Genomic DNA, 106,799 nt, shown 5'->3' on the forward strand with positions numbered 1-106,799 from the left:
TTTGTAATACCCCGGCCTAAACCAAGAACAATAGTCGGTCCAGAGTCAATTCGGTCACAAGAGAGGATGGGTTGATCTGTAGGAGGGAAGCTGAGAAATACATGAGATCAATGGTGATCTGAGATTGTAGATGTGTTGTGAATTCAGCGTGAAAATGCTCTGAATGATTGAATTTTGCTCAATTGAGAGTAATTTATGTGAGTTCGTGTAGACAAAAGATTATTCGTATGCACTTTGATGAGAAATTGCTCGTCTTGGCGAATGTTGTTCGAGTGTTCGAAAACTTCTGTCTTTTCAATCAGGATTCAGAGACATTCTATAATTTTCGTAGTTGAAAACACCATGATCCCATGAAGTGTGACAGTTGCTGGAATCAGAGAATGGGAAAATGGGGAAATCATGTTAAAACCAATTACTCATCATGCGGAGACTTGGTTAACTTTCCACCCACTACTTTGCTGACTCTTCCAACTGATTGCACGACTTGCTCACATTCTCATCGTGGGTGAACACACGTGTCGTAGACCGCCAGACCAAAACCCTAGTTAATATCCCCCCATGTGACACAATTGAAATCTCGTGATTTTGGAGTCAGTTGCTGACTTTATGGGACGATGAGTCCATGTAGCGCTGAGTTGAACATGTGTGAGTAAATGTTTCGAAACTCATAAATTTAACGTGTCTGCTGAGACGAGGTATCATCATAACCTAAGACGAGCAAAACTGTGTTGCTAAATTATCGAATATTGATAGTTGAACCAACATTCTCTGGTTTGAGAAAATATTGCTAGTCCGAGCGAATATTGCTAATTGAGTAAATATTGTCGGTTCGAGCGAATATTGCTAGTTTGCTAGTTTGAACAAATATCGTTCTTTTAATGATTTTTGGTAGCTGGACCAAGTAAAATATTAATTTAAGTTACTGACTGCTGGGTCGAGCAAAATAAATACGAATGTTAATCATGGAATCAACATAAAATTATCAGAGTGTTCGAATCTACTCAGAATTACGTTTCTGCAGAGCTCTGGATTCAAAACCCTAATTTTACCGAGATAATGATTTATTGCAAATCACATAACACCGGCTACATGGGATGACGGGTTCACCATATAACGCCCAGATGCTTGAATGAGAAAAAATACCAAAGTCTCTTGAGGACCAGTTGGTGAAAGAATGATTAAATGTTGGTTTAATCATTTACTGAAATAATGCTCGTGTGAGCGACAAATCATAAAACCTGGTTTTATGGAAAATATGAGGGACCGGCCAAGAGGTCATGGGACCGGATTTTGATGGCCGTGGGACCAATAGATGGTCATTTGAGCAAACTTCCAATTGTTTGGAAAGAGTTTGAACCTAATATGAGCAGCTGAGAAAATTAGGTTAAAATCATTAAAGCACGTGGGACCAGCTGTTTGCAAGCCTCAGGGTCACTCTTGGTCTGTCAAGGGGATGTGCCCGTGTCACCGTGATGTCCGTGCTTCAGTCCCGAGAATTTTGATATTTTCTGGTGCACGTTTGAGCAACATTTAGAGAAAATATGAAAAATCCATGGTTTTGCTGAAACTGGGAAAAATACATGAGATGACGAAAATAATAAATAAACAAGGAATCACAAGGTGTGGGACCGGCCTCGGCTAGGGCATGGCCGGCCGGCTGACACGCAGTCCCACATGCTTTTCCCAGATTTATGTGATTTTATGTAATTTTCTCTGATTTAAGGGAAATTTCATGAAACTGGAGAGTTTGGCGAAATTAGGGAACTTCCATGAGATGAGAGACATAAATTAAAATATAAAATAGGGAATGGGAGTGTGGGACCGGCAATGGCCGCGGGTCCCAAGGCACTCTTCCCAATTTTATGTAATTTTGATGATTTTAGATAATTTTCATAAAATCAAAGGGATTTGTTGAAAACCAAGATATTTTGTTGAAATCAGGGAGTTTACATGAAATCAGGAAACAAAACACCAAATAATAATAAAATAATGGGCGTGTGGAACCGGCTAGGGCATGGTCGGCCGGCTAGGGCCCGGTCCCACAAGTTTTCCTAATTTTTTAATATTTTCCATGATTTTAGAGAAAATACATGAAATTAGATAATTTTAGGGAAAATTCATAAAATCAAGGAATTTTCATAATTTGAGAAGGAATAATAAAATAATGGGACGTGAGGTGTGGGACCGGTCATGGCCAAGGCATGACCGGGCGGCCGGCGGTCCCTCGACACCTTTCCCTAGTTTTATTATTTTTGATAAAATCATGTGATTTAGATAAAAATACATGAAATTAGGTAATTTTCATGATTTTAGGGAAAATTCATAAAATCAAGGAATATTCATAATTTGAGAAGAAATAATAAAATAATGAGACGTGAGGTGTGGGACCGGCCACGACCAAGACATGGCCGGCTGGTGCTCGGTCCCGCGACACTTTTCCCTAATTTTATTATTTTTGATAAAATCATGTGATTTTGATAATTTCTTTGAAATAAAGGAAATTTGCTCGAACAAGAGGATTTTCATGAGATCGTGAAAATAGTAAAAATATGATAAAATATAAAATTGGGCGCGTGACTAGTCACGGCATGACTGGCCGGCTGGTGAGCCTAGTCCCCTGGCGCTTTTGCTTAATATTTTTTTATTATTTTTTTCCCTTCCTATTTTGCATAGGTTCCTCGTTCGTTCGTATTTTTGAAATGCTCGTTCGTGCATTCAAAATGCTGGTCTGTGCATTATCTGCTAATTACACTTGCACCATTTTTGTCAGGGCTTATTCGATGCTCAGATGCATGTTTCCTTGAATATTTACTAACCTGTGGAATTCTGCTGGGAAGAACCACAGATTGAAGTAACGAAATATAACGAGGAATCGTAGAATATTGCTGGATATTCAGGCGATTAATTGACGACTCGTAGAATATTGTTGGATATTCAGGCGATGGCTCGTAGAATATTGCTGGATATTTAGACAATTTAAGATAATTAATTGCTGGCTCTATACTAGAAGGGCTTCCTGTCTAGGAGCATTAATTATCTGAGGGTTGAGCAATATGAACTTGCTGGAGTGTCATATTCCTCTTGCATAATCGGGGAAAACTTGGTTACATCCCGAAGACGTTGTCGCTCTATACTAGCAGACATGCTGTCTAGGAGCCGCCCAATCTTACGATTCTATACAGTATGAGATGTGTTGTGGCCTTAGGTGAGAGACTACACATCTACATCTTCTCTGAAAGACTTTCTCCATCAGAGGTGGAATGAGCTTTCATGCATAGAGACATGAGTCTCGATACTCATCCGATTGCCGGATCCGGAGTAATTACTGAAATTGCTCAGTATTCATGAGATGTGTCGTGGCCTCAGCTGAGAGACTACACATGTAATCTGAGAGACATCCTTCTCAGTCAGAGATTTTATGGCATGAGCTTTCATGCTTTGATGAGAGACATGAGCCTCAATACTCATCCGGTTGCCGAATATGGAGTATAGGTTTCTCTAGGTCATTAGACAAACCTCATGGTCGCGTACCTCCTAAAAGCAGGGATGCTGACGAGGCTGATGACGAGGACATGCCTCAGTGCTTTAAGTGTAAGGGTTTTGGCCATTTTGCTAACGAATGCCCAAATCGTAGAAAATACACTGGGAACAAAGGTCTACCTGTAACACTTGATGAAATGTCTGAAACCTATGATTCCGATGAAGATAGGAAATCAAGTGTGGGGCACCTTGGTGAAAACATCGATTTTGATACTTGTAGCAATACATATTTCAACCTCAATGGGTTCGGAGAAGAAGGAAACCCAATCAAGCTGGAAGATTCTCTAATTGGAAACCCTGTCAGTAATGTTTCAGGATCTACTGTATGTCTAGCCGCTTGTACATCTCAGATGCCTGAATACTATCCAAGTTTGACGTGCTCGTTTTGTTCGATGAAGGGACACCAACTATCAAGGTGTTAAAAGTACAAGCACCAAATAAGGCACGCCAGCAAACTTCAACGAATAACAGATCGATTAGCAAGGAAGCTGAAACTTGCTCAGAAGACCGCCGAGGTATGTAGGATCTTATCTTCGTCTAAGAAGTTGGTTTCCAGGGATGGAGTAAGACCATTTGGAAAGAAAGTATGGTCGAATCGTTTTGATAGACAGAAGTCTGAAGATTTCTCCCTTGAAGAAAAAGATGGACAAATCGTTGTTCATCGCAACACAACTTGATTGTGTTGTTGGGAAAATCTTGTCTCATGTGCCTGATCGAAAAGAGACAAGATTGAGTGCTGATTCAGGCTTCAGTAAAGTTTTTTCCTTCTTTTCTTAGATTTGTTACTTTCTGTCTATCAAATAAAGGGTTATTATCGACAATTCTACTCTTTATAGGGTTTCAGAGTTGGGCGTATACGAACCTGTCAATAGGTTTCGAACCCTACATTCTTTTTTCCTTTTTGACATCCTATATAAGATTGCTTGTTGAGTTAGGTGATTCAATCACAGAAATCCAGTTTTTTATAACTGTTCTCAAAGCACCATGATAGATGGAAAGGATGTCAACATGATTGTTAAATCTTCAATCAAGGAAAAAGAAAAATCTCTTGATTCTAAGTCCCTGAAAAGAAAAAGAAGGAATACAAGAAATCCCAGGGCTGTGCCTTCTAACTCTCAGAAGTTTTCCAATGTTCTTGATAAGTTTAAGGAATTAAGAAAGGAGATTCGTGAAATAAAGGCTTTTGTGTCAAAGTCCTTAGAAATTCAGAGAGCCTTGGTACGACATAATCAGCCAAGACAGTTTGTTGATATAAACTCTTATCTTCGTGAACTATATGTTCCAATGGCTGTTGACAACAAGGAGTTCGGGAATGATGCTGAATTTCTCAAAGGCATTGTCGCCTAGGATGTCTTCTTTTTGGATTAGTTGGAAGAATAACTAGTGCTTTGAATATCGATGATTGTGACTACACATAGCTATTTTTGTTTTCATCTTCTTATGTTATTTTTTAGGTTTATTGGTATTAAATTCTAAAAATATTTGGAGGATGATGTTTATTGCAGTATTTTAATGGTTTGTGATATTGCAATATTTTTATGGGATATGTATTGTTTACGTCCGTGAACTTGAAGGTCCCATATTGCAGTCAAAAGTAAAGTCGTTCATGAATCCGTATTCGTATTGATGAAAGAACAAATGGACTTTTGACATATACAAAAGTTATGCCTATGCAATCATGTATTTGATGGAAAATAGGATAAAATCTTTTGTTCAACAAGGATAAAGTCTATTATGTCATTATGATGGAAAATAGAATAGATCCTTGTATGTTATCCACGGTATTTGATCTTCATTGATCCATTTTATTATGTTTTACCGTGAAGGCTCCATTGTGTGTCTTATGTTGAACACCTTACAACTAAGTCGATTTACCTTGGCTTTGTTGGTTTTTCCATAAGATGTTATATGTCGAGCATTAGAAACTAAATTAATCAACTAGTTTGGTTATTTAGTTAGTACTCCATAAGTCTTCTTTCTTATGTTGAGTACATGTACGGTTAAGGTTGTCATATTCTATGATGAACTTAGTCGGGGTTCCATAAGTTCTCTTATGTTGATCCCAAAATAATTAAATTAATTACTTCGGTGATTAGTTTGGTTGTTTATATTCCAATTAGATTAATTATAGGTTCTCTTGTAATTAATCTAGTTGAGTTTTCATATATTCCACAAGTTCTTGTGTTGAGTATATTAAAGGCTACACTATCATGTTCTTTGGTTAATGTAGTCATATATTCCATAAGGTTTTCCTTATGTTGAGTATTTGAATGGTTAAGTTAGTCATCTCAATATGATTGACTTAGTCGTAGCTCCGTGAGTTTACTTATGTTGAGCACTTTCAATTAAATTGATCACTTTTGTGGTTTGATTTAGATGCATATTCCAATTGAATTAATCATGGGTTTACTTGTGGTTAATTTGGTTGAGCTTTGGATATAGAAAATCATTCCTATGGTTTTTGGTGTCCAATAAAAAAATCCTTCTTTTCTTTCGAAATTAAGGTCGCTCTTGTTGTTCTCTAGGGAATGACATCAAATGGGGGAGAGTTCTTTTGAACTTGTGCTTAATGGTAATATCTTGCGGGGAGCGCGGCTGTGGAATTTTATAGGGGTTATCTTGTATCTTAAAACTCCTTGATGAATGCTATTAGCTTAGGCTATTAGATTGCATCTAAATTAAGTTGGTATGTATTTTTCTTTTGGTCATGAAATGTCTCTTGTGGAAATTTCATTATGATCCCATTCTTATACCTTTGCCAATTTTATTGACACAAAGGGGGAGAAATATTGTAGTTCACACTACAAATACATATGGTTTTCGGATCATTGTGTAAGGGGGAGTGGTGTCCATGATCGAGATGGAGTATTGACTAAGGGGGAGTGATACATATCATCGTAGTATTATTGTTAAAGTCGTGATACAATTGGACTTTTATGTTATATAATAATACTATGACATTGTATAATAATGATCGAGAATCTAGATTTATCTCATTGTTATAGCTACGAATCTTCAACAACGATGGTGTTAAACTTACAACCTTTGGGATCATTGGAGCACTTGGAAGGACGAAGATTTCAAGAAACGATGAAGATTAGACTATGGAATAGGAGCCACTAAAGTTTATCTTTTTTGTATTCCATATGTATTAATAGTTTTGTCACTAAAATTGACAAAGGGGAAGATTGTTAGAGCATAGCTTGGTCAACCTCGCATGCGTTGCTATCTCAAGCATGTTTGTGAATGTTAGTGATCAAAACTATAAGTCTTGATTTCTAGCCTACATAGCTAAGTCTCGGACTAGGATAGCGAAGTGTAGTTGAGCTCAAGGACTTCATGGCGATTCATCATACAACAACGAAGATCTATACAAGGAACCGTGGAACTTCATCAACAAAAAGGTATGTGGATACTTGAACTTATCTATCACTCAAAATTTTATCTCTTCTATCTCTAACTTCTTATGAGACAAAATTTGTATGCTATATAGACTAGATCATACACATTTGACATTTCGAGTTGAGCATTCATTGCTTATCTTTTATCTCGAAATCGTGTGTTGGTAAAGCGTTTCCATTTGATCAAGTTTATCTTCACCTAGTGACGAAAGTCATGAAAAGTTTCAATCACTTTGAGAATTGCTCTGACGTGAATCGGTCTGCGAATAACGGCTACATAGCGTCCTCTGAGAATGTCTCAATGATTGAAATGAGAGTTTAGATTACATAACCATGTATTCCTTGAACCGAAGTTTCCGAACTTTGTTGATCAAGAGAAATCGGGAGGATTGTGGAATTGGCTTGCCAAGTCCGCGAACTGTCGGAAGTTCTCGACCGAGAATTTCTACTGGATTTTACAAAACTCGTTTATGTGCTAAGTCCGAGAACTCAGTCCGCGAACTGGCGGAAGTTCTCTTTCCGAGAATTTCTGCTGAGTTTGGAAAACTCAACCGATTAACTTGAGTCTGCGAACTTGTTTGTGAAATTAAGAGGTTATGATCTAAAGATGTGCTTTGAACATGAAACATTAAATTACTAAGGAATGCTTTATGCAAACCGTGGCTATAATGTTCATGAGACGATTCAATAGAATCAAATCATCTTTGTTTCAATTGTGTCTTGTGTAGTTACATAAGATCTCATAACAATTGAACAACTCTTTAACTAGTTCATTTGAGTCAATTGAACTAGTTATGCTGAAGAAGAACAAGGTTAATATGAAATGCTCATATGGTTAACCATTTGGGTTACTATGTTGAACTAACATACACGTACACGTTTGGGCATGGTTTTCACGAACCTAGTAAACGTCTACCCAAGTGTGTGTGACAAGCTAAGTTTTCGATCTAACGGTTGAGAAATATTAGCTTGAATCCAAATCAGGTTTTCATCTAACGGTTAATAAGGATTGCTTTGTAACTAAGGCAAAACCCTGATTTGAAGGCTATATAAAGGAAACATCTAGCATTGTGCAAAACTAATCCCCACACGTCTGTGTGTTACTAGTGCGCCCGCTAGAGTCGATCTCCATCAACCTTTGATTTTCTTCTCTAAAATCAGGTTAACGACTTAAAGACTTCATTGGGATTGTGAAGCCAGACCGATACTACTTTATCGTAGTTGTGTGATCTGATCTTGCATCTTCTATCATACGAGTACAATCGATTGATTGGATTGAGATCGTGAGAGTTCTCCGATAGGCAAGATAAAGAAGTCACAAACATCTTCGTCTCACTATTTGTGATTCCTCAACAATCCGCTTCTGTAGTCAGGAAGGATTGTAGAGAGGTGATTGATTAATCTAGGTTGTTCTTCGGGAATATAAGACCGGATTATCAATTGGTTCCTGTTCACCTTGATTTTATATCAAAAGACGGAACAAAACCTAGGGTTTATCTGTGGGAGACAGATTTATCCTTTGATAGACTTTTCTGTGTGAGACATATCTGTTTATTATCAAGTCTGTGATTTTGGGTTGCAGCAACTCTTGGTTGTGGGTGAGATCAGCTAAGGGAATCAAGTGCGCAGTATCCTGCTGGGATCAGAGGCGTAGGAGTACAACTGTACCTTGGATCGGTGGGAGACTGATTGGGGTTCAAATATAGTCCAGTCCGAAGTTAGTTTGCAGTAGGCTAGTGTTTGTAGCGGCTTAATACAACGTGTATTCAATCTGGACTAGGCCCCGGGGTTTTTCCGCATTTGCGGTTTCCTCGTTAACAAAATTTATGGTTTCTGTGTTATTTCTTTTCCGCGTTATATTTTTTGTAATTGAAATAATACAGGTTGTGCGTTCGTGATCATCAATTGGAAATCCAACATTTGGTTGTTGATTGATATTGATTGATCCTTGGACATTGGTCTTTGGTATCGTCCAAGTATTCCTTGTATTTGATAAAGACTCGCTATTGTTTTTAGCTTGAGTAAAAATCAAATCAATAGAGAGATATTAACTCCTTGAGATACTTTTATCTAGACTGAGTTTGACTGTCTAGTTGATTCTCTAGCAAAGTATTTCGAAGTTAGTCCATACAGATTGCTAAGCGAAATATTGGGGGTGTTGTTAGACCCTCGCTTTTTCAATAAATAAATTAATTAAATTACCAAGAAAGATATATAATCAATTCTCATCAGTCTTTGCAACGTACAATGCAACTTACTTTTGTCTTTCTCTTGTCTTTAAGACCGAAATTCAGTTTTCCAAACCTAACGAATCCTAAGATTACAATTCTAACTTTTCATTACTATTGTTTTCTTTTGCTAAATCTTCACGGATTATTTTAATTGTGCATTCGGATACCAACTTCATCAAAGATATTTTAGTAATAACTAAGTTTTATCTAAAGAAAACTAAAGACTCTAAGGCATTATTTAATCTACTCTTTTGTTTTTATTTTGATTTAGACTATGTTTTTCTTTCTTCATTTTTTATTATTACCTGTATTTATGAATAAAAATTGATTGTTTTAGGATGGATGAAATGATGTTAAATAATGTGAACATCTATCTTGGTGTTTTATTTCATCTTTTTGATCCTGCAAAAGGGAAGAACTATAAAGTATATAATGGGCACCATGGTCCCCAACATGTATATTACTGCTCGGTTGTATACCAATCACCAATTTTATTATAATTCTTATTGTGTTCCTCCTGTACTTGTTGGGAACTATTTTAATAATAGCGTTCTTAATTATAGAGGATACATCATGTATCAAAATCATATCTATTATATTTTGAAACATATTTATATCGATTATGCAACATCAACTGGAAGATTTATCCGTTATTCTATGAGAATAAAGCTAACATATTTTTGGAGAGAATTCACCAATATTTTCTTCATACCATTCAACAACTAAGGGGTAGACAATCATTGCATTTTGTTTCCAATTTATCAGATGTTGTGTTCACATCAATTTCGAACAACTTTGTTGAAGAAAAATTTATTATTAATTCAACGAGAGTTTTATTCTATGATCATCGAGATGAAAAAGATAGGAAGTAATTGATTTAAGTAATCACGTGTTATCTTTTATTTTATGTTTTTCTCTTTCTAACTTTATACTCTTTGTAACTTCTTCTTCTGATGAAATCTTTTTCGTGTTGATAGTGTTAAAGTTACTGGATTAGTTTAACATAATATGTTTGATGAGAAAAAGAAGGATAAGTAACCTTAATCCAATAAGTATCAACAGAAAAGGTTGTTAAACTTTTACAAATCACTGGATTAGCTTTATTAACGTATTATATTTGAGTATTTTCAGTATTATATATATATTTTTAATTTTTTGATTACAATTTGTCTATTTCGTAAAACTTTATTCGAACATGTAAGCTAGATCTCTGTAATTGGGAAGGATTTTATGGTATGACTAAATGGTGGTCTTAACCCAATTCGGAAGTTGCGAGTTTGTATCAGACGAGTTCATCAAATAAAGTGTGAGTATTCCTTGAAAAGTGATTCCTCACTTAAAAGCATGATGATACCTTATTCCTAAATTTTCCCTCCTGAACCTTTACTCAGGATGAAATCATAACCCCCAATATTTAACAACATCCTTTTTTTCTTCTGAATATTATCCTTATTTCTTTTTCTTTTTTTATAATATATTATGATTCTTTTTTCATTTCACATTTTCTTTTCGTTAAGAACCTTCATCACTTGTTTCATAGTGATGTAGAAGTAATATCTCATGAGGGGCAAGACCTTATGAGGTAAAACCAGTGACACTGAGATAAATCAATAATCATGATTTTTAAATAATAAGTATTAATTTTTTATCTCTTTCAGTAGTTGTTTTATTACGCACCCACTTTTGAATAAAAACTGTGTTTTTGGTTTTGTGCTTGTAATATTTGAGTGGAAAAGTATGTAAGAACCTTGAGATTAATGATTATGATGGTACGTTTGCTAATAAATATATCTAAGTATTAGAGATAAATCTAAATTCGGTTTATTATTGAAATGACATAAATGTTTGAAATTGTTAATAATAGACGAAAGATATTTTCAAAATTAAGTTAATGTTAGAATATTATTATTTTTTGGAACAAAAGAAGATTTTATTGAATCAGATTACGTAGCAGATACATACTTTGCATCCTCATGCAGTAAGGAAATAACCACAGGCGGAAGATTTTCAAACCAAATCTGATTGAGTTTGTCTACTCTAGCTAGTTTAGATAAAACACCAACTACTTTATTTCTCTTTTGGAATATAAGAACATTTCCGTGAGATATTGTTTTTAAAGCATAACCTAATATCTTTTACTAAATTTAAAAGTGTCCACTCAATAGAGTAATCATCATTGTAAACAACATCGACTACTATTTTGCAGTCCAGTTCAAACATCACCCTTTCTAGCGTTAGAGTTTTTGCCCATTTTACAGCTTTCCACAACCCCAAACATTCATCTTGTTCTGCACTTCCAACAGTCCTTAGGTGGATGCTCCTTGCTGCTTGTTGGGTACCTGCACAGTTATGTAAGATTAGTCCAATATCGCATGTGTTACCAAAATCCTGGTAAGAATCACAGTTATTGTTAGAATATATAAAAACATATATATGTTAATATATTACGAATTCATTAATAGATATTGCCATGATTACTTTTTAAGATATTTCCTGTAATACTAATTAACATGTCGGAAAATATTAAGCTATCCATTTGCCTACGCTAAAAATAATATTAAAAATTAATTAGGGTTAATTAATTAGATTAATTAACTATACCTTATATACATATATATAATTATGGGGAAGGATACAATGACATGGTTTGGTTGACGTTTCAGCACCATTTTTCTTGTGAATCTCAAACGACAATGAAGTAGAAGCTATTTTTTCTATGACATATTATTCTTTTAAATATCTTACCAAAAATGAGGGCTTTCTGAGACGTATAAGGACACCGTCCACCACTAATAATTTACATCGCTGAAGATTAACAGTTGAAATTTAAATTTATAAATGGTGAGGTTTTGTCTTCAGAATGTGCTCATTTTGTAATGACAATCAGTATTAGGTCTCCCCCCCTTTTTCAATCTCATTTGCTACATCACAAACGATATGTGATCATGTTTTGCAGATTAAGAAATTTATGTTAAATAATAGTTAGAAAATAATTACACTCATTCCAATCTCATGTTTAAGGAGAGCTCTTTGGCATCTTTGTACAAACTAGCCGAAGAAATAGATAATTACTGTGGAGGACCAATGTGACTATTGTGGGTTTAGTAATGAATATGCCACTTGTTGCAATGCGATTATTAGTGTAGCTCTATACGAATAAGACATATTGTAACTCTTCAAATGCAAATGAATCACGACCAAAGCCCAAATTCTAAATGAAAACTTACTCAATACTAAAAGTTAAAATACTGCGGATCCAAATAGTTCTAGTGAGAAGGTGAAGTAAATTGAGCAAGATAATAATACCACGAAGACTTACACCATGTTTGTTTACTCCTGACTCATCTGAGTCGTCTGGATCTGAATCATCTGGATCTGAGTGAAATCACCTGACTCATCTGGATCTGAGTCGATATGTTTGTTTTGAGTCAGATCTGACTCATCTGACTCGGAAATAAGTGAGTCAGTGGTTTGGTACCATGAGTCAGGGGTATTTTGTTACCTGACTCAAATGAGTCCGAGTCAGGGGTTATGTATGAGTCAGAGGTCGAGTCAGATCTGACTCAAAATGGAAAACAAACGGTCTGACTGCTGACTCGGTCCGAGTCAGGGGTTGACTCAGATTCAGACGCCGAGTCAGCTGCAAACAAACAAGTTCTTATTTAGGATTTTGTTGTTCATGTTTGTTCCGTTTTTCTTTTGGTTTGTTTGTTTAGTAGGGGTCTCCTTAACTTCAAAATGTTTCAAAAGAAAAAAAAGTTGGTATGGAAAGTTTTTTTTTTTTTTTTTGTAATTTGAAAGTATTAAAACAAAGTAAGTGAGCCCTACCCGGGGAAGGCTCTTCCCATAGCATCACAGGAAAAAACATGAACAAAAAACTATGAGGGCTACTAACCCAAACATGACTATAATACCATTATTTGCAGCCTTTTTTGAGAGAGTATCCGCTACAAAATTTCCTTTTCTAAAGTGATGCATAAAATTTAGATAAACAAGAGGCCTAGCAGTTTGATATCTATCAGTAGTGGATCACAAACCCAGGTTCCAACACAGATACCTTTGCAAATGGTAATAGCATACTGAGAATCGCTCTCAACAATTAGGTTTTGGATTCCCAAATTAACTGCCAGCTGAAGTCCGTCGCTGACTGCCCATAGTTCAACAACATTATTGGAGTTTTCGTATATGTTCGTGTGGACCAACTATGTACCAAATTTTCTTCGATTTTCTTCGTTTTCTACGCAAACCATCATTAAACTCAGGTGAATTTTCAAGTGAATCTCATGATTGGTGTTAAATTTCTTCATTAGGTTTTTGTTTTCGTTGTTTTCTATCAATTAATTCTACTTAGAGTAATATTTTCTCTGGTATGGAGAATAATTTGAATCTGGAAATGGGTTCATCAGTTGTAGATCTGATTAACTCACCGGTTGAAACTACTTCTATTGATCTTATAAATGATTCTGATGCATGATGTGATGCTTGGAAATTCTCATTAATTGGTCGTCTCGATTTACTTCATCTGAAATTCTCTGATGTTGTGTTAAATTTGAAAAATCAATGGAAACTTGAAGGTCAATGTAAGATGATCCCTTTGGGAAAAAGGTTTTTTTCACTATAAAGCTTGATAATGAAAGAGACAGAAATGGTATCAAAGCAGGGAAATGGGAACTATTCAATCAAGTTTTATGGATTCGTAATTGGATTTCCAAATTTCAGGCCTGAAAATCACAGAACATCATCTGCAATGATCTGGGTTCATCTTCCTGGACTCAGTTTAGAATATTGGGATGAGAAAACTCTTTTCACCATATGTAGAACTCTGGGAGATCTAGTAAAATTTGATGAAACTACTCTCAATTATGATAATGGTTATTATGCTAGAGTGTTGGTGAATATTGATTTAGCAAGGAAAATTCCCAGCAAACTATGGATTAAAACCAAGTTTGGAGGTTTTATGCAACAAGTAATTCTTATTAAGCCACCAAAGTTCTGTAATCACTGTAAAATAGTTGGTCATCTTCAAATTGAATGCAGAGCAAAGAAGGAGGGTGATAGTAATCAGCAAGTTCAGAGTACTCCAAAATTCATTCCTAAAACAAATCCTCCCGAGGAAGCTCAGAAAGGTGCAAGTACAAATTCCACTGAACAAAATGGTGGCAGTCATTCTCCTACCACAAGAGAGAAGTTTGACATTTGTGAGACTCCAGTCACCCAAATTCATCAAACATCCACATCAATTAACAAAACAAAAGGATCAGTAAATATTACTTCAGGGATGTTTGGATCCTTAACCACAGAAGAAGAAAATATTATTGATAAACAATTCATTGATCCTGCAAAAGTTTTAAAGATAGTATCAGAGAATGTTGTAGAAGAGAGTATGGTTAAATATATCAATGGTAAAGATGGTTCAATTTCAGAAGAAAGAATTCCAACTACTTCATGGTCCAGAGTAATTTAAAATCCTAGGTCAACTGCTTCTTCAAGTACTCATGTACAGGATAAGGAAGTAACAACCTCCAAAATTTATCAATCTCAAGTGTCAGTAGCTACACAAAATCCAAGTCAATATAACTTTAGAAAGAATCCAGGGAAAATGAGGCACAAAAGGCCTCCAATCCAAACAATGAAAGTCATCTATTGGAATCTAAGGGGCCTATGGAGAGCTAGGTCTCAAGATAAATTAAAGTCTCTCATTAGTCAGTTTAATCCTTCAATAGTATGGGTGTTGAACCTAAAGTTAGTTGTACTTCTTCATTTTGTAATAAACTAAATCTATCAGGTATGCAGAGCATGGTCAGATGATCACAGTGCAAATTGGTGATATTCTTATTTCTGGAGTTCATGCACATGTGGGAGTTGTTCAGAGAAGGTATCTATGGTCTGAGATGGAACAAATTAAGATGCTTAACTTTCCATGGCTTGTTATAGGTGATTTTAATGTTATTACTTCAGCAGAAGAAAAAGTTGGAGGGAAAAGTCCCAATAAAAGATCAATGTTGGATTTTACTTCTTGTTTAGACATATGTGAACTCATACAGGCTCCTAAAACAGGTTTATCTCACTCTTGGTCAAATTGTCGGCAAGGAAACAAATGGATAATTTGTAACTTAGACAGAGCTATGGTTAATCAAATGTGGATGCAAAAATATGATTCTTGGGGATATAAAGTTGGATTGAGAGTAGCTTCTGATCATGCTCCATTATTAGGAGGTTGTGCACAATGTCCTAAGCCAAAAAATACTCCTATGAAGTTTCAACAGATATAGTTATCTCATCCAATTTTTCAGAAGTTGTCAATAAATGTTGGTCTGAAGATATTCAAGGAGATCTTGCGTTTGTGTTTCAGCAAAAAATGAAAAAGATTGAAAAAGATTCTCAAAGAGTGGAATTGGAGTGTTTTTGGAAATGTAAACAATCCGATTAAATATGATGAGATAAAAGTTAAAGAAGCCATGATTATTTCTGATGAAAGTCCTTTTGATGAGAATCTCTCAACAATTTGGTTGCTGCTCAAAACAATCTTAATTCTAAAGAAGTTCAATTAAGTACACTTCTCAAGCATAAGGCAAGAATCAAATGGATTAAAGAGGGAGCTGCTAATACTGGCTTTCTTCATGCCAATCTTAAAATTAGACAGGCAATAAATACAATTAGTAAATTAGAAGACAATAATGGAAATATTATTACTGATCAAGAAAGCATTGCAAATACATTGGTAAATCACTTTGAAAACAAGTTTAAGTTCCAGGAAGTAGAAGTTTCTGAATCCCTGTTGGAAGTTATTCCTGAAATTATTACAAAAGAAGATCAAGAAATGTTATAGCAAATTCCATAGGAAGAGGAGATTAAATATATTATCTTTTGTATGGATCCCAATAGTGCTTCAGGGCCTGATGGAGTTTCTGGTTGGTTCTACAAGGCTTGTTGGCATATCATTTCTAAAGATATTATTAAAGCTATTCAATTTTGTTGGAGAAGGAAATTCATACCTAAAGGTTTAAACTCAAATTTCCTAGTACTTCTTCCAAATATTGAAGGAGCAAGAAATCCAAATCAATTTAGACCAATTGGTCTTAGCAATGTCAGTTTCAAAAAATTTACTAAAATAATTGTTTCAAGAATGGGTACTCTAATGCATAAGTTAATTTCTCTTCAACAAGCAGCTTATGTGAAAGGCAGAAGTATACAAGAACATATTTTATTAGCTTCAGAAATGGTTAATGAAATGAAGAAGAAAAGAAGAGGTGGAAATGTTGGCATCAAAATTGATGTCTCTCAGGCTTATGACTCAGTGAGTTGGAAATTCCTATTTCAGGTACTTATTAAATTTGGTTTCTCTGAAGAATGGTTTGAATGGTTACACATTTTATTTCAATCATCTAAAGCCTCTGTCGTGGTGAATAGTGGAACTTGTGGTTTCTTCTCAGTAGGGAGGGGATTGAGACAAGGAGATCCCCTTTCTCCAATTTTGTCTGCGCTGATGGAAGAAGCTCTAAGCAGAAGCTCACTCAATGTGTCAATCAGGGTCATATCAAACCAATGGTTATAAGAAAAAACATACATCCCACACATCTGTTTTTTGAAAATGATGTGTTCATCTTTTGCAATGGGGAGAAAAAAAGTCCTATAGCTCTTATGAAGTTACTAGAAGATTATCAGAAAAGTTCAGGTCAAAAAATCAATAAGCGCAAGAGCAAATTATTCATTGATGGCACTACTGATCAAAGGAAAACCTTTATTAAAAACATATTGCAAATGGAGTTAAGTAGTTTTCCAGATAAGTATCTGGGAGTTATTCTTACAACTGGAAGGATGAAAACAAGTATTATTTGGCCAATAGTAGAAATGATGCAGCAAAAGTTACATGGAAAGGAAAATTATTATCCTTTCAAGAGAGAATAGTTCTGGTTAAATCAATACTCTGTAGTATCCCAATGTATAATATGGCTACATACAAGTGGCCTGCTTCAATTATCAAGATTTTTGAGAAGATTATAAGAAATTTTATATGGTCTGGAGATAGTGACACAGGGAAATACACTTCTTTTGCATGGAGAAAAGTTTGTACTCCTTATGGTGAAGGGGGTTTAGGAATTCAAAGACTAAAAACCATAAACAAGGCTTTTCTTATGATGATGATATGGAGGATTCAAAATTCAGAGGATGATTGGGCAAAATTCTTCAAATCTAAGTACCAAAATAAATATGGTCAATAAAACACAAATTGGAAGTTATCTTCTGTGTGGACAGGTTTGAAGTGGGCTTGGAAATCTCTCAAAGATTATATAAGGTGGATCATATGTGATGGGCAAAGAATCTTTGTATGGTTTGATACATGGATTGGAGATAAACCTTTGATTGATCAAGTGGGATTTACATCATATGTTAAAAACAATTCCTTGTTAAAAGTTTTAGACATTTTAAAGGATGGAGAGTGGTTATTACCTGACTTCATTCAACAAATACTTCAATTTACAATAATGCCAACAGTAGCAGGAGGGAAAGATGAGTTAATTTGGATTGGTGATTTACATGGATCCTTCTCAGTTCAAGCAGCAGTGCAAAAACTCAGATTCAAGGAACATACTATTCATTGGACCAAGTATATCTGGAATGGTTTTATCCACCCTAGTGTGGCTAGCAATGTATGGAAAATAATTTAAGGTATATATATATATGATACAATTATGGTGAATAAAGGGTATGAAATGGCATCAAGATGTTGTATTTGTGAGGAAGCTCAAGCCAGTATGGAGCACTTGCTATGGAAATGTAGATTCAGTGATGAAATTTGGAAATTGATTTGCTCTTTCTCCAATTTCCTCACCCTATGTCTTACAATGATATATGGAAGTGTGCTAAAAATAAAATTCCTTTGATCAAGCAGGTATGGATTATTTCAGCATGTATTATACTCAAGGAATTATGGTTCCAGAAAAACAAGAATTTTTTTGAAGAAATCAAGCCTCACATCACAGTTTTAAGTGCAGAATCATGAAATTAGTAAATGAAGGGGGTTTGAGAATAACATGAAACAAATGAAATCAGAATTATGATTTGAGTAATATTGCAGTATTTAACTTGGGTCTTCGGAATTCAAAATTTCAAGAAATCAGAGAATGTCAGTGGCTCCCTCTAGATTTTGGTTTCACAATGTTCTGCTGTGATGGCTCTTCTTTTGGAAATCCTGGTGCTGCAGGATTTGGAGTTGTAGTCAGAGATCATTACTGTCAAGTACTTGGTACTGTCACTGGAGGAATATGTATTGCTTCTAACTACATAGCAGAAGTTTATGCAATTATTTGTGCAATGGAATTGGCAATAAAGTGGTGTAAAGAAAAGATTATAATTGTCTCAGACTCATGAACAGTGATAAATGAATTTGTTCATGTAGATGGAAGCCGACAGTGGGTAAGTTATCACAAATCAGATATAAGCATTGTTATAGGGAGGTTAATTTTTCAGCAGATTCTGTTGCAAAGAAAGGTGCAAACTTGGCTCCAGGTGAAAGAAAACTTTACACAGGAAGACCTTCTTGTTGGAGCATTGCTTGGTCGAACTCGCATGCATTGCTATCTCAAGCATGTTTGTCAAGTTTAGTTGTCAAAACTATATATCTTGATTTCTAGACTACTTATAGCTAAGTCTCGGTTTAGGAAAGTTTAGTGTAGTTGAGCTCCAGACTCCATGGCGATCATCTTACGAAGACGAAGAACTACTCAAGGAACCAGTGGAACTTCATCCGACTAAAAGGTATGTGGATACTTGAACTTATATATCACTCAAAAGTCTATCTACTCTATTTCCTACTCTTGAGACAAAGTCGTATAAGTATGATAGTTTCCATACATACACATTTGCTATTTCGAGCCGAGTTTACTCGCCTATCTTTTTCTCAAAATATGTGTTGGTAAGCTTTCTATTTAACCACTTTTCATCTTTACCCGTGACGAAAGCCATGATGATGTTTCAATATTGGAAATAGCTTTGATGACGATAGTTGTGAATAACGGTTGTTATAACATTATAGAAGAATGTTTCAATGATTGAAATGTAGAGTTGAGATTACTAACCAACTATGGATATAAGCATATATAGTGTGTCCGCACATTAGTGTATAAATCCATGTGCCGGAAACCAAGTATGTGCATATGTGTGCATACGGTATTGGTGAAGGAGACAGGTTGAGTACGCATACCCGTACGCGTACCAGCGGAAGTTTTCGAACCGAAAATTTCTTATGAGTTTGTAAGTTTGCAAACTGTTAAACCAGTCACCTTAGGTACGCATACCCACGGAAGTTTTCGAACCAAATTTTTTTGCTGAGTTTGTAAACACAAATCCGGTAGCTATGGTACACGTACCTGTACGCGTACCCAAGCTGGTTATATCTCTCAAATCGGAAGTCCATGAACTTAAACAATAAATCAATAAGGAATGCAATCTTTGCAAACCGTGACTATATTGTTCATGAATTGATTCAAGTGAATCAAACCGATTTTGTGTCAATTGTGTCTATTCATAAAGACCTAAGCAATTGAACAACTCTTCAACTAGTTCTTATGAGTCATTTGAACTAGTTATGAGAAAGGTGAATATAGTTAATATGAAAGTGCTCATATGGCTAACTATTGGTTAACTATTTCTGAACCAACAAAGTGTACACGTTTAGGTACGGTTACTCAAACCTAAATGAAATACATTTCATTTGTGTGTGACAAACTAAGTTTCGATCTAACGGTTGAAAGATATTAGCTTGGTTAAATCAGGTTTTTTATCTAACAGTGAATATTGAATGCTTTGTTACCAAGGTAACTTGGATTGCAAACCCTGATTTTAAAACTATATAAAGGAGACATCTAGCAACTGAAAAAACTAATCCCCACACCTCCTGTGTGATACTAGTTGGTTTTGCTAGAGTCGATTCTCCTTTAACCTTGGGTTTCTTTTTGAGACCCTGTAGGTTAACGACTGAAAGACTCCATTGGGATTGTGAAGCCAGACGAAACTACTTCTCTTGTAGTTGAGCGTTCTGATCTTGCCAGTTTCTATCGTGCGAGTTCAATTGAATAATTGACTTGAGAGTATATCTCTGATAGGGCAAGATAAAAACAAATCACAAACATCTTCGTCTCATCGTTTGTGATTCCGCAATATCTAGTTTCGCTACCATACGATTTAGATTATTGTTAGGTGATTGATAATTCTAGGCTGTTCTTCGGGAATATAAGTACGGGTTATCAATTAGTTCCTTTTCACCTTGATTTTATCATAAGACGGAACAAAACTCATAGTATCTGTGGGAGACAGATTTATCTATTATCGTAGACTTTTCTGTGTGGTACGCATTTGTTTATTAAAGTCTTCGACTTTGGGTCGTAGCAACTCTTGGTTGTGGGTGAGATCAGCTAACGGAATCAAATACATAGTATCCTACTGGAATCAGAGACGTAAGGAGCGCAACTGTACCTTGAATCAGTGTGATATTGATTCGGGTTCAACTACAGTCCATACCGAAGTTAGTTTGTAGTAGGCTAGTGTTTGTAGTGGCTTAATACAGTGTGGTGTTCAATCTGGACTAGGTCCCGGGGTTTTTTATCTGCATTTGCGGTTTCCTCTTTAACAAAATTTCTGGTGTCTGTGTTATTTCTTTTCCGCATTATATTTTGTTATATAATTGAAATGTCACAGGTTGTGAGTTGAGATCAATCAATTAGAATATCTAACCTTTGGTTGTTGATTTAAATTGATTGACACTTGGATATTGGTCTTTTGTACCATCCAAGTTATCTCTCTAGTATTTGATAAAGACTCGCAGATATCTATTTGCTTGAGTATAGATCAAATCGAGAGATCGATATATTAACTCTTTGATATACTTTTATCTAGATTGAGTCTGACTGTCTAGTTGATTCTCTAGAAAGTATGTTGGAGTTAGTCCATATAGATTGCTAATCAAAATATTGGGTGAGGTTGTTAGACCCCTGCTTTTTCAATTGGTATCAGAGCAGGCAAACACGTTCAAGACCTCAAAAGTCTGTGTTTTTAGCAATTTGACTCTATGGACAGAGGTGCTATCTATATTAACGTACCACCAGTCTTCGATGGCTCCAACTACTTATGGTGGAAAATTGCTATGCGAGCTTTTCTTCAAGCACGTGATTTTCAATCATGGGTATATGTTGTTAATGGCTATGATGCTCCTGCTGTGGCAATAGGTAACACTACTGTTCCAAAGAATATTGGCGAATACGATGCTGCTGAGATACTTGTTGCAAAGAAAAAATCCGACGGTTTGAATGCTATCATACATGCCATTACCCCGAATCTTCAGCACCATGTGTCAAATTGCACTAGGTCTAAAGATGCGTGGCATGTCTTAGAAACCGTGTTCGAAGGAAATACCAGTGAAAAGGAAGCCAGGCTTCAAAACCTAAATTCCGATTGGGAAAACCTTCATATGGCAGATGAAGATTCATTTGATGAGTTTAATCACAAAGTGTCTGGAATTGTTAATGCATCTTTTGCATTGGGTAAGACTATTCCTGAAAAGTACATTGTGATTAAAATTCTCAGATAGCTGCCATCTAGATACGATTCTAAGAAGCATGCCATCGTTGAGGGGAATAACCTTGATACTCTTTCCAAAAATACTCTGGTTGGAAAGTTAAAGATTTTTGATCTTCAAATGCAACAATGAGAGAAACATCATTTGGTAGTAAACTCTGTTACCACATCTGATAAGAAATCTCGCTACCTAAAAGTGATTGAAAAAAATGAGAACAGCTTTAATTCATCTTTTTCACTATTCATACAACAGTTGAAAAAGACACTCAGACAAAGTAAAAGAAAGTCTCAAAAGAAAAATATCTCAATCAAAAAGGGGAATAATAAAGATCAAAAGAATCATGAAAATAAGTCTTGTTTAAAGTGCTACAGAAGTGTTCATACTTCAAAAAAACTCTGATGAGGAGGTTAATGAGTTAACAAACGCTTGGATGGCTACTCTTGACTACTGTCCGGAGGAAGAAATTTGTGTAAGTTCCTTTAACTTCTTTGCTGATAATCACACGTGTCTCCAAACAGCCCAGTCCACTCCGAATTACTCGATCTTGTCCCTTCAAAAGAAGAAAGTCTAATGAAAAGGATTGAATATTTGGAAGATCAACTGGATGTTCTGAGACATGAAATTGCAAGTTTTCGCAATAGTGATTCCCATAAGAAATAACATCCCTCGATTATTTCTTCTCAGCAAATCATACCTGACTCTATATCTAATGAAAAGGATGATATAGAAAATCACAAGATTGTCTCAATTGATTCAAATTCTGATATCTTGTGTTTTTATCAGGATCATCAAGATAATATAAGCACAAAAAATCAAGAGATTATCTCCTCAGTCAAAACATGCTCACAAAAGAGGAAAAATAAATCTTCCATATGTAATATTAAAAGTACGAAAGAGATTTCTAAGGCCACTCATAGCCTTCAAAGACCAACAAACAGAGTTCTCAACACTGCTCTAAGACAAATTAGCAAAACTCTCAATTCTGTTCACACAAGGGGAGAACAGGATCAAGAAATACTTAAGATGGAGACCTCCCAATCCTGTTCTGGATCGGGAGAAGCTTATTTTGTAGTGAGAATATAAGATGGTTCTTGTACCCTCTGTTTTCTACAAGAACCATATCCTACTAAGAGGGTTGTATTTTTGTACTTAGTCTGGTTCTTATCTCTGTTTGGTTTGGTTAAAAGCATTCATAAACGGTTCCTCCTAAAATCGTTTCCTTGCACCTACCCTTGACTTAGGGTTTTAGTAAAAAAACCTTCTTAGAATATCTTCTTCCTTTTAAGAAGAAGTCTCTTCCCTTGAAGGCTGAGCATTTCATTTCTCTCTTCCGCCATGTCTTCTTCCAATCTCTCAAGCAAATAGAGTGATGTGTGGACTGTTTTGTTTCCATCTAAGAAGATTCATTTCGACTCATCAGATAATGAGTTATGCTTAGACAAGCGTGATGCATCTTTTGATGGAAATCCATCTGTATCTCAGTTTGAGAAACTCTCTGTGACCATGAATCTCGTTTTGGAACAAGTAAGTGCTCTGAAAAACGAATTAGTTTTATCATCCAAGAAACTGGAAGAAAAGATTGAAAATCTTGAATCAAGGATTGATCTGATTGAAGGTGAGCTTGATGAATATAAGGAATATGAGAAGAATTATGAAAGTAAGTGAAATTTTATTTTGTCTAGCAAATCTTCTTATGAGAATTTTTGTTCTTGTTTTTGAAGGATAACTAGAGTCTGGAATAGCCATTATTGTGAGTACACATAGCTATGTCCAATGTTTTCATCTTGCAATGTTTTTAGATTTATTTATTTAAATTCGAAAGTGATGTGTAAGATGATGTTTGCAGTATTAATCTTTATGGTTTCATATATTGCAATATTTTATGGGATATGTGTGTCTGCGTCCGTGAACTATTATTGTCCCATACGATGTCAAAAGTTATCTCCTTCATATGTCGGTATGCAAGTATTGATACAAGATCGGTGAACTTTTACAAACAAAAGTTAAGCCTATTATTTCAATTCTTTGATAGAAGATAGGCTAAAATCTTTTGTTTACAAAGATTATGTCTATTATATGTCGTTATGCAAATAGTGATGAAGATAGAATGAATCTTTGTATATTCTGCAGTATTGATCTACCCTGATCCATATTTTATGTATATACTGTGCGACTCCATAAGTATAATTATGTGAGCATTTCCAACTAGACTAATCATAGATTCGTTTGTGGTTAATTTGGTTGTGTATTCCGTTTAAATTAATCATGGTTTCTCTTGTGATTAGTTTGATTGAGAATTTTTGGATACAAAATCATTCTCTTTGTGGTTTTTGGTGTCCAAAGAAATCCTTATTTTCTTGTAAAAGTAAGGTCGCTCTTGTTGTTCTTTCGAGAATGACATCAAATGGGGGAGAGTTATTTTGAACTGGCGCTTAATTTCCATATCTTTAATTTGTGGGGAGTGCGGATGTGGAATATTTTAGGGGTTATCTTGTATCTTTATAAACTCCTTGATGAATGCATTTATCTTCGGCTATATGATTGCTTCTAAACAAGTTGATATGTATTTTTTTTGGTCTTGAAGCATCTCCGTGGAAATTTCATTAGGATCCCGTTTTCGTACCTTTGCCAATTTTATTGAAAAAAAGAGGGAGAATTAATATGTAGTTCACACTACAAATACATATGGTTTACGTGTTTTACGGATCGTTATGTAAGGTAGAGTGGTTTTCATGTTGAGATGAAAGTATTGACTAAGGGGGAGTGATACATATCACCATAGTATTGTTGTCGAAGTTGTGATATAAGAACTTTGATACTGTGTATTAATACTATGACACTGTATAACAATGATTGAGAGCTTTTGTTTTCTCATTGTTATGGCTACGGATCTTCAACAACTATGATGCTGAATTGAACATCTATGGAATCATGGGAGTACTTGGAAAAGACGAAGTTTTCGAGTAATGTTGAAGCACCAAGGAGATCAAGCATGTGGACGAGAAGCTACAAAGTTATATTTATTTTGTAATCCATATGTATTGATAGTTTTGCCAATAAAATTGACAAAGGGGGAGATTGTTAGAGCATTGCTCGGTCGAACTCTCATGCGTTGCTATCTCAAGCATGTTTGTCAAGTTTAGTTGTCAAAAATATATGTCTTGATATCTAGACTACTTATAGCTAAGTCTCGGTTTAGGACAGTTTAGTGTAGTTGAGCTCCAGACTCCATGGCGATCATCTTACAAAGACGAAGAACTACTCAAGGAACCAGTGTAACTTCATCCGACTAAAAGGTGTGTGGAGACTTGAACTTATCTATCACTCAAAAGTATATCTACTCTATCTCCTACTCTTGAGACAAAGTCGTATAAGTATGCTAGTTTTCATACATACACATTTGCTATTTCGAGCCGAATTTACTCGCCTACCTTTTTCTCTAAATATGTGTTGGTAAGCTTTCTATTTAACCACTTTTCATCTTTACCCGTGACGAAAGTCATGATGATGTTTCAATGTTGAAAATATCTTTGATGACGATAGTTGTGAATAGTGACTGTTATAACATTATAAAAGAATGTTTCAATGATTGAAATGTAGAGTTGATATTACATAACCAACTATTGATATAAGCATATATAGTGTGTTCGCACATTAATGTATAAATCCATGTGCCGGAAACCAAGTATGTGCATATGTGTGCATACGGTATTGGTGAAGGAGACAGGTTGAGTACGCGTACCCGTACGCGTACCAGCGGAAGTTTCCGAACCGAAAATTTCAGCTGAGTTTGTAAACTCAAATCCGGTAGCTATGGTACACGTACCCATACGCGTACCCAAGATGGTTATATCTCTCAAATCGGAAGTTCATGAACTGAAACAATAAATCAATAAGGAATGCAATCTTTGCAAACCGTGGCTATATTGTTCATGAATTGCTTCAAGTGAATTAAACTGATTTTGTTTCAATTGTGTCTATTCATAAAGACCTAAGCAATTGAACAACTCTTCAACTAGTTCTTATGGGTCATTTGAACTAGTTATGCGAAAGGTGAATACTGTTAATATGAAAGTGCTCATATGGATAACCATTGGTTAACTATTTGTGAACCAACTAAGTGTACACATTTAGGTACGGTTACTCAAACCTAAATGAAATACATTTCATTTGTGTGTGACAAGCTAAGTTTCGATCTAACGGTTGAAAGATATTAGTTTGGTTAAATCAGGTTTTTCATCTAATGGTGAATATTGAATGCTTTGTTACCAAGGTAACTTGGATTGCAAACCCTTATTTGAAAACTATATAAAGGAGACATCTATCAACTGGAAAAACCAATCCCCATACCTACTGTGTGATACTAGTTGGTTTTGCTAGAGTCGATTCTCCTTTAACCTTAGGTTTCTTCTCGATACCCTGTAGGTTAACGACTAAAATACTTCATCGGGATTGTGAAGCCATACGAAACAACTTCTCTTGTAGTTGAGCGTTCTGATCTTGCCATTTTCTATCGTACGATTTCAATTGAATAATTGACTTGAGATTATATCTCCAATAGGGCAAGATAAAAACAAATCACAAACATCTTCGTCTCATCGTTTGTGATTCCGCAATATCTAGTTTCGCTACCATACAATTTAGATTATTGTGAGGTGATTGATAATTCTAGGTTGTTCTTCAGGAATATAAGTCCGGGTTATCAATTAGTTCATGTTCACCTTGATTTTATCATAAGACAGAACAAAACTCATAGGTTTATCTGTGGGAGACAGATTTATCTATTACCGTAGACTTTTCTATGTGATACAGATTTGTTTATTAAAGTCGTAGCAACTCTTGGTTGTGGGTGACATCAGCTAAGGGAATCAAGTGCGTAGTATCCTGCTAGGATCAGAGACGTAAGGAGCGCAACTATACCTTGAATCAGTGTGAGATTGATTAGGGTTCAACTACAGTCCAGTCCGAAGTAAGTTTGTAGTAGGCTAGTGTCTGTAGCGGCTTAATACAGTGTGGTGTTCAATCTGGACTAGGTCCCGGGGTTTTTTTGCATTTGCGGTTTCCTTGTTAACAAAATTTCTGGTGTCTGTGTTATTTCTATTCCGCATTATAGTTTGTTATATAACTGAAATATCACAGGTTGTGCGTTAAGATCAATCAATTAGAATATCCAACCTTTGGTTGTTGATTTAAATTGATTGACACTTGGATATTGGTCTTTGGTACCATCCAAGTTATCTCTCTAGTATTTGATAAAGACTCGCAGATTTCTATTTGCTTGAGTATAGATCAAATCGAGAGATTGAGATATTAACTCTTTGATATACTTTTATCTAGATTGAGTCTGACTGTCTAGTTGATTCTCTAGAAAGTATATTTGAGTTAGTCCATACAGATTGCTAATCGAAATATTGGGTGAGGTTGTTAGACCCCCGCTTTTTCACTTCTTCTCTGATAAGAGTTGAAATGCCAAATGTGGAGTATTATAGATTATGTTAAATGGTTGTAATGGGCCTTATGAAACAAGCCTTGTTTTGCTTTTCTTCATTTTAGTATTGTCAAAAAGTCTAAACTCTTGATGTAACTCTCTTTGATTATTAATGAAATGAATGTGATTTAGAAAATATATATATATATATATATATGTATCGTGCATCATCCGCGATAAAAGCACCATCGCCGTCACGAAGAACCCCAACAATCGAAAAAGTTTTCCACTCTACATCATATGAGTTAACAAAATTACTCAATAAGAAAGATTTAACAAAAATAATCTTATTTAGTACGAGATTTAAAGACTCTAATAATATATATTTGCAATCATAATTTATTCAATTTTAAGTTTATTGATCCAACGTTTTCCATAACTCTACCGACGTCAAGCGAACAGACACTGATGCGATCTTATATCTGAGAGATACGATCTGAACAGTAACACCAACAAAAATGTTGTATGAAAAATAGTAACAAAAATGCCTCACAAAACAAAAATCACTGCAAAAATCTATAAACATATTAAATGGACCTTTGCTAGTCTTTGGAAGGCCTACCGACAAAGATGTAACAGTCTGTTTTTGTGTGTCCAAAATTTTTGGTCCGTATAGAAATTGTTCAAATAGTTACTGAGTGGACCCAAAAATCGTTCCAGTTCTATTGAAATGTCACATTTACTGTGGAAACTGCTTCTAAAATTCTTGTTATGCATATCCCTCATAAGGGTGTAGATACACTCGTTTGGACTCCATATAAGAAAAGAGTTTTCTCAGTTAAGAATGCCTATAACATCCTTAGTAGTAGTACTAATGTAATTTTTGGAATTCGTCATGTCCCCAATTCTATCTGGAAAGTTTTATGGAAAACTAAGGTCCCACTTAAGGTTAAACTATTTGTTTGGAAATGCTTGAAAGACATCGTTCCCACTAGAAGTAAGATCTATAGATATAAAAATGATATTGATCTTCATTGTCAATTTTTTAATTCCCTCTAGAAACATCTAATCATTTGTTTATGGAATGTCCATTTGCTAAAACTGTATGGATTGGCATTAATGTGAATATGAATAATGTTCTGGCTAGGCATGATAACCTATTGAACTGGATTCTGAGTTGGTTTGATACTATTCCTCAGCAGCATGTAGGTGGGAATGGTAAGGTTATGAAAAATCTTTACCATTTGATGAATAATATCTGGTTTATATGGAAAGATAGGTGTAGCCTTGTTTTTGAGAGTGATAATCCAAATAGGAATCTCTCTATTGAAAGTATCCTCAGACTAAGTGATCATTGTTTATCTCCTACTAATAGTAATGTGTCTTCTAGACCCTTTCTTTGCAGGTATAACAATTGAGTCGTCCAGCCAGAGATTGCTATAAGATTAACACAAATGCTTCTTTTGTCAAATAAACGTTTGAGGGTGGCATTGGTCTAATTAAGAGATTTTGAAGGAGAATGCAAGGGCAAAAGGAATATGTTTTGATGAAGGGTTGATTGAAGACTATGAAGTGGAACATATGGAATGCCCTGCAATAAAGGATGTTGTGTGTTGGGATGTGAGCAAAGGATTATCATCAGTAGTGTTAGACTCTGATAGTGATGTTTTAATAAATTCTATCAATAAACAAACATCATATGTTCATTGGAGGAATTATGAGTTAATTTTTGACATTAAGTTTTTGTTAGAAAGTCATGTTAGTTGGTCTTTTAGTCTTATTAAGAGAATTAAAAATGGTGTAGCTATTTTCCTGGAAAAAAAGCCAAAATTACCATGTTTCTTTTTGAGTATAGTGAGGTTGTTCCTCCTGATACTAAGGCCAAGCACTACATTAGGGGTTACTATTATGGCACGGAAATATAGGGAAAAGTTGTAGTTGGCAACCATTATGGTCACCCATCCTTCCCTACTACTCAAATTTGATCAGATCTGATCCAGGTAGTAGGGAAGGGAAATGGCACGGAAACTGAGTTTCCGTGTAAAATCCTGCTTTACAAAAACTGAGTATCTGTTTGGCAGTTGAAACGAATACTCAGTTACCGTGGCATTTTACACGGAAACTGAGTAGCTGTTTGGTAAATATTATTTGTTTGACCTTTTTCGTTCACACTTCTCTCACACCTAATCCTAACCATCCATCATTCTCAACGGCTCTATCTTCTCCACCATTGGATCCCAGCGGTCATTTTTTCAAAAATCCAACAAAAATCCTCTATAAATATAACTCTAATTCTCTTATCAAATCACTCCAAATTCTCTTATCACACCTTGTTTGTTTCACTGAAATCTCTCAAATTAATTATCTTCTTTTTAAGAGTTTTTTTTTTTGCTCATCTCTTTTGTTTTTAGATAGGATGTCGCAAACTCAAAAAGAAAGAAACATAGAACGAGATTCACTAGATTGGAAGATGTTCACCTTGTTACTATGTTTTTGTGCTCTAGATGAAAGTAGTTTTGAAGATAAGAAATTGTTTTACGAAACCCTTTTTGAAAAACTTGTAGAAGCTTGTGGCGGGAATCCATATAACAGTACTGCAAAAAGTGTTTGTAATAGGTTTAGCGTAATCAAATCGGAATTTGATAGAATTTATGAATGTGTTGTAAGAGTCAATGCAGTTAATCCAGGCTTGGACTTTAATAACCGGGTATGTTATCTAAATATCTTCACTATAGTTATATATTTTGTTTGTAATTTATTTAATGTATGTATATCTTATGGTTTGTTTACATGGATGTAGGATTTAATGGCGAAAACCAAATATTTCAGTATACACAAAAAAAAACTTTTCTCGCGATGTTGAGTTTGAAATGCTTAAAGATGTTGGAAATATAAAAGACGACGAAGATGAAGATATGGATCAGGATTCGTGTCCTCTGTCAAGTCAACATCCTGAAAATATGTCAAATATGTTTTCTACTCAAACCCAATCTTCTCAGAATCCATCTTCAAGCCAATTTTTCGAAACTCTATTTGCATATCAATTTCCAAACGCTTTTAATATCCCGTGCGGTATCCATTTTCCACAAGGTTATACTCCTAGTACAAACCCAACTACAATACCTGGTTCGACATTTGTTGGATTAAACAATGATAACACTAGAATTGATAAACGCAAGTTAAAAAGACCACAACCTCTAAAAGACTCTATGGACCAAGCACACCCACTACACCCCCATCGCAAGATTCCAAATGAGCGATGCAGGCACTAAACTTATTGATTATCTAATAGAATCCTGAATGACAATCGCACCTCGTCGGCAACAACAAAACAAAATTATGGAAATGTTGCTATCAACAACACAACAACAAATTGAACAGAATCGAGAGAGAGAGAGAGAGAGAGAGAGAGAGAGATGAAATGGAAATAATGCAAATGGATCTCGATAAGTGTCTCCAAATGCAAAAATATACTTTAGATTAAATCAACAAGCTATCTTGACTAAGCAGATGGAGAGGCAACAACGGAATCAGTTCCATTTTAATTAAAAGTTTGTTAGTTTTAAGTTATTGAGGTTATATTTTTATTTTAAATATCTTACTTTGATTGTCTTTTATTTAAGTAATGTCGTGTTTCAGTTCCAGTAATGTATTTCTTTTTTTTCTTCTAAGTAACATCAATTTATATTTATTTGTTCGTATAATTTGAACTCCCAACAACTACTTTCAATGAGTATTATAAATTGTGATAAACTTCCTCAACACAAGCGTCCTACACTTATTGAAAACTAGCATCCTTTATATCTCCTATCATTTTTTTGTGAAGATAAATAGTCATTGTAATGACCCATCCCTCCAACAATACTGTCCCCACTTAGCCACTGCGGTTATCCGGCAGTGTGGGATTTTCAACGGACGTCGCTGCGGTCATCCGGTATCAACTTCCCTGGAGGTCACCCATTCCTAGATTGCTCCCGCCCGAGCACGCTTAACTGCAGAGTTTTCTGCCAACTCTGGAGCCAATTGTGCTGAAAAAGCCCTGGTGTTAGGAAAGAACAAATCATTACTTATATTTCATTCGGCCAACCACTGCCGAATATCGGGGTATTACATTCATGGCTGGGTATACCGTAGAAAAAGATCTTGCAATCACCAGAGCTTTGTAAGTGTTGTCACTCTGCCTCTTAAAGATGTTCAAGAACTCTCTCCCCATGATAAATGGACATTTCTATTCGACGATTTTGTACAAGCATTTGGAAATGTTAATAACCGAACCAGACGACAAGTACAACAACGTATTTCTCAAATTTAAATATGAATTTCTCAAGGAAGGATCCATGGTTACGCCCCCCAACACATGACAATTGCGATTACTGTAAGTCATCATAAATAGTTATGTTTTGTTAGAAGCTTCTTCTAATTAAACACTAATATATTACTTTATGTTTGCTTTACGTAGGGGACAATGACCAAATTTGTGTTCCGGATAAATACTCGTACAAAATTTACATGTTATGAACGATATTTAATATTTAAGGCTAACTTTCCAGAGCTGAACCCAGAAATCAAGCCCAGTGATCCTCCTGCAGACGGATCCGACGATTAATATATGCGGGTGTTGTTTTAGGTTTTGTGGGTAAATCTCTATGTAAACCCTCACGAGACTATAACTCGTCCACTAGGGTCACCTAGGGGGTTCAAAGGATTGTCGCACGTGCTAGGTACAACCGTGATTACTATGAAAAGTAACTTATGTTCTTATTCAATAATTGTAATGTAGTTTATATTTTTTTTGATCTTATTATTTGAATTTAATTTGAACACCCCATCCTAAATTATTTATCGAGCAACTACTTTCAAACGACTATTTTCCAACGGCTAGTTTCAAACAACTACTTTTGACGAATATTATAAATTGTGTTATCTTTTTTCAAATAACAAATACACCTATTTTCATACACTTTGCAAAGCTCCTCATCTGCTCTTTCTAACCCTCTTTATACCTCTAAATACAAACACAAGCATGGGATCATTTGATTCAATTGAAGATTTAGCAATCATCAAAGCAGGGTACACCGAAAGTCGAGTTTTAGATATTTCTACTATAACGACAGAACACAATACTTTTTGGGGGAAGATATATAACCGATATAGGCGATATTATGGGAATCCAAAGAGCAGAAGTCTTCAACAAATTCATGACATGTACCAAGTTATCCAAAAAGGCATATGCGATTCCATCCATAGTAGCTTGTCCCCTCAAAAATTTGTAAGGTGAGTTAGGTTTTATTCAATAGTTGTAATCTTGCTATCTATTTTGTGGAATTTAAATTTTAGTTATGTTAAACTTTAAAAACACCTTTTTAAAGATCATATCCAATTTTCATTCACTAAAGATAAAAAAAATTACCTAAAGATAATCATTCTTCAGGATTGTAGATCCGAAAGCTTGATTAACATCTGATGCATGAACACATAAAGATATAAGACTCCATAAAGATAAGATATTACATTCAAATGTAATTATTCTTCAGGATTGTAGATCTGAAGACTTGATTGACATCTGATGCATGAACACATAAAGATAAAAGACTCTGTTAATATAACTATATTTCATTGGGATTGTAATGCTCAAAATTTTCTTTTAAGAGCTCATAGCATTCTTCATGAGTAAAGTCATTGCATGTCTGGTTACGATAGTCTAAACGAGCAGCAGTTTTCTGCAATTAAAAAAAAAGAAACATAAGTTAGTATAGTTCAAATATAGGTAAAAATGAAATATCTTATTAAATCCATACCCGTTCTTCATATGCCATTCCAGGATTGCTTATGTTAACTTCAACTTGAAATGTGAAAAAAGTGACGACCTCACTGTTGATGACGTTGAACCTAGCTTGAATAGTTCCTTTAGTTCTCGCATTTAGATTTCCGGATATCATATCGAAAGCTTCAAATACATTAATTCAGAACTGGTCGCATGTTTGATCTGAGATAAAAGGATTAGTTGTTACATGAATCCATGCTTGCACAAGAGAAACATCTTCTGCTTTTCTGAATCGCTGCATTTTTTTTAATGAATGGAATACAATATTTGGATAATTGCATTTGGAAAATGATTTGCTACATATAGAGAAATGAAAAGAGAAATTAAAATTTAAAAAACTAGATGTTTTACAGTAAAACTAACCGTTTTTTATTAATCCAAAAAGACTAGTCGTTATTTATAAAAAAAAGTCTGTTACGAAATTCAGAAAATTATTTTAGTTCAAAAATTTTGATTATACGGATTCTGCAACTGCGACAACCAATGATCTCTCATAAGTCAGTTGGGAAGTACTCGAGTATAATTAAACATGAAGGAAATAAAGATGTGTGTTGTACGCAATATCCCAATTATTATGAACGTCGGCCAGCACGGTATAGGCAATCTACATATACACAAGAGTTGGTGTTGGTCGACCGCCATCTCTTCCCATATGCACCAACAATTAAGCATACAAAAGCATGCGGCCCAGAATATGAGGCGGTAATGAGACCTATTGGAAGGGAGTACTTGGATCAGTTTTCTAAACCAAATTATAATGTCAATCACGGTACATCTGTGAGTATCACATGTCTTGCAAAAATTTTATTTTATATTTGTGATTTATTTAGGTGTTGTCAAAATTAAAAATAAATCTTGTTTTGGTGTTTACAGGATATGTGGTGCCAAGCACTTAAGGATGAGCGATGGTAAAATATGGCTCGAGAACAATTCTTTTTCGATTATACAAAGAAATTGGAAGCCAAGCTCCATCACGGTACTGATTTCCCTCATAGATTCGTCAAAGAGTATCGAGATCAATGTACATGTGAGTCATATACCCCAGGCTACTCTCGTTATTCGGGACCATCTTCAGATTCTTTTGTACCAAACAGTCAAGAAGATTTTGGCTACCATCATTATAATGCGTCTGAACAGAAAAGCCAAGTAGAACATCGTATGACGATCATAGTTATGATCAATCGAATCCACCACTCATTATACTCAAAATCTTGTACTTCCACATAATGCAAGGGATTATGGTATGTCTCGGTGTACAAGTAGCTGGTTTTGACTTGTACCTATGAATCAGGAGGATTGAGCGGTATTACTGTGATTCCAAGAACTTGTTTGAGACACCGTTCCCCTAAGTACAAGGTGTGTTCCTAAACGTACCAGAAAAGACCGTCTCAGAGATTCGTTTTTCATCTAGCACCTTGGGCTTACTATGGTGTTCACTCTCATCCCAATGCATCCATACTACTTGATTGAACGAGAAGTTGTCTATTTGGCTACGCAAAACTACTAGTGAATGGGATTTTTTTTACTTGGTCAACAAAAATAGGAAAAAAAAAAAACGAAACTGTACAGGGATTAGGCTATATTAGCGCTAAGCCAAAAGGTTGCACGCCAATAAAACCTATTTAAAACGAAAATAAACCTCTCCAGGCCATTCAACAGAATGAATAAAACCTGGCCTACCCTCATAAAACTCATAATTTTCCTCAGCCAACAAACAAGCTTGTTTGGACGAGGCATTAGCTGAAAAATTAGCCTCTCTGTAGCTATGAACATAACTAATATTGTTGTAAAAACTCTTCGCCATTCTCCACTTCTGCATTAGCTGCCACGGCAACTCTCCTTTTTGGAGAGCAAAAATGCAACTCATCGAATCCGATCTGACGCATAGATTTTTGACATTCCATCTTTGAGAAACAACTGCGCCATAGATAACTGCACAAACTTCAGCATAGAAGTTGGTCTGCCAGCCCAGTCCAACGCACAAAACTCCCAAAATTGCCGAGTTAGAATCACGAAAAACTACACCAGAACCAGCTTGTCCCGGGTTGCCAAGTGATGCACCATCACAACAGATCATAAGCTCACCTGGATTAGGCGGCGTCCAAGTAACTTTAATTGGAACAGAGTGTTTGCAAGATCTATGCTTCACTCTAAAGAAATTCAAAATTCACAAATCATCTAAGGCATTATACATGTGGCCCTTCATTCTTATTGAGTTATCACGAATTACCTGATGAACCCGTCCCTTAAATTCAAGCCATCAAACTCGCATGTTCTCATAATAAGCCTTATTGCGTAGCTTCCATAATTCTGTAACTATTGCAAGATTTGCAACAAGCCACAGATCCTTTATCATCCTACTCCGCTCTTTTGCAACCTTGTAAGAGGCCACAAGATCTTCATTCGGTTTTAGATTAAAAATATCAGCTGCCCAATTCCAAATCTTCTTAGGAATTCTGCAATGCCAAGTAATATGGCTGACATCTTTGCAATCCTCCCTGCACAAGCGGCACATAGAAGGCATCTCCCTAGCTGTCTTCTTCATGATATTATCATCAGTAGCGCAACATTGCTTATTAAATAACTTTCAGTACTGAACACTTAAAGTAGGATGCACAACACTTCTCGAGAATAGAGCTGCAGTTGGAAAAATTTCTACAGGTGCCCTGATGGCAGCCTTAGCCGACTTGACAAAGAACACGCCCTTGTTGTCCAAGTCCCAAATTTTGTAATCATCTCCACCACCAATAAGAGGCAAACTATCAACATCAATATTGCATCGTAACATCAATTCCTTAGTCTTTGGAGGAATAACCCAAGAACCATCAACAATAATATCACTAACTTTGGGCTTAAAATCATTAGGACCCTTTTTAGTGATGCCAAGTCTTTGCGCAATTGAAAAATCAGCACACCAATTATCAAAAAATAAGGAAGTATTAGCACCATCACCTATAATTGAGCGCGTATGCCTTTGCACAAAATTATGCACCAATCTGATTCCTGGAAAAACCGAAGAACCCAACTTATAATCAATCAAGTTGCCATTTATCTTGAAATACTTCGCCTTCAAGAATCTGGCCCAAGTCTTATCAGAGTCACGGATCGAAACCCACAACTTCATAATCATGTCCCTATTAACATCAATCAATTTCTTAAGTCCAAGCCCACCTTCACGCCTAGAACGGCATAAATCATTATAAAGAACCGTAAAGTATTTACGCTTCTCAGCATCTCCAGACCACAAGAAATTTTGAATGGCCCTATCAACTGACTTGATAGCCGTGCATGGCCATTTATACACAGCCATGGAATGAAGCAAATAACTAGAAATCACTGATTTAATCAAGACTAGCCGAGCCTGAAAAGACAAGAGCTTACCCTTCCAACCTGCCATTTTATCCATAATCTTCTCCATCACTTGTCGAACATGAATATGACGCACAATACCAGGTTTTAATTGGATTCCCAAATATTTATCTGGGAATAGCGCCCTTTCCATGCCCATAAAGTTTGCAATAGCAACAGCACGAGAATGTCTGTCGCCACCATAATAGAACTTGCTTTTGGCATAACTAACGTATTGACCAGAAGCAAGTTGATACATACCAAGCATCTCCTTCAAATGCTGCAAACTGTGAAGATTACCTTTACAGAAAATAAGAATATCATCCGCAAAGAGTAAATGAGTTGGCGCCACACCTTTCTTGCTCACCATATGGTGCATACTTTTCGCTGCAAACAACTTAGAGATATTGCGGCTCAAGACATCTTCAATAAGAACAAAAATCAAAGGTGAAAGAGGATCACCTTGACGCAAACCTCTAGTAATACTGAAAAAACCTTCAGGGCTACCATTAATCATAATAGAAATCCGAGCAGAGTTAAGAATATTAAGCATCCACGAACACCATGCATCAGAGAAACCATATTGACGAAAATCCTCAACAAAAAATTCCCAACTAACCGTGTCAAAAGCTTGGGCTATATCCAGTTTGAGGCCAACATTACCATGCTTCCTTTCCACACTAATATCATTGATTAGTTCCGACGCCAAAGCTATGTTTTCATGAATGTTTCTTCCCTTCATAAACACCACTTGATCCTCAGAAAACAATTTATTCAGAACTGTACCAAGTCTGGTAGCCATAATCTTTGTAATGATTTTGAAGAAGAAGTTGCTTAAACCGATTGGCCTATAGTCCTTAATAGCATCAGATTTATTATTTTTTGGGATTAGAACAATAAAACTAGAGTTAATGCCATTTGGAATTTTCCGCATCGCCCAACAGTTTGCAATAGCATTAAAAAGATCTCTAGAAATAATGTTCCAACAGACTCTAAAGAAAGAACCTGTAAATCCATCAGGGCCAGGTGCAGAATCCGCGCCCAGATCAAAAACAGCCTCCTTAACTTCATCCAAAGATGGAATAGCATCCATAAAAGCACTTTCAGCAGCTGAGATGCTTTCATGATCATATTCAAACAACTTTGGATCAATATGCACATCTCCACCATTGAATTTTGCACGGTAGTAATCAACAATGTAATCTTTTATTTCATCCTGCAAAAACAAAGTAGAGTTAGTAGAAATCTTCAATTCAGAGATTGTATTTTGGATTCTCCTCATTCGAATGGTGTTGTGGAAAAATCGAGTATTTTGATCACCATCTTCTAACCAACTAGTTCTCGATTTTTGCTTAAGCATAACTGCCAATTCAGTTCGCACCTCATCAACAGCTTTCCTGGCATCGACAACCTTCAAAAATTGCAGCTCACAACTAACATTTTGATCCAGAATATCATTCTCCTTATCAAGATTCAATTCCGCTTGTTTTAAGCGAAACTGAACATCCCCAAACACAGTTCTATTCCAAATCTTCAATGCATCCTTCAATCTCTTCAACTTAGACGTGAAAACAAAAGGAGGCGCACCATCAAAAGCAAAACCAAAAAGAGGGGAATGATCAGAGGAAATTATTGGCATAGCTTTGCACCTCCAATTAGCATACTTATCATGCCAAGCATCATTAATAACAGCCATATCATGTTTAGAAACGATTCTATGAATGTCACTCCGACAGTTAGACCAAGTATATTTCTTCCCAATAGCATTTGCTTCCACCAAACCATTGTCAGAGATCCAACTACGAAATTCATTCATATATATTTCTTTGATCGGCCTTCCACCCTTCTTTTCATCTAAATGCAAAACGCAATTAAAATCACCCAACACCAACCACAGAATAGAAATAAATCCCAACCCCAGTTGACGCCAAAGAGACCTCCTTACCACCGCATCAGAATAAGCATGCACAGCCATGATATAATTACAAGAAAAATCCAAAGTGATCGCTTGTTTTGAAGAAGATAGAACATTCGGCCTTGCCAGAGAATTCCTCCAAAAGACCCAAATGTTACCCCTCTCACCATTCACCTCATTAGTGATTACATCTTCACAAAAATCAAGCAAATTTAAATTCCTAACAAAACGCGTAGTGCAACGAACCCACGGCTCCGCAATACAAATCACATCAGGATTGTGCAAGCGGTAAATCTCACTCAAATTGGCCCTTGCACCATCTTTAGCCAAGCCTTGAGCATTCCAATAAAAGACACGCATTAATTAACTCTGTTCTTCGAAGGGCTTGCCGAACCCTGTCTGGAAGATTTACCGCCTCGTGTTTGAACTTGACTAATATTTGTCACAGTAATAGTCTTCTTTTTAGTAACTTTTGGTTTTTTATTTTTGTCAACCAATTCCTTATTCTCACACTCATCCAGTTCTTTGTTAGCAAGTAACTCCAAATTTCTTGCATCCTCTTCAACTACCCTGGAAGTATTTGTTGCTACCGTTTCCACCGCATCTGCAACTTCGTCATCAGTTTCAATAACTACCTCATCAATTTCTTCGGTCCCAGTTTCAAATCTATTAGAAAGAGTTAAGTTCTCTAAAGATTTAGCCGGAGTAGATCTTCTTGAAGTTTTAGTGGTGTCACTAAAACTAGCTTCATCATGATCATCCATAGGAGTCGAACTAGCAGCTGGGGAACAAGCTGCTACCGTAGTATCATCATGTTCATTATCAATAACATTAACCAAACTTGGCTGGGTTGCGGCATGTTGCAAATCTAAAACCTTCTTCTTCAAATTCTCTAGCCTTGTCTTAGCCACCTCTTGTTGAATTCTAGCAACTTCAGCATCAACCTCACGTTGCCGGGCTTTGTCTTTCATGGCCTCATGTTGTAGTTTTGAAAGTGGTAGTAAAAGTGTTCGTTGCTTGGACTCGTTTAGATTTAAAAACCAAAAATATGTACAAAATATGTGTCACAATGATCAAGAGACTGGGACTCAGGATTCCACCAATTCTTATACTCATGCGATTCAACTATCAATTCTAGACAGTTATAGCTTATAAATATCGACTTTTTTATTTGCCAAAAATAGATTTTGTAAAACATCAATTGTAAATCACAAGCATGGTGCATCAAAAGCTCTCACGTCTAAGCATACACCATCAAACGACATCACAACTAATTAATGAAAATCATAACTCAATTCATAATAGTGCAAATAGTCATAAAAGAATTAAATAAAATTACCACATGCGTGAAAAATGGCTTCCTCCATCATCCCAGTGTTGGGGTTTAGCTCATCATCAAGAAAACACACTTAAAATAATAAATCATGGCTCAAAAGGTGTTTTTATTGAAGAAATTATATGATACAGTGAACTGCGACCCACAGAAGGTGTCCAGAGAAGAACGATAAAAAATCACTGCTGTAAATAACGATACTTCACTGCTGCTGTTGATGCTGTTGTTTTAAGACCCTCCGATGTGATGAGTGCCAAATATTGTATATTTTTATCCCTTTTTGTTGGCATTTAACTCATCTTTTGCGCATTAATTCTACATTTTATCCCATATTCTGTATTTTCATTGTTTTCAAGAATAAATATTTTTATTAATTAATTTTGCATTTTTAGGTAGTAAATAAAGTTCGGATGAGTCGCGGAGCGAAAAAGAGCAGAAAAGTAGTGAAAAGCCGGGAGAAATTACGCAAGGAAGCCGCGAAGAATGGTGCGCACAACCTCATTTTCTACACACAAAAGCGCCTCCGTTCTCAGCCATCAGATCATTTCTCAGAAGCATCCGACGGTCGCTCCTTCATAGATCATCAAAATCTGATGTCCCTACCGAGCACCACAGCGCTGAAATTCCAAGCCTTCAGATTAGATGGTAGTTGAATCCAACGGTCGCTCCCTTGCTGCGCATCGAAGTTTGATATACCCGCCTAACACTACAGTACCTAACTCCATCAAGTACCGTTCATTTTGTTGTATCATATAATCCAACGGTTGCTCATCGCTTGCCTCCACATCACCGTCCGATCTACCTACCAGCTTCGCATCCAGTGACTCAGCATCGCAGAACATCAAACTCGATACGCCCGACTCACACCCTAGCGACCGAACCTATACCAGCTAACCAAACACGCCTTCTCTGCCAAACCATCGAGCTCACCCCATCTCCTTCCCCATTCCCTCTGCAGAAACCATGTCCGCCACCAGCTCCGCCTGCCTCTGCCTCAACCACCACCACACATCTTCCAAAAAGCCATCATGGCTATCACCTACACAAAACGCATCATTCCCCTATTCTTCTAGCGGCCTATTGCATCAATTTCTCATCTCTCATCTCACTGAAACCCTAGGTGAGAAATTGATGAAATAGGTCGACCTAGAAACACAATTGAGGACAGGAGATGGACCAGGAGAAGCAGAGGAAGGATGGGTCGAAGAAAAGGAGCAGTTATCAGAGAAATTAGGTAAAAATTTTGTAACCCTAATTTTACTGTTTTAGGGATTTTTTGGGGAAGAGCATATGGAACCCTAATTCATAGTTTTGGGTATAAATAGAGGAGGTGTTGTATGTGTAGAGGGTGTTCTTGGGTCATCCGAGATACCCCCTAATTGGGTTAATTTCGTGTTTAATTTTAGTTTCCATTTCAAAGCAATTTCAAGTTCAATTTCAATTTCTGTTCATGTTCTAATTCACCACTAGGGTGAAGATGAAACCCTTAGCCTTAATGCTAGGATGTGTGCTTATTGCTACTGATGTATGATAATATCACTGTGTAGGATACAATTTTTGCTGATGAACAACATGTTGCTTTCACCTAGAATGTCAAGCATCCTAGGTAGTTAGAATTCCCCTATGTATGTTCACTTACTCTCAATTGCTTGTTACTGTGTTTTGATTAGTTGTTCTTTAAGCAGACAACTAATGCTTGCCTTGATTGAGTGATTGGAGGTAATTTATCCACTTAAAGAAGCTGAGTAGTGCAATAGTTAACATGATAGTATGGGCTGAGAGGTGAATTCTCAAACCCTAGTTTCCCATTCATCTGATTCACCATCTCTTCATTGCTGTTCAGAAATCTTAATCACAATCTTTACTTGTTCACACACTCACTGCCCATTATTCATCTTGCCTCACTGTCAGTTGCTGTTGCTTCAACTGTCAGTGTTGAACTTGCTTCAACTGTCACTTTTGTTGTTCTTGTTTAAAGTCTCATGATTAGTAATTTGCCCTGGTTAGTGTAATCAGTTAGAAATTGGTTACAATAAGAAAAATAGCACTTGCACCCCCTTGTCCCTGTGGAACTGACCTGTGCTTGCCCTGTGTTGCTTGCCGACACTGTGCACTTGCAGTTAGAATTTTTAGGACCATTTCTAGTCCCACCAAGTTTTTGGCGCCGCTGCCGGGGATTGGTGCTGTGTTTTTCCTGTTTCTTAGCTATTTTGTATTTCATTTCATAGCATTTGCATCTGCATCTGCTTCATTTCATTTGCTGTTGGACCTGCTGATTCTGAACCTGTTTTTCCTCTGCTGGGACGCCACCAAGGAAAAGAACCAAAACCCAACTGGGTTTTTGCAACAATATCAGAGCAGCTGGGCTGTGCTAAAAAGGTAAGCCTAAACCCATTCAATTAAGAGAACCCAACCTGTGGGCTTCCAAATTTTTAATTGTGGGCTTGTAATAATTAACCCAATTTTTTTGGGCTTTTTATTTTTCTATTTTGGGTTTGTAATTAATTATTTTTGGGCTTGTTGTTTAATTTGTGGGCTTGTATTTAATTTTTGTGAGCTTGTTTAATTTGGACTTGTATTTTGGACTCTGGGTTTAAACCCAGCTGAGCTTATAACTGATTGTGGACTTGCTTCCACTCAAAAGTGGACCTCGAAACCAAAGTTTTAAAACAAACGTCGGGCCTTAACCAATTGGGCCAAAATTAAACTTTCAAAATTAAAACTTGGATTTTCGTAGGCCGCAGCTTCCATTTCATTAGAGGCTTGCACAGTGGGCGTGCTCCCATTTCAAAAACCAAATTTTATTGTCTTAATTTTATTTTCTTTTAAAAAAAAAAAAAAAAAAAAAAAAAAAAAAAAAAAAAAAAACTTGCTCCCATTTTAAACCAAATCTTCTTTTTCTTCTATATCCCATCAAAACCAAAATTTTCCCATTTAAAACCAAATAGTGGGCTTTGTGTCATTTCAAAATGGACCAACCTCGTGCTCTCCATGAATACATGTATCCATCAATACAAATTCCATTATCATGTATTGTCTTACCTCAAACCAATAACCCTTTTAAAATAAATGCAAGCATGATACAAATACTTCCTATATTTCGAGGGTTCGATTCTGAGAACCCCTATACTCATGTAAGAGAGTTTGAACAAATTTGTCGGACTATGCAACCTGATCATTTGTCCGAAGACTCTCTGAAATTGCGTTTGTTTACATTTTCTTTAAAAGAAAGGGCCAAAACATGGTTTTACGGTTTGAGACCACAATCAATCACCACTTGGGAACAACTCACTAATCAATTTTTCCAAAAATTTTTCCACATCATAGGACCATCGCTATTCGTCAAAGTATCAATTGTTTTGTCCAATTGGATGAGGAAACTTTTTCACTATTTTGAACGTTTTAATGATTTGTTGAGTGAATGTCCGCACCATGGAATTGAGAAGTGGAGACTTGTCGTCATCCTCTATGAGGGACTAGACTTTAAATCTCGAACCATGGTTGAGTCTATGTGTAATGGTGAGTTTATTGATAAATCTGTGGATGATGCATGGAATTTTTTAGCCGAGATTGCAGAAAAAACCCATCAATGGGAATCCGTTAGGGAAACAGGAACAACACCACATGATATGAGTCACCCTCATGAATTAGAGTTTTATTCTTGTAATAGCTCCGACCTTAGGATTGAAAATTATCCTAGATTGCAAAATGCCTATCATGATGATGATGATGATTATGATGTTATGTTAGAAGAACATGTCTATACTGAAAATGTTATGGAACCTTTGGGTTCAAATACATTAGGCTTTCTGCCCCGACCTTAATGCATGATATTTCTTCTAGTATTCCATGTGATGTTTCCCCTGATGTGCCGATACATGAAAATAAATCTGTTGATGATGTTGATAATTCTGATTGTAATCTTGCCAATTTGATTGATGATGAGCATGATGTGACATGTGTAGATGAGTTAGAAGATTTTGATTTGATTGATAATATGCCTATTCTTCTACCTAAGTCACAATTGGTGGCCTTCCACCCAACCTAGATTTGGTTTGTGCCAATATTGTAAAACCATTTTTTCTGAAAATTCCTAATCTAGGATTGGAACTGTGTGCTTCCCAAGTCCTCTTGGACTATTTTGCTTCAAAATATAACACTTTTAAAGAGCCACAGTTGGAAATTGCATGTTTGCCCATCCCGAAAACAGTCCATTATGAGTTAGACCTTTTGAATCCTGAACCCCTAAAATTGTTAGATTTTGTGCTTAAAAGTGAACCTGTTGAAAAATTTTGGTTTAGGGGTAATTCATTCGGTTTTTCACTCTCATTCCCATTTAAGTCCAATTTTAGTGTTTTGAAACTTTCTTTGTCTTTACACTTTTTCTTTTGGGTTGATCCTCAACTCTTTAGATTGTTAGTGTATGGTGAATTTTTTTGTATATAATCCAGTAGATAAAAATTTTAAAAACCCTTTTGTTCCTTTTGTATATATTTTGCTAATCCAATATGATCTCGGCTGAAATATGTTGGATTTTTGCCCTGAATAACGGAGTTTTAATTCTGCTTTCGCCGAAATCGGGTATTCTCTCTCCTTTTACTCTACTCAGCATGTCCCTTTCCATATGTTGCATTTTAATTCTTTCCATATTTTGAAACATTGAGGACAATGTTTAGTTTAGGTTTGGGGGTATAGAGTAGATACCATGATAATTTGCCATAATTGAAAACGAACTCCTTCTTCTTTTTGAAAAAATTGAAAAATTCCAAAAAAAATTGAAAAATCAAAATTCAAAAAAATTAAAAAATTAAAAAAAATCATAAAAATGGAGCTCATTTACCTTGAAATGTTGACTCTTGTGCAAATATGTATTTTTATTAGGAGTCTTAGTCTAGATATTTAGGCACCCTGATTCTAGCACAATTCACATAGTGATAAGAAATTTACACGCGCACGATCTACCAATACATGTATGGCCTCGATCTTCAAGGTGTTTGATAGGAAGTTACGATTGCCAATCACTTTAGAATACTGAACGAAACTTGACTAGCTTGTTCTTTGGTTGGTTGGGATAGAAGATGGAGGTTACATTAAGAAAGACAACCATCGAATTTAACTGGGTGCATCAAAAAGGGCTACCTCTTGCAAAGTGTCATGTAATTTTTTATTTCCTTTTGTATTTTTATCAAAGATGTTTCCTTATACAGTTCAAAAAAAAAAAAAAAAAAATCGATGTATATATTCAGAAAAAAAATATCAGAAAAATCCAAAAAAATCAAGTATTTATCAATTCCATCATCTCTTGTTCCAAAAATAAAAAGAGATTTGTCAATGTAAATAAGAGTCATGTAAAGAGTTCTTTTGTGTTTCGTTGTAATAAGCAAGGAGGGTGTATGCCATTGATGTACAACGCGAGCAATTGTGAAATACCTCCAACTCATTCACAATTCTCGTAAAGTCCGGACAGCTAGCTAGATTTCGACCTCAGTTCTTAGCCTGAGAAACTATCTCTTGGTGATTAGTAGTCATGACTTCAGATCTTTCTTTACACATGTGTAGATACACTTTACACTCTTATCACATGTCCTTATTTGTTATCAGTGCTAGGATTGTGCCTTGATAGCTAGATTGACATCTCCATTTTGCTGTGAGCTTCTACTGTTTTGCACATGTCACGTTTGACGGAATATGAGCTTATATTTTGTCCTTAGGTTTTGTAGGCACACCTCTGGTAAACCTTCACGAGACTTCAACTCGTCCACTAGGGACACTTAGTGGTTTAAAAGGCTTAGTGCATACGCTAAATGCATTCGAGAGACCAGCGACAGTGGTATAGTTAGGATTTCCTTAGTTCTGTTTTACTTGAGGACAAGTAAAATTCAGGTTTGGGGGTATTTGATGAGTGCCAAATATTGTATATTTTTATCCCTTTTTGTTGGCATTTAACTCATCTTTTGCGCATTAATTCTACATTTTATCCCATATTCTGTATTTTCATTGTTTTCAAGAATAAATATTTTTATTAATTAATTTTGCATTTTTAGGTAGTAAATAAAGTTCGGATGAGTCGCGGAGCGAAAAAGAGCAGAAAAGTAGTGAAAAGCCGGGAGAAATTACGCAAGGAAGCCGCGAAGAATGGTGCGCACAACCTCATTTTCTACACACAAAAGCGCCTCCGTTCTCAGCCATCAGATCATTTCTCAGAAGCATCCGACGGTCGCTCCTTCATAGATCATCAAAATCTGATGTCCCTACCGAGCACCACAGCGCTGAAATTCCAAGCCTTCAGATTAGATGGTAGTTGAATCCAACGGTCGCTCCTATGCCTGTGCATCAACTCCCGATGATTCCGCCTTACACTACAGTACCTAACTCCATCTGGTGCCGTTAACTTCGTTGCACCTCAGAATCCGACGGTCGCTTCACACATCCTTCCATCTATCCGTTCGATTCCACTCAGATCCAATGATCAAACATCTCAGATTCGCCAACATCTAAATTTGATATCCCGCCTCACACAGTAGCAGCCTATACCTATACCCTGAACCCGACCCATTCTTCTCCTCTTTCTTTCTTCTCCTCCACCCGACAGTAGCTCTGCAACTGCAACTGCACCTCCCCTCTCTGCCATGCCGCTGTCGCTTACACCACCATCACCTCCACAGTTCTGCTACCACCACCAGTTCCATCACTGCCACTACCATCCCCAACACCCTAGCCTAGCTATTTTCTTCATCTCACAACCTCTGAAACCCTAGGTTTTGGGGTGAGTAAAATAGCTAGAAATTAGGGGACAATAGGAGAAGGAAAAGCATCAGAGAAACATCAAGAAGCATGGGTCGAGCAGAGGAAGCTAAATTTTGGGTAATAATTTAAACCCTAATTGTACTGTGTATTGATTGTTTTTGGGGAAAATGGGTGTAAACCCTAATTTGATAATTTGGGTATAAAAGGGAAGTGATGTAGGATGTTAAAACTTGTTCTTGGACTAGCCAAGTTACCACCCAATTTGGGTTAGGTTTGATTTTAATTTCACTTTCAATTTTAACCATTTGCATATTTTTCAATTGTTCACTGTTAGTGTCTTGTTCCTGTTAGTGTCTTGTTCCTGTTAATGTGCAATTTTAAATTGTTCCTGTTAATGTGCAATGTCTTGTTAATGTCTTGTTAGTGCCATCCCTAATTCACTGTTAGTTTAAATGCTCACTGTTAATGTTTAATTCACTGTCGTTTGATGGAATGCTAGGCTAGAAGCCTTTAAAGCACTGTTTTGATTGAGCAGTGGGGAGAAATTAGTGCTCATAGCAAGCTAATTTTCTTCCCACTCCATGTAATTGCTTAACTCTATTGCATTGTTGTGATTGTGCAATGGGAGGAAATTAGTGCTCATAGCAAGCTAATTCTCCTCCCATTCCATTGGTATGCCTTAGCTCTGCCTTAGCCTTGCTTCATTTCAGCTTCATCACATCTCTGCCCTTGGCCTTAGGCCTTGGTTCATTCTTGTTCTGTTTTGCTTTTGTTCACCCTGTTGTTGCTGTGTTGTTCATCTTTGTTTTGCATTGTTTGTTTCCCCTGCTGCTATTTCTTTTCCTGTTAATTGCTTCCTTTTTTTCTCTTGGCCTTGTGCTGCTGTTACTTCTTTTCTTGTTACTGCACTTGGCTTGCTACAACTCTGCTGCCACTTCTGCTGCACTGCTGCTGTAGCTGCTGTTGCTTGTTCTGCTGCAGTGCAGTTGGCCTTGCTGTGCAGCTCTTGATCCTGCTGCTGCCCTGCCCCTTCTTCTCCTGCAGCCAAGCAAAGGCAAAAACCCATTGAGCCCAGAAGCCCAGAGCACAATTTGAGCTCATCTGAAGACCAAAGCCAAAGCCCAGTTCATTAAGCCCAAATTCATTATTGAGGCCCAGTTCAAGACCAAGTCCAGGTTTGAACCAAATTCAAAAGCTGAGCCCAAAGCTCAATCAAAGGCCCAAAACCCATTAGCACTCAAAGCCCAATTTAAGCCAAAAGGCTTCTAAGCCCAAAGCAAATTTAGGAACCCAATTAGCTAGAAAAACACATTTCCAAAACACACCCAGTCTCTGTGGATCGACCCGTACTTGCACGAGCTACAACTGACGACCGTGCACTTGCGGTATTACTGTAGGCCCGCGTTTTCATCGCATCATTTTACACACTTTCCGGACCTGCCACGATGCTAGTCGTTGTCACTGTTGATAAACGACTGTCTTCTGGAGTCTGTTCATCGTGTTCTTCGTGCTCTTTAATGGCAGCAGCAGCAGCAGAACTCCTCCTTCCTGCAGCTCCTGTTCTTCGCTCCTCTAGCCTCTCTCTGGTCTCTGCTCGACCCCAAACCTCTTGATAACCTTTCTCTGACTCCTAAGGATGTTATTTATACACAGCAGCTCCCATAAATCTTCACGCAATCTCGCATTTAATCTTCACAGCACTTCGTATCTTTTCAAATATTTTTTTTTCTGTTTTATGAAGATAGTGTCCCCCAAATCTTCCCTTTCCTTTTACGCGGCTTATTAATCTCTGTTAAACTTCCCTGACTTGGATATATTCAAATCCTAGGAGAATATCTTCTCTAATTGCGCAAATCTTTTCCAACAGAAACGATATTATTCTCTTCTCTGTTTAAACTTTGATCCTATCTAACGGATTGTTTAGCCCAGGTTTTTCGATTATAACACTTGCATATGGTCTGTTTAGCTTAATCAGGCCTATCCCAATCAATTTCGGTGGTTGAATCTCTTCAGAAGCACATCAAAAATCGAAATGAAATATTACCAGTTCTTGCATGTGTTTTCCCTCCAAAATAGAGTTTGAAAATTTGAATAAGAAAAGGGTGCCTTTAGCGATTTTTTTGGGGCGTTTTCCGCACTTTCTCGGGGTTCCTCCGGGACTTTTCCGGGGTACTTCCGGCATACTTCTGGGGCGCTTCCGGTACACCGTCAACGGAGCTCCAAACACCGCATTTTTAACCAATTTCGCCGCAAAACCTTATTTTCCCAAAAACACCTATAAATAAATAAAACACCATAATGAGTACAAAAACGGGCACTAACAGTATATACAAATGAGATATATTAGACACATAAATGTGTCTATCAAATACCCCCAAACTTATTATTTGCTAGTCCCGAGCAAATTAAAACTACAAAATAAAATCCTAACTCACTTTCGCAGGCATCGTCGATTGCATTTAGCTTATGCAACAAGCCTTTAAACCCCTAGGTGGCCCTAGTGGCCGAGTTATAGTCTCGGGAGGGCTTACAAGAGATATACCCACAAAACCTTAATACTCCAGACCCTAGCTATCTACAACGAACCTTGGAAGGCACTAACGAATCTCCTTGGTTGGCATACTTATTGACTACAAGAGGAAGTACCCTGATGCGAAATTCCAATTGATGTACACGAGTTTGCACTCAAGCATACTAAAATTCATATATAAGTGACAGAGCTCTACTCAGATAGTTGCACTATGGACATCATATTCGGAGTCAAACTAATCACATGGAAAGATTAAGAGATAGATATAGAAAAACATATATGGTTTTGATGTTTACTAAGTGAACGGCGTTTCCCATATCTGTCTGAAGGCCTCCGCCAAAATGAACCTATCATATTGGATTGAGGTACTAGTCTGACTAATATCAACACACTGGCATATACAAGGGAACCAGTGGTCGATAACCTAACTCTAGGTCAACACAACTGGCATATACAAGGGTACCAGTGGTCGACTTTATTAAATTTATTCCTTTTGGTCAAATGGTCTGGTCTCAATTTTTTTTTTTCAACTTTTTTTTTTCAACTTTTTTTTGTAACTCAATCACTCTAATTCATCCTAGCATTGGTAACAACTTGAATCGTGGGCCCCACCTATCACTTAGAGAAACATGGTTTAAAAACAAAATAAAATAAAATAAGAATAGAAGTGAAGTGAAAAGGACTCAACGAGATATGGTGAAACTATCATGTTATTTCTAACACCTGATCTCTGTGCTTTTATGAATAGACTCTTTAGATGTTTCCATCTATTCAGATTGGTTCCTCAACTCCTACAACCAAAATGCTTCCATCCACGTAGATTGGTTAGTGCCATCCTAAATACGCATAAATTTCTAGGCTCTGGAGTTTATTTATTCATACTGCAACTAAAAAGTTTCTCCCATACCCCCAAACTTAAATCTAACATTGTCCTCAATGTTCTAAAGATGAAATTAAAAGCATGAACAAGGAGAAACTGTTACCATTTGAAGCAAAAGAGATAAGGAAAGATATTATCGTGTTGCATGAGATTGGGTTACCTCCAAAGAAGTGCTAAGTTTAATGTCTTCATCCAGACTTAGGAAAGATTAGTCACCTCGAATCATATAGTAACAGTCGAAATAACTGTGGGTCTTCAAAACCAAATAGAGATGACCAAAGGAAACTGCAATAAACCAAGAAAATGAACAAGACTAGCAACCCCTTACGTAGTTTCCTGATTAAGAAATTTATATCTAATTGTGGTTCAGGTTCAGGTTCAATGAAAGGGTCCAAATAGAAAATTTTCATTGGCTGCGTTTCTTCATAGGTGGGATCCGAATCATTAGGTGGGATCCGAATCCCCGGCAGCGGCGCCATTTTGTTGTAGTTTTGAAAGTGGTAGTAAAAGTGTTCGTTGCTCGGACTCGTTTAGATTTAAAAACCAAAAATATGTACAAAATATGTGTCACAATGATCAAGAGACTGGGACTCAGGATTCCACCAATTCTTATACTCATGCGATTCAACTATCAATTCTAGACAGTTATAGCTTATAAATATCGACTCTTTTATTTGCCAAAAATAGATTTTGTAAAACATCAATTGTAAATCACAAGCATGGTGCATCAAAAGATCTTACGTCTAAGCATACACCATCAAACGACATCACAACTAATTAATGAAAATCATAACTCAATTCATAATAATGTAAATAGTCATAAAAGAATTAAATAAAATTACCACATGCGTGAAAAATGGCTTCCTCCATCATCCCAGTGTTGGGGTTTAGCTCATCAAGAAAACACACTTAAAATAATAAATCATGGCTCAAAAGGTGTTTTTATTGAAGAAATTATATGATGCAGTGAACTGCGACCCACAGAAGGCGTCCAGAGAAGAACGATAAAAAATCACTGCTGTAAATAACGATACTTCACTGCTGCTGTTGACGCTGTTGTTTTAAGACCCTCTGATGCTAGTCGTTGTCACTGTTGATAAACGACTGTCTTCTGGTGTCTGTTCTTCGTGCTCTTTAATGGAAGCAGCAGCAGCAGAACTCCTCCTTCTTGCAGCTCGACCCCAAACCTCTTGATAACCTTTCTCTGACTCCTAAGGATGCTATTTATACACAGCAGCTCCCAGAAATCTTCACGCAATCTCGCATTTAATCTTCACAGCACTTCGTATCTTTTCCAATATTTTTTTTTCTGTTTTATGAAGATAGTGTCCCCCAAATCTTCCCTTTCCTTTTACGCGGCTTATTAATCTCTGTTAAAACTTCCCTGACTTGGATATATTCAAATCCTAGGAGAATATCTTCTCTAATTGCGAAAATCTTTTCCAACAGAAACGATATTATTCTCTTCTCTGTTTAAACTTTGATCCTCTCTAACGGATTGTTTAGCCCAGGTTTTTCGATTATAACACTTGCACATGGTCTGCTTAGCTTAACCAGGCCTATCCCAATCAATTTCGGTGATTGAATCTCTTCAGGAGCTCATCAAAAATCGAAATGAAATATTACCAGTTCTTGCATGCATTTTCCCGCCAAAATAGAGTTTGAAAATTTGAATAAGAAAAGGGTGCCTTTATCAATTTTTCTTTGGTGCCTTTAGCGATTTTTCTGGGGCGTTTTCCGCACTTTCTCGGGGTTCCTCCGGGACATTTCCGGGGTACTTCCGGCATACTTCTGGGGCGCTTCCGGTACACCGTCAATGGAGCTCCAAACGCCACATTTTTAACCAATTTCGCCGCAAAACCTTATTTTTTCAAAAACACCTATAAATAAATAAAACACCATAATGAGTACAAAAACGGGCACTAACAGTATATACAAATGAGATATGTTAGACACATAAATGCGTCTATCACCTCATAAGTCTTATAAGCTTCCATCTCTTGCATCTCCCGATTAGTATCATCCTCTTTGCGCAAATTATCTTGCACAGTTTCCTCAAGTTCTGCACCATCATTGCGCAAAACTGATTCAGCACCATCATTGCGCAAAACAGATTATGCACCATCATTGTGCATCACAGGCTGAGTCCCACCACTATAGTTGGCATCATCACTACGTTGTACGAATTGAACGACACCATCATTGTGCTGCACCAAGTGGTTAGCACCTTCATTACGAACCCCGGATAATGACGCACCATCATTGTGCGGCACGGACAATGCCTCACCATCATTGTGCATCTCTGATTCATTACCATCTTCACCCAATTTTTCACCAGAACTAGCACTATGCTCGGGGAAAATTGTATGTTTTCCAGTAGCCATCTCAAGAAATGAATTCTTCATTTTTTTTGGATCATCTCCAGGTTTTTTAGTTTGATATTTCTCCATGGTTGTAGGATCTTCTGGCACGTTCTTCTTACCTTTAGGAATTCGTTCTTTTTGCCAGAAATTCTTAAGATCGTCCATATCAGCTTCAATTGATTTTTTGATCACAGGGTCAGTTTCTTCATCAGCCTTGTCTTTCAAATCATCATACTTTTTTGTTCTACAATCAGACTTTTTATGGCCAATAGATTTGCAATAATCACAAAAACTTGGCCTATTTAAAATTTCATAATCTTGAACAAAAATTTCTTCATTCTCTTCACCATCAATCAAAATCCTTCCTAAAGGTTGAGAGAAATCTATGTCGACCAAAGCAGCAGCAAAATAACCATATTCATGACGCAGAGTACGCGGATCAACAGAAACCGGCTTACCAAGCCCTCTTGCCATTCGAAAAATCGTCTCTTCATCCCAAGACTCCATTGGCAAAGCCGTGAAACGAACCCAAACTGCAGCTCTAGTAATCTTATCCTTCCCAGGATCAAACATAGGCGTCCATGGATGAATTTTAAGCTGTTGAAACCCTGTTTCAGATTTGATCCTCCACGGACCATCATAGCTTACTCGTTTTCGATCATCTATTGTCTAGCTTAATAACAAAATATCCCTTTTTCCACTGAATAAATTGAACTGAGCCTGATAGTTTCCATTGATTCAATAAATCTTTTTTGACATCTTCGAATTTTAGGGTTTTGAAAAATATCAAACGCCCAACCAAACTAAATCTCCACACAGCCTTAATTCTAGCATGAGTCTCTCGCGGAATTTTAATCAAAACATCATTGTTTGTTGTAGAACGAATTGGAGGGTGAGAGAGCGTTTCAGCATCAATCCTTGAAAAAACTCTTCTTTAATATAGCCGAATAAGAGCCTTCCTTATGCGCTCCTTGATTGCCATATTCATGCAGATTCCTAAACGCGTTAGGATTGCCATCTTCATGCAGATTCCTAAACGCGTTAGGATTGCCATCTTCGTGCTGCTTCCCAAACTCGGTCGAATTAGGGTTCATAGTATTAGGGTTTGCAGCGTTATTCCTTGGGATATAGATGCTCTTTGTTCGAGATTGATTCCATATCCTTTTAGATTGATTATCTTGATGATTTCCTAAAACATGCGGATTATTGTCTTGATTTTGCGCCATTGAAGCGCAAAATCATAAGGAGATAAAGAACGCAAACAAAGAAAGGGAAGGAGAGAAAACCGGAGCTCCTTCTCGTGAAACCCTAGTTTTCGTAATTTTTCCTACTAGTTAATGGGAACCAGTATCATTTTGTGCGCCTTTGGTTTTTACTCTTTGGTCTTCATCATATAACCTACCGGCCGACCACGGATCTGAATTTACCTCATGATCTGGTTTTATATAGGGAAATAGACATCGAAATATGACCAAACTGCAAAATCATTAGATATTATTAACGACTAATGACATTATATGTTCGACAATTATAAACAAGTAAATAAAGTAAATTTAAAAGTGGGTATGAATATTTTACCATTAATATATGCGAAAAACTGCATCTCAACCGTGGCGGTCGTGACTCCCTTACTCAAGCCCCATAACATACGACCGTAAATCGCCGAACCCCAATCATAAGAATAGAGCACATTCAAATCCCTCGATATCAGTAGTCATTTAGTCTCGACAACATCGTTCTTGTTTGGGAAAAGCACATTCCTAAAAACCCACATCAAAAACCACCGAGCAATTTGTTTCTGAAATTCAACATCATTGTCTTGGACGACTCTGTGGTCAAGAGACATTTTAACCAAACTAGTCTTGATCCCTTTGAATCTAATCACAAGTTATTTTCTTAACACGACTATGTCTTCGGATCTAACTTCTATCACTCATACTACTCCTGATTCTTCTCCTTCCCTATTTTTTCTTGTTATAATTGTCGCGTCAATATATGGGAGCAAACAATCTATGGTTTGCGGGGCAAATTCATGTAATTCTTTAATAGTGATTTTGTTGGTAATAAAATGGGTTCTCCTTGGATAATATAGGAATTCCAGTAAGTTTTGTGAAGTCTAATGGAGTAAACCCAATAAACTAGGGAAGTGAAATGTATTGGTGGTATGCCACCACCTTTCAAATATACCACTAGTTAGACACTTGTCTTGTAGTTTCGAAAAATGTATTTTGAAAATAGATCCTGTTAGAGCATATCTCGGTCGACCTCGCATGCGTTGCTATATCAAGCATGTTTGTCAATGTTAGTGATCAAAACTATGAGTCTTGATTTCTAGTCTATTATAGTTGTCTCGGACTAGGACAGAAAAGCGTAGTTGAGCTCAAGGACTTCATGGCGATTCATTATACAACGACGAAGATCTACTCAAGGAACCATGGAACTTCATCAACAAAAAGGTATGTGGAGACTTGAACTTATCTATCACTCAAAAGTCTATCTATTTTATCTCCTACTTCTTATGAGACAAATAGTCGTATACTATATAGACTGGATCATACACATTTGACATTTCGAGCTGAGTATTCACCACTTATCTTTTTCTCGAAATCGTGTGTTGGTAAAGCGTTTCGCTTTGATCAAGTTTATCTTTACCTAGTGACGAAGGTCATGAAAAGTTTCAATTACTTTGAGAATTGCTCTGACGTGAAACCGTATGTGAATAACGGCTATATAACGTCCTCTGAGAATGTATCAATGATTGGAATGAGAGTTTAGATTACATAACCATGTATTCCTTAATCCGAACTTTTCGAACTTTGTTGATTGAGAGAAACCGGAGGAATTGGCTTTTCCAAGTCCGCGAACTCAGTTTGCTAACTCAGCCCGCGAACTAACGGAAGTTCTCTTGCCGAGAATTTCTGCTGGTATTTTCCAAAAACTCGTTTGCGTGTTTAGTCCGCGAACCTAGTCCGCGAACTGGCAGAAGTCTCTTTGCCGAGATTTTCTACTGAGTTTGGAAAACTCTGCCGGTTACCATAAGTCCGAGAACTTGTTTGTGAGCTTAAATGGTTATGATCTAAATATGTGCTATGAACATGAAACTTAAAATACTAAGGAGTGCTTTATGCAAACCGTGGCTATAAATTTGATGAGCCGATTCATCGAAGAATCATCTTTGTTTCAATTGTGTCTTGTGTAGTTACATAAGATCTCATAGAAATTGAACAACTCTCTAACTAATTCATTTGAGTCAATTGAACTAGTTTCGGTGAAGAAGAACTAGGTTAATATGAATTGCTCATATGGTTAACCTTTTGGGTTACTATGTCGAACCAACATACACGTACACGTTTGGGCATGGTTTTCACAAACCCAGTAAACATCTACCCAAGTGTGTGTGACAAGCTAAGTTTTCGATCTAACGGTTGAGAAATATTAACTTGAATCTATATCAGGTTTTCATCTAACGGTGAATGTGGATTGCTTTGTAACTAAGGAAAAACCCTGATTTGAAGGCTATATAAAGGAGACATCTAGCATTGTGAAAAACTAATCCCCACACGTCTGTGTGATACTAGTGCGCTCGCTAGAGTCGATTCTCCTTTAATCTTTGGTTTTCTTCTCTAAAACCAGGTTAACTACTTAAAGACTTCATTGGGATTGTGAATCCAGACCGACACTACTTTTATCGTAGTTGTGTGATCTGATCTTGTATCTTCTATCGTACGAGTACAATCTATTGATTGGCTTGACATCGTAAGAGTTCTCCGATAGGCAAGATAAAGAAGTCACAAACATCTTCGTCTCACTGTTTGTGATTCCTCGAAAAACCGCTTGTGTAGTCAAGAAAGATTGTTGAGAGGTGATTGATTAATCTAGGCTGTTCTTCGGGAATATAAGACCGGATTATCAATTGGTTCCTATTCACCTTGATTTTATATCTTAAGACGGAACAAAACCTAAGGTTTTTCTGTGGGAGACAGATTTATCCTTTGATAAACTTTTCTGTGTGAGACATATTTGTTTATTATCAAGTCTACGATTTTGGGTTGCAACAACTCTTAGTTGTGGGTGAGATCAGCTAAGGGAATCAAGTGCGCAGTATTCTGCTGGGATCAGAGGCGTAGGAGTACAACTGTACCTTGAATCGGTGGGAGACTGATTGGGGCTCAACTATAGTCCAGTACGAAGTTAGCTTGTAGTAGGCTAGTGTCTGTAGCGGCTTAATACAGTGTGTATTCAATCTGGACTAGGTCCCGGGGTTTTTCTACATTTGCGGTTTCCTCGTTAACAAAACTTCTGGTGTCTGTGTTATTTCTTTTTCGCATTATATTTTATATAATTGAAATAATACAGGTTGTGCGTTAGGATCATCAATTGGAAATCCAACCTTTGGTTGTTGATTGATATTGATTGATCCTTGGATATTGGTCTTTGGTACCGTCCAAGTTATTCCTTGTGTTTGATTAAAGACTCGCTATTGTTTTAGCTTGAGTAAATCAAAACAAGTGAGAGATACTGACTCCTTGAGATACTTTAATCTAGATTGAGTCTGACTGTCTAGTTGATTCTCTAGCAAAGTATTTCGGAGTTTGTCCATACAGATTGCTAATCGAATCATTGGGTGGTGTTGTTAGACCACCGCTTTTTCAGATCCAAACCCACAGTTGTCCACAATTTTCCTAGCATTGGGAAACTTGCAAATTGCCTCATACAATCCATAAACATTGCTTATACTACCTCGATGTCTCATTTGTTTAGTCCTACCATCTCCCGTGGGGTATTTTACTCTATGATCACGATTATTTTTTGAAGAATCCGGAATTGTATTTTCCATAACACGTTCAAAATTTTCAGAATGCATCTATAACACACATATATATAAATTTAAATTCCAACACATTGGTTCGATCAATTTTAATCACAAAATCATCACAAAACAATGTTTCAAGGTTTTTTAACAACATCTACAACATATTGCTTCAAGCAACAATCAATCCTAATCACATCGTCCATCACACTACAATGTCCCAAGGTTTCTTAAACAACATCTATTTCAATCAACATATGGTTTCTTAATCACATTATCCATCACAATAAAATGTTTCAAGGTGTCTTAGATACATCTATGTCATACAACATATAATTGGAAACATCAAAATCAACCTAAAATATCAACAGTTTTATCAAAATCAAAATCAGATTAACTTTAAACTCTAAAAATTAGAATCACTCACCTTTGATGATTTTGTGGATGAAATTCAAAAATGGAGAATGGAATTAATTCACCTTAGTGTAATGATCAAACCCTTTTAATCTCATCCAACAAATCGCAACGAGTCAGCATAAGAATCAAAAGGGGTTTAGAAATGTATGAGAGAGTTTTGAGAGGGGGAAAATAGAATGAAGAAGGAGAAATGCCGGATTCGTGCGTCTACTAAATATTTAAGCCCCTGAAACGGATACTCAGTTTCCGTTTTAGTCAAGTCAGCGAGTTCCCGTGAAGTGTAGAAAAGGGATAAAGCAGACCATAGTGAGGCTGCCTTGTGATTCCTTCCCCACAATTAAGGGATAGGGACGGGACGACCCCTACCATAATGCTTGCCCTGATGTAATCCTTAGGGACAAATCATCGGTAGCCAACCATTCTCTATAAATAAATGACTGAAGGCATTTCGACCTTCGGCACCAACATCCTACCTCGATGCAACTCAGATCCGAAGATTGCTATTCTGCTCCAATATCATGTTACTGGAGATTCAATGCTGACCAATCTTATTGTAATCGATGAATCTCTGGATATTATATACCCTCGTGTAATAGTCCCATGATAGTTTAATAAATCTCATGCTTAGGATGGCTCGAATGGGATCCAGGATCCAAAAATTTTCCCTTAAAAAAAAAATTCTCTATAAAAAAGTTTCTTCTTGAATTTAGAAAAAAAAAACAAAAACAACAACTAGATTTATTCAATCAGCCCCGTAGCCCATGGAATCAAATACAGCGGGTTTCTAGTCCATATATAAAACAGAAGTTAAGCCCTTCTTTTTTATCCCAACCGGCAGCCGCCGCAATAAAAACCAAAGAGAGTGCAGGTAAACCCTAAGCTTTCAGTTCAGACGCCTCTCACTCTCCTAGCAAATCAAATCTAAACCAGTATCAAGCATTCAACAGGAATTGATCTTTGAACTCCATCGTCCATTTGTAAGTGTTTCAACCCTAAATTTATGATTCATTCTCATCTTCTTTGGTATTAGAAATGATTGAATTAGAAAATCATGATGTTGAAATGTGTTCAACACCCAAATATCTAGATTGTCCTGTTCATATGTTTGGTTCTTCTGGTAATAATGGTTACTTAGGGTTTTATTATGATAGCTGTGATACAAGGTTAATTAGTTGTTGGAACCCTTCCACTAAAGAATACATAAAACTTACAAAACATCTCAATAGGCTCTTCGGTTATTAAGCATGGATAGACTCGATGATTTGTGGAACGAAGACAAGATGCAAGATCTTGTTCACGTTAAATTTGGAATCGGTGTTTAGAATATACATAGAGATTAATATTGAGAAGAAAGTCAATTTGGGTTGTAGTATCTAAAGATATCCAAAACCTATGTTTTCAAAGGCGCCCGCAAAGGGGCCCAGGGCGCAAGAATCTTAAAGTGGCTGCCTAGCCAATAATGCGCCCAAGGTGCCTAATGCTTAGTAGATGAGTATATTCAGTGCTTGTTTGCAGCATCAATCATGGTATTCGACAACCTAATGCGTAGTAGATGAGTATATTCAGTGCTTGTTTGCAGCATCAATCATGGTATTCGACAACCTAATGCGTAGTAGATGAGTATATTCAGTGCTTGTCTGTAGCCTTCTTTTCTCACCTAATGCGTAGTAGATGAGTATATTCAGTGCTTGTTTGCAGCATTGATCATGGTATCCAACAAACTGTAGCCTTCTTTTCTCACCTAAAGAAACAAGATTTAAGCATAACCAATAAGTTATCATCGACCGTTTTCACACTGTATATATTTTTTCCTGGTCGCCTAGTGCGCCAAAGGCGCCTAATGCCCCACACGGCATAGTCCAAAACCAGGTTGGAAAGAAATTGGGATGTGTTTCTTTAAGATAATTAGAATTCTACTGTAGCATTCTGACCTAGGTAGTGAAAATAACTTCTTTTTTTTAAGGTAAAAGAAGAAGAAAGAAGTTGTTTTCATTAATAGATTAGAATGCGTGTGTGGGATAATAGAAGCTGGTAAAAAAATTGAAGTTGAAACTGTTGATGCTGGTTCAGCAAAAGATCCAGCAAGAAGTTCTCATCAATATTGGTTGAACTGTTGGTACCACAAAGTCTCTGAAGGTGGCAACACGGAGTTGGTTTCAGGTATGCTGGTTTCTCCTTTTAGTTTAGTTCATTTTCATGATAGATAATAGTCTTCTTGTGTTATGTATTTGTAGTAAGATCTCATTGATCTTCAACCTGTAAATTTTTGATTGTCTGATTTTTTCCATATTTATTTATGTATTGCATTTTGGCAGTTGCCATTTTCAAACTACTTTTTAAGTTAATTTAATTGTTTTATGCAAAAGTATCATCCAAACAGGTTTTGTAATTCGTATCTCCTTATTTCCATTTCATTTTAAAGCGTGATTATCTTCTTCGCCACCACTTTATCTTCCCGTTTAGAAAATCTCAAATGGATCTATGAACCTTGGCTATAAAGAATATGACAAAAGATGCATTCCCTCAATGAATATGCAAGGGATATTTTTTATTCATTCCCTTTCCTAGTTCTTATGATAGGTCTGCTATATTTATTGATGATATGATGGGCCATTGTGCATTACAGCATTTCAATTGTTCTTTTTCTTTCTTTTTATTCGTGCCATTTATATTTCTCTTTCTTCAAGTCAGCAAATATTGGAGTATCTCTATGGTTGAAATGCTGTGGTGTGCACCGAAGTCTTGGTACTTATGTTTCAAAAGTATCTTTGATGAATCTGTTATACTGTAGTTTGCATATACTAGCTGTAGCTGTACTTTATCTTGTCATTCTGTTTCTTACAACGAAACACTTGGAGGTCTGGGTTCTAAAAACCCCAAGTAGCAGCAAGATTAACACATGCATATCACCCGCACATTTGCATGGGTCGCACAAGCTAATTCAGCAACAGAAGTATGCTTCACTAGTTCGCTTCCATTTGGATTGTAGAAGCTTAGTAAGTAGAACTGTCAAAATGAGAGCCTAGATTTACTGTCCATTCTATGTTCTAAATACTTAGATATGACTGCTTTTCAAAATAAATAAATACTTAGATATGACTGCGTAAACATTTACATGAGTTAAACTATTTTTTTTTATTGTACATGAGTTCTCTTGTTGTCTTAAACCACTAGGCGTTTAGGGTCAGTTTTAAGTTATTCTTTTTCTGAAGGTGCTTTTGCTTTACTTGTACAATTCAGGTTGCATCAACTTAGATGATTGGTCTGATGAAGAAGTTGAATCCATGCTTCAGATTGGTGGAAATTCTTCTGCTAATTCAACCTGATGGAATCACAAAGCCTGGAGCAGATTCAAGTCCTGAACGGAGTACCAAGATTATCAGGTGTGTAAAATTTCCTGGTGATATAGCATGTTGATACATTATGAGTGTGTGTAGGTCACTATACACATGTCGCGAGGTGTTTGACATATCTTGCATGTGTACTGTAGGCGTGTGTCCCACCTTTATCATCAAAGAACTTCGCTTGTCTCAATATGGATTGTAAAAGTCAAAATAATTAAGAAAACCAGTCCCTAAATTACATGTTTAAGAATCATCAGATGACAGACCAACTATGTAAAGCTAGAGACACACAGCAGACCAAAATTACAGATCCATCAACTTCACTCGTCTCAGTATAGTGGTTTTCCGGAATCAAGAGTAAAGCTAGTGACACAACAGTCCAAGAATATTGGATTCTTCGGATGGCATACCTGCATAGTTTCGTAGAGAGAGGGAGGGATTCACTTAAGTATTCAAAGAACTTTTGAGATTAATTAATGAAATATTGAACTCGCTCTTAACCTATGCTTATTTGAGCTGTGTTAATTTGCAAACTCTTCATCGCCTTCATCGTTAACTGTCCACATGTTTCTGTGTTTATGCTTTTATCTGCCAAGTTGATTTCACCACTTGCCAAGTTGATTTCACCACTTGCCTGCTAACTCAGTCCAATCGTGTACAATGTTTAGCTGACCAAAAAATTGTATATAATGTTCAGGGCCCGAAGAAAGCAGACCAGCAAAAAGCATACTGGACGATTTCAGTAAGCATGTGTAGTTCAGTCAGTTGTGCTGGCAGCACCAACATCCCCTGCTGATTTACAGCTGCTGCTGCAGCTAGTAATGCAATATCAACCATGGGTATTGCTTCTCGTGAGGATGTGTCTAACTCGAGTAGCGGCACTTTTCCAAAGGTTCCTTGCCCTAAACAGAGGCAGGGATAAAAAAGATGGGCTTTTATTTTGAATACTGGTGATATGTTTGTAATTAACTTTGTATTCAGGGTTTCCTTTTCACTTTTTTCTTTTCTCGATATCAAAAACACTGTTTTCAGTGGTAGTGATGGTTGCAGAGGCAAAGAGATATAAAAATGGAGAGGTGGTACAAAATTGCTTGAAGGTGCTTCCACTACTTGCTTCATGATGGATTGCAGTTGTGGGTATCAGAACCCTTGCAAGATCCTTTTGGTGAATCCGCTTGTTAGGCCTTGTCAATTGGGATCATGTAGCAATATCAAGCCATTTAATTTGACGGTTACTTTGCAGTAGCAATTCAGTTTCAGGGTGTCGAGTTCATAAACAATACTACAAATACAAATTGGAAAAAATGGTCGGAAATTTTGTTTAATTACTTTGAACGGTGGATTACAAATTTAACATGCAGGTTTTTGATTTAATAGCTCATTTCTTGTTTCATTTTCGCGACAAAAATTCTGCTTTTCAAAACTCATCATATCCCAAATTTTGCAAGGATGATTTCTTTGGAGAAAACATTTTTTGTGGCTCGGAAACTGTGATGTAGTTTGATTGGTTAATGTGAATTGTGGGCCTCATTGTTAAAACTTTGTGAATTAGGCCTGATTACGAACCTAGATTGAAGAAACAAGGCGCATGCCCAAAAAAAAAAAAAATATTCACATGGCACACAATTAATTTTAGGTATCATGACAGTTTGACACCCATAATTATTTCCGTGACACCCATAATTATATGAAATTATTAAAAATGTATGCATGATGGATTATGCATCCACATGACAGGTTATGCATCAGGGGTATAATTGGCAACGCAACTTGGATATAACATATCTAAAAATCCGCGCCTTGGAATTTTACAAATTTTCTATCGTTGGAAATCTTTTTAAGAGAGCTATGCAACGAGTACAAACAAGAATAACAATTTTTTGTTTTTCACGAAAAAAATCGGAGGTGATCATCATTTTAGGCAAAATTTTCGAAAACTTGATACATAACCATTATGCAGCCACCAAAAAAGATGCATAACACATTCTGCAGACGCATAACGAATTATGCAACCATTTTCTCTCACTGCATAACAAAGTTATGCATCTATAAAAAGTTATGTAACCATTGTTTTGGTTGATTTTAGTGCGTACATAAAAAAATTGATGCATAATGCAGTATGCATCCATCTTTACGGATGCATATCAGGTTATGCATCTATTTTCTCGATGCATAATGCATTATGTAGCCAAATTTTCGGACGCATAACAGGTTATGCATCCATTTTCATGACTGCATAATATGTTACTGTAGGTGCATGTCAAGTTATGCAGTCTTTGTTTTTGTTGATTTCAATAGTAACAAAAAAGTTATTGCATAACGTGTTATGCAACCGTTTTCTGGACTGCATAACAAGTTATGCAACAAATTTTGTAGATGCATAACAGGTTATGCATCCATTTTCACGATTGCATAACATGTTATGCAGACATAACCACATCATCATCTTCTTTCATGTTTGAATAATTCCCACGCATAACATTATCCTCCATCCGTAGCTCACATCCACCACAACCAGCTTTCACCTACTTGAATGCAACAACAAATACCAACAACAAACACAAATACAAACAATTCCTATTTCAGTTACACAAATGCGGTCATAACCACAATCGACTTTGTCCTCACTTCTAGATGGTGGAGTTCCTTCTCCACTCGAAAGAGAATTCCAACTCCCAGTTAAATCCATCTGCATCTCCTCCATGAATTCAATACCACCACTACCTCAGTAACTCCATCTTCCACAGTTCAATCTCGAGTCATTATTCCATGTCCAGAAAATTCAGTCAAGACCCATCTCGAATTGCAACTCTATCTTCACAACGACAACAAAAATCGCCCAATTCTTCTCGGAGGAAACTCAGTTCAATCGACAGCAACATCAACTCCTAAATCCATCAATAACACAATGTAGTTGCTCGATTCGTTTCTAATCCATCACCAAAGCAACTCAGTTCAATCGACAGTAACATCAACTCCTAAATCCGTCAATAACCCAGTGTAGCTGCTCAAAATAAAACCCTAGCTCCCAATTCTTCTTCTAATCCATCACCGAAGCAACGAACATATTCTTCAATTCAGGAACCCTAGCTCCCAATTCTTCTTCTACAGCTCAAAATAAAACCCAAATCTCCATCTATTTTCCTGAGCTTCTCGAGACAGCTTCAATCACCAACTTTGCATGTTTCTTCATCTCAGATTCAATTTCACCGATTTCAAATCACACCCAACCTTTATTCTCACGACTAAGTTGAAACTGCAATTTGACTTCATCGAGCATCACCATTTTAGTTCAGTGACACCCATTACTCTTCGATTTGCAAGACTGAAACCTAATTTTAGAAAATATGGGGTTGGGAGTAATTTGTTCCCCAAAAATGAGGGCGCGCCTGAAGTTTTCTGTCCTTGGGTTTTTCAGTGGAAAAATCTGGGAGAATGGGTCTCACTGTAGTTTTCACAAGAAACAAACTGTAAATCAATATGAGATCATGTTTGTTTCGATCTGTTATCTGATCTTAGCTAATATGCCCTTGAGCTTAAAACGACCAAACTCAATTGACCATATTCAATTTTACAACTTTTTCGGTGAGCCATAAAATCTCTTCCAGTCTTTGATGCAGATGGAAAAATCTGACCTTTGTTATGGCGTGCTAAATTGTCATTTTGTGTGTGTGTGTGTGTTTTGAAGCTGAAAATTTTCATTGATTAAGAGACTTGAGTTACATGTTGTGCATCCTCTTGTAATTGAGGTAAAATCTCATCAGAGATAGATAAAATCCAAACACTACTTAAAAAAGAGACTCTAGCTAACTTAGCTAAAATATCAACAATCTTATTTTGTTATTTTGGCACATAATTACACTGCCAGAAAGTTTTATTCTTGAGCATACTCTTTGTATCTAAAATTAAATTATAGATTCTCCAATCTGAGTTGAAATCCTCGCGGTTCACTGCATCAGCTACTAATTGTGAGTCCAGTTCAAATATCACCTTATCAAGCTTCATATCCTCTGCCCATTGAAGTGCTTCCCATAAACCTTTGCATTCTACTTGTTCTGGACTCAACGCCGTCTCTAAGAAGATACATTTGGAGCCCCTGTGAGTGCCTGCAAAATCACGAAGTATTAGTCCAATACCCCCTAATTTAGTAGAATAGCTAAAGGATCTATCAACATTAATCTTATGAGTGCCTATAATATAGGAGGATTCCAGTGCAAATTTATCCTTCTCTGTTTAACAATATTAGAAGCAGTAATAACTTTTTTTGGTTTCAGAAGTTCTATTTCTAACTTGCTCTTCATAATTAATGATGGAATATGGAGTGATCTTCCAACCCTTAAAGACATTATCACATCTTGCAATCCAAATGCACCAAGTTGTAATAACTATTTTGAACAGATGTTCTTCTTGAATTTGATGAGCTTTCAGTCTGTCAAACCAATCACAAAACTATTCAACCATATTTACATCATCTTGAATATGAATACCAAGGACAACAAATCATACTGCTTTTGAGAGATTGCAGTGCAAAATACAGTGAGATGAAGTCTCTAAGGATTGTGAACAGAAAGGAAAACCATAATCTCCATCTTGTATGACATAAACCAGCTTGTCTCTGGTTTGCATAATGTCTTTAAGACACTTCCAGTGAAATTGTGTTATTCTAAGTAGAACAAGTAACTTTCAGAGATTTTTGAAAATAGATTGCATTATTTGACCAACAGACTGATTAGCATTCTGCTCTTCAAACATTTTCCTATAAGTTGATTTAACGGAGAAAGTCCCATTTCTATCAAGTGTCCAAACCATTCTGTCTGCATGATGTACATGAACTGACATATTCAAAATTAATCTTGCAACTGGTGTTTCAAAAAGAGAGAAAATAAGAGACTGATTCCATCCTCCAGATTCTGAGAATAACTAATATACATAAGTGTATTCTTGATAACTAAGACATCCATGTTTTGGAGAAGGAGGAGTTAACAAATCAGGTATCCATCCATAGCTCCAGATTAAGATAGTTTGCCCATTACCAATGCTCCAGCAACGTTGTTTTTAATGAATGGAAGTTCTGAGCTAATACTTTTCCAGGACCAAGTGGAACTGGAGTTGTCTTTGATGTCAAAAATCTTTCCATCTGGAAAGTATTTTTCCTTAAGAGATTGAGCGCATATTGAGGTATTATCTGTGCATAGTATCCATGCATATTTTGCAAGTAATGCCCTGTTGAATAGCTTGAGATCTCTGAACCCAAGACCTCCCTCTTCCTTTGGCTTTTTCACATTTTTCCAGGATATTGGTGGCTTTCCTTTACTAGTCTTCCTTTTCCTCCAAAATTTCGCTGAGTAGAATTTATCTTCTTAATAGTAACATCTGGCAGCTTGAAACTCAACATATGATATACGGGTACGGCATTTGTAACATTTCTGACCATTACATACCTTCCTGCTTCAGACATGTTTATAGAACACCATTTTGTCATTCTATGTTCCATTTTCTCAGCAAGATTAGAGAAAGGATTTTTTTTTTGTTTCTTCCCACAAAGAATGGAAAACCTAGATACTTTTCCTCACTAATACTGAGATGTCTAACTTGAAGAATACCACTTATAAGTTGACCACAAGAAGGACTTGTATTTTTACTAAAATACACTGCTGACTTGTGAAAGTTAATCATTTTGGCTTGAACAAACACTGAATTCTTCAATAACTTGAAGCAATTTATTTGTTTGAGACTGATTAGCCTTGCAGAATAGAAGGCTATCATCAACAAACAATAAATGATTTATTTTGGTGCTGATCTTGAAATTTTTATACATGTGAGTTGCTTTTTTTTGTTCATGGTGATTCAATTGCCTTGAAAAAGCTTCCATGACAAGGGTGAAGAGATATGGAGAAAGGGGGTCTCCCTGTCTGATTCTTCTTGTGGGTTTGAAAGAAGATGAAGGAGAGACATTGATCATGATTTCTACAGAAGTAGTACTAATACATTGGAACACAAGATGACAAAACTTCTCACAGAAATCAATTCTTAGTACTTCTATTAGGAAACTCCATTCCAGTCTATCAAATGCTTTAGACATGTCCATTTTGAGAGCAAGATGGCCTGTTTTTCCCTTTTTTTTCTTCATGGCTTTTACCAGTTTTTGAACTAAGCATATATTCTCAGAGATCAGTCTCCCAGGCACATAAGCTGATTACATAGGAGAAATAATATACACCATATGCTTCATGAGTCTGAGCGCAATTATTTTTGAGATCAGTTTGTATGTTGTATTACATAAGGCTATGGGCCTGAAATCTTTTGGTTTATGAGCTCCAAATATTTTTGGAATTAAAGAGATTCTAGTGTTGTTGATCTTCTTGAGTAAATAGCCTGAACTGAAAAAAGCTTTGACCATCTTACAAACATCACCTCCTACTACATGCCATTAAGACTGATAAAATCCTGGTGGAAATCCATCTGGACCTGGAGACGTCCAAGGTTGCATTGACATACGAGCTTTATGAATTTATTCATCATATGAAATTGTTATAAGATCTTCATTAATGTGGTCTGTAGTGCATGAAGGAATGAACTGAAGAAATTTAGAGGGATCAGCTGGTTGAGAAGTTGATCCAATCTTCTTGAAATGAGAAACTAAAAGATCCTCAATAGAATTCCGGTCTTGACACCAATCACCATATGAAGTTTTAAGGGAATCTATCTTATTCCTAACTCTTCTATAATTAGCTTTTATATGGAAGTATCTAGAATTCCTGTCCATGTCATTATAAAAATGGCCTCTAGACTTTTGCATATTAGAACTAGCTTGAATCTCATTGAGACTGTCTATTTATTTCTCCAATTTCATCACATCATCAGTGTTGTTACCCTGGATATTCTGAGCTTGCAGTTTTGAAAGGTTTTCTTGTAGTTGAGAAATCCTTGACTGAATATGACCAAAAGTAAATTTGCTCCATTTTGAAAGAAAGTATCTTGTATTCGAGAGCATATCAGATAAAAGATAAGCTACAAAACCTGAGAGGTTAGTTTTCCAAGCATTCATCGTTTCATTTTTTGCAAGTATCATTTTGTAACCAATGCTCAAAAAATTTCCAACATTTACCTGTGGTACTAGACTTATTATACAAGGTTAGAAGAATAGGAGCATGGTCTGTCCCTTTTTGAGGAAGATGGGTAAGTCTAGATTCAGGATAATTAAGAAACCAAACACTGTTAACTAGAGCTCTATCAAGTCTAGATTTTGTTTTCCTTGTACCATCACTATTACTAGTCCAAGTAAATGGGTTTCCACTATATCCCATATCATTCAGGTCTGAGTCTTTAATGTGATCTAATAATTCAGAGGCTGTAGGTTCAGTATTTGTGTTTCTTTCATGAGAATTCATTGTAATATTCAAATCACCTATAAGTACCCAGGGAATATTGACAGAGTTACTTAAGTCCTTGATGTATTTCCATTGGCTAGGCTGATCATTTTTGTAGGAGGTACCATAAACACATGAAAGAAACCATTCACCTCTACCGGGATCATTTTTAACTAAGGCATGGAACATATTACTGGAGGAATTTAGGACTTCTAAAGACAAACCATCCTTCCAAAGAAGAAGAATGCCTCCATCCTGACCAAGAGAAGGTACAGAACATTTGTTTGGCATCTTAAGGAAGCTAGTGAGGTTAAGAATTCTATCATCATTTATTTTGGTCTCACATAAAAATATAATATCAGGTGAGTGAATATTATTCATGTGAAGCAAGTGATCTTTAGTATCTTTTCCAAGAATGTCGCGACAGTTCCAACTGATGATTATCATGGTCGAAAAAGTGGAGATAAATCTTTAACTTGATACTCAAGTTAATAAAAGGGTTATGTACGGAAGTAAAATATGAACTAGTCAAATAATAAATGCTTTGAGTAAAAAAAATATTAACACTAGGAATTAAATTTGCTCTGCAATAAATTATGGGATTGAATTTAAGAAGAGTTACCAGATTGTTTGAGGCCTCATTCCTCTCATGGGGGTTCTCTCCTGCTCCTTTATCTCCCTCTTCAATGAGATCATGCTCCATATCGTCATTTCCATTGGGAATTTTTAGTTTCCCAGTATTACTTTCCACGATATCTTCATTAGAATCTCCAGTTCTAGATCTCTTATTGTTTCTTATTTCTTCCTCTTCAAGTTGATCATCTTATTTAGCCTCTTCCTCCATTTTCTTGCGACTAGCTTCACAAATTATCTCAAATAGAAGATCAATATCTTCACAAATCTCCACCCCATAGGCATTAGTGAGATCATGAAGATAGTTGATATATTGATCTTGAGTAAACCTTCTAATCATCAGGTCATGTGCTGCATTGGGACATTCCTCTTCATTGTGATCAATGACACAACAGTTAGGGCAAAGATTGTGCGGTTGCCACTCCCAGTGAAATCTGATCCATGAAACTCCTCCAGTAGCAGTGTTCCACCAACCTCCCCTATGGAGCGGTTTTGTAAGATCAATTTTGATCCTAGCATTGATAGTGGTACCAAAGGATGGCCTGCAATCATCAGGAACTGTAGATATTTTTTCTCCTAATTCTTCAATAGCTTCATTCACCACTTCAAGATAGTGATGTTCAGGTAAAAGGTTTTTGAATTGGAGATCCCATTCTTGATATTTAAAAACATAGTTTTTTACTGGAATAACAACATCATATTTTTGTAGGTTTAAATGACTTTTGTTAACATTCCAAGGACGTTTTTTAAGTATGTCATTCATAACTTCTACTGTGACAAACTTGAATAAGTAAATATTCCTATCGATAGCACGAACTTCCTTGACTCTGAAACGATTCCATAATACGATAACTCCTTTCCTTAATGTGTCTGTCTCAACAAGATCTTTTGAGAAGATCTTACCAATCAAAGTAGTACCCCATTCATCTGTAGCTTTGGTAATAGATGACTTTGTACCAGCATCTCTTCTTAATTTTCTTGCTCCAATATCACGTATTTGTGTGTTTTGCAGTTTCCCAGTGATTGCTGAGATTTGAGAATTTGAAGAAGAAGCCATTATCCTTCGGGTGTTAGAGATAGGGTTTGGAGATAAACTGTATTGCAACTCTTCACCAGAATATATACAGCTATTATAACTAAAAGTAGTTATTGACGGATAATTTTGTTTCCCTAGATAAGCTGAGAAAAATATCCTTACGTAAATGCAATATTGTATAGGTGTTTGAGAATTAAAGTTGATCGGAGTAAATTTCGGCGTGGGACTTGGTAACCAACAGTTACGTGTTTTCAAAGGGGGAAAGTTTGATATTTTGAATTTTGAATTAACTGGGTCTCTGAAAGATTGCTGAATCGGAACTTGAATCGTGATAACCTTGAAGTTTTCGTTTAAATCATACACATGATATAGAAAGTAATACTGGTACATACCGTAAAAATTCATCTTTGATAAGAAGTTTGGCAAAACTGCATCATACTGTATTAACGATACTTGACTCGTTGATCTACATTGCAATAGAAGAAGGAGGATAACTGAGACTGGAGTCCAAAAATGGAAGTCCTCCATGATTTGATGAAATATGAGGCCCTGCAAAATTAGTAATCCATTAGATAGGGAAAAACAAAAAAAAAAGAGGTAAGAGATAAGAGAAGCAGTTTTAAAAAAACTTTAAGGAAAAAACCTAACGAAACATATACTAGAATAAAGAAGAGAAGCCGTATTTTTGAATTTTAAACTACTAGATAACAAAGTTTAATCAAGATTGAGATAAATTTTGTCATGAAAACATTAAAGATTTAAATGAAAAAAGAGAGAGAAAATTTCACCGAGTTAACTCAGTAGTCGCCCGATTTGCAGCGCTCCCTAAATTTAATCACACTTGGCATTTGTGGGCTGCCGGTCTTTTTCCGTCATTGTGTTATTGTTTCAAAGAGAGTCAGCATTATTTTTCATGATCTCTTAGAAACTTAGTAAAGTCCAAGCTTGGCGCGTTAGTATAGTATCCAAGAGTTCATGCCTTCGAGCAAGTCTTACAACTTTGCTCTCATGATGTGCAGTGCACAATTAAGTCATGTCAGAGCGCCCATGAGCCATGACGTTCTAGATGCCCAATCTAGATTGGATAAACTTTTAATACAAACGGTGGGTAGGTTTGGTTCTGGTATAAAACTTACTGCAAAGTATAACCAACATTAACAAGTTAACTTCTTTACATAACAATAAATCAGAATTATGTCCCATAAGACAAGATTTAATACCAACGGAAAATTGGTCATTTGTCCAAAAAAATTTAAAACATGGTTCAAATAGACAAGTAAAAATTAGTATGATTGAAATGGACAAAAAAGAAATAGCAAGGATAAAACTGGATTCATCGCAGCTTAAACTTAAAAAATAGCAAGGATGAAACTGGATGTATCCTGATATAAATTAAAAATAAGAAAAAATATTTGAAAATGGGTAGGATGAAACTGATTACATCCTGGCTATTTTTATATTTTTGTCCATTTGAAAAGTATCTTTTTGATTTTTGTCCATTTAAACAATATCAAAATATACAAGTCTTTTTCACCCAGGAATTCTTGATTTTGATCTTTTTAACCAATTTTGTGTAACGTACCAAATACCACATGGATATTAATATTCTATAAGAAAAAAAATAGAATTAAATTAAAACGGGAGTAGACTATGCCTTGGGTATAATAATTTAATAATAATATATTAATATGCATCGGTGGGTTAACTTAAATTCGATTTAGAATAAGTGTTTTATGCAAGACGACAACATAGTTTGGCGACTCAATCCAATATCAAAAAGAAGATTAATTAACTTGCGTTCGCCCTATACTAATTTTTACTTTACATCTAAATTTGGATTTAGGAAAATCAATCGTGGGGTTATGGATTTTGATTCCAACCAAGAGAGAATGATAAAGGGTGGCTAAAAATGTAGAGTTCCCTCATCGTTTATCTTCTTTAGATTGTGACGCGTGTTTTTCATTTTTATTTCTCAACTTTCTTTTTTTTTTTCTTAAAATTTTTCTTAGCACCTTAGGCATCTTAGTTAGACCATGGCAATTTTGTGAATCTAGCCGGATCAAGTTTTTTCTTCAGGTCAGTCGTTATGGTATTAAATTTCAATCCAGGCTTTTTAATTTTTTCCAAAAAATATGATGCTTGAAAAGTCATCATATGGTCTGTTATTTCAACCGTGTCATTTTTGTAACATTTATCATGGTCAACAACAACACTAAGCACCGAAACAATCGCCAAGGTCGATGTTTTAGGATCACGACGAATGTTAAATAAAAAGTTTTAATTTGTTCTATTTTCCATCCCCCAATTAATTTTCCTGTATTTTAGACCGGCTAGTTTAATTAAGTAGTTTGTTTTTTCATACTTTCTTTGTAAAATACAGATGAAGCCATGGAAACCCAGCGCATATCAGGGACGGAGCCATCCCATTATAAGGGTGTGCACTTGCACCCTTCCAAAGCATATTTTAGGTCCAATTAAAATCTATTTTTACTTTTTTGCACCCCATCCCACAATTCTTAGCTCCGTCGGGTGGCGCGTATGGAAGAACTTGCTAAGAGCAACTGCAGTGGACGACTAAACCCAAATTTGGTGTCGAGTGGGCTGGCGTAGTGGGACGGACCATCGATCAAAATTTGATCAAAGAGTAAAACTCGGATCAAATTTGGTCGGCGATTAAGACCAAATCCAAATATAGTCGGGCGTTTATATAATGTCCGCCTACCTGACGGGCGTTGGTATAATGTCCGCCTGGATGGGGTGTTGGTATAATGTCCGCCTGGATGGGGCGTTGGTATAATGTCCGTCTGGATGGGGCGTTGGTATAATGTCCGCCTGGATGGGGCGTACGTAAAGTTAACGCCGGACACCCAGGCGTTGATATAGTCATGATCCCACCTTCACAAAGTTTTGAAAACTTTGCTTGGGGCGTTGTCTTTATCAACGCCCCATTTTTTTTTTTTTTGAACCCGGGCGAACGTATAATCTCCGTCCCACACACCAGGCGTTGCTATAGTTCACGCCCCATACAGGCGTTATCTTTATCAACGCCCCATACCAGGTGTTATCTTTATCAACGCCCCATGCCAGGCGTAATCTTTATCTATGCTGGACGATGAAGCGGACTTTATATCAACGCGCGACCAAATTTACTCGTCACCCGCTACGCCACAGGACGGACTAAACCCAAATTTGATCTTTTTTTTTAGTCTTTGGTCTTTAGTTATGCTCGCACCACTGTGGATGCTCTAAAATAAGGTATAGTTGAGAAGTCCTATATTATGTACATTATGTTTCAATATTTTTGAAGAAGAAGAACAAAAAATAATAAAAAAAATCTACTTTTTACTAGAGAATATACAATGTAGACAAAAAAAAGAAAAAGAAAAACACTGGTCGATTGTATTTTGTAAGGAGCTAGGCAAGTATTAAGACCCCCTCAACTAGATGAGCTGTGTAGCACCCCCCCCCCCACCCGCACACTGGTGATATTGTCTAATTGACACCCAGAACACTGCGCACCAAAGAATTCGTCAATGCCCAAGCTGCATTATATAGGCTAAGCTCTGGTCCTCATCCTAGCTAGTAAAACATGAGAAGGGTTGGCAAACAAATGCCCTAGTTTAGCTACGCCATTTAATGATTTTTCTGTATAATATTGGAAGTTTGTTTTGTACTGGGGAGTTGGAATTTTGATGAGCTCACTTAATCTTCCTTTCTTCTCTCTGTAAAGATCAGAAATTGTGATTTTGACTCTGAAAACATTTAAAAAATAGCATATCGACAGCTCTCTTTTCTTGTATGTATGTACTTGATTCTTTAATCAAAATAAATTTATTTTCATTCTAAACTCCAAAGAAGAACTAACCCAATATGTTTCCATAATTAATTTGTCCCCTGTCCTTCTTCCAACCACTGTGCGTCTTAAAACCAAACCAAATCCCCTTATCATCATCATCATCTCTTCTCTTTGATCATCAACTACTCTGCTATGACCATTGTTTGGTTGGTCGTCAGTCATTAATCCATTCCAAAGACTTCCCATATACCGAGCTGATATGCATTAAATAACATGCGAGCATTTCAAGAACAATAATACTAGCTAGCTAGCAAACATTACATGCATTTGTTCAGAATTTTGGCGGCACAGAAGAAAACATCATGATGAACAAGCAATACCCATTCTGAGATCTTCTTCTTCCCCACTAGGAAAAAAAACATGGTGAAACTGAGTAATTTGATGTGCGTCTTTCTGGTTTTGGTGTTAGGAACCGTTTTGGGTGATACCGAGTTAGACTTGTCTTCTTCGACATTGGATGTACTGTTAGAAGTGAAGAAATCTTTTAGTGAAGACCCTTTGGAAGAAGTTCTGAATGATTGGTCTGAAAGCAACCCAGATTTCTGTTCATGGAGAGGGATTTCATGTGGGGTTGATAACTCAGTACAAGAAGTGGTGAGTTTGAACTTATCCGGTTCATCACTCACTGGTTCAATATCTCCGTCACTTGGTTACTTAAAAAATCTTATTCAGTTAGATCTTTCTTCTAATCAGCTCACTGGTTCAATCCCGTCGAATCTCTCTAATCTGGTTTCACTTGAATCTCTACTTCTTTTTTCGAATCAACTCACTGGTCCAATTCCAACTCAACTCAGAACCTTGAAAAACCTTCGTGTCATTCGTATCGGCGATAACGGATTTACAGGTCCAATCCCAGGTTTCTTTGGTGATTTTCAGAGCTTAGAGATCCTTGGTCTAGCATCATGTAGTTTGACGGGTCGTATCCCACCGGAACTCGGTAGACTCAGTCGGCTTCAAAACCTTGTTCTCCAACAAAATCAACTCGTTGGTCCGATTCCGTCGCAACTCGGTAACTGTTCAAGCCTCATCGTCTTCACCGCAGCGGTTAATAACCTCACTGGCGCAATCCCTGAAGAAATGGGTTCCCTGCAAAACCTTCAAATTCTTAACCTAGCCAATAATTCTCTCACTGGTGAGTTGCCAATTCGACTGGGCGAACTGAGTCAACTCGTTTATCTCAATCTCATGGGGAATTTTCTGGAAGGATCAATTCCAACATCCTTGGTGAACTTGGGTAATCTTGAAAATCTTGATCTGTCGGTAAATAGGTTGAGTGGTGGAATTCCTGAAGAATTTGGGAGTTTTCAAAAGTTAGTTTATATGGTTATGTCCAGTAACAAACTTTCAGGTAACATACCAGAAAACATTTGTTCAAATATATCAACTTTAGAACATTTGATTTTATCCGGTAATTCACTGCAAGGGGAAATTCCGGTGCAAATCGGAGAATGCATGTCGTTGAAACAACTGGATTTAGCCGATAATCAGTTAAACGGTACATTGCCGATTCAGTTATTCGAGTTACTTGAACTTACTGATTTGTACCTCAACAACAACACATTGATTGGTACACTTCCTGCATTGATCGGCAACCTCAACAGTGTTGAGACTTTAACTCTTTATCACAACAACTTACATGGCGAAATCCCGAAGGAAATCGGACTACTCCGGAAGCTTGAGATTTTCTATCTATATGAGAACCAATTTTCAGGTGAAATCCCACTTGAGATTGGTAACTGTTCGAGTTTGCAAATGCTAGACTTTTTCGGTAATCAGTTCACAGGTAGAATTCCAGTTACAATCGGAAGACTAAAGGGTTTGAAACTACTTCATCTCAGACAGAATGAATTTTCCGGGGAAATTCCGTCTGCACTGGGTAGCTGTAAGGAACTGACTATATTGGATTTGGCAGATAATCATTTCTCTGGAGAAATTCCAAAGACTCTGGGATTTTTGGTAGCAATGGAACAGTTGATGCTTTACAACAACTCACTTGAAGGTAACATTCCTGACGAATTCAGAAGCGTTGCAAATTTAACTAGAGTGAATTTATCTAATAATAGACTGAATGGTAGTATTGATCCTCTGTGTGTTTCGAGTTCTTATCTCTCGTTTGATCTTACAAACAATTTGTTTGCTGAAAAGATTCCTCCACGGTTGGGGAACTCGGCCTCTCTTGAGAGATTGAGACTGGGTAAGAATCATTTTATCGGTGAGATTCCGGCGACACTAGGAGATATCACTGAATTATCACTTTTAGATCTTTCCAGTAATTCACTCACTGGAATTATACCACCTGAACTCTCATCATGCAAGAAACTGACTCACATTGATCTCGACAACAACCTTCTTCATGGGTCAGTACCTCCTTGGCTAGGCAGCTTACCTGACTTGGGTGAGATCAAACTCTCTTCAAATAAATTTTCGGGGACTCTTCCTCTGGAAATCTTCAATTTGAGCAGTCTCCTAGTTCTGTCTCTTGATAACAATTCACTCGGTGGAACTCTCCCCCCTGAAATCGGAGATCTTTCATCACTGAATGTCCTTAATCTCGAGCGGAACCAGTTCTACGGTCAAATCCCAGCAAAACTCAGCAAGTTGAGCAAGCTCTATGAACTTCGGCTCTCACGGAACAGGTTTGATGGGGAAATTCCAGCTGAGCTAGGACAATTACACGACCTGCAGAGTGTTTTGGATCTCAGTTATAATAATCTCACCGGTGGAATCCCACCTTCTATTGGGATACTGTCGAAGCTCGAAGGTCTTGATCTTTCTCATAATGAGCTAGTTGGGAAAATTCCTTCACAGATTGGTGGGATGAGTAGTTTGGGCCGACTCGATCTTTCTTACAACAATCTTCAGGGTGAATTGGATGAACAACTTTCTCACTGGCCAGCTGATGTTTTTGCTGGGAATTTCAAGCTTTGTGGAAGACCTCTGGTTACCCAATGCGACACTAAAGATACTGAACATGGCCGCTCTCGTCTGAGTACCTCATCGGTAGTAGCCATTACTGCTACCTTGACCTTGGCTGGCGTTGTTGTTCTACTTCTGGTGGGGCTTATACTAGTCTCCAGACGCAAACACCAGTACCTAAGAAGAGCAGATGCTGATGGCAACTATGCATATTCTTCTAGTTCTTCCGTGCAGCGAAGATTACTGTTCCATAACGCTTCGACTGCTCGTGAATTTAAATGGGAAGACATCATGGAAGCTACCCATGATCTTAGTGATGAATACATAATCGGGTCTGGTGGGTCTGGAACAATTTACAAGGCAGAGCTACCAAGTGGGGAAATAGTAGCAGTAAAAAAAATCTTGCGGAAGGATGACCTGTTTATGGATAGAAGTTTTGCAAGGGAAATTCGAACTCTGGGGAGGATAAGGCATAGGCATTTGGTGAAATTGATGGGGTGCTGTAGTACTAGCAAAGGCGGCGGAATGGGTTCTACGCTGTTGATTTATGAGTATATGGAGAATGGAAGCCTGTGGGATTGGTTACATCGACCTGTGACGCAGGAGAGTACCACCAAGAAAGTTGGGATAAACCTCGACTGGGAGATGAGGTTAAAAATAGCAGTGGGGTTGGCACAAGGTGTGGAGTACCTCCACCATGATTGCGTACCGAAAATCATTCATAGGGACATCAAGTCAAGTAATTTGTTACTCGATTCTGATATGGAAGCACATTTGGGCGATTTCGGTCTGGCCAAAGTAGTGCTTGACGATCAGGATTCTTCGAGCAATACGGAGTCCCAAACCTGGTTTGCTGGATCTTATGGCTACATAGCTCCAGGTACACTAAGATTACTACTACTCAGTATTGGTTCCGTAAATTTGTAATGAGTCTCATTTGTTTTTCTTCTTTCGATGTTCTGCAGAGTATGCGTATACACTGAAAGCAACGGAGAAGAGCGATGTTTACAGTATGGGAATAGTATTAATGGAACTTGTAACCGGGAGAATGCCGACTGCTGGAACTTTTGGAGTTGATATAGACATGGTGAGATGGGTTGAATCCCATATGGAAATGTCAGCGCTCACTCGAGATGAGTTGGTAGATCCTGCATTGAAACCACTGTTACCCAAGGAAGAATCTGGCGTTTTTCAACTACTAGACATTGCATTGCAGTGTACAAGAACTGTTCCAGCCGAGAGACCCACCTCTCGACAAGTCTGTGATCACTTGTTTCACATATCTAATACTAGTAAGATGGAAGATTCCGAGAAGAAAATGATTGTGTAACTTATATTTTGTACTTAAAAAAGATTTCTTCTTGTGCTCTTTCCTTCGCCGTTCCAGGCAACCATTCTTGTATCTAACTCCAACTTAGCATATATGAGTTCAATAGATCATTAGTTTTCTTCATGGGATGAATTAGGAGATCTGGTCGGTCGCACCGCCTTTTTCAAACTTCAGGAACTTTCTGACACAAATGTGCTCGGAAACAGCAGACTGTGCAATGTTGTTTTGGTTCTGCAAGGTAGCAATGGGTGTGTTACTACTCCAATTTATTTATAGTGTAATCCAGAATCATATAGTTTTGGGTTCTGCTGACATTTTAGGACTGACCTGCTAAACAAACCAGCTTAATCAGCCCGTAAGGCCGTAATGAAATGCAGGCGGGCTTCTTTTAGTCCATCTAAACAGTAAACCCTGTCACTTTCTTATCCCAGCCGCTGCAATAAAAGGCAAAAAGAGTGCAGATTTGAAGTTCTCTAAACCCTAAGCCCTTCAGACGCCTCACTTACCAAATCAAATCTAAAACCTAAGCTTTCAGACACCTCGCTTATCAGGCATTCAACAAGAGTGGATCTTTGAACTCCGTCATCCAATTTTCTAAGTGTTTCTGAAATGTAAGTGCTTCTAATTCCAATCCAAGCCTAGATTCATGATTCATTATAATCTTCTTTGGTATTAGAAATGATTGAATTAGAAAATGATGCTGTTGAAATGGATTCAACACCAAAAAATCTAGATTGTTCTTAGGGTTGAGATGTTTTATAAGTTTGGTTCTTCTGGTAATGGTTGCTTAGGGTTTTGTTATGATAGTCGTGAAATTAGGTTAATTTGGTGTTGGAACCCTTCCACTAAAGAATACACAAAACATACAAAACATCTCAATAGGCTCTTGGGTATTTGGATATCGGCTATACATGGAGACCATAATACACGGAGAAGTCTTGATGATGTCCCTCAGTATCATTTTGGGGCAATCTTTGTGATTGGATAGAAGTTAAGCTTAAAAGGTAATCATCTTAATGACTGCAGTGAGCATAGTAAAATCCTGTTGGCATCTGATGTTGCAGCGCGAAGCTCTGCTCAATCACGGTCCCTAAATCCATAGATGGTCAGCGGTGGGATATTTATTATTAAGCATGAAGAGGCTCGATGATTTGTGTAATGAAGACAGGGTGCAAGATTTTGTTTCACTTAAATTTGGTATCAGTGTTTAGAGTAACACAGAGATTAATCTCGAGAAGAAAGATAATTTGGGTTGCGGTATCTTAAGATATCCAAAACCTATGTTGTCAAAGGCGCAGGAATGTTAATGTGGCGGCCTCGCCATTAATGCGCCCAAGGCGCCTAATGCGTAGTAGATGAGTGTATTCAGTGCTGGTTTGCAGCATCAATCATGGCATTAATATCATCAGGGCATTCATACGACAAACTGTAGTCTTCACACTCTATATATACTTTTCCCTGGTCGCCTAGTGCGTGTATGTTTGCAGCATCGATCATGGCATTAATATCATCAGGGCATTCATTCGACAAACTGTAGTCTTCACACTCTATATATACTTTTCCCTGGTCGCCTGGTGCGTGTATGTTTGCAGCATCGATCATGGCATTGATACCATCAGGGCATTCATTCAACAAACTGTAGTCTTCACACCCTCTATATACTTTTCCCTGGTCGCCTAGTGCATGTAATGCTTGAGAATTAGAGTTCTATTCTTGCATTCTGATCTAGGTAGTGAAAACAACTTCTTTTCTTAAGGTAAAAGAAGAAGAAAGAAGTTGATTTCATTAATAGATGAGAATGCGTGTGTGGGATAATGGAAGCTGGTAAGAAAATTGAAGTTGACTGTTTTGATTTGGAAGAAGCTTGGATGCTGGTTCAGCAAAAGGTCCAGCAAAGAAGTTCTAAGTTGACATCCAGATGTACCTGAGGTTGCCTAAAAGTTATGAAAGAATGTCACATTGAGCTCCCATCGATATTGGTTGAACTGTTGGTACAACAAAGTCTCTGAAAGTTGCAACACGGAGTTGGTTTTAGGTATGCTGTTTTCTCCTTTTAGTTAAGTTCATTGTCATGATAGATAATAGTCTTGTTGTGTTATGTATATGTAGTATAAAATCTCATTGATCCAACCTGTCAATTTTTGATTGTCTAATTTTTTCATATTTCTCTAGTGCATTTTGGCATTTGTCATTTTAAAACTACTTTTAAGTTCATTTCATTGTTTTTAGCAAAAGTATCATTCAACAGGTTCTGTATCTCTTATCACATCGTTATCCCCTTATTTTATTTCATTTCATTTTAAAGCATGATTATCTTCTCCGCGACCACCGTATCTCCTCGTTAAGAAAAACTCAAATGCAAGAGATATTTTTGTTCATCCCCCTTCCTAGTTCTTATGATTGATGATATGATGGGCCATTGTGCATGACAGCATTTCAACTGTTTTTTTTTCATTCTTTTTTATTCGTGGCATTTATATTTCTCTTTCTTCAAGTCGGCAAATATTGGAGTATTTCTATGCTTGAAATGCTGTGGTCTGCACCGAAGTATTGGTACTTACATTCCAAAGGTAGCTCTGATGGATCTGTTATTTTGTACTTCAGATATGCTAGGTTTAGCTGTACTTTATCTTGTCATTCTGTTTTCTCAAAACGAAACACTTGGAGGTCTGGGATCTAAAGACTGTAGGTAGCAGCACGATTAACACATGCATATCACCCACACATTTGCAACAGAAGTATGGTTCACTGGTTCACTAGTTCACTTCCATTTGGATCATAGAAACTTAGTAAGTAGAACTGTCTATATGAGAGACTAGATTTACCGTCCATTCTATGTTTTAAAGACATAGATCTGACTGCTTAAAATCTTGCTTCATGAACTTCTTTAACAAGACTCAATCCTTAAGCAAAAATGTGAGGCATGAGCAAAGCTATTCTTTTTCATTGTACCCCTATGAGTTTAGGGCCTGTTTTAAGTTTTTCTTTTTCTAAAGATGCTTTTGCTCTACTTGTAGAATTCAGGTTTTATCACCTTAGATGGTTGGTCTGATTAAGAAATGGACTCCATGATTGAGATTGGTGGAAATTCTTCTGCTAGTTCAACCTACGCTTTTATACCTGTTGGAATCACAAAGCCTGGAGCAGATTCAAGTCATGAACGGAGTTCCAAGTCCATCAGGTGCGTAAAATTTCCTGGTGAAATAGCATGTTGATACTTGCATAAAGGAGTGTGGTTGTGCATGTATTTTCTTTAAGGAAGCATGGATACATCCAAATAGGTACACATGTCGCGACGTGTGACATATATTGTATGTACTGTAGACACTACGCGTATCCCACTTTTGTTCTTGGATAATGATTGGACACGGTTTCTTATAAATAACATAAATGCTTGACATATCTTCGAACAACTTCACTCGTCTCAGTATGGATCGTGAAAGTCTAAATCAGTAAAAACCAGTCCCTAAATTAACATGTCTAAGAATCTTCGAACGAAGACTAACTATATTTATTGATGACATGATGGGCCATTGTGCATTACAGCATTTCAACTGTTTTTTTTATTTCTTTTTTATTCGTGACATTTGTATTTTTCTTTCTTCGGATCAGCAAATATTGGAGTATCTCAATGCTTGAGATGCTGTGGTGTGCACCAAAGTCTTGGTACTTATATTTCAAAGGTAGCTTTTATGGATCTGTTATTTTGTAGTTCACACATATACTAGGATTAGCTTTACTTTATCTTGTCATTCTGTTTTCACACAACGAAACACTTGGACGTCTGGGATCTAAAGACCCTAAGTAGCAGCTCGATTAACACATGCATATCACCCACACATTTTCCCTGGTTGCACAAGATAATTCAGCAACAGAATTATGCTTCACTAGTTACCTTGCATTTGCATCACAGAAACTTAGTGAGCAGAACTGTCTAAATAAGAGATTAGATTTACTGTCCATTCTATGTTTTAAATACTTAGATCTGACTGCTTAAAATTTACTGTCCAGATTTGCCCATCCACATGTCTACAATAAATTTACCTGATTAGGTGAGATATGGCAATGTAAATGATCGAACTAGAATTTCACTTGTTATAACAGATAAGCAGAAAGTTAGAAGTGTGAGATTAGATATCTTAACAGTATCTTTATTGTGTAATTGAGTTCTATATATATAATTATTTTTACTTTTATACTCTATGTCCCTCTTTCTCGAGATCTAGTATGTCACCATGTGTCCTGTCTCATTGGGATCCTGTTCCGCATTAGGCTGTTGTTCACGGATGCCAGCTCATGCAAAGTGCATGCATCTTGTGTCTGATGCTCCTCTTGCTATTATACTCACCTTCTTTATCAGTTGAAGTTATTTTGTAAACTAGTGAAGCCTTTTAAACTTTATATCCTTCAACACTGTTCAACAGAAGTATAGGTGAAGTTATAAGTACAGCGTTCCGATTGTTAACTAAGAGGTTTACAGCCTCGCCTAAACAATTAGCTTGTAAGCATGTTGGCCATATATGTCCTTGTGTCAGCATGATCTTGGGGTTGTCACCTGATGCATACAAGAGATAGGAAATCAAACAAGTTAGTTTTATACCCCGTCGACTTGTGAGAAATCAAACAAGCTATCATCTTGCGTGTTTTCAGTAAACTCCAGATATGCAAACAAGAGCTTTTTTTTTTAAGCTTGTGTCAGCATTGGGGCGCTGAATAACTATACTTACGCAGAGGCAAATGCTCTCCCTTGAGTACTTGAATACCCTATGAATCGTGAGCCAATGTTTGTCTCCTAGGTGAAAATCCCAATAGATTATAAAAAACTTCCGTTCCTTTCGTTCTCATGGTGTTTGTGTTGATACTGGTGTATTTCTGATGTGACTTATTGGTGAGGTAGTGACTTAGAGCAGTTCCAGTGGGAGCTGTTAACTTTACCCATTTGCCCTGTCATGTGGATGGGCAAATCTGATTTCCCACAATGGTAAATGGGCAAAATTCACTAGTGGTCCCAAGCTTATACATAACTATTTTGTATTCGGCGATGAAACCCACTAGTTAAATTTGTTACCGTAGTGGGAAGTCGGATTTGTCCATCCACCTGGCTGGGCAAATGTGCAAATTTACTAGTTCCCATTGGAACTGCTCTTACGTGATCAACAATTTATGCTTTTTGCTGGTATTCGGATATGGACTGATAAAAAATTGAAGTAGAGGTTTACTGAATTACGCTGGTACTGCAGATTTTGTTCTTTTCTTGGAGTTTTTGGGGGGAAATAGCATGATAGTTGTCTATGTTGATGAATTAAGATCATGGAGTCGCATGGTATAACACCAGAGATATATTTCAGTATGCTATATAAATGTGTTGACTATCGCTTTGGTGTTCACAAAGTGCTAAAGTTGTTTCCTTCTTTTGTCCTCTTAATAACACTGGCCATCAACATCTTTTTCATTTTAAGTGATTGAAAAGATAACACTAGTGCATTTTGACCTACATGTCACACTAGTGCTTTTGAGAAATTCCTGATCAGTTTCGTTACACTGTTTCAATTCCATTCAGTTTTAGTTGTCGCTCAATTTCCAATTTAGTGATTTTTTCGATTTTAATGTTTGGGTGTTAGTGTTTTTTCGATTTATCTGTTTTAATTGTCTATTTGAGTTAATTATGGGTAGTCGGTGTATTTTGTGCTGATTGATGCTCACTTGCCTGCTAACTCACTCCAGTTGTGTATAATGTTCAGGGCCTGAAGAAAGCAGACCAACAAAGGATACTGGACGATTTCAATAAACAAAGATTTGAGGTTACCCAACCATTGGTAGTTCAGTCGGTTGTGCTGGCAGCACCGACACCCCTGCTGATTTTACTGCTGCTGCAGCTGGTAACTCAACATCAACCATGGGTATTGTTTCTCGTGACGATGTGTTAACTCGAATAGCGGCACTTGGAAGAGGTGCTGCATGCAAGCATTCCAAAGGTTCCTTGGCCTAGAGGCAAGGATAAAAAAGATGGGCCTTTCCGGAAGTGTTTTTGAATTCTGGTGATATGTTCATGTGATTGACTTTGAAAACAGGGTTTCCCAAACCTTATGTGATATGCAGCATATGCTTATTCGAAGTCTTGTTTTTTGGTATATTGATTAATCGAGCATCTTCCTGATGATGTAAAACTTGTGGTCTTTGTGCAAACTTGTTTGTAAAACCTTCTCTCACCTAAAGCACAACTCTCCATAAGCATCAGTGGAGGTGTTCGCTTCTGCATTTCCATAATGTGCTGGTAGCAATCCGATTCCAGGGTGTCAACTGTCAAGTTCATAGACAATACGAGTTGGAGAAAATGGTTAGAACTTTTGTTTAATTACCCGGTTATTGTCACTTTGAACCAAAACACGCAGGTTTTTGATTCCTCAAAATTGCTCATTTCTTAGATTCAATTTTGCCGCAAAAGTTCCACTTTTCAAGACTGATTTCAGTATCACACTTCTTCATTATCCCCAGCACTTAACAAACAAATACCTATCCTGCCCTTATCCAAAGGGTACACGTTAAATATTAAAACGCACAGGTGGGGGATGCCCTAACCCTAACCCTATGTATAAAATGGAAGAGCAGCTTGGTAGAGAGAGAGTTGGACGATTCAATCTGTAGTTTGTCTTCCTTTCTGAAATCAAACATGAAATGAGTAGATCGAAGTAAGTTACTTTAAAACAAGGTCATCAAACACGTATTCTCTCTATTATTTCTGTTAAAGATTTGGAGGTGTTAGGAAAAATTACTAATGAATCTAAGTTGTTTCTGAGGAAGAAGAAGAAATGGTTTATGTATTGGTCTTGATTATCATCGGTGTGTACGGGCTCGGAAAAATTAACGGCGACGGCAAATCTAACGAGGGCAATACGTATCAACTTAACCTCATCATGATGTTTCTTCTGGAGTAGTGACTGCGCCTCATTCTGTTCCTCAAATTCTATCAAATTCCTTCTGTGACCCCTCAGCTTCTTACCGGAAAGCACTGTAGATGGGGCTTTTATAAGGTAGGGACTACTTAATTCATAATTTTGCTACTGTCCTGGTCACAAGTGTACTACTTAATTCATAATTTTGCTACTGTCCTGGTCACAAGTGTACTGGACATGACTATTTGAATTACTGTATGTATATATTTGCCTAATTTTAGATTAGATTTAATGAAAGGTATGGGTATCTAATTCTTAGGTGCTATTGGACTTTGTTTAGATCCCTTGAGACTCGATCATAAGATTAGATTTCGTTGTATTGATCTTGTTGCCAGTAACCTGTCCTATACTAACAATGTTGTTATGTAATAGAGGAGACCTTGTTGTTTTATACTTTAAATCATATTAGTATTTATATCTGAAAACATCAACATGTTGTATTTCAATCTATTTTTTTTCTTAACACTATACAGATAACTAACATGTTTTTCTAATTCCTACAGCAAAAACTCTTGTATCTTTCATGCGAAAGCCGAAACCTAAGTAATAACTCGGTTGGGATGACGATGGACCTAGTGGAGACAATCAAAGACGATAATCTGATGCTGAAACAATCTCGGTGGTTCAGCTGGACAGACCATTAGGATAAACAAGCTCGAAAAGATAAGCAACTGGCTGTGGACCAAACTTCAGGTGAACATAGTCAACAGAACTTGCAATTTTATCTCTTTTCATTCGTTGGTATGTGATGTGGTTAACCATAGAATTATTGGATGGAATAACCATTTCTTCAAAATCTGTTTGCTCTTTTAGTGTGCCATGTGTGGCTTGTGCACTGAATGACAAGTTCATTGTTTTTATCTATTTCAGGATTTGTTCGTATTAGATGAACACTATAGAAAAGCTACCTTGTCGGACAAGAAAGCTAAATGGAAAAGACATCACTATACACCCTACAATACAAATGAAAATTGAATTGCAGATAAACGTGATTTTGGACTATGGAAGAGCATCAGGTATATTCATAACTCTGTTAAGTTCTCCTTATAATTTTCTTCTTTATATTCATTTCTAAGTAATTCTGATTTGTGTCTTCATAAGGTACTTTTAGTTCAAGAATAGGAGTCACTAGAGAGCCAAGAACACGGTGGGTAGGAAAAGCTTCTCTTGATGCAAAGCTGAGATCGTGCGTTCTAACATATGTATGTTTTTACAGTCACTTTCATTTCTTGCAACTTGAAAGCTATTCGAGGCTTATTGTTTGATCTTGGATTTGACTATTCATGGTTGAAATATTATTATATTTGTTTGCTAAAACATTACAAAACCTTGTTAAGAATGTCCATATGCTATTAGATATTGATAGGGCTACACCATGTTTTACGTCTGCAAAAATTTACACAACTTTCATACATAATAATACTGCTTACTGAATCTAACTGCTAGGAGCTAACCATTCAAACTAACAGAATCCAAATACTACCAGTAGAGTGCAATTTGATTTATCTGCTTCTCTTCCATATGCAGATTTATGTCACAAATTTGAGCTGCTCAAAAGCGGAACAAGTGTATGATTATAATTTGAGAAATTTATACACTTAGTTGGCAAGTGACAAGAATTTGTTGTAACACTACTTGCAAATATTCATATTGGATTGTTAGGAACATTATCTATTCATGTTTCGTCCATTAATATTAACAAATTACTTGAAGCTCTAAATCGGAAAGCTTTGAACTTTCCAAAGAGCAAGACAGTATTATTAATATGAGACATTGTACCCACATTCAGCTTTAGTTTTGATTCCAGCATTTCTATAAGAACATGATCTTAGGATAGCTGAGCTTTAAGATTTACAAGTATATCAGCAAAAAAGGTTGCTAATGTTCTTGCATGTCAAGGATAGAACACCACATCGAATCTTTTCGTTGTACGTTAATGAACTAACTTGTTACTTAGAGACAATTCAGTTACCATGGGTAAAACTAAGGTCAGTATTTGGAATTTAAATTGGATCTTTCCGTCTACCTTCTGTATGTAACAAATCAAGTATAAAATTAGAACATCTTATGAACTTTATGGAGCTTATTATCTGTTACTGTAGTGTGTCTTAGTTACTTCTCTTCATGTAGCTTCTGTTAAGTCTTTTGTTTTTTCTTTAGCATCTCGTATCTTGTTAATGAAACTCATTGCTTTACTTCCAGTCTCTGTGTACATTGATTCTCTGCTGATTTCATTGTAGGTCAATGTCAAACGGTTATCGGAAGTGGGAACAAAAGTATTGCAATGCTGTTATATCCTTCTCATCACATTGTGGGAAGAAACCTTTTATAAGATTCATGCCTCGAATGAGAAAAGTCAGGGGGGGTAAAGAAATGAAAAAGGAGACAGCTCGGAGTTTGTCATATTTCCTGACCTGTAAGTCTGATACTGCGTAACTTCTTGGAAGTCTGGAAGTGACGCGTGAGAAAAATGGTGAAGCACAGGGTAAGAATAGAAACTTAATTATATGTAGTTTCTAGAGACAATTAGAAACTTGCGGCTAGAACAATTCGAATATGCTTGTGTTCTTTTGTCCGAAATTTCATTTTGTCCCTCTCAAATCTTATTAAGTCTTTGTTTTATTGACAGTGGGGATACACAAAGTTAGTTGAGCAGGAAATTCATTGAACATATCCTCATCATATCTCAAATTTTGCAAGGATGTGTTATCTTCTGAGCACCATTAGACATTAAAAGGAATTTGGTGGGTGCTGATTTAGCAAACAATTTTTGCAGGCTCGGAATTGTGTTGTAGTTGGATTGTAGTTCGATTCCTCAGAATCCTGCCCGTCCCGAAAGTACTTGCCATTGGCTCGGGTCTGATTGATACTCTTTGGCTCGCCCTTCCCTACCTACGTCAGAAAAATAGACAGCGCCTCATTTTGGACTGTTTTTGAAAAAGTTAAGGATGAAGTACAGCAACTCTTAATTTCAGAAAAAGAAAAAGTTCAACCAAGTACGATTCCTTTTTGCTTCATCTTGCTGAACTCATCAAAAAATGTCTCTTTGGGTCCTTTTATTATGCATTAATCATCGTTTGTATTATTTATGCCAGAAATCATTAATTATCCGTACGTTCGGTCGGAAAATTTCTTTCTTGACTAAGATTTGTGGTGATGACCTCCGTCAATCAATCTGCCGGTGTCTCAACAGCACAAGTTGTCCAAATGAGTTTTCTATTCCTTTTGGCTTTGTGATGATGTTGTAGGGCTCTTGTGACAGGGTTAAGATGTGACTATTGTCAAAGTACTCTTCGCACCCTTTCTAGCCATAGCTTTTGGAAAACCCCAACTCAACGATTTCGAGCTGCTTTTACCGCTGTTAGTGTTGTGACCCACGACCAGCGAGGTGGTGTTTTTTCTAGCTTCTACCAAACATAAAAGACAATTCTTTTGGGATTTTCAAATCCTTCTGATCACTCGTTTCAGTCACAAAAGAAAACACAACCGATCAAAACTTAAACCTGACTTCTTAGAACTATTTCAAGGGTTTTGACGTAAAGAGAAAGTTTTCAAAAGCATACATCACAAGCTTGTTTTATAAGAGAATCTTATAAGATAAAGAAAATTTTGATTAATATGCAACGAGAGTCTTGTTTTACAAGAGCATAACAGCTCTGACTGTTGTCACGAGTCTAAATCAGAACTTTGCAAACTAGACGAAAGTTAAATGAAAACGAAACTAACACAACGAGTTTTGAAAAGGAAAGAAAGACAAGAAAAAAACTTTTAAAGACTCATCCATCAACTCATATTTCTCAACCATAAGAGTCTTTCACTTAGCGTCAACTAACATCAAAAGATGTATTTATGAGCTTGTGAATCTCTTTTTAATGGCTTTGATGCAAGGTATCAAAAGATGTTACACGTTCTCCTTAGTCGGCGCCAGATGTAGATGTGGAAAATCCTAGAACTACATCCAAAGAAACACATACGCACACCTAATGAAGTAAACAAGCAAGAGATGCACAAGAACACAAGATATACGTGGTTCGGTATGATTACCTACATCCACGGGGATAAGGGATGATCTTTATTACTTGATTCAAGGTTACAAAGGATGTCTCTTCTTACAATCTCACAAGTCTCACTCTCAAGCTCTTAGTATTCTCTCTTCCCTCACTGATTACCTGCCCCGCAACTCTCTACATAGCCCTCTCTTTATAGCCGTAAGTGATGATACACTCAAGTTACAGTGTAAGTTGTGGTGCATCTTTCTTGATGTCCTTCTCGAGTTTGGAATAGAGTTTGGCCCGAAATTCTGGGCCGAGCCTAGAATACCTTCTCCTGATGTTCCTTTGCCCGATGTCGTCTACTTAATGAATGCTGCCGGTGTCGTCCTTGATATATTTAGCCGAGTCTCACTTTGACCAGATTCTTCTTATCTCTTCAACTACTTCGTCAGTGCATTTATTGCTCTTGTACTCGATGGCCGTCTCTTCAGTCACCTCCGACCTTTACACATATTGTCTTCACGGGTTCCTTTGGTATTTCTTTTCTCACGCCAAGGCCAAGTAAAGTGATTTGGTGCTCCGCCGTTCATCGGTTATCGATGCTTCACTACCTAAGATTGTCCCACCTGGAGTCGTGGATTATTTACACCTAGGGTGACAAATCAATTTTTAAAAAGAGGAGGACCTGGTACCAAATGAGGGTGTTGGGAGGGTATCTTTGCTTTGTTTATTATGAATTTTATAAGGATATGTATATATGGGCATACAAAAACCAGCAAGAGAACAATAAAGATGTTAAAGAAGAGGGGGGATACCAATCTTGGAGTTGGAGTTTGGAATTTCGCATACCGGCTTCAATTGTTGACGTGGATGATTTTTATGACCCATTTGCCCTCACAAAGAATAATGAGGTTTTGATGTGGGTAAACAAAAGGGGTATTCGTTGTTATGACAAAGAAACTGAAACTTTAAAGCAACTTGTAGAGGATGATTTTAGATTAGGTTATTGTCAAGGAATCCCACATATGAACTGTTTTCTTTCAATGAAATCTCATGGCGAGAAGGTAAAGAATAGAAAAAATCAACACAAGAAAGAAAATGCCCATAAATTCATAGAGTTATCAGCTTGAGCCAGGTTTATCTTTTTTTGTACAAGCATTTTCGTATAGTTCATTGCTTCTTCTGTGCAACTCTACGACTACGAGGACATCATAAAGTTGGTAGGTTCACGTTTAATTAAGGAAATGTATTTTACTATCTGGTAATCCATTTTGTTCCCAGGATAGATCTTTAAACTTTAGAATGCACCTGACTAATTTGCTTGCTTGCTTACTAGACTGCATTTAAAGTATACGAGTAATGAATTTTCTGTCAAATTATCTGTATAATCAAAGCTGTTGATGCAGTTATATTACTCAGTTTTCTGTAACGAATTATATGCATTCATTCTCACACTCATAATTGACAAGGTAAACTTTGTGTCGACAAGCTTGATATGGCCCCAACTGCCTTCTGTGTCTGCATTTATTAACGGCTCACCTCAACTATTGGCTTAAGAATGTACGACAGCTTATCGGGGTTTTGCTATTTGAGATGGTTTTCTAAAGCTAAATTTTTCAAACTTATGCTGCTGCTATCTGAGTTTCCAGTACAGCAGGAAGAGAGGAACACAGACATTTCTGAACATTGAGGACTGTGTACGGCTTTAATAGGATAGGAACAGCTCCAATTGAAATAGGTCGCACCGATGCCAGATGCACAGTTGCGGCTATCTGCTGATAATTAGTGCAATAATTCTATGACTTTGTAACTTGCAGCAGGAAGGCATGGCTGAATTTATTGGATTACTAAAGTGCTAAGAGGCACAACTTAGAGACTAGAGATATGTTATCAAGTGATCTGCATGCAGACTGTAGTTCTGCAGCCTGGACAGCAGGTTAATCACTGTCGCTGATAGTTTTTTTTTCTTCTTCAATTATTATCTATTCTTGTTAAAATCATTGGATGTTTCTGCATCGACGAACCTAGGAGGATCAGTTACATCCTTAAATAATCCCAAGAAAAACTGTAAGAGATGAAGGATGATCTATGAGCTGGTTTTTTGTTTGGATGTCCTCCAGTCTCCCATCAATTATGTCATTCTTGCCGAAACCAGGTAATGCCTTTTCTAATCTCGGTTTTTCCTTTGCCTACTTAGTATGGCAAAATCTTGATGCTATCTGTGCAACTTGCAAACTTTGTGGTTTTTCATTGTTGGTCCATGTTAACAGTAGCTGGCTAGCTCAATTGGCTAATATGTTTTAACCACAGGGCATGTAACACGTTCATCCATAAAATAATCAAAAATAAATTATTTTTCTCAAAAAATAAATGAGAAAAATTCTTTTGTTACTCTATAAATCTGCGCACAAATCCAACCATTTTGTGCCATAAAAAAAAAATTTGAATCCAAGCAACCTAAATATAATTATTTCCATCTTATGAATTGTGAAATTTTTATTAGGTCGAAAATTCAACATTGGGAGCATTTAAGGGGACAAAGGTCATTTACGTCATGTCAGGCCAACGCAGAGTAAAATATATTTCCTTTCCCCAATGGTTTACGCATAATCTTTTAATTATTATTGACTGCACATTAAAATCAATTTCCGATTGACTTGTTAAATGCGGTACATGTTTTTCAGCTAAATGCAGGAATCACAGTACAAATTCTTCTCGATGTATTCGATATACGAGGAATTGTTCATTACGGGATAGCAGGGAGCGCCGACAACTCTCTATCTTATGGGGATGTTAGCATCCCAAAGTATGTTGCTTTTACAGGTTCTTGGAATTGGAAGGTAAATTTGGAATCAACCTGTTTATAATCCCGTTTGGTAAACTGCTATCCAAACCTTCAAAAATATTTTCTTGGCTATAAAGTGGAATCTCTTACAAACATTGTAAATTGATTTGGGATTTGTTTCTAAACGACATATCTGGATAAAAGTCTGAAGAGCCAACTGATAGGCAAAGTCTTTGTCTGTAGAGAATAAATTACCAAGGATCACCTTTTACACGGAAGCAGTCTGGCTCTGAGAAGCGAGATAACAATAGGCACGGGTGTCAGCCATGGTACTTTTTAATTGTAATGCTATATAAAATATAATTTGAAAGTGAAAATAATATTCTTTGAAGAATGTGACATAGATTTAAAATAAAAATAACAACCTTTAAAGAATATTATGGAGAATAAGAAATTTATTATCGAAGATTTAAGGGAAATTCTGGTCATTTATATAATATAATAGGGATATAAAAGAAAAATCATGCAATAAAATAAGGTGGGACCAAAGCTTATGCTTTTAGAGCTTTTAAAAGCTCCCCTCGCTTAGCTTTTAAAAGTTCAGGAATTTTGGAAGTGGTTTTGGTTAAAAGCACTTTAAAAATATTTTACCGAACACTAATATGAAAAATAGTGCTTCAAAAAAATAAAAATAAATAAATAATTACTATATATATATATTTGAAAGTGCTTTTTGAATAATAAAAACATTACCAAACCTAGCCATAATTTTACTTACAATTGGTTTTACGGTTTGTCTCATAAGAAAAATATTCCAGCCGTAACTCTTCATATTGATCTGTCATCGTTGGAAGTTCATCAACCACTAACCGTAAATGCGCCTTACGATTGGTTTATATGAAAAACCCAACCGTAAGTTGCTCTGAAAAAAATATTTTTTTTCTTTATGTTCTTTCACCAATTTTGATTAATAAAAAGGATATTTGAGCTAAGTTAGAGGTGTTTCTGATTATTTTCAGCCATTGATTCCTTATTTTGGTTGAGTGAACCAAAACTAGGATTTTTCAAAAAAATCTCAAAAAAAAAAAAATCTCTCCACTTTTTCTTCTCACCAAAACAACTTTTAATATGATTTAATTTTTTGACTAAGTGTATAAGAAATCATTAATTTAATCATTAGTTTATTAAATGATTAACACTAACTAAATGAGAGTTGTTTAGTCATTATGAAAAGTATCTAGTAACGGGGTTTTGAAATTACTAACTAGTGATCTTCTTTTGTCTTATTATAGCACTCCCGCTAATGGATTCAACAACCCCAATAACAGATGCATAGAATCACACAGATAAATTTCAGACTCAAACCAATAGAAAATCATGTGAAATATAAATCACATATAAGAAAACACACAGAGAGAAATGGGATCTACCGTTCTACCATTTTAGCTATAATAAATCCTATTGATTCTGCAGAAACTTCTTCCATACACCTCCATTTTCAAACTCACTTGTAATTCTCCTTAGCTTTAGGTTTTCTCTTCTCTAAAATCCTTTCTTTCGATTTCGACACGACTTCGTACGTAACACTATTGCAGACATATGTTTTCGTGTCGGTATCCCAGCTAGAAAAGAAGTTCAGTTGGGTCTTATATCTACCAATGGTGGTGGCTTAAAGCCTGCATACATCTTAATCTACAATTGGGATGGTGGAAGGGACATATGTTTAGACGTAACAGTTGTTTCACCCTTCACCGGAGGTGGAGTTCGTTCTTTCCGTCCAGGTCTTGCTGTGGATAATGCTGTTGTTCGTAAACGCACCAGGTATTTTGACCAGCGTGTGAGTCATATGGTTTTGGTGTGCTTTCCTTCTCCAGTTTGGGGGAGCTCAGGGATGATGCAACTGATCTCTTGAAGCGTCTTCAAAACTATTCCACCAGGCATGAAGGTACACCTAAAGGTACTAATTTTTTGTTTCAGAGGGTAGGTATTGTCATTCCGAAGGGGATTGGAGCCCAACTTATTTCCAGGCTTCCAACTAACTTCTTGTAATTTCTTTTTGGTTTCCTTTAGTTTTTGTTTCTTATCCAAACAATATAAGGATGATTATGCCTGAAAATTCTTAGTTGCAAAGCAATGCCCTCACTATACGAAAATAAATAAATTCTATATACTAATATTTTATAATTATATTTATTGTGGGTATAACCTCCCATTAATACTAATATTAATACTTAATTATATTTATTATTCTTTTTTAATTTCCTTTTTATTTTTCTCTATCTTTATATATATATATTTATTTTACAATTCTTTTTATGTGACTATATGTCCACACCTTAACCTTTTACTAAGTTATATACGAGAATGATTTCTAAATACCCCAACTTAATTTAAGTGTCACAACCCATACACAAAGGAAATGACACAACAACAACCTAAATAAAACGGTAAGCTAAGTCGGGTGAAGTCCGATCCGAAATAGTAGATATGAAAATACATGGTATTATGGTAGCAAAATTTAATAGATTCTAATATTTAACTAAGTTACGGCTGATGGGAACTACAAATATGTTGTGCTAGCTGGTAAGCTATGGTTTAGCTCTCGCAACCGTGTTTCTGTTATGCGCAGAAACTTGGTTTAATTTGTTGTTAAATTTTTATTCAACTAATTAAGGATCGTCTTCTTCTTCATAACCCATCTCAATTTTATTGCATCAATTTCAGTCATAATTATTTTTTTGTTCTTCAATCGAAACCTATTATAACCCTTAAATCAATTTTAGGAATTCCTTCAAAACCCATCAAATTTCTTTTCTTTTACCGTCAATCAATTCAAAGCCACCAATATTAGTTTTTCTCTTCTTTTTTTTTTCCTCTTGACATATAAAAAATACACATAAATCCGTCTGAATATGGTTGTACAACTGAACATAAGCACTGAACATAAGCAGGCTTACTTGTCTATCATGCAAATAAAATAAGAAAAATCACACATAGGGTCTGTTGAAAGCATTAGTGGGACTTTCCATCAAAAAAAAATAATCTCCAGTTAGTAAAATCAAAACCCCATATTCAGTATATTTTCATAATGACTAGTTTTCCCTCATTTAGTAGTTGTAATTTTCTAATTAGTTTAGCTAATCTACTATATGTTGTGAGTTTAAATTTATTATTTATTTATAATTATTAAATAAAAAAATTGATTGAGATCTTTGGATTTTTGGAGTGAAGAGAAGTCGAGGGAAAAAAGAGAATAAGAGATTTTTTTTTGAAACTCTAGAATTTGATTCACCCACTTAAAATGAGTGATTCCGGCGATAACTTTGAGGTGAGTGAATCCTTAAAGAAACTAAATTTTACATACAATATCCCATGATGGATGTCCGAGGATGGATGAATTTTGAAGCTTTTCAGACGTGTTTGCGGTTGGATTTTCCTTTGTAACCAACCGTAAGACAATTTTATGGATAGGAAACAATGAACTCCTAAACGTTAATGGATAAGATTGAGGAAAACTCAATTATAACTCATTTACGTTAAGGTTTTTGAACCAAAACTCCAACTGTAAGAAAAATTACGGCTGATTTCATAAACTCGAACCTAATCGTAACAACTTAAGAATATAAGTATACAATTAAAAAATTAAGAATTTTTAACTATAAATCAATGTGCAACTTAGATGTGTCCCTGATTTCAACCAATCTAACCCATTTCAAACACCAAAAAAAAAAAAATTAAGAAAGAGAAAAGAGAAGAAAGAAGAGTTACAATTGAAGAATCAGAAAAGATAAGACAATTTAAATGAATTTGATTTAGGGTGAGGATTTAATAGATGGAATACTAATTTGGAAAGTTGATATACCTCAAGGTTACCCCTTAACCAAGTCCCTCGTCATAGAAAATCCTGGAAATGCCCCTTCACAATATCGATTTCAAAAGCCCCCATATAAGGAACGGTGGTGGGGACCATAATTTCATTTTTGGATAGATATTAGAAGTAATTCTAGGTCACCCCTTATCTAAGTATTTATGTTAATACCAAGATTACCCTTCTTAGTTAAATTTGTTAGTGTAATGATTAGTTAAATAATTAAGTTTAATTAATTTGTAATTAGTGAGGTTAGATTAATTAGTTGAGTGTTTTTAGAAGAATAATTTTTGAGAAGAAGATGTCTTTTTTTTTTTCTTTTAAAGATGGTTGATTGCGAAATGAGGGTTTTGGATACTCAGGTATACTTCAAATTTAGTTAAACTTGCTTGAATTGGCCAAAACTTTCGAAAAAATGAAAATTTTATAAACTAATTTCGAATATGACAATAGAGTTCGGCTACGAATTTTGAAGAACAGGTAGCCGAACTCTTCTGCTAGTGTAGTTCGGCTAATGGTTCTGAAGACACAAGTAGCCGAACTTAGCTTTAATGAAGTTTTTGCTTTCAGAGAAAAGTTCGGTTAGAAAAAAAATTGCGACGTGACTGAAGCAAAAGCTCGGCTAGGAAAAAAAATTCCGGCGTAACCGAACCAAAAGTTCGGCTAGGAATTTGTTTCTACGACGTAACCGAACTAAACTAAAAAAATTGGGGAATACGAAAAATTGAAAAAATAAAAAACATTATAAAGTAAATTAAGCACCCCTTATATATCCAATTAATTTTGGTAATGGCTAATTTGTGGGATACTCTGAAGAAATTCTGGGTTTACCATTTGGAGATCTGAAGCTTCTAAAACAGGGGGATTTAGTTCCTTCACTGCTACTAGGAAATGACGAACATACTCAAAGTACTGATACATTGATACACAAGCAATAACCGAACTCCACCATGTGATTACAACAACAAAAAAAAAACGACCGCTTTGACGTTCATAATCAGCTTACTGGTCCAGTAAAGATAGGTAACATACATTTGTCTTTCCCCTTATATTATACCTATGAGATATTTTTACAGTCGGTATTGTCTTCAAACTCATAACAATACCGACTGCTACCAGTGTGTTCACCCAAAAACAGAACTGTCATGAATCCATGCTGTAAATATGAACGATGATGTGGCCACATACTTTTTAATGATTACTCCTCATGTCATGCCCAAATTGTATCATAATTTTGATACGACAATACAGTACAGTGAGTCCGCACTTTCAAAATTCAAACTCTGCCACTCTCCATTTTGTTTACTGCTAATTTGTCTCCATTGCTTGGAAACTAGTTTGGGTATAATTGGGAGAACAAAGCACAAATCTCAAACTGATATCATATTGGTATCGATGATTTGGATTCTGACGGGATACCAATTCAAAAATACCCCTTAGCCAAAATCCAACTCCATATAACCGGAAGTATCCCCAATTTGTGAGAACATCCTCTAATTGTACCTTCTTCTAAACATCGACGTAACCGAACTTTTCTTTGAAAGCAAAAACTCTATTAAACTAAGTTCGGCAACCTGCACTTAAAATTTTTTATTTGCGAAATAGCCGAACTGTTTTTCATGTTCTTCGTTTCCATCATGTTACACTAGTTCAACAAAGTTTTTCCCATTCCTAACCAAACTTATAGAGGTGGTGGTGGTTGATTTAAATTAACCTATATATATTTATATAGAGATGGTGGTGGTTGGTTTAAATTAACCTATATATATTTATATAGAGGTGATGGTGATTGGTGACCGCAATCGACGATGGTGGTGGGAGGAGGTGGTTATATATAGGGTCTTCTTAACTTGTAGCCCTGTATATATATTAAGGAGACATTAATAACACACTTTTATCTTGGTTTTTTTAATTTTTTTTGCTCGGATTATGAGATAACAATTAAAAACTAACAACTTAAATACTTAAATTAATATATAGAGAGAAACTTACGTAACTACCCTTCAAGTTTATTAAACAACTTAAATATTTGAGTCCCACTAGTTATAACTATCAGACGGATTCAGTAACAAAGTTGAATATTCTGTTCAAAGTAGATTTTTCAGTTCCAACAATTAATAGATTTCCACGGTTTGTATTGATCGTGTATCTTGACTTTTCTTATATTTCTCTTCTTAGATATCCTGCCGTTTGAAATTCTCCATTCTCTTCACGGCTTTTCTTCTCATTAGTCTATTAACCCCAAAATCATTAGGAAGTGACATCTACCACTCCGACTGTTCATGATTCATGAAGCATTTTTTTCTTTGTTTTTTTCCCTAACCCTACAATATTTGTAATTAATAACGATGTGTTTTTTGATAAACATTTTTTTTTTCTGGTCAAATTTTTATAAAAACATAAAAATACTAATTTGGCTACTGGTAGAAAATATTTCATAGCGGCCTCATATCACTTGAGCACCGGTGAAATTATAAGCCATAGAAGTGAAACTATGGGTTAGTATTAAATTATCTAGTGACACGGGCATAATTGGAATTGATATTTTATGAGAAACATGTAAACCAAGTTTCAAGGTAACAACAACTCCAATGTAATTTATCAAACTCCAAGAGAGAAAGTGAGTTATTAATGACTCCTTAACATGTATATATAGCGCTACAAGTTAAGAAGACCCATATATATATATATATGATTATTAAATTGGTTTTAAATTAAATTAGGTTAAGAGTAGGCTAGTCATTTACACATTTTAGGGCGCTCCTTAAAATATAGGTAGATATTTTTATCACATAATGGTCCCCACCAAAAAGGGTGGTGCCCAAAACACGGTACTATATAAGGTTTCAAATAAGAAATTGAACGATTTTTTGGGGACCATGGTGTTTTTGTGGGGACCATGGTTTTATTTTGGGTAAAGGCATTAGAAGTAATTGTAGGTCACCCCATATCTAGTTATTTATTTAATACCTAATCTACCCTCTTAATTAATTTTAGGTTATGATTAGTGAATGATTTAGTTAAAAACAATTAGTGAGATTAAATTAAAAGATGGATTTATTATTAGTTGAGTAGAATTATTGAGAGAGTAGAGTTAGAGAAGATGAAGGAGAAGAACAAGTAACCGAACTCATCTGAAGTTGTAGTTCGGTTGCCCCGTGAGATGAACAAGTAACCGAACTCATCTGAAAGTGTAGTTCGGTTACTTGTTCCAAACACGCAGGTTACCGAACTCTCTAATAATTTCTAGGAGTTACAGCGTTATGTTCGGTTGGTTCTCAGCTAACCGAACTTTGGTGTACAAAGTTCGGTTGGTTCGCAAACTGCATGCACTTTTGATCTAACCGAACTTTACGTAATATAAGAGTATATAAGTTTACAAAGTTCGGTTCTTTCGCAAACTTGAACCTAACAACTAACCAACCGAACTCTGAGTTCGGTTTTTGCGATAAAATTGTGAAGTTACCGAACTTAACAAACAAACAAAAATGTGAAGTTCCAGCATCTATTGGCTAAGTTCGGTTACTTTGTAGTTTTAAATTTTTTTGCGAACAAACCGAACTCTATTAGCTAAGTTCGGTTATTTTGGAACTCAACATAGTGGCCACAACAACACAGTTCGGTTAGACTGGATTTGTTTTTTTTTTCGGTTCTAAGGGTGGAGTTCGGTTACTTTGTAATTTTAATTTTTTTTGCGAAACAACCGAACAGAGAGTTCGGTGACTTAGTTTTAAATCCAATAGGAACGAACTGTTCTTCGTGTTCTTCATTTTCAAGAAGTTCGGTTAGTAAACTAGGGTTTTTTGAAAAATCGACCTAACCGAACATGGCTCTGTAACTTCTATTAAAACCCTATTTTGATGATTTCTATTCGATTGAAGCAATGAAAATCAAATTAAAGCGAAGGGTTTGTTGGAAAATACCTCCAGAGTGGTCCCATGGCAGAATCAGGTTGCGGCTGGCGTCTTTTATACTCGATAAAATTATTATGTAACTGAACTTAATTGTGATTGCATTGATGTTCTTACATTTCTTAAATAGGCGGTGGTGGTGGTGGTGGTGGTGGTGGGAGGAGGAGGTGGTGGTAATCGGTGGTTGGTGGTGGTGATAATCGGAGGAGGTGGTGGTGGTAATCGGCGGTGGTGGGCGGCGGTGGTGGTGGTGGTAATCGGTGGTTGGTGGTGGTAATCGGCGTTGGTGGGTGGTGGTGGTGGGAGGAGGTGGTGGTTATATATATATAGGTGGTTATTAGGTTTGTTTTAAATTAAATTAGGTTAAGGGTAGGTTAGTCATTTCAACGTTTTAGGACACCCCTTATCACTATAAGGAAGGTGGCCTAATAAAACCATGGTCTCCTCAAAAAAACCATGGTCCCTAAAAAATCGTACTCAAATAAACGCTATCCGCCCACCTCAAATACAGGACAGGCAAGCCCATGACCGGAAATAGGCGCCTGTGGGCTCCCTCCCTGCCATGCCGTACAAATCAGGTGGTAGCCCATCGGTACTAATTGGGCTTTGCTCTACCTTCATTAGGTTTTAGGTTTGGGAAAAATAGGTGCAGGTCCAAAAAAAATAATATTCTCATTGTCAGGCCCACAATTAATTTTTAGTTCCGTGACACCCATAATTATATGAAATTATTAAAAATGTATGCATGACGGATTATGCATCCGCTTGACGGGTTATGCATCAGGGATATAATTGGCAACGCAACTTGGATATAACATATCTAAAAATCCGCGCCTTGGAATTTTACAAATTTTATATCATTAGAAATCTTTTTAAAAGAGCTATGCAACGAGTACAAACAAGAATATCAAATTTTTGTTTTTCACGAAAAAATCGGAGGTGATCATCATTTTAGGCAAAAATTTCGAAAACTTGATACATAACCATTATGCAGCCACCAAAAAAGATGCATAACACATTCTGCAGACGCATAACGAATTATGCAACCATTTTCTCCACGACATAACAAATTATGCATTTGGATAACAAAGTTATGCATCTATAACAAGTTATGTAACCATTGTTTTGGTTGATTTTAGTGCGTACATAAAACAATTGATGCATAATGCAGTATGCATCCATATTTATGGATGCATATCAGGTTATACATCTATTTTCTCGATGCATAAAAGATTGTGCAACAATTTTCTCGATGCATAACACATTATGCAAAAAAAGTTGACGCATAATGCGTTATGCAGCCATATTTTTGGACGCATATCAAGTTATGCATCAATTTTTTTATTTCAGTGCTTACAAAAAAGTGGTTGGATAATGCTTTATGCATCCATTTTCATGATTGCATAACATGTTATGCAGATATTATTTTAGGTGCATGACAAGTTATGAAATCTTTTTTTTTGTTGGTTACAATACTAACAAAAAAGGTGTTGCATAACATGTTATGCACCCATTTTCTGGTCTGCATAACAAGTTATGCAACAATTTTTGTAGATGCATAACAGGTTATGCAATCATTTTCATACCTGCATAACAGATTATTCAACCATTATTACCAACACCAACACCAATATGACCAAATACATTTGTAGCTTTCCGACCAACAGCACCAACACCTCTGAAAAACGACAACTAAAACTACAAAGTACTATAACAACTTCGAAAAACGCAACAAAAAAAAGCATTATAACTAGCATCATTTTCTTATGCATCATTTTATGGAAGCACTACTGTTTATAAACACTTCAAGCTTATGTATATCTAATGAACTTGAGATCCAAATATTACACTACGATACATGATGTTTATATTTTCACTCAGATTATTATGGATTATAATAACGAGAACTCATGGGAGAAGGTAAACGTAATCATGTGAGAACCAACAAGGGAGTGCACAAAGTTTGGAGGAAAAGGGCTCTTCTGCTTCTTGACATTGACCTGGAAAATTACTGTTGTATGATTATTTAATCACTAATGAGACAATCGTACCAAGACAAAAGTGCAAGTTGGATACAAAATATTACTCGTAGGATTTAAAGCTTATGGAGTTGCCTTCTCGCTGCAAAACTAAAACCTGAAGGAAAATTCTTATCTACAATACATATTTAACGAAAATCAGAAAGCAATTTACCCATCCTATTTCGTATTCAAACCACTTCTCGATTCATAACCATTTTCACCACCTCGATCAATACCATTAAGACCTTCATATGCAGCCATGAATCACAGAAGCAACTTCATGTTGTTTCCATTTCCGACCAGAAAACCCATCTAATTTTTCATTCAAACTAAAATCCGAGATCAACCCGTTATTCCTTTCTATTTTAAAGCATCACAATTCGAACGAAACCCCATCTAATTCATCCCCACAATCCACAAACTCTCAATTTCTTATCCAAATTTACCATCAACCATCTTCCCCTTGTTTAATTTCAATTCAAATCGATTACTGACCACAGATCTTGCAACCCATCTCTATTAACCAACCAGCAGAAAACCCTAGTTACTTCTCGATCTGTTTAAGCTAAAGAACGAACTCAGTTTCATTGTCAATCCCTTCCAATCTCGGTATTATCTCAGAATCACTTTCAATTTCTTTTTTATCGATCTGATCTCAATCAGCTGTCTCTCGGCTCATAACCATTCTCTTTCACTCTCTGTTCTGAAACAATCCGCTTCTCTTGATCTTCATCTCTTGTATTCAGTAGCAGCTGCGCTGCCATTATTTCTTCTTCTCTCAAATTAGTCGTATTCTGTCCCTCTAAAAGAAATCCAATAAACTTATTTTATGAAATTATGGGTGTGTGAGGAAATTTTTCCTTCAAAACTGGGTGCGGGCGTGAAGATTTCTGTTGGTGGGTTTGACAGTGTACAAAATAAGGAGAATAGGTTTCGCAGTAGTTTTCAATTTAGGTTTTCTTCGATCCACTTCGCGTAAGCATGCCGTCATTAAAAAGAATCTTTGTGAAAAGAAAAAAATAGCAGAAAAACTTTAGTATATAGATAGAATTAGGGTAGAACTTAGACAACAGCAAGATGGATGATCTCCCCAGGGATATCTTAGAAAATATACTTTCTGGATTACCTTTTAAGGAAGCATTACATGCCAAACGAGTTTGCACAACTTGGAGAGCGATCCTCCGCTATAAAACTGCAAAGCCGGGTATCTTTTTCGCTTTCTGTCATGTTGAACATCGCACAACTTGTAGAGAAGAGATTTTCTATGAAGATGAGCATAATCATTATGATAATGCAAAGATCAACCACTACTACTCTTACGACACACTTACGAAGATAGAACACGGTAAGTTTATTAAAGAATCCTCCCCGAGAAACACCATGGTTGGGTCTTGCAATGGTTTGATTTGTTTTGGCAAAAAAACTGAAGATGCTCTGGGGGCAGTTCCTTTTATAATCTGTAACCCGTTAACTGGAGAATCTGTCTTTCTTCCGGAGTATAATTACTATGAGATGCCTCTGGATATACCAAGACCAAGGCTTCCCTTTGGATGTTTAGCAGGTGGGCTTGGTTATTGTTCTTTGACTGATAAATACAAGGTCATTATGATATACTATCATGCAGAGGAACAAAAGGGACATGTTCTGGTATATACTATTGGTGGTGAGTGGAGATACATCGGATTTATGGAACGTTACAGAGGTTACGCATTTGGTTATTGTTCAGGCATTTATGCAAATGGCGCACTTTACTGGTTGCAAACAAGTGATAATATGTTAGAAGATAGTGAGATTGTAGCCTTTGATATGGAAAGTGAGAAGTTCCATCACATCTCCTTGCCACGTTCTTAATGGCAACTGCAAGATGAAATTTAGCTTATATAAAGACAACTCTCTTTATTGATGTTTAGAAAATCTCTCAAAACTAAACACAAGCTCTAATCTTGCTCATATGATCAACCACAACTTTGGTGATCATATATATATAGAACTATGAATTCCTTTTCCTAGTCCTATTACCTTATTACATGTCTTTCCTTTTCTTAGAACTAGATGACTTCTAATTCCCTTAGGATTACATCAATTTCCTAATCTTGTCCTAACCAGCTTGTTAGTGACTTCTATGTTGAAGTTAATCCAACATTCTCCCCCTTAAGCTTCAATTGTGCTTGTGAAAAATCTTGTACGTATGATGGTGCTCTCGTCTCCCATGGCTCGGTGTAGACAAGCTCTGATACCAATTAATGGCAACTGCAAGATGAAACTTAGCTTATATAAAGACAACTCTCTTTATTGATGTTTAGAAAATCTCTCAAAACTAAACACAAGCTCTAATCTTGCTCATATGATCAACCTCAACTTTGGTGATTATATATATATAGAACTATGAATTCCTTTTCCTAGTCCTATTACCTTATTGCATGTCTTTCATTTTCTTAGAACTAGATGACTTCTAATTCCCTTAGGATTACATCAATTTCCTAATCTTGTCCTAACCAGCTTGTTAGTGACTTCTATGTTGAAGTTAATCCAACAGTTCTTGCATTTCTCCACTCAAGTTGCTTGGAGGGAATAATAATTTGTACTTGGTTTCCACAAACTATACAGCTTCTCGCACTGACATATGGGTATACAAGAGAAATAATATCAATGGCCGTACTAATAACGCCAAGAAAGAGTGTAACCTGAAACAAAACTACCACTGCAAAAGTTCGTCACACTGGAATAAGGAGTTCAAGATATGCTGGGAAGACTCGTATCAAAACTTTACACCATTCGCAATCACAAGGAACGATCAAGTTCTATTGTGGTACCACCTCCACAGACCTTTTGAGACGAGACTCTATTGAGACGAGACTCTATTGCTATGACCCTAAAACCTCAACCTTAAACAAACTCTGGGATGATAAGGCCAAGGGTATGAACTGTTGGTACATCGAGGCAATTCCTCACATGCAGAGCGTTGTCTCTTTGAAAGATTTGGGAGAAAAAAATGTTACTTCTTTGAAAGATTGTGAAAAACTATTGTTACAAGTGAAATGGAATGGCAAAAAGGCTATTACGGAATACCATTACGAAGTTAGTTCAAGAGGTGCTAAAAGATAGAAGAAATGCTAAAACAAGTACGATCATGAACGCTTCTGTGTACAGTCGATTGGTTTAGGGTAGGTGCATGCTCTCAATTTTATATTTCCAGTGAAATTAATGTTACATAATCCTATTGGAATATCTTGTAGGTACCTGCTGATGTCATATGTTGTTCGAAAATGCTATATGAACAGCTGCATGACAGCGGAATAACAACGATTGATGATGTGTCACTGATGTGTAGGAGTGATAATTTCTACATTATCCACCTCACCGAATGATGAAATTAAGTTTTCCTTATGGATTTTTGAAGTATATTTTCTTATTATCATCACACCATCCAGCATTTTCTAAGGAATAAAAAAAACGTATTTTACTAAACATTAACTTGGGGATTGAACAACGAGATCCCTCTTCTCAAGTTATACCCTCTAAATACAACTCAACTTAAGAGATTCAATTTCACTGAAATCACACTTTCTTTCATCTTAATTAATAATTTTTTCATTCATTCAAATCTCAAAAGCAATCAGTGAATCTGATTGAGATTTTGATCCGCAGCAAAGTTTGTCCAAAGCCACTTCCAAAGTATCTTGAACTACATATGTAGGTTTAATATGGGGGAGAGACTGGAAAAGGGAGACCATACATCTAAATTAGGAAGAACAAGAAATTAAAGTCAAGAAGCTAATTAAGAAGATATAAAATCCATATATACTTTGTGTTGATCATGTATCTGTTTTTATGAAGAGGGTAGAACATCTAAAAGGAGAAGCAAATTGCTATGTTATGCTTCATATCCACATCACTGCACTGCCACATCATCAAACGCTGTTATTCAGCGGTCATGCAGCGGGTCACGTAGCACTATTGTATATTGTTTGCGCGTACAAAAAGTTAAAATTTCAACCATCATTTATTCGGCGTTTACGCAAAAAGTTGTATTTAGACTCAACTCGAATGACATTTCCTAGTAAGTCTCTATTTTTTAAAAAACTTTACTTATATAACTTCTACTTCAATGCAAATGAGCATAAACACTGATATCCTCTAAGAGACCATTTGCTTATGCACTGTTTTTGCTGTGCCTCATAGAAATTATGCAGAAGAACTTCATGGTAAATGGTCATCCCTGGAGAATGATTGTGATACCGAAAAATGATGTCGGATCACTCATGACTCCACATACCTCCATTGTTTCATCTCAATTCATAGTATGTGGCGGATAATATGACACTATTTTTCTGCAGGTAAAACATTGAAGTAAGTTATGGCAACATATTTCGGTATGGTCTTGCTCATAAATGTCTGGTACATCCAGATTAGATCATAAGTGAACAAGGAAGCTCACACTAAGAAACATAATTAGCTTCCCAGTTCCATTTAGCCATATTCTTCAGCAATTTAAGAGCGTGGTCTAGTTGACCAAACTTTACAAAGCCCAGTTATATATTTTGTTTCTTTAAAGCCCAGTTATATATTTTGTTTTTTTATAAAGCCCAGTTATAATTGGACCACATGTAATGATATTTGGTGGAAGTGGAACCGTGGAACTTCCTTTTAAATCATTTTGTCAAACAGTTTAACGGTAGACTGAATCTTCCCCTGCAAAGATGTATGATCTGAAACATAAGTTCGTAGATGCCTACGTACTTTCATGTCAGTTCTTAGTCTCCGTCACAAATAGCAGTCGAGCTAAACCAAAAATGCACTCGTTGAGAGGAGTCTGACTGAGAAAAAACTCAGTCAACAACAGATCTCTTCTACCCTAACACAATCATCTTAGGCATAAGCGATTCAAGTAAATGTAAAAGGGTATCATCGTTACCTGAAATCAGCCAATTAAAATAAAAATAAAAAATCAGCCTATCCCTTCCATAAAGAAAAAGAAATTAAGAACACTGCATCCTTGACTTTTTGCAGATCAGGGAGAAGATTGGGAGACGCATTCTCCCTATTAGATACACACTGAGAAACGTGTCTATCGAGAAGATCATTGTTCACGCAGGAAGAACCATCAGATTAAATCTCAGATAAATAGTAAAAAACAATTTGTTCAGACATGGCATCTTTGAATTGTGAGGCATAAAAATTAAATTTTCCAACTTGGTAATGAACCAAAAAGAGAAAACGGCTTAAGTAAAACAACTGCAAATTAAATTGGTATACCTGTTTATTTGTCAAACAACCAAGTTCTACCTGGATTGCATAGGTCAAATATGTTATTCGTTGACATTAAGCAACAAGGAACACGGTTCGATCTCATCTTGTTCTATTTCCTTAAGTAAGTGTATATGAAATTAATCATCAATATGCTCGCATGATCTTTTCATTGACTCGTGCGCATTATCATAAT

At 36.4% G+C, this 106,799-nt stretch overlaps 4 protein-coding genes and 3 long non-coding RNA genes across 12 annotated transcripts; all 7 read left to right on the forward strand.

Moving 5' to 3' along the window:
* Positions 1-13,817: 13,817 nt before the first annotated feature.
* On the forward strand, positions 13,818-15,444 carry LOC113291910. Its single transcript, XM_026541390.1, has 2 exons — positions 13,818-14,620; positions 14,958-15,444. Exons 1-2 carry the CDS (start codon positions 13,818-13,820, stop codon positions 15,442-15,444), a joined length of 1,290 nt encoding a protein of 429 aa, XP_026397175.1.
* Positions 15,445-58,062: 42,618 nt separating this feature from the next.
* Positions 58,063-62,061, forward strand: LOC113290247. Of its 2 annotated transcripts, XR_003331524.1 has the most exons (4): positions 58,063-58,318; positions 59,305-59,501; positions 60,582-60,724; positions 61,383-62,061. It is a non-coding gene; the product is annotated as an uncharacterized LOC113290247 (long non-coding RNA). The 2 variants fall into 2 exon arrangements; XR_003331523.1 differs by lacking the exon at positions 58,063-58,318 and having other exon boundaries at positions 58,334-59,501.
* Positions 62,062-73,602: 11,541 nt separating this feature from the next.
* On the forward strand, positions 73,603-77,949 carry LOC113290248 (LRR receptor-like serine/threonine-protein kinase GSO1). The gene is made up of 2 exons (XM_026539846.1): positions 73,603-77,376; positions 77,462-77,949. Exons 1-2 carry the CDS (start codon positions 73,941-73,943, stop codon positions 77,824-77,826), a joined length of 3,801 nt encoding a protein of 1,266 aa, XP_026395631.1. The 5' UTR covers positions 73,603-73,940; the 3' UTR covers positions 77,827-77,949.
* A 367-nt stretch (positions 77,950-78,316) lies between these two features.
* Positions 78,317-84,145, forward strand: LOC113290249 (ADP-ribosylation factor GTPase-activating protein AGD12-like). Of its 3 annotated transcripts, XM_026539847.1 has the most exons (4): positions 80,068-80,615; positions 80,844-81,007; positions 81,439-81,509; positions 83,568-84,145. In XM_026539847.1, the coding sequence occupies exons 2-4, from the start codon at positions 80,886-80,888 to the stop codon at positions 83,612-83,614; spliced, it is 240 nt and encodes a 79-aa protein (XP_026395632.1). In that variant the 5' UTR covers positions 80,068-80,615; positions 80,844-80,885; the 3' UTR covers positions 83,615-84,145. The 3 variants fall into 3 exon arrangements, 1 of the variants encoding a protein (XP_026395632.1); XR_003331525.1 differs by lacking the exons at positions 80,068-80,615; positions 81,439-81,509 and adding an exon at positions 78,317-79,861; XR_003331526.1 differs by lacking the exons at positions 80,068-80,615; positions 81,439-81,509 and adding an exon at positions 78,317-79,861 and having other exon boundaries at positions 80,851-81,007.
* Positions 84,146-84,425: 280 nt separating this feature from the next.
* Positions 84,426-88,214, forward strand: LOC113290250. 3 transcript variants are annotated; one of them, XR_003331529.1, is made up of 7 exons: positions 84,431-84,857; positions 85,283-85,472; positions 85,650-85,795; positions 85,881-85,981; positions 87,020-87,264; positions 87,409-87,775; positions 87,875-88,214. It is a non-coding gene; the product is annotated as an uncharacterized LOC113290250 (long non-coding RNA). The 3 variants fall into 3 exon arrangements; XR_003331530.1 differs by having other exon boundaries at positions 84,426-84,857; positions 85,891-85,981; positions 87,409-87,908; XR_003331528.1 differs by having other exon boundaries at positions 84,429-84,857; positions 87,409-87,908.
* Positions 88,215-90,817: 2,603 nt separating this feature from the next.
* On the forward strand, positions 90,818-91,950 carry LOC113286482. Its single transcript, XR_003329320.1, has 3 exons — positions 90,818-90,926; positions 91,275-91,343; positions 91,456-91,950. It is a non-coding gene; the product is annotated as an uncharacterized LOC113286482 (long non-coding RNA).
* A 10,483-nt stretch (positions 91,951-102,433) lies between these two features.
* Positions 102,434-103,207, forward strand: LOC113291911 (putative F-box protein At1g30920). The gene has a single exon (XM_026541392.1). The coding sequence runs from the start codon at positions 102,434-102,436 to the stop codon at positions 103,205-103,207; it is 774 nt and encodes a 257-aa protein (XP_026397177.1).
* The last annotated feature ends 3,592 nt before the right edge of the window (positions 103,208-106,799 follow it).

This window comes from Papaver somniferum, chromosome 6, assembly GCF_003573695.1.
Source record: "Papaver somniferum cultivar HN1 chromosome 6, ASM357369v1, whole genome shotgun sequence".
Classification (NCBI taxonomy): Eukaryota; Viridiplantae; Streptophyta; class Magnoliopsida; order Ranunculales; family Papaveraceae; genus Papaver; species Papaver somniferum.

Bases quoted from the DNA above. Each gene is read 5' to 3' on its own strand.
- LOC113291910 (XM_026541390.1), top strand. From the start codon at position 13,818: ATGGTATCAAAGCAGGGAAATGGGAACTATTCAATCAAGTTTTATGGA. The intron at 14,621-14,957 runs GTCCAGAGTAAT...TAAATCTATCAG, and splicing joins AGAATTCCAACTACTTCATG to GTATGCAGAGCATGGTCAGA.
- LOC113290248 (XM_026539846.1), top strand. From the start codon at position 73,941: ATGGTGAAACTGAGTAATTTGATGTGCGTCTTTCTGGTTTTGGTGTTA. The intron at 77,377-77,461 runs GTACACTAAGAT...GATGTTCTGCAG, and splicing joins TTATGGCTACATAGCTCCAG to AGTATGCGTATACACTGAAA.
- LOC113290249 (XM_026539847.1), top strand. From the start codon at position 80,886: ATGGACTCCATGATTGAGATTGGTGGAAATTCTTCTGCTAGTTCAACC. The intron at 81,008-81,438 runs GTGCGTAAAATT...TCTTCGGATCAG, and splicing joins CGGAGTTCCAAGTCCATCAG to CAAATATTGGAGTATCTCAA. The intron at 81,510-83,567 runs GTAGCTTTTATG...TATAATGTTCAG, and splicing joins TTGGTACTTATATTTCAAAG to GGCCTGAAGAAAGCAGACCA.
- LOC113291911 (XM_026541392.1), top strand. From the start codon at position 102,434: ATGGATGATCTCCCCAGGGATATCTTAGAAAATATACTTTCTGGATTA.